General features: G+C 40.3%; 2 protein-coding genes, 1 long non-coding RNA gene, 1 other non-coding gene and 1 pseudogene across 6 annotated transcripts; 2 read left to right on the top strand and 3 right to left on the bottom strand.

Annotated features, from left to right (window-relative positions):
- Nucleotides 1-13094: 13094 nt before the first annotated feature.
- NUP42 (nucleoporin 42) lies at nt 13095-25077 on the bottom strand. Of its 2 annotated transcripts, XM_024563129.3 has the most exons (7): nt 24886-25077; nt 22528-22756; nt 21020-21114; nt 17721-17797; nt 16857-16943; nt 14608-14692; nt 13095-13926 (listed from the first exon to the last, which is right to left on the bottom strand). In XM_024563129.3, the coding sequence occupies exons 1-7, from the start codon at nt 24995-24997 to the stop codon at nt 13355-13357; spliced, it is 1257 nt and encodes a 418-aa protein (XP_024418897.2). In that variant the 5' UTR covers nt 24998-25077; the 3' UTR covers nt 13095-13354. The 2 variants fall into 2 exon arrangements, with proteins under 2 accessions (XP_024418897.2, XP_045053362.2); XM_045197427.2 differs by lacking the exons at nt 21020-21114; nt 24886-25077 and having other exon boundaries at nt 22528-22656.
- A 200-nt stretch (nt 25078-25277) lies between these two features.
- On the top strand, nt 25278-98048 carry LOC139440972 (uncharacterized). The gene is made up of 3 exons (XR_011651307.1): nt 25278-25512; nt 35543-35693; nt 97945-98048. It is a non-coding gene; the product is annotated as an uncharacterized lncRNA (long non-coding RNA).
- Nucleotides 28878-83168, bottom strand: KLHL7 (kelch like family member 7). Of its 2 annotated transcripts, XM_024563128.4 has the most exons (12): nt 82796-83168; nt 68972-69101; nt 64856-64958; nt 63872-63965; nt 63484-63608; nt 59118-59293; nt 56571-56745; nt 49431-49573; nt 35133-35373; nt 32820-33021; nt 31478-31575; nt 28878-30498 (listed from the first exon to the last, which is right to left on the bottom strand). In XM_024563128.4, exons 3-12 carry the CDS (start codon nt 64932-64934, stop codon nt 30215-30217), a joined length of 1617 nt encoding a protein of 538 aa, XP_024418896.1. In that variant the 5' UTR covers nt 64935-64958; nt 68972-69101; nt 82796-83168; the 3' UTR covers nt 28878-30214. The 2 variants fall into 2 exon arrangements, with proteins under 2 accessions (XP_024418896.1, XP_024418895.1); XM_024563127.3 differs by lacking the exon at nt 68972-69101.
- Nucleotides 95780-96372, top strand: LOC112306873 (large ribosomal subunit protein eL18 pseudogene; annotated as a pseudogene).
- A 30266-nt stretch (nt 98049-128314) lies between the features above and the next one.
- Nucleotides 128315-128421, bottom strand: LOC112307037 (U6 spliceosomal RNA). Its single transcript, XR_002975006.1, has one exon. It is a non-coding gene; the product is annotated as a U6 spliceosomal RNA (small nuclear RNA).
- Between the last annotated feature and the right edge of the window lie 8530 nt (nt 128422-136951).

Here is a 136951-nt window from a genome sequence, read left to right on the forward strand (position 1 = left end):
TCGAAGAAATGTACAAGGACTTATATGCCCTTGAGGTTTAGTTTGAGAAGTTCTCTCCTACCCCTCCATCACTGAGCTGTTCACACACACTTATTAACAACCATTAACGCCGTTGTTCCAGTTTCCAAATTTTGGCCTTAAATGGATCTAGCGTTCACTTGGTATGTGGTGCTAGGTGGGGGCCCAGTTTCATTTTTATCCACGTAGCAGCACGATTTCCCCAGACTGTCTTTTAAGAACGCCTCTCTTTCCTGGTGTGCTGTGGCGGATGGCTGGGGACAACCTGGGTGTCTGTCACTTGTGGAAGCGGGGACCATATGCAAGGATGTGCACATGGGTACGAAGCAGCAGGGAGAAATCTAGAAGTCCTCAGAGTGACATGGACCCTAAGACTGAAGGAGAACGTTACACACGACAATTATGTAACACAAAAGCACGTGCATCCCTCCACGCCAACACCGGGAAGCAGAGAGTCACCTTAGACAGAAGGGTGGGGTGGGGGTAGGGAGTGAGGAAAGTGAAGAGGAGAATGAGTAAAACATAAAGCAAGGGAGCAGCCTTACGTGGAGACTCATGACAAGAATGTGCTTCCAACGGAGAAATAAAAGTAACCCTCTTCATCTAGGTTAACATGTTTTTAAAAGTTTATGAGCGTCTTGAGAAACCAGACGTGTTTCATGTTGTGGCCGGGGCTCCCCTGATCAGTCTTGCCTTCCCAGTGAAAGCTTAGTAATTTACACGCCCCAGCGAGGTAAATCCCTCCTGGGAGGAGTGGCAGCCCACACGATGCGGGAAAAATGCCAGCGGTTTTGTCAGGTGCTGGTGGGTGTTAAGGAGTGAGACCGTGAGAAAGGACTGGAGCAGCGTCAGGAAGACTGGCAGGTTGTGCAGCTGGACCAGAGAGTCAATGCCCATCCACCCAGGACAACAGCAGTGATCATGATGCTTCCTTGTCCGTGCTGGACAATAGTCTAAGTGTTTCACATCCTCGCAACTACCCACGGCAGGCAGGTACTTAAACTGTTCTCACTTTTCAGGTGAGGAGACTCGGGCACAGAGAGGTCAGGTAATTTGCCCAGGGTCACACAGCAAGTAAGTACTGGAACTGGGATTTGAACCCTTGCAGTCTGGTTCCAGAATCTGCTGCTGAATCCTCTCACTGTGCTGAGGGCTTCACTAGGTGTTGGCAGGATCTGGTGAAGCTACAATGTATCATCGGCACCACTTAACTTATACTCGTTATTAACAGTTTAATTATAAAAGGTTTCACTTTTTGAAAATATGGGGACATTTGTTATTATAGGGGGAATAATATATATAGTGTTTTTTGGCCTTAAAGTCTTTTTTCAGGAAGATTTGTTCTGTGGTTTTATTTCTTGATAAATTAATATGCTGCTACTTCTAAATAAAAAATATTGATGGCCATATTCTAGGCTGAAGTATACTGTGAAGCGCCCTTCCTGGGCCTGGATATGGAGAGTGACAGGGTGAGAAGGGGCCCTTCTGACGGAGGTACAACAATGACAAGTTAACAGGTTAACTGGACCTTTTAATCTCTTCATTGTGTGGTTTGTACCTTGGTCAGTGGGAAAGACTTTGGCGTGTCTTCATTAGTCTGAAAAATAAATGGTGGCATTCTACACTGCCAAACAGACAAAAATACTGTCAGTGAGCAGAATGAAAAGGGGAGGAAAGAAAACGACGAGAATCATGTCAGTGAGCTGTATCGAAGGGAAAGTTACAGATTTTTGTATTCAGGCCTCTCCTGTGGTAGACTGATCTTTCAGGCCAATGTTTTGGAGTGTGTTCAAACCAAGAAGAAAGAGCAACATTCTTCATTAGCCGGAGATAACAAGAGGCATTTTCAGTGGGATTTAATGCTGGGTCAGGACTGTGACAAGTATGGAAATAACTGAGTCTGAACTCACTGAACTGATTCGTGTTGCTCGCTGACGTTCAGAAATGAAAAGACCCCATTGATTCAGGTTCTCTGCCCCCAACTCCCTTCCTCGAGGGTGTAAGGAGTTGGCATGACACTCAAGGCCAAAGAGAGTGACACCGTGAAAAAGAGACACATGGAGGAAGTGGGCTTCTCTGGCAGGAACACCCCAGTGCTGGTGAAAGGGAACATTGAACGCCCGTGGGGCCAGGCCAGGGGCCACAGCTGTCAGATGAGGCTTCTGTCGAAGGAATCGTGCCTGTGGGAAAGAATTAAGGCCGGGGCTGTGCTGAGGTTGGGGGGGAGGGCTCCCAGTGGTGAAAAGACAGCTGGGTTGGCACTGGGAGAGCGCACCAGGCCCCGTGAAAGGCGGCCCTGCTGCGAATAAGGGCCATTGTTCAATGATACTTTGGTCCCCAGGGGCTCAACCAGACCTGCTGAGAGGAGGTGGCTGTCCCTCTGGGTCAGCTCGCACTGGTGTCCAAGGCACACAGGGCTGCAGTTTAAAGTCTTAATCCAACTTCTAAGAGGAGAGGATTATGACAATATGCCTTAATAGGTGCACCCTTCAGAAAGACAGCAGGCCTAGAGGGGACACTCCCATAAATGAGACAAATGACAAGGACAATCAGGACACAACAGATAGGAGGGGGAGGAGGAGGAGGAGGAACTTTAAGACTGAACCCTCCCTTTATACACATATATCTTTACATATGTTCATTCTATTATAACAAGTTTCCGATGTACATAAAAACAAAATAGTACAATGATTCCCTGTATACCCATCACCTGGATCTAATAATCACTAACATTTTGCCTTTTTTCTTTATATATTTTTCATCTATTTATTTCTTTTTTTAAAAAAATTTAATTTTTAAAACTTTTATTGATTATGCTATTACGGTTTTCCCAATTTTTCCCCCTTTGTCCCTCCTCTACCCTGTACCTTCCAACCCTCTGACACTCCCCCCCGCCCCCTTAGTTCACGTTCATGGGTTGTACCTATAAGTTTCCTATACCATTTTTGACCTCTCCCCATCTACTTAATATCTACCAATTATGCCTCTTCTTCCCTGTACCTTTTCCCCACTATTACTCCCCTCCCCATCCCCACTGAAAACCCTCCATGTGATCTCCATTTCTCTGATTCTGTTCCTGTTCTAGTTGTTTGCTTAGTTTTTGTTATTTATTTCTTTACTATTATTTAAGAACAAATCTCACATACTTCCTGAACATTTCAGGATGCATCACTAAAAAAAAAAAAAAAAAAAAAAGAACATTTTTTGTAACTTCAAAATGTGACAATTAAAAGTTAATAATTCCTTAATATCACTTTGTACTTAGTCCATTGTATTAGTTACCTGCTGCTGTAGAGGGCACCCAACTCTACCCTAGATCTGCTGAACCTGCTCACCTCTCCTCCTCCCACAGGACACAGACACAGCCACCAATGCAGAAATACTGGGGAGTTAAGGCCCTGGGGCAGTGGGGGATTTTGGGCCAGTGAGAGACTGGAGAGGGGAAGGAGGCTGCAGATAAATTACTTGCTTCTCTGGCCCTGGCTGGTGTAGCTCAGTGGCTTGAGTGCTGGCCTGCGAACCAAAGGGTCACCGGTTCCATTCCCAGTCAGGGCACATGCCTGGGTTGCCCTCCAGATCCCCACTAGGGGAGGCAGGACAGGCAACCACACATTAATGTTTCTCGCCCTCTCTCCCTCCCTTCATCTCTCTAAAAATAAATAAATAAATAAAATCTTTAAAAAATTACTTGCTTCTCCTTCTTGACAACAGGTTGTCAAATGCGGTAGTTTTATGTGGCCTCTCTTGAGATACCCGGTGATAGTGAGTGACCTTCTGTGTTAGTTCCAAGGCACTGGCCAGCTTGATAGTACATGCCTCCTTCCCTACCTCCTTCTCCTTTCCCATTGCTCTGGCTTCCCTTGGATTGTTCGCCCCGAGATGGCGTCAAAGTGCAAGTTCTCATCTCAGGCCTCTTTCTCGGGCTAGGAGACAACCTTCTGAGATATTTTAGTAGAATGTAAACAGATGTACTGAAAAACACCCCCAGCCACTTGAAAGCCACTGTCTAGCTATGACAGCCCTCCTTAGATCCAAAGGGATGTGTTCATCTAGAGCCCCATCAGCTCATAGAGAGAGGCCCAGAGTGGAAAACGGTAAAAGCTCCAACTCGGCCACCACCACTGGCAAGGGTGGAGCCCGTACCGATACATTCTGGTGACAGTCCTCCTCCTTGGCTTCATCTTATTTTTTCTTGCCCTCACTTTCCTTTTGCCCCAATTTCCTCATATGTTTCTTTAAACTTCTATCTTCCTATATATATTTTTGTAAGTCATCTCCCATCCTTTCTAGAAGAAAAATTATAACTCAGTAAATAAATGACAATTTTTAAAATAAATCACATCTTACAAGATCAAGTGCTATCTTTCCCTAAAATCCCAATAAACTAAAAAGACTTTTTCAGGACTTCTCACTTAAGCAGTGTTATTTATTCACTAGAGCATTCGTACACAACAGCGATGGGGGGGGGGGGGGCAGCCCCATGGGGTCATGGGACTGCTCTGCAAGGGCCTTTGCCCGCTGTAAAAATGCATCCAGGCCAGCAAACCCCGTGACATCAAGTCAGCTGCCCAGGGCTCCGCAGGCAATCACTACCACCCTCTTCCTCTTTCTCAGCAGGAAAACAAATCCAAATCAATTCACCGTCTACTGAACAGACAAATGCCCTGTGGCTTTCTCCGACACCCCAATGCAATACAATTAGTTCACCACTTATGCAGGAAACCGGGGAGCCCAGAAAGCCAGCCACTGAGGTAACTTACTTCACCTGTGGCGGATTATTTGAAATGCTGCAGGAAGAGGACTGGACCAGGACCAGGCATCACATTGCTGAGCTCTGACAAACCACCACGATGCTTTAACCAGCCCGAGAGACAGCAGGGTCTGCTCAGCTTCTGTCATTCTGGTGCCACCTTCATGGTTTTGGTTATATTGTGTGCTTTTTATTATCATTTTCACTTAAGGTTTATTGTTGACTCTACTAGTGATACTTTAATCTCATCCTAAACAATAGTACCCATGAATTCAGGAGTTTGACAGGCAAGCTATGTTTTTTTTTTTCCCAAATATAGAAAAATACTGTAATCTACCTACAGAAAAGTAATCTATTGTAAAATAAATATTGGAAACCTACTGAAACAAACAAACAAAAATGGCTTCACGTACTTCCTAAAGTCATCTCATGTGCCTCCAGTGGTAGACGTGCCACCGTCCGGGACACACCAGAGGAGGAACTTGATCCCGGGTCTCACAGGGCTGCCCAGGAAATTGTCAGCTACAGCGGGATTTGGAAGATTAGAGAACCTGTCCTTTTAAAAGAGTCAGGCATACATATATACATTATTATAGATGAGACATTGAACACCATAAATGTAAGTGACCCCCCAAATTAATGCAATCAGCAAACACTTGTATATTTGTTCCACCTTCTAAATTTGGTATGGAGGTCAGCTGGTTTCTCTTCTGTTTCAAGCATTACTTAGTCATTTTGTTTCAAGTTTCCTTTTGCACTCCTCTCTTCTAAAGCTCTTGATTAAATGGGAACTGGGGAGCTGTGCTGAGATACAGTGCTACTGTCACAGGGTAAAGGATAACTACGGTATTTTACTGTGTGTAACGTGCTCCCATGTATAAGGCGTAACCACATTTTGTGTGCATTACACACAGGATTATTATACCCATGGCATGTAATCATTATTCCCATGTATGATGCGCATCCTTATTTTTCCCTCAAAAAATCGGGCAAAAAGTGCACATTATACATGACAAAATATGGTAGTGTACACAGATCTAGGGAAAAAGTCAGGTGTTGGAAAAACAAAATAATCACAAGGTCAGGAATATGAGGATAAGTTGTACACCACTCCTGTTTCTGTTTTGATGCTGCTTCTGGCAAAACTGAGTCTTTAAAACAATTATGTTTACTAACGCTAAGAGTGCAGCATTTGTAAAGCCCTTCCGAAACAATGCCGGCAGCTATAAATAAGTTCATTCAGTTTATCAACCCCAGTAAAAGAATGTTTTGTTTCTAAATTATTAGCAAATGTGGTGGCCAGAGGGAAGGCTGTATTCCAAAGTGGGCTGGGAGTTTCCCTGGGAACCCCTGTGGAACTACTGATGGTGAAGGAGAGGGGGATCCCATCAGAAAGGGGCTGGCAAGAGACTATTTCAGTCTGTCTTCATCCGTGCTGGCCACGGGGAAGGAGGAGGGGGAGGAAGACCTCTGTTGTAAGGGTTAAAAATGGGATTGGTGGTGTTTTGCTAAGGCATAACTGAGCGTATGAAGGCAAAGGAGAAAAATAAAATGCCTGCAAGGCCAAGGAAGAGAAAGCTGTTTATCAGCAATAAAACAAGGATGGGAAATGTTATTGGGTATTAACTCGAGATCTGGACAGCATTAGAGCTAAGTTCTAGGACTTTAAAACTGAGGCTAGCCCAGAGATGTTTGTAAAGTGATTTTTAAAAAAAGAAACAGGCATCAGAAGCAGAAAGGATATACAACGTGCTTCTGAGAGATGCTGCAGTTAGCCAGAAGTGCAGTTCGTGGCTTCAGGGTGATGGGTTGGCAGGATAAGGTCATTGTGGGAGAGGGAAGACCTCTCTCCACAAAGCCAGGGGACTAAGACAAGGGCTGAGAAGTCAGGCACTGGCCTGGGGACACAGTCACCTCTTTGGGGATGGAGGGTATGAGATGTGGTAGTAGCTTTTTCCATGGCTTGGGTTATAGTGGCTCTTAGACAGGAGCAAAAGAAGGGAAATTGAAAATTTCAAGGTTTTTACTGGTTCTTCTGCACTGTTATGGTGAAAGCAGAGGCTATGAGGCAGAAGAGATTAGGAGAAAGGTGCCCCCACCCTGAGGAGACCCAGAGAAAGTAGAAGGCAAGTGGGGCTTCCATAGACACTTGGAGCTTTCCCCCTAATTTTAGGGGGGTTTCAAAGAGCCTCTCTATTGACATGTGGATACATTTGGTGAACAGAAAACAATGAAGAAAAAGTCTAGGCATTGCAGCCTCCAGTCCCCTCTCCACTCCTCTTCCTCAAAGTCGTCACAGGGATATATAATGTGACAAGTTGGTGGTGTGATGGAAAGTTCCCTAAAAGCACAAAAAGCACAATTCAGCAGTCATGTGCTTGTAGAGGTTGGTGAAGAAAGAACAGTGTGTGTCTGTGGTGGGCCAGGTCCAGGAAAGCACATCCTGACACCATTTGTGTTAGTAAATTGCTGGAAAGCCTGAATGTCCATCAGCAAAGGAGAGGTCGGGCAAATGACGATACATTTGCACAGTGGAATACTATACAGCTGTTACAGGCAGGCAGCTCTTTGAATCAGAATTTGGTCAGAGTGTATCGGAAGAGACTTTGTGTATTCCATGACTGATCCAGGGTGGGTACACAGCCCTGACCCGAGCCAGTGAGAGGCTGTGAGAAATGGAACCACAAACGATACGACGTGGTTTTGTAGTGGCCTCCTTTTTCCAAATGCCAGTTTCTCATGTACAGGGGTGGGCAAAAATAGGTTAATACTACTAATAGATAATACACTAATAAACAAGAATCGACTCTCTCGTACTCACAACTGTAAACCTAATTTTGCCTACTTCTGTATTCACGTACATAAAATCTGGTGAATCTTACTGAAATGCAGGCTCTGATTTAGTAGGTTTGAAAAGGGGCCTGAGATCCCGCATTTGTATTAAACTTGCAGGGATGTTGATGCTGCTGGCCCTAGGACCACCCCTAGAGGAGCAAGGGGTTTACAGAGGAGTGGAATGGCTGGGTCATAAGGATGTGCATCGTCGACATTACTAGATTTGCCAAATCACTCTTTTAAGTGCTTGCACCAATCCACCCTCCTATCAGCAGCTCACAAGTCTCTACAACATTCTATCTTCAATGTCTGTTTTGTTGGATTTTAATTTTTGCCAATTTAATGGGCATAAAGTGGTATCTTGTTTTATTAATTTGCCTTTCATGAGTATTATTGGACCTCTTGAGTTTCTTCTTGTATAATAATTCTCACTATAAACTAGTATTTTGGGCAAATAATATGTCCTCATTCATCTGTTTCATTCTTTCAAGCATCCTTCTTAATAGATTACCTCATATTTGCAAGGCTTTCAACTGTTCCTTTTTAAAGTGCTGGAAATAAAAGTGGCAAGGCAGAACTGAACGAATGGAACTGGAAGGGCGCAGAGGGCGGCAGCTACCATCGAGCCCCGGGAAGGGTGTCTCAGCCTGGTGTACGCACTCTTCCCTAGCCCAGAGCAAGGGAAAAGGACCTGGAAGCTTAGGGACAGAAGGATAAGAGGGCTGTATCTTTTTTGATTCTTAGGGGAATGAGTTTCACCTAAGTAAATAATTCTGCCCAAGTTAAGTCTTTGCCATCTAAAATGGTTACACTCTATCCCACAAATTACCTATGTGTAAGGAAAAATGGGACACACCTGTATTGTGATGGTAATGCATGTGTATTGTAGAGAATGCTGATGAGCAAAAACTAACAAACAAAACAACAAACAACCCCCAAACCCATAATCTGGTTCTAGAGTTTGGTTTTCTCACTTAGAAAGTCATGATGATAGCACCTAAATCACAGCATTGTGTAGATTAAATTAGTAAGAGATGTAAAGTGCTTAGGACATTGTCTGACACACAGCAAAAGCTCACTTAAAACTAGAGCTACTGGAGATGGTATCAGCAAGATGGTAGGATAGGAAACCCTCAACCCTCCTTTCCCCATGGCCATTTGGATTTAATAGCAATACATAGACCAGAGGCCTCTGTGAAAAATCTGGAATCCAGTTAAGAGGTTCTTGTACTCCAGGCTAGTGCGAAGTCAAACACGTCATAGCCGGGCAGGACAACCTGGCTCTCTCTCCAGAGCCCATCTCCCTGGCACAGTGTGATGTGATTACAGGAAAACACCCAATCCCCGTCTTCTCCCTGGGGAGGAATGTACATTCGACACTGACTTTTAGGTACACTGCCCAACGGGGTGGGTTTCTATCTTGCCTGAATCCAAGCACTGACAAGAACCAGGAGCCAGGTTGGGAGCTTGAACTCTGGGAACAAAAGCCAGCAACATGCACGAGAATCTGCAGTGCTACAGACAGACGCCAGGTGAATCTCCAGCACGGTGGCACACTGTAACAGCAGTGAGGCCACAGAATCCGACAGACATGGGGGGAGAGGGGGCTCCAAAGTAGAAATAGGAAAATGTATTCGGTTAGGATATTCCACATGAGCCCAGAGAGGATTGGTCCCCAGAATAGGTTTGAGAGGTCTCCAGAAATTCCAGCAGGGCTGAATAGAGAATGTCACCCCTGTATGAAACAGGACTGCAAAGTCTGGGAGAGATGGCTGATTTTTCAAATGTCAAAATTTCAATAGAAGTTAAGACATACAAAGAAACAAGGAAAATAGCCCATTTAAATCCCCTGAAACAGACCCCCAAAAATACAGATATATGAGTTACCAAAGAATTCAAAGTAACCATCATAAAAATGGTTAATGAATTAAAAGAGAGCACACACAACTAAAGAAAATTAGAAAAATACAGGACCAAAATAAGAGTATCAACAAAGAGACAGAAACTATAAAGAAGAACCAAACAGAAGTTCAGAAAATGAAAACAACAATAACTGAACTAAAAATTTCACTAGGACTCAATATCAACCCTGACTAGGCAGAAAAAGATTCAGTGAACTCAAATACAGTACTTTTAAGTGACTGAGGCAGAAGAACAAGAAAATGAGTGAAGAAAAATGAAGAGAGCTAAGGAACTTGTGGGAGCTGAACAACATATACATTATAGAAGGAGGAGGAAGAGAAAGAGGAAGAAGAGAGCCTAGTTGAAAAAAATAATGGCCTAAAACTTCCCCAAATCCGAGAATAGTAATGGATATACAAATTCATGACACTCAAAAACTCCAACTAGGAACCATCTGTAATCCAGCAGTCTCACTTCTGAGTACATGTGCAAAGGAATTCAAAGCAGGCCCTGGCTGGTGTGGCTCAGTGGACTGAGTGCCACCAGCTCAATCCCCAGTCAGGGCACAGGCCTGGGTTGCAGGCCAGGTCCCCAGTTGGGGGTGTGCGAGAGGCAACCAGATCGCTGTTTCTCTCATATATCAATGTTTTCCTCCTTCTCTCCCTCCCTTCCCCTCTCTCTAAAGGTAAATACATAAAATCTTAAAAAAAAAATTCAAAGCAGGATCCCAAAGAGATATCTGCACACCCATATTCATCACAGCATTATTTACAGTAGCCAAGAGGTAGAAGCAACCCAAATTCCTCTGACAGATGAATGAATAATGAAAATGTGGTATATACATACAATGGAATATTATGCAACCTTAAAATAAGGAAATCCTATTACATTCTACCACATGCATGAACCTTTAAGATAAGTGACATGCCAGTCACAAAAGGACAGTTACTCTATGATTATACTCATATGAGGTATCTGAAATAGTCAAAATGAGCCCTAACCGGATGGCTCAGTTGGTTGGGCATCCTTCCACACACTGAAGGGTCACTGGTTCGATTCTCAGTTAGGGCAGATGCCTGAGTTGTGGGTTCAGTTCCTGGTTGGGGCGTGTATGAGGGGCAGCGGGTTGATGTTTCTCTCTCATAGCGCTCTCCCTCCCTACCTCCTCCCTAAACATAAAACCAAAATAGTCAAAATCATAGAAACAGAAAGCAGAAATGTGGGTTGCCAGGGCTTGGGTGGAAGAGGCAGAGGGAATTATGTTTAGTGGGTATAGAGTTTCAGCGTGGCAAGATGAAATAATTCTGGAGATCTGTTACACAACAACGCGAATGTTGTGCACGCCACCTAACACTACTGAGGTATACACTTAAACATGCTTAAGGTGGTAGATTTAACATTATGTGGAGTTTTTAAAACCACAATGAAAAAAACCCCAAATCTGAGCTATTATTAACTTTTAGCATCCCCCTCCCCATTGAATATACTTTCCCCCAAATTGGACAACATTGTACATGGTATTTTATAACAGGCGTTTGCCCACTGACTACAGAGTAAAAGCCTTTCCAAGTTATTCCCTATTCTTTTAGGTCATTTAGAAAGACTGTTAAATGTTCCAATATATGAATCTACCACAATTAGCCAATTTCCTATTGTTGGACCACAGATTGGATTATTTTACCCTTATGAGTAATACCATGTAACTAAATTTTGTTACGCCTTTTAAATAGCTTTAACAGCTTGTTTCACTCTCTCCTTGTAATCAGCTCTCAGCTGTTACACTTCTGCCCTTCTAATCTTTGATCAGATAATCAAGCCAAAATCAGTTTACCTGTAACACAGCCTTCTTTGCAATCCTGTCACTTGCTCTTTGTCCCGGGTGAAAGGGACAGCTCTTGCAGCAAGAGTGAAGGGAGGCTGTTTGTGCTTAGTTTGGGGTATACCTTTCCACTTGAGCAGCTCTCCCAGGGCTGCTCCTGCCTCACTGAGTAAACCCAGGTGTTGGCACAGGTTCTTGTTGCCCTTTCCCTTCCTTTCCCTCTCAGGGCCTGACTCAATCTACCTGTATACCTTGCACCCCCGATTGTTACCTGTTTCTGGTTTTCTGAAGCCCTGCAGCCCCTTAACCTAGGATTAGGAGTTCCTAGCCTCCTTGGACTCCTGATATCAATATGTAGGCACCCTGCGGGCTTCTACTTCGTGGACTTTTTGCTTTAGTTTCTCACACTTCTCTAAGTTACCCATAGCACTTGTTTGTGTTTTGACAACTGCACTATTTGACAACTTTGGATATCAAATTCACATTTTGTGTGTGTGTGTGTGTGTGTGTGTAAGCACAGAAAACAGATGTCAATAATTAAAACAAAACTCCCAGATCATGTATTACTAAAGGTAGCCTAAATGTAGCTGGATAGGCTCGTTTTCCCAAACTTGCCAGAAGGATCTCATGGAACACTTCATTAAAAAACGCGTTTCCAGGCCCAACCCAATGGGCATATTATTTAACACGTAAATGGGTGATAATGAAAATTTAGAAACACTGGCCCCTTACCTCCTTATTCAGAGCTTCCAGGACACTGGGAAGTTCAATTGGGAGCCTAGTGAGCCTGTAACCAACCTATGGTAGTGAAACGTTCATTCCATCAGGGTAGGAAAAGTCTAGAAGTCAACTGCAAGTTGGAATAAACATTGGAAAGTCTTTAGAGCGTGAGAGCAAAGCAGGAGCTTAGGGGGTCTATTTACCTCTGCACCAAGGATGGTTTCAAACATGGACTACCCAGGTACAGATTCTATCCCAAATTCTGGAGTTCCAGAACTTGTTAGGTGGAGCCATACAATTCTTCAAAAATTATATTAGAGCATCTGGATCGCCTAAGGACTATAATCCTTTGCATATAATAAAATCGTTTGGAGAATCTTTTATTAGGTAAGGTTTTATTTTCACTTCCTGTATTAGGAAACTCTTCTTGCAGTGCTAGCTATGTAATTTTTGAGACTTGAGAAAGGTACACAGAGCTCTGACATCTATGCCTCAATACATGCCAGGTCTTTGGTTTCCTCGATCAACCATATATTAGGTACCAAGATGTTACCCCCTCCAGCTGAGGACACGGAGATCCAAGCGTGTCTAAGAATTCTAATAAAGGCTGTAGAAACACAGATGATGAATCCTGACCCCTCTACATACACTATTTATTCACATGATCACAATTTCTATTCCTCTTATAATATGGTAGGATAATGAAAGGAATAATTAGAGTTATATAAAAATTAGGCTAAGATAAAACTTAGCCTAAAACTGTTGAAGAAAACTCAAATGGCAATCCACGAGATAGCCAAAATTGAGGGGGGAACAAAAGCATGAGGGGAAAATGCTTCTTAGGTCAGAAAAACAAAAAGTCTTCACTCTTTAAAAACTTATTTCTCTCTTTGAGAGTATCTTCTTTTACACGAAGAGAAGTCATGCTACTAATGTTTGTTTGGTAAGTAGGCTAAATATTTAAGCATTTTCCCCTTAATGGTTCTAGAAATTATCTCCTTAAAAAAAGTTTAAGGCTAAATCTTTAAAGGGTAAGATAGTAAAATGATGTAGAATGAAAAAGGTACTTTATTCAGCACACACTGACAGATTTGTAGTAATTGCAGTAAAAGAAAATCTCTTGCTGAGAATCATTTTACTTAGTTAGGCTCAAGAAAAAATGTTAAATTTCAAACCTCTAAATTTACTATTGAAAGCTTTACTCCTTATAAATATATATACATTACATACATGTGTGTTATCTGTTCTTTTATATGAACCATTCAAAATAATTTTAAAAGACATTCTTTTCTGTATTTAACATTGTCCTTTCAAATATTTAGAAGTTCTACAGGTGGTGGCTTCAATGGAATTTTCCCCAGAGTAAATTTCTTAGACTGAAACTGCTCTAGTTCTTCTGCTGTTAGTTGATGCTTGGGTGTGAATAATTCATTATCTGTTGTTGTGTTGCCATCTGAGATAGGGACAGAGGTGGATGTGTTGCTATTTCCAAAACCGTCACTGGATGGCTTAGAAAAAGTAGTGTGAGACTGTGAGCCTGGATTTCCAAAGCCAGCCACAGAACTGCTGCTTCCGAAGGCTGGGGCCCCTGGAGCTCCGAGAGGGCCTGCTGCCATGGGGGCTGGGAACCCTGAAAACCCCTGTGAGCCAAACCCTGAAGGGGTTTTGAATGAAAATGAAGCAGCAGATGTGACCTGGGGGTTCCCAAACCCAGGAGTTGGAGTAGAAGTGGTGATGGCAGGACCGGTAGAGGGAATGGCTCCAAATGTTGGCGAATTCCCGAACACAGACGGGCTTCCGGAAGGGGCAGCGGCAAATCCAGAGCTTGTTTTAAAACTAAAATTTTGAGCATTATCACTCATGCTGTTATTCACTGGAAAACCTACAAACAAACCAGAAAAAGAAATCTATTATAGTCAGAAACGTAGCCATATTAATATACCCCCACCCTGCTCCCCTCATTTTTCCCTTATTCCTGCCATGTTTGGATATTGCAAAGAGAGAAGATTACTGGAAGGGAGAAAAGTGAAAATGAGAAGCTAGAACAAACCCACTGAACCCCATTGTTCTATCTTCCTGCTACACTGACCTCATCCACACCATGATTTACCTTCACTCCAGGAGGCAGCTTTGAGGAACCTCAGGGAAGTGCACGGGCACTTCCAGCTTGCCCTACCCCTGCACGCCCAACCCTCCCCTCCCCCTCCTGCATTTCAAGGGAGCTGTCACTTGAGGATGATACTACACTGTTATACACAGTGACAAGAAAGTCCCCAAAGGTGCTGCTACCACAGCTATGAAAGTCTGAAAAAGCCATTCCTAAAATATACTTCTAAGGCTTGAGCCATAGGGTCTTTTAAAGAATAGCGAAGCCCATTCTGGCCCCTCCCCCTTTCACCAAGGCTTGATGAATCAAATTCTTTGAAGCTCCATTATGGAAGGTGGTAGAATTTTCAAGGGTGACTTAAAATGGTACTTAATGTATCTTCAGGCTTTACGACTTGAAAACTATAAAATCCTATTTTCCAAAATCAGTGAAGTCCTGCATTACTTTATCACTTACCTGGTGACCCAAATGCTGCTGTTTGGCTGCTGCCAAATCCAAATGTAGGTGCTGCTTGATTTATTCCATCCTTTATATCAGAGAGCTATAAAAAAGGGCAAATAATAGAGTACTGGGTGAATAATTCTAAGGTATCTTTCTGTATACTTTACAGCCAAATTCAGTTTTTAAAATTGAACTTAAAAATGCACTAAAAAATGTGAAGTTAAATGTTTAATATAGAAAAATGCCCACAATAGGAATATGCATAGAAAAAAGTACACTGACCTCAAAGATTAAGAGTAAATGCTAATGAATTATGGTTTTAATTTTACTTATGCTTTTAGACATTTTCTAGCCCTGGCTGGTGTGGCTCAGTGGACTGAACACTGGCCTGAGAACCAAAGGGTGGCGACTTTGATTCCCAGTCAGGGCACATGCTTGGGTTGTGGGCCAGGTAGGTTCCCAGGGGGCATATGAGAGGCAATCGATAGGTATGTTTCTCACACATTGGTGTTCTCTTCCTTCCCCTCTAAAAAGTAAATAAATAAAACCTTTAAAAAAAAAGTTCTAAATTTCTCTAGAAGACATATTAAAATCAGAAAAATAATTTTTAATAATGGATGTCAGTATCTCTAGGCTGATCTGCATTTATAAAGAAATCTAGATATTAAGTAAGAGACACTACTAAAACGTAGCACTAAAACCTATTAAACATTTCCTATTGCCTGCAAATACTTTATGCTCTTGCTATTTCCTGCTATAGAAATGTCTTCCAGCTCTGCTTACTGAAATCTTAATCTCCCTTTCAAAAGCCTTTTCACTTACTGCTTCCCAAGAAGCCTTTCCTTCTCTAACCAACCCAAAGAGATGTGATTTTCCTCACTTGGAAGTCCCAATAGCCTATTTAAAAAATAAACTTTATTGAGGTGTATTTCATATGCAATAAAATGCATCCATTTGATGTCTATATATCTATAAAATATACATATGTCAATGAGTTTGACAAACTTATAAACACCACCACTATCAAGATTTAGAACATTTCCATTACCTTGCAGAGTTCTCCAGTCAATCCTCTCCCATCTCCCTAGCCCCCAAAATCCACTCAGCTGCTCTCTTTCACTGTTGGTGAGGTTTGTCTCTTCTAAAGTTTCATATAGATGGAATCATTAACATATATTCTTTTTTTTTTTTTCAGTCTAGCTTCTCTCCCTTAGTGTAATATTCATTAACAGGTAAATGAATAAACAAACTATGTTATAATCATACAACGGATTTAAAGAATGAGTTACTGATACACTAAGCCAGTTGTGAGTGGACTGTCCAAGACCCTCACCTATAGATGGGCTTCTAGGAAGCTGGCAGAGAGCAGGGAACTTCCAATCCTGAGGGAAGTTCTGCAGCTCTATGAACTCAGTTTTCGCTTCTATACCAGTTCTCAGAATGGTGATAGTGGGTCACCTCTTGCCTATGGACAGAATATTTTCAGGAAGTCCTACTAAATTCAAATGGCATTATAATACCTGAAGGGTGGAAGGAGTTGGCTGGCATAAGAGTCTAGTTATTTAGGAAGCACACAGTTAAGAAAGGGTGGGGTGCTGGGACAGTCGTACAGTCAGTCATTCAGGAAGTTTAGGCAACTACCACTCTCATATACTTTTCAGAAAATAGAAACATAAACCACCTGGAAAACTGGAAATATTAAATTTTAAAGGTAAATATCTTATTTTAAAATAAGGTCCTTAAGTACTTTTTATGGGGGTAGAAAAAGTGTAACTTTATTGACAGGGAGAATGAATATGCTACAGTTAGGATCATGTACCCTTGGAGACACGTGAGTATAACATAACGACTAAAGGCATTTCTGTGTAAGACAAGGAATATATGGTAAGTATTCTTCTGTCACAAAAGTATACAGTAGTTTAAATGTGCAGTCATATTTTTCTTTTTAAAAAATATTTATTTATTTTTAGAGAGAGGGGAGGAAGAAAGAGAGGGAGAGAAACATTGATGTATGAGAGAAACATCTGTTGGTTGCCTCTCACATGGCCACAACTGGGGACCTGGCCCACAACCCAGGCACGATGTGCCCTGACTGGGAATCAAACCAGCAACCTTTCGGTGTGCAGACCATCACTCAATCCACTGAGCCACACCAGCCAGGGCTTGGCAGAAAATTTTAACTTTGTTTTCCAAACAGAAAGTAAAATTCTTACAAAAAAGCAATAGATAAGACACTTCCCTGTGGTAAACTCTCCAGTACTCACCAAAGCTATTTTAGTTGATGTATTTAGACTTTTCAGCTCATTCACCCTGTTCTTCCACTGATTTATTAACTGTTGGATGGAATTGAGCTGAAGAGAGAAGACAGAAAAATGAGTCAATACTGAATGTTTATGTTAATCTCTCAAACGACAACTTCATGTCTTTGCCAAAATTACAAAAAGTTTATTAAACATTTTTATGGCCCATAATTTGTAAAATTTGCATTGACCTGCCCCTGTGCCTTTACCAAAGATATTCCAGCTGTAGTCCCTTCTCCCTGTTCTCCAACTCCTTGAGTTACCTGGCTAAGAATCACAAGTACCCGGCTGCACAATCAGTTACACTTGGATGGGAGTGAACATGTGCACTAATTAAAATGCATGATCGTGACTACAGACAACACAAAAATACAGTCTCTGTCATTTCCTTTAGTACCCAACTTATTCAAACTCAGCCTTTTCACTTTCGATATCTGACATGTGAGAATGTTAACCTCTGTAAGACTGATTTATTTAACTTCGCTTTCCTAACATTCATCAGTTTCTGCACCTAAGAGACACTCTACAAATGTTTACCAAATGATGAAAGGGTTTGATTTCTGGGACTGATCACTGGATAATTTGTAATAAAATAATGACATTCCTAGTTACTAGAGTCAAAATATATCATCACCATTTTAGATAACCAATCAATTTCAAATAAAGTAATTTAGAAAGTTAAAGTAATTTCGAAAGTAAAAATTGCCTTGTCTTGAAAAAATTGTAGACCTCACCCACTTTGCCAACATAAGCAAGCCTCTACTAGAGAGAAGACAGTAATTAACAGCTAATCTGTTATTGAGGTAGATGAATAGGAAACAAACTTACATAACTCTGTAAGTTATTGCTGGTTAAGAAGTTATGGTATTCAAGCCTCAACTCCTCTGGTGAAATGTCTGTAAAACCTGAAGTGAGGAATCAATCGGAATCTTTAAATAAACGCCAATACTTTTAATAGTATAGTAAAGCTAGAGGTGCTAGACAGGAAAATGCACTAATGTTGATCATTAGAAAATTTTCATAATCATAAGGACAAAACTCAGTAAGGAAAAAACTTAGAATAAAATGTAGTAATTATCTTTGAAGGGGGAATTTTTTTCTAAATATAAATGGAGAGGAAGAAAAAACAAAGAGAAGAAAAAGAAAGTTGACTATGTATACATTCAAACTTCTGTCTAAAAACATTCTCTATGACACATTTTCTATGTCAGAAACTATAATAAGCAAAATTAAAAGGCAGGAAAGCTGGGAAAACCATAACTGCAACATGACAGAAGAACTGATGTTAACGTATGAATAGCTCTTACAAATAACTAAGAAGAATAAGTTAATACGAGCAAATATAAAAAAACAGGCAATTCACAAAAAATTCAAATAGCCAGTAAATAAATGAAATAAAAAAGTTCAATTAAAAAAATACAAATTAAAATAGAGATAAAATGTTTTATTTATCAGACTGGCAAAGAATTAAAAATGAATGTTATTTATTGTTTTTAAAATGTGGTGAAGTGGCCCTGACCAGTGCTCAGCTGGTTGGGTACTGTCCTGCAAAGTGAAAGGTTGCTGGTTCGATTCCCAATCAGGGTACATGCCCAGATTGTGGGCCCACTCCCCAGTTGGGCCATGTGTGAGAGGCAGCCAATCGATGTTTCTCTCCTCTATTTCTCCCTCCCCTCCCCCTGTTTAAAAATAAATACATAAAATCTTTTAATTTAAAAAAATAAAAAGAATGTGGTAAAGTGGATGTTCTCCTAAACGACCATTAAGGAAATTAAAAATGTACCACTTTTACAGGAGGAAAATTGTCAATAAGCATCAATTGACTTAGAAATGTTCACACCTTCTGATCTCAATAGGATTTCACCTCAGGAAATAATGAGATGCATTCAATCTACTGCAATATAATGCCTGGTTGTGGTATATGAAGAAAGCTTGTTTTCACACAGATATGTAGTTGGAAAAGGATGACTTTAATGGACTCTTCATATAATTGTGAATATTCTTCTTTGATTCTACACCAAAACTTGACAGGGGCTAGTTTCTAAAAGGTTGGCTATAATGTGGGCTCAACCTTTTTGTACTATTATATTAAATCCACTGGATAATTTAGCACTTAGAATGGATTTTTCAGGTATGTATAATTTTGTAATATTACAGATTGAACATTTGGAAAACACTGGATCACTGAGTTATCTAGAACTTCGAAACATTGGCAAATGTTATTTTACTATATCAAGGTATTCATATTTGTTAATGTCACTATCCGTCTCATTGGAAGAGACTTTAAGTATCAAGAAGTCATCAAGCTCACATTAGAAGAAAACTTTTCCGTAATCTAATTTTCACTTGAAAGCTTGAATTTTATCATTGTCTATAAACACTCAGTTGTTCTCTATGAAGTTACAGGCTCACTTCATTTATTTTTTAAGAAAATGTCACCAAATACCATTGTTCTCAGTCATTCTTTCATTAAAAACTGACCTGTGGGGGAAGAAAAGTGGCTAGTTGGGCTCCCAAGTCAAACACTATTTCACACCAGAACTTCCCCTTGAGAAAACCCTCACACGAGTGTGTGGCAGAAACACCCGAGTGTGAGGCACACTTTATGTGTGCCTCCCATTTTGTCACATAGTATAGTAAAAAGGTTGCACTTAAAGGCCAAGATTTAATAACTCCTACCCTTTCATCAAGGCCATTTTTAAGTGAAAATGACACTCATTTTGGAATTGACTACTGTTAGAGGCTGGTAATACAGCGCATTACCTCTGCCTTGAGTTATACTTTGATATGAGGCGTTTTATACACCCATGCTTTTGCTTCCACTGTGCAAATAAATGTAAATGCAGTGAAAATGGCAATTAATGTGTTAGTATTTGAAAATACTTTTGAACTTTACAGCCCTTACAAGGGTCTCAGGAATAGGGTTGCTAAATTCAGCAAATAATAATACAGGATGCCCAGTTAAATTTGAATTTCAGACATACAACAAGTACTTTTTTAGTGTATGTCACAAATGTTACATGGGTTATTCATATGCTAAAATATTACTCTTTGTTTATCTAAAATTTAGGTAAAGCTGGCAACCCTACTTAGGGATCTACAGTCCACATTTTGAGAACAGCTGCTTTAGGGCATTCATTAGGCATTAGGTTCAATTCTGAACTAATTTTAAAAGGCTGAATACTTCTTCATTTTCTTTACTGAAAAATCACCCTCTGAATTCTCTTATTTATTTATATTACTTATTGTCCACCTCCCTTAAGAACATGCTTCATAACGGAGGGATCTTGCCCTTCTTGCTCATCACAATATTCCTAGCACTTAGAATAGGGCCCAGCACAAACGAAATTCGACAAGAATTTGGTGAATGAGTAAATGAAAGCTAAGGAGTGGTGCGACACAAATGTTCACAGAGAATGAGCAGGTAGAACTCGGACAGAGGAGAGACCCTAGAGTTCTGAGGGACTGCAAGGACTCTCATCTGCTAAGTACCTGCTGTGTACTCCATAGGCCAGAAGCCCAGGACCAACCAGGGTGGGCTTAGAGAAGTGTGGCAATCTAGGTTTCAGCCCAGAAAGGGCTTAGAAACTGTGGACAAAAGAAAAGGGGAAGCAAAGGCGTATTCTATAGAAATGCTATCCATGCAGCACAGCTAAAGCTCCTTACCTACAAACATTATCTCCAGGATAGGCCTTCAAGTGCTTTACGAAAAACAACTATCCTTAAAAGGAAAGATAGGGAAGAAAGAAAACAGAATCAGACAGCTAAGGCCTTAATGGCAGGCAGGATATGACTCTTCTCCTCAATGCAGGCAGCCAAGAGGTTCTGAAGGGGTACCCGTAGAGAGCCAAGAAAGCAGAGCCTCTGCTCGGGCTATGGAATTGGAACTGTGGATGGTCCTGATTTTACTATTTTCTCATGAGAACTACAAATCTTAAAAGAACTATACCTTCCAACCTCAATCTCTGAATCATGAAGTTCGGCTAGAATACTCAGGTACCTAGCTGTACTAACTATAACAGCTAAGTTTGTGCGTAATTTCTTTATTTGGCATCGTCTTGGTTTTAGAAAATAAAGAGTTGTAAAACATATTTTAAAACGTATTTTAAAAACAATTTCTCAGTTACCTGAAATACTAGATTTTTTTTTCATTGGTGAATAAACAGAGAACATCCATTGCCCTGATGATTCCCAAACCTCCATATCTTTTACAATTCCTTCCCTGACAAAAAAAAAAAAAAAAGAATAGTTTTCATCTGCTTATTAAAATTTATCTTTTATAATTTTCAATGATTGACTCAAATTTGAAATTGTAGTAAATATATAACTTTAGATTTTTCCATTATATTTTCTCAAGTGTTCTTTAAAGCAGAAGCTTATAGAAATACAAACTATATTTCGTGTTATAGATATATTACAATGTTAAAGAAGTTCATAATTTTGGTTTCCCAGTACTCTGAACCATTAACCAACACATTTAATTGAGAACTATTGTACCATACATATATTAAAGAACTAAAATATAATAAAATATACTTTAACTTTTTTTAACCTTTAACATCAATGATCATTTAACTGGGAAGACAAAGTACCACGTAATATAGAAGCATAACATTTTTAAAAGGGTAGGACTTTAGGTCTAATTCTCACATTTTGCAGAAGGGTAAACAGACCCATACCCATACAGTTAATTTGTCGGCAAAGCTCTGGATAGACTCTATTCTAATTAAATCCCCTGTCCAGAATGCTACGATTAATAAAATAACAGATACTACAGAGAATCTATATTGAATTTAGGATTTTTACAACATCATCAAATACAGGAAGAAGGGGTTTCATTTGTTTTTCTTTTTTAAAACATCAGTAGCATATGGTACAAGGCTCAAAATGTTTACTACTGGTTCTAACTTATGGAAAGTAAAAGACCAACAAGTACATTGGTATTTTGTCCTAGGAGCCAGGAGCTGAGGGAAAGTTGCACATGCCTGGCCAGGCACTGTTTTGGCACCAGTCATAAATTCTACAAATATGCTCAAGAAATGATAAGGAGTTTACTCTATAATAATAAAGGAAACCAAATGAAACTAATTTGAATGAGATAAATGAAGTAAAAGTTATAGAAAGAAAAATATGCCCTGGCTGATTGATATGTGAATATTGATGCTTCTCTCTCTTCCTCCCTCTTTTCCCCTCACTCTAAAAAATAAATAAAAATTTAAAAAAAATGATATTTGATGTCTAAGTTCACAAGTTGCTTTATGTTACCTCATACTTTTTAAAGGTCTCATAATTTACAACAAACTTAAGCAGGACTACCTTAGAAAGATATTCACAATACAGGGTTACCAACAGAAAAGTGGAAAAGGCAGAATTAGGTTCAAGAAGGCATTGTAGTGTTATGGAACGATGACACATTTTTAAGTGAAATAAAGTCTAGTATGATAGGTTTTATATTTACACACATACATATATATATGCAAAATAGTGGTTATCTCTGAGTAATTGGATCATGGGTGCTTTTTCTTCTTTTTGCTTATTCTGATTTTTTAAATGTACTTTTTAAAAAATATATTGTAGGTACTTTTTAAAAAAATAAGCAAATGGGTAAGTAATTTTTCCGAAAGCTTTCACTTACAGAAGCTTCTTTTCATCTCTCTGTGCATCAGAGATAGGTGAAGCAGCAAACAGGCTCTGAGGTAATCCAACCCCCCTGTTTCTGTTACTTGAAGCTCCAGAATCAAAGGAACCAAAAGACTTGTCTTGCTCTCTGCTGCCCCCCCATGGTGTAGATTTGGAGAAAGTGGACGGCTGGATAACACTGGAGGATCTCGGGCTGGTGGCATTCCACAGGCGTCTGTTACTGCCTGAAATAAACAACAAAACAAAACAATTTTACTAGCGCCTCATCTTTTAACCTCTAAAATTTTCATATTATGTCTTATTACATACAGACATTATGCAAAGATTCAACATTTCCACTCATTCTAAATCACAAAACTTTTTCTTCATTTTTGACTTACATAGTTCAGTGTAACATCAACAAATCACATAATGGTCTAATTGCATTTCCGAATAACAAGATTGAGAGACTTTAAATCCCAAGAAAAATAATGATATCTTACTAAGTTCAGCTGACATAAGCTTATTAAGTAAATAACTGCTTGGTAGTGGAGTGGATAGAAGGCATATATCCTAAATCATAAGTTCCTTCAGGATAAAGAGCCACCTTTATCATTCTTTGCTCCCCCACTGGGCCTGACATAGTAATAACCTCTGAAAAATGGGGAACGTATTAGAAAGTTTGTTGAAGATAAAAAGTTACATTCTATCCCCTGTCCTTGAAGAGATGCTTCAATCTATCCGACTCAGTTCCCTTTGGGAAGACACATACCCACTTATCTTTCATAGGGCGATTATACAGGTAATTTACATGTGAATACACTGAGTTCCTCTATTATGAGCATATTACTAATATTTCATAATTATCAAAAAGAGCCAACAGGACTATCCTGCCTCTATATTTTAAAAAAGTCATCACTTTAACTATCTTAATCACTCATCACTTTCTAGTTGGTTCTAAGATAATTCACCTTGTTTCTCACCGAATTGGAGACATTGTTAAATATTAATATATGTACACATGGAGTGATGGGAGATAGACTCATTTGTGAAAATCCATCTCCCAAATGTAAAACTACCTAACCTCATAAAACCAAAGAGAAAAGGCAGCAGATTGCCGGACCAGATCCCTCAAGTGGGGATTAATGGTATTTTATTTTTCTAAAGCTCCAAATCCTTTGGGGAACGACACAACCCAAGAAATTCAATTCATCTGCATATAGCTTTTAGCTTTCATACTTCTCTATTCCAGAAGCATTCACTTGCTTCAGGTAGCTAAATACACTGCTTATTTGATGAGTTTTTTCCTCAATTAATCTATCCACTCACCGTTTATTTTCTAATTACTTCACGTGGAGTGAGTCTCCACAGAATGTCAAATACTACACTCTGTTGTTAATGGAAGTGCACCCACATTTATCAGACCCTGAGTCCTAATTTTTGGTTCGGAATATTTCATTAGGCCTATTGTGGGTAATGCAAAAAGACTGCCTTCAAGAAGAGGGACCAGGCTGAACGGCCAGATACAGAATATCCCTAAAAAAGGGAAAAGAGGGGAAGAGTGCGTCCGGGGAGTCAGCATCTCGAGATGCCTTTAAGGACGAAGTTCTAATTCTAGGAAAATAAAACCCTTCATTAAACCTTGTGTTGTACTACGGTTTCATGCCTGACCTCTCCTCTCCTCGAAGACAGTGCCTTTCGCACCATCCATGATGGATTTAATGAGATATGCCAGCACCTTCCGCCCTGACTGAGGCCCGGGAAGCAGGTGGTCGTGGCGCTCCACACCCCGTTCCCCGGTAGCCCGGAGTTCTTACTCGGGCATCCCACCCGTCCTCCCACTTTCGCCCCAAATTTAATGAGCATGCGCCTCTGTACGCTATTTATTATTATATTTCCAAAGAAGTTCGCGACTTCCCCAAAGACCCCTGACTCTGATCCCAGGTGCTAGCCTCTCCCTCGAAAACAAAGTTTAGTAAAAATTATATTCGAGTCAAGGGTTAAAAAAGAAACAAAACCAAGTACCCATAATAGTATAGTAAAGCAAGGAGGCGTCTGGGTCGACCATTGGCAATTCTCCGAGCCACTGCCACTCACTGACAGGGTAGTTTTGACACGTACAGTCGACTTAAAACTCATTGTTGGCGTTAGCCCCCAGGGCCAAGCCCCTGCCTTTGTCCGCTCAACAAAAACCGACCGAGCGCCTAGTACGCGGGTAAACGCGTCAGGAGACTGAGCCGGGCGCGGCGGACAGAAGTCACCCTCACCCTGCGCGCCGAGCCCCACGCGGGATGCCCGTTCCCTACCGGCTGGCCCCCACGTCAGGCCCAACCCAGCTCCGCTAGAGGTGGCGCCGGACTGCGGGCAACGTCACCTGAGGGCTGTTGCTGCCGTCCCCCGCCCGCACTCCAGGCACCGGGATGTTCGTTCCAGCACCGCTCTCCGAAGCGACACCGGCCTTGAAGGAAGAACTGACAGACGGTCATCGCGGCGGCGTCGCCGACGGAGCGGTGGCAGTGTGCGCCCTCAGCGAAGGGAGAAGCAGCAGATTCTAAAGCAGCCGAAAGTTCCGGTTCCGCTGCAGTGACGTTATCTCCTAGCGCCCGCGCAGGGCCCCCTGTCTTTCGTTCCTCCCCCACTGCTATGAGAGGCGTGGGTTTTATCCAATAGGAATTGAGAAGAGGGGGCGGGTCCCCTTGTACTGTGTGAAGGAGCGGAAAGCTTGAACCGGTACGTTGAGAAACGGGCACGTTTGACGCCGTTGCGTTGCCGAGGGAGACTCGAGGTCGAAAAGAGAAGAAAGCGAGTCCAGCAAACCTAGAAATTAAGCAAGGCTGGGGTGGAGGATTAGCTGCGGTCCGAGAAACCGAGTGTACATTCATCTGTAACAGCTGGGAAAGTAAAAGTGTGCCCAGCTATTCGGCAGGATAGATAAGTGTCAGACAAAGGCAAAATGTAACGTTAATAGGAAACTGTTTAAAGAACCGACTGCAACTGAAAGGTATTGTAACAGCCCTCATTTCTTACATGAGTACTGTGTTCTCACACGACGAGAAACCTTGTTCCTTAAAGTCCACATAAACGTTGCTGTTTGAAATTATATCAGCAGGAATGAAACTTCCCACTCTTGCCTGGAGGATCTAAGACACAAACAGGGAAGCGGTTTCGATTTCTACCCAGGGGCGGAGCTCAGATAAGGGACCCCTGAAGAGAACATCCCATATTTTCTTTGTCGTTTCCAAGGAGACATGACCTTACATCCACTTCTCAGTCCCCATCTGGTGTTGATGCCTTTACACACAGCTGCTTTGCTTTGAATCTGTCAATACTGTTTCATTTAAATTTTACCTAAAGTCTACTTTCCCCCCAAATCCTACGACTCTTTTTTATAGTGAGACACCCTACAGTTCTTCTGGTGTTCAGTCTCCTTGGTTGTGACTAATCAATAAACCTGACTTGCTGGACTGCAGGTTTGTACCTGGCGGTTTAGGACAGCGATTTTCAATTGGTGGGCGGCAAGAATTTTTAAAACATGCAATACCTAACTAGTCAAGGCCAGTGGTCTCTCTTCCATTAGATTGTCAAATAAGAAAATGAGAACAGCCAGCACAACAATAACTATCTGGTGTGAATGAATCAAAATTATACCTATTTTTCTTTTTTTGGTCAGATCAACAAAAATATATATATTTTTGGTGTGCTGCACAATTTTAGTAATTAGTTTGTGTGCCATGAGATAAAAATGGTTGAAAATTGCTGGTTTAGGATGATTGTACTATTGTATTTGCTCATGTACTCTGGATTTTTGAGGCCAGCCCAATCTACGAGAGCACTGGGAATAACGGGTGCAACCTAGTTTATTTTTTAAAAAGCAGTTTAATTCATTTATTTTACAACACACTTAAGAGGTACAAATATAGTACAAAGAATGTTTTTTTTTCCCTGAGCCATTTGAGAGTATATTTGTAAACCTAATGCCCCATCACCCAAGTATTTATTTCATACAAATAAGGAAATTCTACTTAAGCACAATTACCAAAATCAGAACATTAATATCGATGCATTAATGCCATCTAATCCTTAGATTCCATTTATGTTTTGCCAAATGTCCCAACAATGTCCTTCAGAGGAAAAGAATCCAGTTCAAAATCATTGTGGCCTTACTCATGTTTCTTTCTTTTTAATTTAAATTTTATTTTTTAATTACAGTTTACATTCAATATTATTTTGTATTAGTTTCAGGAGTACAGCATAGTGGTTAGACAGTCATATACTTTACAGAGTGTTCCCCCAATAGTTGCAGTACCCGTGCGGTACCATAAGTAGTTATTACAATATTATTGAATATTATATGTTCCCTATGCAGTACTTTATATCCCCATCACTATTTTGTAACTACCCACTTTCACTTAATCTCTTCACCTTTTCCACCCACCGTCCCACCACCACCTGCCCCCTGCCTGGCAACCATCAGCCTATTCTCTCTCTGAGTCTGTTTTCATTTTGATTGTTTTTTGGTATTAAGTTGTATGAGTTCTTTATAAATTTTGGATATTAACACCTTATCAGATGTATCATTGGTGAATATCTTCTTCAATTCAGTAGGTTGTCTTTTCATTTTGTTGGTTTCCTTTGTTGCGCAAAAACTTTTTAGCCCCTATTTCTCCCCTGAGCCAGAGGAGATGTATCAGAAAAAATACTTCTAAGGGAGGTGTCAGAGATTTTACTGCCTATGTTTTCTTTTAGGAATTTTATAGTTTTGAGTCTTAAGTCTTTAATCCATTTGGAGTTTATTCTTGTATGTGGTGTAAGAAGGTGGTGTAATTTGATGTTTTTGCATGTATCTGTCCAATTTTTCCAAGAGCATTTATTGAATAGACTATCTTTACCCCATTGTATGTTCTTGCTTCCTGTCATACGTTAATTGACCATATATATATTGACTTACTCATATCTTTAAAATTTTAAAAATTGGTTTTAGAGAGAAACATCAATTTGTTGCTCTACTTGTTTATACATTCATTAGCTGATTCTTGTATGTGCCCCGATGGGGGATTGAACCCTCAACCTGGGCGTATCAGGTAGATGCTCTGACCAACTGAGCTAGCTGGCCAGGCCTCTCATCTTCTCCCTCCCGTTTGTTCTCTCTCTTTTAACCCTCACTCGAGGATATATTTACTGATTTTTGAGAGAGACAGGCACATCGATCCAGGCACGAACAGGTCGTCTCCTGTACGTGCCCAGATGGGGGATGAAACCTACGTCTGTGCCCCAACCGGGGGAATGAACCTGCAACCTTCTGGTGTACAGGACGACGCTCCAGATAGCTGAACCACCTGGCCAGGGAAGGCCTCATGTTTCTTTGGTCTCCATACTGGAACATTTCCTCAGTCTTTCCTTGACTTCTGTGACCTTGACACTATTAAAGATCCTAGGTTGTTATTTGTAAAGTTCCTCATTAAAGATTTATCCATTTTCCCATGACACATTTCTTTTCTAGTGGAGTGAAAAATTCAAAAGTCAACATAAAAATGTTCAGAATAGGCAAATCTAGAGAAAGAAAGATTAATGGTTGTCTAGGGCTGGGTGTTTGAGGGATATAACTGAGTTGAATAATGTCCCCCCAAAAGTTATGACCATCCAGAACTTCAGAATGTGACTTTATTTGAAAATAGGATCTTTGCAAATGTTATTAGTTAAGATTAGGTCATACTGGATGGGGGGGGGTGGGGAGAAGGTGGGCCAAATCCAATACCTGTTGTCTTTGTAACTACATAAAGCCAGAGAGACACACAGGCAAGAAGGCCATGTAAAGACAGACGCAGGGAATGAAGGGAGGCAGTTACAAGCCAAGAAATGGCAAGGACTGCCAGCAACCACCAGAAGCGAGGGGAGAGGCTTGAGTAGTTTCTGCCTCAGAGCCTCCAGAAGGAAGCAACCCTAACAACACCTTGATGTAGGACTTCTGGCCTCCTGAACTGAGGAAGAACACATTTGTTGTTTTAAGCCACCAAGTGACTGCAAATGAGTACGGGGCTTCTTTTTGTGGTGATGAAAATGTTCCAAAATTGTGGTGACAGTTGCACAACTCTGAATGTATTAAATACCCCTGAATGGTGCACTTTACATGGTGAACAGTTTGATATGTTACTTTATCTCAATAAAGCTGTTATGTACATAAAAAACCTATATAAATACAAATATCATGCTTCTCACAATTTCATTCTCATTTAAACATTTTTAGTGTTTAAGATTATATAACTCCCATATAAAGAAAACAATGAAAATTTAAATAGAAACACTGCTTCACGAATTTTAAAAACAATCATTAACACATCTAAAATAAAGGACAAATAAACTTAGCAGTCTATTTTAAGTTAAAAATATTTAATATTACCAGGTAAAAACATTGATGGCGACAGCTTTATATGGCTCATTCCATACATTTCATAATGTAAAAGGGCAAAGCATTATGAGGAAAGAAATGAGTAGATGGTCTTGTAAGAGACTTATTTACCACATAAAAGCAATTAACGTGAGATGACAAATATTTAATTCAAATTGTTACAAAACTTTAGATACAATGGGGACAAATGTCTCTGATGTGTCTTGCTAAGGAAATCATGTACCTTTGTAATCCATAAGAAGTTCAAAGTCAATATTGATATTGTATAACAATCAGTGCTATTCTAGTGACCTATAAGTTTGCTCTAAATAGCTTTGCTTTTGGAATGATAATTGGACTTTATTTAAAGTGAGTATTGAAGAGACAATCATTTATTTTATTGGTTGATTTTAGAGAGAGAGAGGAAGGGGATGGGAGGGAGGGGGAAAGAGAGAGGAACATCGATTTATTGTTCTGCTTATTTATGCATTCATTGGTTGATTCTTGCACGTGCCCTGATGGGACTGAACCCACAACCTTGGTGTATCGAGATGACAGTAACCATCTGAGCTACCAGTTCCAGGGCTGAGACATAATCATTTTTTTTAAGCACTGGGTAAAACAGTGATATAAATTAATTATGGGTGCTAAGCTTGACATTTGTTTAAAAGATGGAATATATTTAATTGGATTGAATATATTTCATCAGGCATATAGTACATTTTTTAAAGTCCCGAAATGCGATTATGAAGTTTGTGAGAGAATATGTATATGCCTTGACTCACTCTGCCTTGCTTTTAAAAATGGAACACACTTGGCACTAAATGGAACAAAGGAAGACAAGCAAAATTATGTGAGACTAAGCTGCTCCATACTATTTCTTAGTTCTTGAGTGAATCAAAACAAACAGACCTAATTACACAGCACTTCTGTGATGTATGAAAATAGAATCTAGAGCTAAGATGAGACTGTTTCATTGAGGAGCCAATCCCCTACTCTGTCACAATCATAGTTACAAATGTGAAATTCATTTAAGAAATTTGTATTTTCACTGATGCTCATTATTTTTCAAGTTTTCTTGCTAGACATGTTCATGATTATGTGGCCAGCTAAAATAAGGTCTATAGTCAAGTAAGGAAATTTAAATAAAAAACATCTATTTTATAAGGATCTTTCTTTACTTGAAACTTCCTTCCAAAAAAAACCAAAAAGCCAAAAAACATCCCACCAAATTAAAACTTTGCAACCAGGCTCTTGGAACAAATCACTGGTGGCCATATTTTTGAGTCTCCAATGAGTCTTGAAGTCCACTCATTTTTCATGTTTCAAGGGTTTCTTCATTTGCTCCACAAGTATCAACAACACAAATTAAACAACTTGTTACTGGAAAAGCTCGAACTTTGGAGTTGGCAAACCATTTGTCTGTTTCAGTGTTATATTCAAGGATGTGTCCTAATCGACCCACACCTTGAAAACCAGCCAAAACATAAACGATAGAGCCAACTGCTGCACACTTCACTGTTACACCCTTCCACGGCATCGGAGAGACCATCTTCCATTCATTTATTTTAATATCGTAATACTCCACATTGTCTAGACCACCTGCAAAAGGATAAAACACAAACACTATGAACAATTCAAAGAAGATCTCTTAAAGTAATAATTCTTTGCATTTTTCCAACAATTTTATTATGAAAATTTTCAAGCATGCACAAAAGGTGCATGCTTGTTAAGAATTTTATAGTGCCCAATCTACTATTTAAATTCTTATGCTTACCTTAACACAGCAGAAATTTAATTTTTGTCATTTTTGAATCATAAATATTTAATTCTACGAAATTAAAAATTTTCTATCTGTTCTAGAAAAATAAAAAAGCATACCAATCTGTGAATTTTCCTTTGGATTAATTAAAATTATTCAAATGTCCCACTTTGTCTTTCTATTTATCTTTCAGCAGCTTATAGAAAATAGCAATGAGCAGAGAGAGAAGGGAAAGAACTTATTTTATTGTTGCACTTAAGTAATGTTTAAAGGTACTACTGACTAAAATGAGGTTGTGGAGTATATATAGATTCGGTCCATATTCCCCTTATTATTAAAGATTTTAGTACATTGTTTAAGAAAATAAAAAGGTTAAATTCGCTCATTTAAAAAATGGTATGTTTTCATGCAGTGTTTAAAAATGTTTAGGAAACTTTGCCATTCAGAGCCTGGACACAAGTCCTAAAACCTGTATTTAAAAAGTTTAAAAAGTATTTTTTAAAATTTTGATTATTCCTGTCACTCAGCAGTTCTCAAGCTAGTGTGATGCCATACCCTAGGGGACACTTAGAAATGTGTGGAATCCATCTGAGACTGTTACACTGACTGATGGCCATTCCCCACATTTCACGAAAAAGGATGTTAAAAGTGCTCCAATATTTCATAAAATGCTAGTTCCCAGAAACTATAAAAATAAGTATAATGATGTATGTGATAAACGCTTGTATCTAGATTTTAAGAAATGTTTCCATAATTTAAGATAAGAAAATAATAAGCAAACTCATTGGGAAAGTTGCCCAGTGAAGTGACATCACACACCTAAGCCATTCTGACCACCCACAGCAAATATCTTATCTTTCACAAAGACCAGTCCGTGATTCTTCCTGGCCTCAATCATTGGACACAGCTCAGTCCATCTGGGAAAAGAAAAGAAAGGTTTCAGTGTGCTTGTTCACAGGCAATAAAAGGACTCATACTGATTTATAAGAAAGACCAGTTGCATATGTATACACACACACAAACACACACATCTGGAAGGCTAGAAAACAAAAGCTTCACAGTGGTTTAGAGCAATTTATCTATAGATGGGTAAATATGGATTTTCTACCCTTCAACTCTGACAAGATATGAACTGTAAAGGATATCTGGAGACTACTGACATGTCTTTGGAAGAAATCCACTTCATGTAGTTCACAATGACTTGTAAAATAGTAACAAAAATGAAGGGAAAGATACATAAGAGACTATAAAGTACAAATAGTGTCACATGTGGTTTTAATTAATATGTATGTATGAGTAAGTAAAACACAAATTTATCATGGGCCTCTAGCAAATTGGCAAATTAGGGAATGTGCTAATTATTGAGTAGTAGGGGTGGTGCTAAATACAGTGACATAAAACTAGTGAGGAAATGAACACAGATGAAATCCCAGTCAGACCTTTTGTTCATCTTGAGTAAGAAAATTCACTTGCTTTTTTATAGGATTATTCTTCTCTTACCAGAATAAGTTATTGGGTAAATATGTTCAGCTTAAATGTTGTGCCAAAGAGCAGCACCAAAACTCTTGTGATCTCTTAATAAACCTGATGATCTCAAGAGATTTCCTAGTCTAAACACTAGAAAGAGACAAGATTCAAGATACATTGTTTTCAATTATATTCCTAAAATTGGTAACCAGTTGAACAAAATATGCATAAAAACCCCCTTGTAACTGCATTTTTATTTGGGAAAGGAGTTATTATGCTTCCTTAAATCCTTTAAAAGCAGATGGGAAGCATAAATAAATAAATGCACATGACCATACTTTATAATGAAAATGTTGCTGTTAATTTTAACAAAGCAGTAGCTGGAGTGGAAAACTTCTATGTTTTGTAGTCTGGCAATTACTTCCTAAACATAACATTTGAGCACAAGAGTTTTCCTTCTTGTTCACCCTTCCTGCAAGAAGGAAGGGAAAGGGAGGGGCTCCCACAGGGTACAAGGGGAAGCCATTTCTTAAGGTGTAGGAAGGGTCCAGGCTGTAAACATGCCCCTGACCTTGGCACATTTAAAAGTGTATGTACATTCTTAATACAAGGCTCCTTCTGCATTTTGACATGTTCTTCCACCGAGCTTACAGAATACAATACTGTGAAATAAGAGTTTTAAATTCATACATACGTTTCTGTGGCAGGATCATAAACTTCACAGGAATTCAACACACGGCCAGAAACATTGTTCCCTAAGCTCCCGCCACAAACATAGATGAGGCCGTTGGCCTCCACCATCCCGTGGCTGCAGCGCTGGGTCAGCATGCTGGGCTTGGTGTGCCAGCTCTCTGTCCTCGTGTCGTAGCACTCAAATAAATACAGAGCCGAGTTTCCTGTAAGAGAAGAGGGCCCCATCATGCCTGCTGGCGTGTGTGTATGTGGGCTTCGGGCGAGCTGACTGTAGGGTCGAGTCAGTGGCTGGAAGAAAGAATTTAGGGTTATAGAGTCTTTTCTATACTCAATTGGTAACAGCAGCAACATGTAGGAATAGTTGGTGAAGACCTTGGAAAATATTCACAAAAGGATATATTGGGGAGACTTATTTATTGGTAATTAAATTTTAGAAAAAGAAATTGGTTTGATTTTAAAGAAAATTAAATAAGAAACTTTATGTATGCCCTCAAGCCCAGTTATACACGATAGGAATTACCAACCTTGAAATGTTTATACAGAGGGGAAAGGCTATTAACTATTTACAGATGGAAAACCATACCTTAAAATACAAAAACTACTATCTGATAATGTTCTGAAGCTTATCATTTAATATTCTATAACAGCCACTAACAGCACCATTAACAAACTGCTCTTCCTGGGTAAGAGCAGTGGCTGTGTGGGTAAGCCCTGAAGTCACGCTGATTCGTTCCTGAGTGCTCAAGGAATCCCTCTGTTTCTGGTGTACTTTGATTATACCTTTTAATGGCAAAACATATATTCTGTTTTTCAACTTCTGCATATTATAGGAGCCCAATAAAGTTTCAGAAATGATACTATCAAAGTGCTTTTCTTCCTTCCAAGAAAAGAGAAGTTAGAACTTGACCAAATTATTTCTCATCTGCCCTTTTCTGAATTTTGCTACTACTAAAAAACAACAGTAACAACACTGCCACCCTTATTATTCTCAATCACAACCAAAGTGCACAAAAAGCAAAGATCAGAAAGTAGCAAACAGAAAGAGCAATGGCCGTAACTAACAATAACTTCCTTTTTAAAAAATGTTTCCAATTTGGTAGATTTAATTGGTAGACATCAGGGGAAATATACAGTAATATAGCAGAAATAAAAATCTATGCAAGTAAAAAACTGACTTAAGAGTAAATGAAGTTATTTATGATACTTGCTACAAAAGTGTATTTATAGAACAGTTAATTTGTATCTTTTTTAGCATTTACTGTATTTGAAATATAAGATATTAGACATTCTGTAAAAAATGCTTTTAAACACGGGGAAAAATCACCTCTTAAATCACATTTAGGAAATCATATTTTTTCTTGTACTTATCTGGGACGGGTAAAAGCTTAAAACAAATATGCAGAACAGAAGTAAAATATTCTTTGGGCTAATATAAAAATTATCAAAGAAAATACAAAGACTTAACATGTAAATTACATATTTTAGGTTTACTCAGTCTTCCTAGTTTTCCTTATCAGCCCATCATTTGGCTAAAGAAATTACTTGAAAAGGTGAAAGCATATAAAAGCTATTATGTGTCTAGTCTTCACCTAGAATATTCACTTAGACAAATTATTCATTACTAGACTTATTGGGGTTGGGGATCACTTTCTAAGTTACATAAATATATAACCATCATGCTGTATACCCGAAACTAGTATGATAATGAATATCAATTATAATTAAAAAATAAAAATAGAACAAAGAAAAAAATTATTCATTTTGAAAAAGACCACTACTGGACACTTAATACCAAGAAAGGTTTTTACCTCCATACCTAACTATTCTGATCAATGAGCATAAAATACCACTATCAGTTATTACATTAAGTAAAGAATGAAGCAAATAAAAAGTTCATTCTTAGTTTTTTTTTTTATGATGCAAAGAAAGGAAAGATAATACAAATTTTAAAAGCTTGAATGTAGTAAAGAGGTCTTAAAGGGTCTCTAAGTAAGCGAAACTCTGAAATCTTTAAAGCAAATAATACTATGTATCAAAAACAACTAACCTAGAACAAAAATCCAGATGCTGTCAATGAAAGCTTTGTCAGACAAAAATGGACAATTAATATAATCTAGGAAGTTGAAGTTCTTATAAACATTTAAAGGAGTAAAGTAAGCCTTCAGGGAAATGGGCTCCAAAATGTAACATATGCATTTAAATTATGTCAAAAAGTATCTGAACAATTAACAGCAACAGTTTATTTAAATATGAAAGCCAAGATACTCGGCTTTAAAGCATGTGCCCCAAACAGAAACATGAGTCAAGTCCTTACCGACTTCGGAACCGCCAGATGTATAAATTTTTCCCTCTGCGGCACAGGCAGCCAGGCTGTCTCTAGGTGTTGGGGGTCCCAGTTTGGAATACCAGCTATCCTTCACGACATTATAGCAGTCCATTCGTTTAATGGGGAAAAGCTGAGAGCCACCCAAAATGTATACAACATTATCCCAAAACACGCATGCTGCATCTCTGCGTTTTTCAAAGGGGCAGCGAATATCTGTCCAGCTATAATCCTGTAATAGAAAAGGACAGGAAGCTTTCAGTGATGGAAAAATATAATCAAAAAGGATAAAGCAAAGATGTAGTTGGAAAAATGCAAAATACAAGAATATGTTAATTTAGTAGAGTACATATAAAAATGTTTGGCTTGAGACTATTAATCTAATCTGTGTGATTTTTCAGAATGTTGGCAGAGGGCAAGAAGAAGAGTGGCTGGTTTGGGTCCTTTCTGGCTCTGAAATGAACTTTAATACATTTGCATGTATCGTCGTCATCTAGTCTTCTATTCCTGCTGGTACTGAGGATAATACAGGAAGATTCTAACACAAGTACGGTAGGTTTGTTATTTTAAACAAGCTTTTTTCCAAATATCCTCAATACCTTCCCTGTCAGATGTATAGAGTGTTATAAAGAATCGATGGTTAATATGAAGTTGAAACTGCCATTATCTTACTAATGTCTAAAGCTAGAAAATATTTTGTGGACTTCTGTGAGATATTAATTTTCTGTAAACATTCAATTGAGTCAGTGTATTCAGCCGGATGCTTAAAGCTGTGATACTTACCATGAAATACTTGAGTACAGTAAGTTTCCCATCATCCACGGTGGGTTTGTTCCAAGACCCCCAGTGGATGCCTGAAACCATGGATAGTACTGAACCCTATACATACTGCATGTTTTCCTATACATACATACTTTGATGAAGTTTAATTTATAGATTAGGTGCAGTAAGAGATTAACAATAACAATAGAATAATTACAATAATATACTGTAAAAGTGGAGTGAATGTGGAGTCTCTCAAAATGTCTCACTGTGCTGTACTCACCCTTTTGTGATGAGGTGAGATGGTAGCATGTCTGCATGATGAGGTGAAGGGAGGTGAGCGATGCAGGCATTGTGACATAGTGTTAGGCTACTATTGACCTTCTGACAAAACGTCAAAAGGAGGATCCCTGAGCCATGACTTAGGAATTGTTTATTTCTGGAATTAATAGTTCGATTTAATATTTTCAGACCATGGTTAACCGTAACTGAAACTGCAGAAAGTGAAACTGTGAAAAAGGGGTACCACTGTAGTCTGTTCTGAGTAGTCTGGAAATTCACTTTCTTCTTCCCAGCAGTTAGAAATGGGCACCTATCAGTGCTTCAGAGTAAGGCCTGTTCACAGTACACTGTTTCCTCACCGTGTTAGATGACATCCACGGATGCCTGCGCCCTTCTCCCATGTAAATGTCTGGGGGATGCACCCAAAGTCACAGAATCTTGGATCCTCCCTCATTAAGTGAGGAAGCTACAGTGTTCCTGCTGCTTTCGGAAAGTGGTTGAAGATAATAAGGGTCAGGCAGAAATCCAAACAACTGCCAGTCTCACTGAATAAAGCAGTGTGTATGATTATTAGTGTTCCATTCCCTTTGGGAAAATAATCAACTGATACCACGCTAGTATCCCGCGTTTCAGGCATTCATTAGATTAGGTCAAAGTATCATAGGAAGTAAGTTTTATTAAGGTCCCTGATGTAGAATACCTTGACTCCTAGTGATGATAAACATTCTGCTTTTTAGGTGACCAGAAAAATAAAGCCTTAATCCATTTTTTATTCTTAAATTAGGATCTATGCGTCCCCCTAGCTTACTGAGTGGTATGTGTATTAGTAGGCACACAAAACTATGGGATAAACATAACACCTTCTCAAAGTTTCAGTTTTACTCAATGGACATTGAATAACTCAGAGGATCTCAAGTCCTGCCACTCTTACATCCAACATATTGCTATTTATTATCAGAAAGCAATATGGCAACTCTTCCATAGTTTCTAAAGCTGTCCTCAAGAACATTATTTCCATGTTTTCCCTTATTTAATTTTAGGATGAGAAAATTGGTTTATCTCCAAGACCTACTACTCTTCAAATTAAAAATAACTGCCCATGTAGAAGCTGGGATTAAAACAAACAAAATACTTCTTTTCTTTCAGCTAGATCAGCTTAAACATTTAGATGCTAGGATATGAGGGTCTAAAGAATGAATTCCAAAGAGTTTGGTAACAGAATAATTCTAACTTTCTAATCTCACTCAGGGATTTGAGTAGGGAATTGATGGGTGCTCATAGGTACCTGTCACACAAGGCTTCAAGTTTAAGAATTAAAATAAATTGCTCTTTTGAAACTATAAGCCCGTAGGGAAAATGATTAACCTTTGTGTGTGTAGCAAGTGTGTGTGATACAAGAATAGGCACATGCTTCTGGTTACTTGCAGGCTCTGATGTCTCTAGAAATCCTCAAGTTTTTAAACGAATACTGTCATTCTTTGGTCATTGTACACATTAGACACTAAACTTGATAAACACTATATTATATGATATCCTGCCTAATAGTTCATCTTCTAGGCAGAAAGTAAAATGATCTTTGCAAGAATTTCTACCTAGAATGTAAAATGGACTTTATTTCAGCTAAAAGTTAATGCTTTACATCTGGGCTCATTATGTCTGTCTGGCAGGTGTTAAGCACACCTGTGTTTGAACATATCTCTGGCTTTGGTTGTTTGTATCTGTCCCGGGAGGGAAGCTTATGATTTGTGTGTGTGTGTGTGTGTGTGTGTGTGTAGGTAGATCTCCCTGGGAAGTCTATTTAATTCCTCCAATCTACCTGATATCCCTCATCTGAAATAGACTACTGATAAGGTGATTCGATGTCTGCCCTTTAGGAACTGTTCCACTGCCTAGGAGGTGATGTGTGGAGTTGAGGGGAGAAAAATAGATGGGAAGGAAGGATTGGCAGCTCAGTGGGTGTGAGGGCCGGATCTTATCCTAGTGATGGGACCACTCCTAACCTGGGGCCTGCAGGTGAGGGTCACTTACAGCTCCTTGCACGCCTAGGCTACAGGGCAGGCTAGAGGGACATGAGCTTTCTGGTTAGCAAGAAGACGGACAAATGGCACTAGAGTCACAGTGTGTGTGTGGGGCAGGGAACTGTCACCCTAGAAATAGAATTTAATTTAGTTAAGCTCAGTTGAGTTTGCCTAGTCTGCACAAGGTTCTGCATTTAGCTGCTGAGTATATATGAAAATAGGGCAAGCGGAAAGCTTGGACAAGACACAAGTGGAAGGACACACACACATGTGCAGAACTCCCTTGTGGAAAGTCCAGTCTTCCCCTGTCCTGGTCAGCTTTTCTGGCCTCTGCCGTAATATACCACACTGCAGACTGTTTTTCAAGTTCAAGACTCCTTTTCGTTTTGTTGGTTTCTCCGACTTCCCCGCTGTGAATCCCCACCACACTGGCAATGGAGCGCTCCACTACGCCCTGTCCTGGGTGACTTCCCAGCTGCAGTGCAATGCTACAGGCGAGTAACACACTGCTGGAGCGGAGGGCCTGTCACTGTCTCTCTAAATGCCTCAAGGCAAACACATCAGTCTATATACTCTTTTTCTTGAGGGTAAGAACAGATTTTATATAATCTGTATTCTGAAAACTCACGAATCCTCAACAAACAAAAACACTACAAGATGTTGGTTTTAATAATCAAGACAACCAAAATCCAAAATGAAAGAAATACTTTTTATTTTTAAGACTTAAGAACTTTATTTGGAATCACTGTGAGAGGAAGCCAAGCAAAATTAGGGAAGATAGGGTCTTAGCAAAAAGGAAAGAACAATTAACAAAATGGTAAACAACCTTAAGATTTCTTGCATAAACCTCAAGGAGTCAACCTGAATTTAAATGACCAAATTATAAACACTTTCTCTGAAGCCAGTATCTGACTTATCTCAGTTTCTAAGGGCTGTCAAAAATAAAATCACAGAACTATGGTGACAGTCAATATCGAAAGCAGTTTTATGTCAGATGCCAGAACATTCCTAGAAGATTCATGAAAAATACATAGAAACACTTTTGGCTTCATTCATTTCACAAGTCACAAAAAACACAGCTCTAAGGAACTAGTAAACTTGGGCACTGAGCTAGACTCTGTATGGAGGAGCTATGGGTCTCACAGAAGTCAGTTAACCTCTCTGGCTGTTAGTTTCCTCATCTGTAAAACAAGACAACTGGGTGATCTCAGGGCCCCTCCCTTTTAGCCCTAAAATCCAATGATTTTGGGGGTCCAAATGATTTATGTGTCAATAACAAAGAGCTACTATGAATGTAGTCATTATTCAGTACTTGCCTTTCTAGGAACTATGTTGAAATATCTTAAAACATTACGTTATTTCCTCAGTAAGGTAATATTACCTATGAGGTAATATCCTCATTTTACAGATAAGAAAACTAAATCTTAGAGATGTTACATATCTTGTCGAAGGTTACAAGTTAGGAAGTGTTGAATCCAAGATTTAAGTCTAAATCTTAAATCTATTAGACTCCAAAGTGGTGCTCCTAAACCCTACACTACCCTGCTTCTCTAAAAATCCCCTTACATGGCAGCCAAGAAAGAACAGTGGATTGGGAGTGAAGTAATGTGGGCTCTTCCTGTTCCTGTTGTGTTTCTAGCTAAGTGCCTGGGCATCTGTAAAATCTCACCTGTAAATTCAGGATGTTGGCAGGATGGCCTCTGAGGTCCTGCACAGCCTCCATCCACAACTTACCACTTATAAACACAATGATCAACCACTAAAACCACAGGTTGTCTGAAAACATGGGATTTCCCCCATGTCTTGGTGTGGTATTTGGCTCGGGGCTTAGCGTGTTTAAGAGAATGTTTGTACTGGCTGACCGGCCACATTTGTAGAAAAGTGTATCTTGTCCAGCTGAGCCGCCTTCATTTTTGACCTTCTAAAGGTCAAAGGCTGTAGATATGACACGACTCCTAGCCTGGACCAGTTCTCCCTGCAGCGCCGTCCTTAAGTCACACAGACTCCAGTGTGCACCTTGTCCCTACGGCTCCTGGCCCTGTGGTGAGGAACAGGGAGACCTGTGACCAATGATGAACAGTTAGGGACTGGGATTTCATCTACTTTTGGGATAAATCTAAATAGTTTCCATTTTTATCCTTTGCTAGAACAACTATTTTCCTAGGAATTTACCCTAAAGGAAGCACTGGACAGTGTATAAAGTTGGCACATACAAGGATGTTTCACTGCAGGGATATTGTAACAGGACAAAATGGGAAACAGGCCAAATGTGCATGAAGAAGATAGGCATTAAACAAAGTATGGTATATTTGTGATGGAATACTCTGTAGCCCTTCAAAAGAATGGCATTTTCACTGACATGAAAATATCTCCGCAATATAAATGCTGAGAGCAAAACATTTTTGCAAAACAGCATGCATGGTATGATGCCATATATGTAAAATGAGAGGACCGGAATGATGTTCACTAACTACTGATGATGTCACTTGGTGTTGGGAACACTTTGGCGTCCTACTTCAGGTCTTGCTATATTTGAATTTTCTGTAATGAGCACGTGTTGTGGTTGTTTTAAACAGAAAAAGTAAATACAACAACCAGACCAGTAACACCAAAAGTGTGGTACAGGAAAACGACACCTTACACTTACAATAGTGTTAAGTGTTTTAATAAAAATGTAAAATTTAAAACTAAGTTAAAGCTTTAAGAACTGAAAAACCTAAAGGGTTATATTATGAGGCTGGATTTCACCTACAAAAGAGGAATCAGAAACAGTCTCTGCCTTCCTGCCAAATAGCACTCACTCTTGTGAGGGCACTCAGGGTTTTCGGGAGAGAGCACTTGATCGTGCCAAGTAATTTCACAGGCTGTACTCATTTTGAAATGCACTCATTTTCAACAGTCACACGAATATTCCTGGAAGTATATTAATCCCCCCAAAGTCCACAGAATTTAATAATCAGCCATTAGGAGAAATACTCTTGTAACTTAAGTTCTTTAAGAAATATAGCATTGTAGCTAGGAAAAAAAAGGGCGTCCACAGTCGAAGGTGGGCAGAAAATAACTGTGCTGTTTTAAGCCGACAGATAAAATTAAAAATAATGAATATATAAATGGGTATTTCTGAGCTGTTAATGACTAGTTAAAATTAGCAAGGACTCTGAAGTGAGGCCAGAGACCAGCTCAAAGGGAATTACTAATTAAGAATCACTGCTGCTTTAGAAGGTCACAGAATGTTCTACCCCTCCACTCTTAAGCTAAAACCCTATCACCAAAAGACAAAACTCAAACTGAACTATGCAGAAGTTTAAGTATGAAATGAAACTTGGTCCAAAAGTGAAACCTGACATGGGTCTTGCGCTCAGTAACAGCCCTTCTCCTGGAGAATATCAATGAGATAGTAGGGAGCATTCCGGTGCTGGCACCTGCCAGTTATCTCAACCCAAGATCTGTCTTTAGAAGTAATTTTTAATCTTGGCGCAGGAAGGCACAGCATACTTTAGATGATCATCTAAAATCCCAGAATGCAGTAACATAACTCATTTAATAGAAGTTTCTCACCAGGGGGACAAACATCTATTCTGTCTCAGATGTGCAGAGTACAGGAGATGATGCAGATGGCCGAGCGGTGTGGAAGAGTTAGGGAAGGCAAACAGAAAAGAATTAAGGTGGTGAGCCTTTTTAAATTTAAATATGGAAAACCTAAGGATGGCAAGGAGAACCTGGGTGAACACTGATTTTAAAAAAAAAGAGGGAGTTAAATGAACATAGTGGATATTCACACAAATACTAAGATTTCAACTTTTTATTAATGGACCAGAAAACTAAAGGCTAACTGACTTGCCTAACTAAGCTCATATACCTAGACATGAAATGCTCTTTCTACAAAACAGTTGCTTAAAAGAAAAGGGGCAAAAGAAAACCCTCGTGAAGCTTCCATGGACAAATCCAACCCAGGGGATCTCTTCCTCTCATACCCCTAAGGTGGTCAGTGTCTTTCCTGTCTGGGGACTTTTAACTGCCTCTGTGCTCTGTAACCACTTCATGCTTCTATGTCCATCTCATGCACAGGACAGGACTGTGATGTATGTGTCTTTTACATCCCCTGATGCTACTCAACCCACACATTTCAAATTCTAGATGAGCTGTAATACTGGTAATATGCCAAAATATCATTTGTTTAAACTATACTTTTATAGCCAGCTAACCACACCACATGTTGCCATACAACATGCTCTGTGGTTGATAACAGCTGAGGATAATTACCTCTTATACCTGATCACCAGTTTTCAAAGAAAATAATCACACCAGACCTATCTGAACATGATTTAATACTTCTGGCATGGCAGATAGTATTGTGCCTCTGGGTCATCATATGAACAATTACTAAAGGTAGCTGACAGTAATTTTCAAGTGACATGGAATAGCAAATAGTGATAATTTATCCCTTTCCCTGTTGGTCACTCTCAGCCTAACTCTTACCCTTCTGGCTCTGCATTCATGTGCCTACCACCCTCCAGTTAATTCCAGGATGGCTAGATCTCTTAAAGCACCACTGCACAGAGACACCATTCCTGCTTTCCCCATCACTTCGCACTTACAGCCCTCAGTCAAATGCCTACAGCTCTGTTTCTGCTCTCCCAGCCTTTTTAGGGGACTGATTGGTTAATTCATAATTGCGGCTGGCCATGGCTTACAGAGAATGAGTCCGATGTCATCCCTCCCATGGTTAGTCATATTTCCCTGGGGTTTCTGGAAGATGCAGTGACTAAACACAAAAGGAAACAGATCCCTGAAGATGAAAACCTCAGGCCGTGTACCTGTGTGGGGTGTGAGTGGCTGAGGTTGATTTTAGAACAAAACAAAAACAGTCTGTTATGGAGATGCTTGAAAAGAAAAAAAAAACAAAACAAAAATGGAGGCTCTCAATGTTCCTGTTTCGGAAAACATTCTAGAAAGGCAGAGCACTCTTCCGAGGATTGACCTCAGAGTAGGTTTTAACCTCTTCTGCATGAACGTGAGGACCACCTGTCTACCAAACTGCTCACAATCAGGCGGGAGGCATACTTACTGTGCATAAGCTGCAAAGAACATAGATTTTTTTTTGCCACTGGGTGCGTATTATATGGATGACTTAGGAAACTTAAGGGACACCCATGACCACCCACACTTGTATTCCGGCAATGGCAGTCCTGGGGCACAGAGCCATGGGTCCCACCTGCCTGAGATGCCTGCTGCCCGTTGTGGGCATTCCATTCGTGGGGGGTGCTCCTGACCACTTTAGCAGTGCTCACCTTTTCCCTGAGTGCGCTGCTTCTACAATACTCTTCTGTGGGGGCAAGCACTACTGATGCTCTTATAAATGCCTTGTTTAGTGTAACACCATTTGCCTTTAAGCTTTATGCTTCTTTTGTGCACAGGCTTTTTAAAAGCTGTATGCATACACTCTAACTGCTGGTTCCCACCCTGCCCGCAGAGTGGGACCGTCTCCTCAGTGCAGGCCTGTTTAAGGGGGAGAGTGGCCATGTTACTGTGAGAAAAGGCATTGTGATCCCTCAAATAAACAAGACTTCGAACAGGAAAGTGCACTCTGACTTGAAGGTAACTTCATTTCTCTTGATTTAGGGCCAATCTATAGTTAAATCCAGTCCTATAAAACCACAGACAAAGCTGCCTGTGAAATGTTACATAAAATTGTACTGGTTTATTCACCCTAACAAACTTGAGTTCAGGCCATTCTTGGAGATATTGCAGGTTTGGTTTCAGAGCATCACAATAAAGCAATTCGTAATCTTTTTGCTGGTGGAGGGTGTAGTCTACATTTTAGAAAAAATGCAACATGTCAAGCACAACAAAGCAAAGTGCAATAAAACGAGGTGTGCCTGTTCCCACGCTGGGTCAGACACTAATTCCAGTGATGAACCTACTTCTGAGTTCTGAGTAAGCGAATGTACTCAGGGTAAACCTAGGCATGATGGTTCCTGTGGTTGTCCGTCTTTATAATTTACAGGCTCTGACCCTCACCCTGTGGTCTTACTCCTGGCTTGTTCTGACGGACAATAAGCAGAAGCCCCATTTCTTGAGGGCACAGACTCCTGTTTCTCTACCACACGGACATGGTAAGCCTAGACCCTCACAATGATCTAAGCCCTCAGAGCTCATCATTTCATTGACAAGAAGAGTCCAAATAAAAACTGGTCAAGTAAGTCAACTTTTATTTAGGCATCAATATCATAAGACATTCCCATGCTACTCTTTGAGAACACCAACACCAAGAGATGAGAACGCTGGATACAGATAAATAATGCTTAGTAATCACTAAGCACTTGAAAACTTTAAAAAAGCAGGTATAGGTGGGGAAGGGAAGGCTCAGTAGGCTTTATAAAAGGGCCATAACAAGAACAATATCATTTCAATTCAATACAGTAACCCAAGACTTCATTTTTTCTCAATTCTCAGAAAAAATATTTAGATTTTCTTTCTTATCATTTTTTAACCAGCAATTAATACAAATATTTGCCTCCTCTCATAAGTGATATCCAAAAAATATCTAAAGGCAATAGTTTATAGGGATATGGGCTTACTTCTGGATAATTTAATTAAGTAATAATACGTAAATTGTCCCCTTTGAAGGGGATCATTCCAATAAAAATGATCATTTTTGGCTGGGATGGAACACACAAAAATGAGTCCCATTTAATGATCATTAAAACCATTTTAACATTCGTAAAAAATTAAGTTCAGGAATTTTAAAATAAAATAATTACTAATAATACTTATGTTCGCTTTGGGAGATTCAGTGTAAATAATAATTTATAATTAAATCAGCCTTCCCAATTGTTTTACTATTAGACAGAATAAAGACTAATCAACTCATATTGAAATATTATATACAAATAATAGTAAATGATGCAAATTTTTCAAGATTACGCTTTATAGGAAAAAGAAGGGATAGCCTGATATTTCCGATAGAAACATTAATAAATAATGTAATAAAATTCTAAGGTGTTAGGGTCAAGGAATAAGAGAAAGTTGATGGAACGAGGGTATTTTTATTGGTAGTTGTTTTCTCAATTTTTTGAATTTTTCCACTGGAAGCCTAAAAATTTGTGGTTGAGTATACACAATAGCAGTAAGTATGGGCCATTTATAAGAGCAAGGTAAGACATCAAATGAGAATTCTGAAGTTACAGTCTCCAGGCTGGTGCAGAATATATATCTCTTTTCAACTGTCCAATAAAAAAAAAAAATCAAGGAAAGCGTTAGAACTACAGACTAAAACACAAAGTGCTGAGAGTCATTCCACATTTGCCTTGTTCTAGAAACAGTGTTCACTGTCTCCTAAATGAAATCAGGATTCTTTTTGTCCCTCTGTACATCAAAATAGCTATCTACTTTATTTTAAGATAAAACATTTCTATAAAAACATGTTTAATTCTTTTTAACGATCAAATTCAGCACATTAGGCTTTGGGAAACAGGCTGGGTATAACTATTATCAACACGTGGAAGCTCTGGTTCATAGAATTACAATTTAAGCTCCTATGATTTCAGTTTTTACTTGGAAAAAAGAGAATGTATTTATAAATTTCCTGCTCTTCAGAGGATCCTGAAATATTAAAAAAATACTACAATTAAATAGCCACTGCACAGACTTAACCTGACCTGGAGTGAAATGGATGTGCAGGTGTGACAACCTCTCAAGTACCCTGACATTGTGCTCACTGGATTGTATGGCATAGCCCATGAGGCCTCATGGTACCTGCCAGTACTCAGTCTTCTACTGAGAAGAGCCAAATATGTCTTTAGTTAAAAAAAAATCAGCCTATACTCTGGAGATGGAGAAATGGACCAGAGATAGATGTAGGAGCTGAGAGCAGCCCAAAAGGGAAAGCCCAAATATGAAGGTATTTACCTATTCTAATCTGATCCTCCTTCCCTGAAGAGGTCTTTTGGATATCTGGCAGCATGTTCACTCACTGCGTTATTCGTTAAGTATTATAATAAGAAGGAGAAGCTGCTGAGACCTCCTTCTCTACCACAATAGAGGAGGAACTGCCAAGCTGGGTGACTGCTGCAGCCAGGCCAGGTGTGGTCTTTGAGCAACCACTAAAACTTGGCATATAGCTAATACTCCAGCTAATGAATATCTCTGCTACTGTCTACACAGACCAGTAGATAAAATTTCTTTTCAACTGGCAAGAAAACTAAAATACTTCATGGTCTGACCTCGGGGATCTCTCTCTAGCTATATGCCATAAGCCTCAGGAGCCCTGGTCTGTCTCACCTTCCCCAAAGCGGTCAGTCACATGCTGGTCTCCTTATAGTGGTGCTCATAATACTCATGAGTTCTGAAGAATAGGAAATGAAAAGGATCCTTCCTGTATGTCTTGGTAAGACAAGTGCTTCACAAGCAGTTATCCTTGAACACAGTGTTGGTTACTTCAAAGTCCCTAGATGCCCAGAGGTCTAGGGCAAGGCCTATGCCAAATCCAGCCTTCTGCCTGTTTCTGTGAGTAAAGTTTTGTTGTATTACAGCCATGTCCATTTGTTTATGTACTGTTTATGGCTGATTTCTTGCTGTGGCATCAGAGTTGAACAGTTACATCAGAGACTATTTAGTATACAAAGCTCAAAACATTATCTGCTCCTTCATAGAAAAAGTTTGCCAAGCCCTGATTACTGCATGTTGGTATAACCCTTTGGAAATGAAGGATAGCTTGCCTGCCCCAAGAATCTCCTACATATTATAGATGACACATATCCTATATTTGGGTGTCCTACTTTTATACTTTTACTGGGTAAACCCAAGAGCTGCCAATTGCAAGTAAAACTTAGGGCAGGAGTATACTCTCTGTAAGTGGGAGAGGCTCCGTGGTATGACTTGGCTGCCCAGGCTACACTGTGACCCTGGGGCATCAGGATGCTGACCAGGATGCTGCATATAGCTTGAGGCATGTCCCAGTATGATCACAAAGCACGCCCCTGGGACGCTGGAACAAGGCCAACCTATTAAACAGGTGCCATTTTCTCAGTAAACAGCTCTGGCTGGCTACTAGGTTCTAACAGACAGTGAATGCCCGACACCCAAGGAACCCAAGTGATTATATCATTAATCCTTTTTGAAGTTTTATCTGATCTACCAAATTATACATAGCATGCTTTTAACCAATAATGTGACATGTAAAAATAAGACTGGGCTTATCGAGGTCCCGAAGGCATAGAATACCCGAATGGGCTAATTACAACCTTTACCAGTAGGCTTTCCCCCTCAACCAGGGTCATGTCTTCACAGAGGCAGTCCCTATAATCAGGTGATAATTTGAGAGACCCGAGCTTGGTTCATTTGTGATAGTTCTAGTCACAAGGGCACCGCTACAGCATTACAGCCCCTGCAGGGGTGGTACTGGGAAACCTTATGGAAGAAACACGTTCTGATTTGGCAAAATTTCAAGCAGTTCCTTTCACTGCCCATTATACTGTTTTAGGATGGAAAGCCTTTGGTCAGTGTTATATCAACTCACAGACGTGGCTAATGGTGTACCCAAACGAGATGCAGACTTGAAATAGCAAGGATGGAAGATTGCTGATGAGGAGAATTGAGGAAAGTAGATGGCCATGCAGAAAGGACACACTTGTGTGCAATAGGAATTCTTTCCAGAGTGCCCACGACTACAGCGAGGTCTCTCAATCATCATGTGGACAGGGCTGTGTCTATATCTTCCCTCCTCAATCTGATACTTGCTCAATGGCCTTATGAGTGACCACCCTGCCAGTGACAGAGGCTTGTGTCAGCCAGTGACTATAGAAGCTAATGAACAACCCCACCCTAAAGTCAATGTGAATGTCCCTACTGGCCAGTGCCCACTTTGTCAGCAGTATTAGCCAATCGTGAGCCCTTGATCTGCTACCATGCCTTGAGGAAACCAGTTAGTTAGTTAGTACCAGGCTCACTACACTGGGACCTTTCCATTGTTGAAGGGACAATACCCTGCCCTCACTGGAATTGATAGTCTGGATTTGGATTGGCCTTTGTGGTCTTTTGCACTCTTAATGTCACCACCACATGTGTTTTTATAAATTCCTTGTATGCCACCACTACCGTAATGTACAAAATGCCTCCAAGGACCCACTCCAGTGAGAAAGATCAGACAGGTACCCTGATGTCAACAGGATGCTCTGGATTCTTCAGGTATCTATCATCAACCAAAAACAGGCCTACAGAATGATGACAGAGACCCTTATGTGCTTAGACTCAAAGCAGTTATGAACTTGCAGGTTGGAATGCTATCTTTTAGGACTATGGTATTTGTTCTGTCCTAGCAGTATATGTACTGTCAGCAAAATATTGTATTATCTCCCCCACAGCCAAAAAAAAACCCAGGTCTAAGGAACAAGGGGTAGAAATGTGAGTGGACTCTATTAAGGTTATAATTAATTATCTATTTAAAAAACTGTGCCCCTAGCCCTGCCTGGTGTGGTTTAGTTGACTGGGCATCATCCTGCAAACCAAAAGGTTGCTGGTTCTATTCCTGGTCTGGGCACATGTCTGGGTTGTGGGCCAGGTCCCCAGCTGTGGGCATGTGAGAGGCAACAGATCCGTGTTTCTCTCCCTCTCTCCCTCCCTCCCCCTTTCTATAAAAATAAATAAATAATCTTTAAAAAAAAATTGTGTCCCTAGAACTATGACTCAGGCTCTGCTGGCCCAACTGGCATAATGTGTATTGGAAAACACATTAAAATTGGTAATCATTTCTAGATGGTGGGATTAAAGGTAATTTCATCTTTCTTCTTTATGATAATTTGGTTTTCCAAATTTTTCTAAAATGACTGTATCATTTCATATGAAAACATAATTACTAAACTAAAAAAAACCCCCACACACATATAGCTCCAGAAGCATATTTTCATTGAAAATGGCACATAACAGAAGTAAGGACTTGTAATGAAAGGAAGGCGCTGTTAACAAAATGAGGTTAAGACAGGAGAACTAGTTTTCCATTTTCTTTTTAGTGGTTACTGTGCAGCGTTCCAGATCAATTACGGAAACAATTGAAATCTGACTGAGTCCCAATTTCCTAATTTGTCAAATGAAGATAACTATATATCTCATAAGGTACATGAAAGGACATCATAACAGCAACATCTCTATAGGCATGAGTAATAACTGGTGGTAGGTAGTGGCTTATGTGCTCAAAGTTTTCAGAAAGAAAACAAAACAAATTAGTTACCTTTGGGTTAAAGTATCTACAAGACTGTGGCTGAGAGCCTCCAAATAGGGCTATGCGGTAGTCATGTTTCTTCCTTCTGGGCCTTGTGCCTTCTACCAGTTCTTCTCGATCCTCCGGAGACAGGAGATGATACCTCATTCCACCTGTAGAAAAATACATGGTAATGCTTTAAGAATCTCAGGCACTTGAATGCTTGGGAGTAGAAAAACCCACACATAATAGTGCTTTTATTTGTGCAAACTGTTTTTTCCATCATCCCTCTATTGCATTTAAGGAAAGAGTGAGGGAGAAGAGGCAGGAGGATCTGAGTTCTAACCAATTCATTTTTCTCAGTAATTACCATTATGCTGATTGCCCACTGACTTACTACCTACCAGTGAGTTATCTGGCTCTTCAAGCAATAGCTGCCAAAATAATAATGACTGAAATTCAGATCTCCTAACCTAGTGGTTCTCAATCTTAAATGCACATTAGAAATCATGTAGGAAAGCTCTGAAGCCAAGCCTGGGCCATACCACAGGCTAAGTAGATAAAAATTCCTGGGGGTAGGGCCTCAGCACTGGTATTGCCACTTAAAATGTGGTTCAAAGACCAGTATCTTCTGCATCTGGGAGTTTGTTAGAACTGAGTTCTAGAACTTACCCTAAACCTACTGAATCAGAACCTGCATTTTAAACAAAGTATCAAAGTAATTCAGATGCACATAAAACTTTGAGAAGTACTGCCTTAGATGATTCTAAAATGCAGTGAGGATTCAGAACTCTTATAATCTAACATGATCCTTTAGGATTTTGTCAAGGGCCACTTAACAATTAAAAACCTTTAAGGTGTCATTTTACATCACTGTGGGGAAGGCAGGCTGTTCAATAAATGATGGTAGACAATGACATGGACAACAAATTTGCCCCCCCACCTCATATTTACTCCAGAGTAAATTTAAAATCAATTGAGTATTTGAATATGCAAAAAATCTCATAAATATACTAAAAAAATAGTGAATTTTTTATACTTAAAAAAAATTAGGCCCAGAATGAGGAAGCCTAAGAAAAGACAAACAAACAAACAAAAACAAACCCCCAAAACAAAACAAAAAACCCCCCACAGGACACATGAAAACAAAAATTCAGAGTTAACTATGTAAGATTTTAAGTTAAATTACAGCATGGCAAAAAAAAAAAAATCAAGACAATGGCAAACTAGGACATTTATAAATCATGTAAAAGACAAATATAAAAAGATACCCTATTAATGAATAAGATTAAGACCTGCAACAGAAAACTAGATTCAGTATCTGAACACAGTTCACAGAAAATGAACTACCTATAAACAACTCTTCAACATATGAAAAGATGCTTAAGTTACAGAATACAAATTAAAATCGTATTTTTCCACTTATGAGATTGGCCAAGAACAACTATCTGGAACACAGGGGGAAGTATAGGGAAGCAGCACCCCATCCATTGCTGGTGGGGATGTGGGTGGATACAACCTCTCTGGGGGGCAGTACAGCATGACCCACAAAAATCACAAATGCACACACCCTTGAGCCAGTAATTCCCCTTTTAGGAGTCTATCAGCCTGAAGTTCACTGTCAGGGAAATGGCTAAAAATTATGGTACACCCATACAATGGAATATTATTATGGCTGTTAGGAAGAATGAGGAAGGGTAAAGATCTACATTATTTCATGGAATAGTGTCCAAGAAATAATGTGGAATGCAAAAAAATGTAGGAGTATACAGTGTGATACCATTTATACTTAAGTTTATATTTTATGCATATATATACTTATTCATATATTTAATTTATACAAGCCTATGTAAGTAAATGACCGTATGCACACACTCAAGACCACCTTTGGAAGGATACACAAAATGATAATGGTAATCTCCATACTAAGGGGGTTAAGGGGTAGCGGACAAGGTTATCAGAAAGACCTAGTTTTCTCTATATACCTTTTTACTTAAAAAAAAAAAAAATATATATATTTTAGAGAGGGGAAGGGAGGGAGAAAGAGAGGGAGAGAAACATCAATATGTGGCTGCCTTCTGTGCACCCCCTACTGGGGACCTGACCCGCAACCCAGGCATGTGCCCTGACTGGGAATCGAACCGGCCACCCCTTGGGTTCGCTAGCCAGCACTCAATCCACTGAGCCACACCAGCCAGGCCCCTTTTTATACTTTTTGACATGTATATGATGTGCAGTATTATTGATCCAAAAAATAAAATAAGGTAAACAGTTTCCAACCCAGGCAAAACATTGCTGTTCATGAGGATGTGTTGGGCCTTTATAGTTGGGAGAAGACAGGTGTAGAGAAGAGTTTGTGAGTGGATACAAATCAGTATCAGTACTTGGCATTCCCTTCTATTTCAGAGTTTGAGTGGAAGCACTTGGCATTAGAACAGCTGGAAATCTCAGGGGCCGAGGCTCGGGCATGCTTGAGGTTAGGGTCTACAATCTTTTCCTGTAAAAGTCCAGAGAGTAAATATTTTAGGCTCTGCAGGTCACACATGGTTTTTGTCTCATATCCTTCATTTGTTTTTTACAGTTCTTTACAAATCTAAAAACCATCCTTAGGCTCAAGACTGGATTTAGTCTATGGAGTGTAGTTTGCTGACATCACTGCCACCTCTTCTGCTCTAAGACAGTGGTTCTTAAAGTATGTTTCCCTGGAAACTTGTTAGAAATCCAAATTATTGAACACTACCCCAGACCTTCCAAATCAGAAACACTGGAGTTTGAGAGTCACTGCTCTCGGAGGGTCCCACACAGGTCACAGGTACACTTTGAAATCTACGGACATAATCTCCCAACAAGATAAGACAGGTAGCAGGGAAAGAGAGACAGGAGGGAAAAGGCCACTGGGCGAAGTGGCTGACTGGCCAACTGTGTTGACCCCTGAAGGAAGCATGAATGTGGGTTCCTTCATTGACAGGCCTTTCTCTCCAAGGACAGGGATGGGGGACAAGCACTCTGGCCCGTTCCCCTGAGGAACTTCTTGCTCCTTAGGCCTGTTCCTTTGGGAGGGGTCCCTGTAAGAGTCTGGTGTTGTCATTTGCAAATTCTGAGTTAAGAACTTGGTCTGGCCCTTTGTGGTGGCTGTGTGTTCTTCATTTTTATAACTAATTTTCTTTTAGTTGTAAATTCTTTTGGTTTAGTTTTAGTCTATTTTCTGTTTTTCTCCCAGTCTCAAAGGCAGCACTAGGTCAGGTGGCAGTAAGGTAACTGATAATCTGAAGACGGGAGGCCAGAGGCCTTCCTTCCCCCGGGTAGCTCTGCCCAGGCCCCAGAGTCTGAGTCTCTGCTGCTTGTGCTATGTCAAGAAATGTTAAGACTCACTGTTCTTTATTAAAATAAATAAATGAATAAAATATATAAAAAACAATAAGACCTCAAGAGTCTAACCCCCACACTTGGTTGGATTTCTGGAATGGCCCTGCTATCCTTTTTCTAAGTCAGTTCAGAATCCACGTAAGAACTAAATACTATACCTGACAGAGAATGGCTAATTTTCCTCAACCATGTATGAAGCAAAAAGTGCAGCTCTCTGCCCAATGGAATGCTAAGGCCAGAAACGTAACACACAATTTGAGAATGAGGCATAGCGAAAAACCCGGTATTAACATGTATGAAATCCAAAGATGAAAAGCCCTAATATAAAACATCTATTTAGTCCAAATTTTCTTTCATCTCTCTTCATTTAAGAGACTAGAGGCCACCTATGTTTTACTTTTTATAACACTACAGCTTGGTTTTCAAGACACCAGCCTTTGGTTCTAGTAGCTCGGTGAATTCTTCTCTCCTGGTTATTTTCCTCCTCCTACTCTTACATGCAGATACTAACTATGTTTTGTCCTTGAGTCACATCCTTTTCTCTTTTCTCCTTGACACCTTAACTGGATTGAAATATCCAAGTCTTTAAAACAATTATTTTTATTTAATAGAAAGGTATTACACCATACATTGCTTATGTTTTATGCTTTTGTCACTTATAAAAATTTTCCATATTACTCATCTACAATATTTTTTACTAAGTATAAAACATTCCATTATATGGTTATATAATACTTTTCCAATCTGGGTGACAACTTACCTAAAACCACAACAATATTAAGTAATAGTTGTATGATAAGTCTGAGGGAAATTTTTCTTAACTTCCACATTAAGGGAGGAAAGTGATACCACCTAATAATTAGGATACTCAAACTTCTTACCACTCTTGAGAAGGATGTGTTAGGCAGGAGTGAAAGTGCTCACTTCTTTTTTATTTCCGTAGCTTTGTGCCTGATACCAGCTATACCTTAAATAAAATGTCCAGATGAGATACTGATAACAAGGTAAGGTTCAAGGTAGGTTCCAGCTACCTTCTAGAAGAGGCTTTCTTGCTCATCACACACAGGCATACCTCAGAGGTACCGCAGGTTCAGTGTCAGACCACTGCAGTAAAGCAAGTATTGCAGTAAGGCCAGTCAAAATCTTTTCGCTGGTGGAGGGTCTTGCCGTCAACTTGTAAAAAGTGCAACATCCATGAAGCACAATAAAAAAAGTGAAGCATAATAAAACATGGAATGCCTGTATTAACTGAAATCTATACTGCTGTCCCATTTGTAAGACACTGTCCATGAGGTTTTTGGTTTGATTAGTTAGGAAGAGTAGGAATTCAAGAAGAGCCTGGGAGAGTTAGGAGGAGCATCCTTAACTCAGCATATCACAGTCATTGCACTACATATTTTGTGCTCATTTAAAGAGCGAGCTGAATTTCCACTGATAGCAGTATGGCAGCTTAGGTTTTCAGAAATACTTTCTCACTACAAAATAACTATAATGCTGGAAGGAAATGCATTCTTTTAAATGCATAGCTAAGGTCAAAGGGCCAGAAATGAAGAGGGAATTAAACATCAGAATGGTAAGAGATGCTGGAACTACTCTGAGGGCTTTTAATAATACTAGAAACCCAGACATTGATTTTAGTGGCTGTATAAGGGAGAGGTGATAAGATTTGCACAAGATAAGGTGTTGGAGCTGAGATTTCCGCCTAAAGCCAGATTACTTGCATGGGTTATACTTTTCATAACAAGAGAGGCTGAGAAAAAAAAATCTGCCTGATGGCAAAGGGCAGAATAGTCATTTGCCTTTTTTAATTTCAGTTGTAGGTGAAGGTAAAGTATCCCTCCTTTGAGAATTTATTTTAATAGCCCTGTTTTCCTGCAGGTTTGAGGTTTGAGTTTGCGTTCTTCTAAGTTAATGAAACCAAAAGCTAAGAAAAATTCAAAGTAGTCCTGGATTGTTGGGCCCCGGGTACTTGGCAAAAGCAAATACTATTCTCCTCTTGAAGAGAAGAGGGAAGGCCTGCAGGAATACAACCCAGGCCTCCCAATATTCCTGGTAATTAAAGATCAATCAAATGTAAACTCATAATCTAAAATTACGAAACACAAGGAATTAGGCCAGCAGAAATAAACCAACAGAGCTAACAAATAGCAGCATTTGATCTTTTAAAGACTTTAGATATTGGTATTATTAAATATAGAATGTAAAGTAACTATATGACACATATATAAAAATAGCAAATTATAATGTTGTACCCAGTTACCTGAGAAAATATTTACAGAGACTGACATCTGAGGACCCCCAATTAAAAAAATTACCTGGCTTCACTGATTACCTTACAGTTATCCATGAACTGAGAAGCCCACTCACATATACAGAACTTACCCTATCAGTTTTATAATAGCTCACTCTTATAAATATAATTCACAAAACCAAAACATTTCGTGAAATATAATTCACGAGACCAAACATTTAAGAAAAGCTTCCAAGAACAACAAAAACAGAAAAAAATTCAAAGGCAATATAGAAAATGTAGATAAGTTAGGAATAATCAAAGGCACTATAATACTACTTTAGAATGATATTACAGACATGAAATAAAAATTAGAGAATAAGTAAAAGCTCACAGAAATAAAAAATAACTGAAGGAAAAGTGTTGAAAGAAAAGTTACGGCAATCTATCAGAAGACAGAATGAAGAGGTAAAGATGAATAAGAAGGGAAATTCAACAGCTGAAGAATCACACTACCAATAATAGAAAAATGAGAAATCTGTGGCTGAAAAGATAGGGAATACCCAACATAACTTAAAAAAAATAAAATGCACACCAAGATACATTATTGTGAAATTTCAAAACATCAGGGATAAAAAAAATAAAAGATTTTATATGTTTACAAGGAGGAATAAAAAAATAAAGGATCAGATTGGCATAAGATTTCTCAAAAGTAACACTGGAAGCTAGTAAATAATGGAGAAATGCCTTCAAAATTCTAACTGAAAATGATTTTCAACATAATTCTATAACCAGTTTAACTATTCCTCAACCTTATGGTAAAATAAAGATGCGGGATTTGTCAAGTTTCCAAATAGTTACTGATTGTGCACTCTTCTTCAGGAACCTTTGGGGACACACTCCACCAAATAGAGAGAATTAGGAAAGGGGAAGACCGGGGTCCAGGGGAGGAGTGAACGGACATCCCAGGGCAGCAGAGAGGGAGGCCCAAGGACGAAAACTGTGCCTTAGGCCTGGAGAGCAAACAGTCCCTGTTGGAAGAGGCAGAAGGAAGGCTCTATGAAGGACGTTTCCAAGAAATAAAATAAAACCAAAATTTTATTTAATTGTACAATTTTATCAAGTAGCATTTTACAGAGGGGTTGCAACTCAGCCTACAAGTCAATAAAATGAAGTAAATGGAAAAAAATGTGACAATTATTAGCTCCAGGCCAAAAAAAAAAATCTTTTAAGAAAGAAAATGTCACTACAGTACACTACTTGGCTAAATAAAGTGATAAAGGGAATGCTAGAAACAAAGTGCATGAAAGCTGTCATACACAAAAGGAGACAAAGCAGAAGTAATATGCATGTATTTTTTACCTTCTGTCACACACATCCTTACAAAATAAGGGCTGGGGCTAAGTCCCCTTCAGGTAGAGAGCTCAGAACCCCAATGGATTAATTATCTGGAAGCGCAAAGTCTTGAATGCTTCTCCCTGGACTGAGTCTGATTCATTATTCTAAAGGGGTTCTGAAGCCCATGAAAAACTGACTACATGATCAGGTTATAAATGGATATTAAGGCAACTTACTTATCACCATCTTAAGGCATTCAGGATTGTCTTGAATAAGTGGTTCAGCTTGTACCGTTTTACTTAAGAAATTCTTTGATATAAGAGGAAACCTGACTTTAGCAAGGATGTCAACCATAAATGGCTGGCGATTAGGTTCATCGTATTTCAACCACCTGACTGCAGCATCATAAACCTAAGGGGGGAAAAACAGCACAGTAAAGTTCTCAGATGGCAGGCACATTTCCAGTTACCTAGATACAGTCCCACATTGAAGGGGGAGAATCGCATAACCCCGATTCCCCGTATTTTATCTAGTTTTTGCTTTCATCCCCCAAAACTTGCCTGTACTTCAGAACACTCTCCACACTGTTCTAGTGATTCTTTTAGGTTAACATGTTTTTTTTTTTTTGAGCTAATTACTGCTACATAATGTAGTGACAGGAAGAATGTTGAGTTTATGATTTTTAAAAACAAATTATCACTTCCTTTTTGGAAGGAGATATGCACATTTCTGCTGAAAAAAATCTTTTGGTCAATGACAGTTACAACATATGTTCATTTGGGAACAGGAAACAGGTTAATTTCCTAAGAGGCCTTCCATCCCAAAAGATGTGAAAGTCACCTATGATTTTATTTCAATCTGATATTCTTGCGTTGTGAATTGACAGACTCATCTGCTTTACAGAAACTTTATAATATACAAATTCTATATTTTAAAAAATCAATCACAGAATATTTATATAAGAATTGTTTTCCAAAACAATACTGTGGCAATGCTTTAACTATACCATAGAAATCCAAGTTTATTAACATAATTTGATTAACAAATCACAGTTTAAACACACTGGAAACAAACATTATTATTTCATGTACATACATACATATCTACCACAGATATTTGAGCTAGTTAAATTTGGGTTGGTGTTGTTAACGTTTAAATTCTGATCTCCCTGTGATTTAGTTAATTCTTTATGAGAATTGATCTATTTTTTTCAAATAAACTTTTTCTTTTGGAATAGTTTTGGATTTACAGAAAAGTTGCAAAGATAGTTCAGAGTTCCCAATACCCTGCACCCAGTTGTTAAAATGTTACTTTGGTATGATACTCCTGTTACAACTAATGAACCCACATTGATACATTATTATTAACCAAAGTCTATACCTTTAAACAATTTTTTTTGTTTTTATCCAGTGCTCTTTTTCTGTCCCAACCCCATAAAAGATACCACATTACGTTTAGTTCTGTCACCTTACGCTCTTCTAGACTATGAGAGTTTCTCAGACTTTCCTTGTTTTAGATGACTTTGACAGTTTCGAGTTCTGGTCAGGTATTTTGTAGAGTTTCCCTCAATTTGGGTTTGTTTGATGTTTTTCTCTTGGTTAGACGGGGGTTGTAGATTTTTGGGAGAGAGACCATAGAGGTGACAAGCTGTTCTCATTAGATTATATCAAGGGTCCACGCTGTCGACATGACTTGTCACTGTTAACCAGCAGGTAGTATTTGTCAGGGTTGACCACCTGTAGGTTGTGTTTGTTAGGATTCTTCAGCCTAAAGTTACTTTTTCTTCCCTTTCCATACTGCATATAAGTTAATTTTGACGATAGAACTGAGATTTTTCTTTTTGCCTAGTCAGGTCCTCCTGGTCCAAACTGTGAACTTGGAAACTAATACTCAGGGCCATGAAGAAGACTGGACGAAAGAACATGGCTCAGTGCAAAACTTTTATCTTTAGAACAAAAGTAACTCAAGCCTAGGATCTCACACTTCCTCTGTTAGTTTCTTATGGTGCCACAACAAATTACCACAAACTCACTGGCTTAAAATACAGAGAGAAGGATATGGGAAGGAAAAGGGGGATTAAGTAAATGTCTGCACATCAAGGTGTTATGCCACTTCACTCCCAAATGCCTCCACCCAGCTTACGCCTCTGACAATTTATTTGACAGTAATGAAGGTCACAGTCCAATAAGGGTCACACTGGGCCACAATCAACTGTCAGCAGGGCTGCCTGGAGGCATTTCCCTGCCTTTGCCAGCAGCTTGCAGCCACTTGCATTTCTTGGCTTGCGGCCCCTTCCTCCATTTACGAAGTCAGCAATGGCCAGTGAAGTTTTTCTCACATCGCATCACTTTGACATGGACTCCTCTGCCTCCCTCTTCCCCATCTAAGGGCCCTTGAGGTTATATGGGCCCACCAGGATCATCTCCTCTTCTCAAGAGCATCAGTTTAAGCACCTTTCTAAAGTCTCATCTGCCATGGCAGGCAACCTAGTCACAGATTCCGGGGATCAGTATATAGATACCTTTGGGGGAGGCACCATTCTGCCAGCCATGGCACCCAATAGCTTTTTCTCTCCTAAGTGGCCCATCTCTCATAGAGCCAGCCCTTACAAGCACCCAAGACTTAATTTTCTTATGAAACAGACTTTGGAACACTGTCTAGTATAAAAAAAACACACTCTCTTCTAATAGGATTCTTCTCCTTGTCATGTATCCTACCACGAAGCATGAGAAATCAGTAACAACATTCTTACTAAGAAAAATGTGAGAAGGCAATGTAGTCACCTGGTCCTCTGCTCTCACAGTCAGAGTGTCCTGGTTGAGGAGATGTGTCACTCGCTTGACATCGAGTTGTAGAAATTCATCGGTTTTGTAAACTTCGGTAAAGTGCTGATGGATAAAGTCATCTGCAGTGGCTTTCAGTTCGGGGCAGTCCAGACACTCTGCTAGCACACTTATTCCTGGACACAGAACGGAAATGGAGAGAGTCACCTTTCAGAAAAGCAAACAGGCATCGAGGATAAAACATGACTCCAGGAAGCCTGCACGGATCTCCTAAGTCTGGATTCTTTTTTGCTCCGTTGACTTGTCTATTTCTCATGCCATCTGATGTATGGCTGATTTTGATAGTTTGTAGAACAAGCCCCCTTCAGTGTCTTTTCCAGCTTTTCTTGGCTACTGTTAAACATTTTCTCTTGCATATTAGTTTTAAAGTAAGCTTATCACACCCTACTTTTTAAAACCCTGACATCATTTTAATTAGGATCACACTAATTTTTAGATTACTTTGGGGGCAGGTGACTGTTCGCAGTCTGGAGGACCTTCACTTGGAAACACGGCAGATCTGCATTTATTCAGATTTTGTGATTGTTAGTGTAATTATACAATTTTCTTCATAGAAACCCTATATATGTCCCATTCAGCCTTTTCTTAGCTATTTTAATTTTTGGGAGAGAAGTTATTGATTGATTATTAATGTCACATTATCAGGAGTCTGCAAAGTACTTACTGTCCATGGGTCAGCAGCTAAGACTATTTGTTTACATTTTTAAAGTGTTGTAAAAAAGGTGGAGGGGCAGGGGAGAAGGAGGGAGAGGGGAGGCAGAGGAGAGTGGAAGGGAGCGGGAGAAGGATGATGACGAGGAGGAGCGACAAGGACCACATGTGACACAAGGCCTAAAATACTGTCTCACCCTTTACAGAAAAAAATTTACCAACCTCTCTCCTAAATAAAATCATTGATTATTGTATGTGATCTCCCTTCAAAGTCATGAGATAAATTTTTTCAATTATCTTGATTTTCCATGTTTCAACTTCTTCATGTTGTCTTCAGATAATGAATTTTGAAGCTTTCATATTTATACCATAAAGGTTCTTATAACTGAGGCCCGCTAATGAACTTGTCATCTCAGCTGCCATTTTTAAATGTGCTGATGAAAGCCGGGCATGGGAAATTTTCATGGCGAGCAGTCAGCTACAATACTTTTGCTCCCATCAGGGAGATGACATTTTCACCAAGAACCTGTATATGTTTACTGACTAGTTTTTGGCAGCTGAATTTGTTGCAATTATGTAATCTAATTAAATATCATACAGCTCAATAAAATAGGAATGTGAAAATAAGTTGTTTCTATAAAAACTGATCTTAAGGTATATTAAGACAGATTTGAAAAAAGTTCAAAGTAGGCATGACCAATACATCTGATAAGATCTAGGAAAACACTGTAAAATTCTAGAGGGACTGTGTACTCAGACTCATTAAATTATTGCCTTTCCTGTTCCTTCTAAAATTCCTGCTTCACATTAGTGCCCCTGTATCTTCTTTCCATGTCTTTTCTCTTTTCCCGAATAGTTTCCATTGCTTTGCATTTTTGTTTTGTATCATGAAACAATTTCCTGTTTGATCTTTATTTTGATTTTCAGGAATTCCATCTTATGTTTTAATTCAATTGAGTTGCATGAAAAATCATGTTTTTCCCCCTTCAAATGCACCCTTTCTATTTTAAGTTCTTTTCCATTTCTTACATTAAATTTGACTATCAGAGCCATTCATTTTGGCTGTTTAGCTGGAGTTCCTGTCTCTCAAACGACTGAGTTTCCTTTAACTTCATACATATGACCTTTGCCTAATTCCATCAGCTGTCATGGATTCCTTTAGCACTCACAGAAGTCAGACTGTTGCAGTCTGAAATTGACAAGTGATGAAAAATAAGAGAGGAGTTCTCCAATGAGCTCTCAGGGAGAGCTCGGGGCTAAAAAGAAAGCGGGCTGAAGCACTTCCCAGGGGGAATGAGTAGCTGTACTTGGCTCAGCTGGCTGGGCCGGTCTTTGCCCCAGGCTTAGCAGATCATCAGGCTCCCTTCTAGGCTGCCAGGCTGCCCTTCCTGACGAAGGAAGGCATCTCAGGTAAAACTCCTGAAAGCCCAAACCTTAAGATGTAGTTAGCACAGACTTGCTTGGGGTTCCACACTGTGCTTTGTACTGCCACATCGACTTTCTCCGTTCTAGTTCAGTCGCCCCAGTGTGAAATTTAGAGTGCTAGGGAGTTAGGGAGACATACTTTAAGCCATCATCTTCCAAAGGCTTCTTTAAAATCCCTTTTTATAATAAATTTTTGAGCATATATATTTATATAAGGGGAAATAAACTTAAATCTTAGGACTACAGATCTTATTAACAAATGGAGCCCCAAGTTATGGCCCAGAGAGATAGAGGGATTCATCCCAGAGTGTCACTCTCAGGAGAGAAGGCTGGTCTTTTATTTTCTAATATGGGGGTCTTTTCACTATGTAAACTGATGGCTACCGTTAAAAAAATTCCATTAGCACATGCACCTGCGCAGCTATTTTCCCTTCTGTTCGATCTGGTCCAGTTCCTTTTCTGGATACAGCAACAATCTCATTCTCAGCCCCTTTGCCTATTTTTTTCTCCTCCCTAAAATTTATTCCGCTTTCATTATACCTGCCTTCTAAGATCTTTTTCTCTGCACTAATAGTGGAGGTGTGTGCCAGATGGAGTAATGAAACAGTCTAGGAGGGGAGGCTAGACAAGGGGGAACTGAGGAGGCCTGCAAAACTTCTCGTGCATCTCCAGGAGCCCCCTGCTCATGAGCCTTTGGCTTCATGACATCAGCACCCCTCACCTTCCCCTGTGGGTCAGAAACCTTTGCACTGGCTGGGTTCCCAGGCCTCTCTCTCTACTTTCTCTCTCCTTTCTGCTGTCCTACGCTGATCCTCTTCCCCTCTGAATCACAGAGAGGGCAGGAAAATGTAATACAGGGATCTGCATGTTCATTCATGTGCTTCTAAGCATGATTTCACAGTGGAAAGCATACCACACCACATTCTGGAAAACTATCATCAACTTTCTCTGCTTCTCCTGGTATCAAATACAAAATATTTTCTTTTTTGTTGAATTTATTGGGGTGACATTGGTTAATCAAATTATGTAAGTTTCAGGTGTATAATTCTATAATGTATTATCTGTATATTGTATTCTGTGTTCATCACCTCAAGTCACATTTCCTTCCATCACCATTTATCCCCCTTCACCCTCTTCTATATCCTCTCAACTCCCTTTCTCTCTGGTAATCATCATACTGTTGTCTAGAGAGGTTTTTTTTCCTTAATTATTTCACCTTTTTCATGCAGTCCTGTAAGGCCCTCCCTACTAAAAGCTGTCAGTCTATTCTCTATCTATGAGTCTGTTTCTATTTTGTTAGTTTATTTTGTTCATTAGATTCCACATAAGAGTGAAATCATAAGGTACTTGTCTTTCTCTGGTTTATTTCACTTAGCACAATGCTCTCTAGGTCCATTCATGCTGTCACAAAGGGTAACATTTATTTTTTCTTTTTTATGGCTGCGTAGTATTCCATTGTGTAATTGTACCACAGCTTTCTTACCCACTCATCTACTGATAGACAGCTGGGCTGCCTCCAAATCTTGGCTATTGTAAATAACACTGCAATGAACACAGCAGCGCATATATTCTTTTGAATTAGTGTTTCAGGTTTCTTTGTATATAGTCCCAGAAATGGAACTGCTGGGTCATATGGTAGTTAGTTCCATTTTTAATTTTTTGAGGTAACTGCATACTGCTTTCCAGTGGCTGCACCAAGGTGCATTCCCACTAACAGTGCACAAGGATTCCGTTTTCTCCACATCTTCGCCAACACTTGTCTGACAGTGTGGAGGCACAGTGTCGCAGGCAAGAATAAGATTACCTGAACTCCAACCCCAGCTCCTCCACATACTCCCTATGTGACCTCAGCACATTATGTAACTTCAGATTCCTCATCTGTGACAAACCACAGGAATCATGAGGGCTTCAACAAAGGTAAACACTCAGGTGTACGTTACCATCTATCACACGTCTCCACCAGCTGCAACCTTTACTCCTTGTCTGGATAAATAAAAGCTCATTATTAAAGCTATTTTACATTTTGGAAAACACCGACACAGTATTTAATGGGCTCACTGCTGCCTAAGTAATATGCACTTCCCTGAGCTCTTCTTAAAATGCATGACCAGAAATATTTCTGCTGAACTATGTTTTTAAAATTAAATGAGGACACTTATAACCACATTTTTTTTCTTTACTAAAATACACAATGAAAGTTTTTTTAAAAAACAGAAATCTGACTTCTTACCAAGACAATTTGATGCATCAACTTGTTCTTTCAAAAAATCAACACACATTTTCTTCACAGGTTCAATCTGGTACTGGTTTGCTGCATCTAATAAAGACTGAACATTGTTGCTATTCACAGAAATTCTGTAAATAAGGTAAAGTGAGTATTAATTTCCTACAACTTTTTATTTAAACAGTGCTACTGTAGAATGCATCCCACTAGTCCCTGAAATTAAGCAAAGCGTTAAGCTTTTCAGTCCCTGAATTAGTATGGCAGAGGATCTCCCCCCACCCCTCCACCCCCAATCCTTAAAAGTTTTTCATTCTGAAGAATCTGGAACACATCGATTTGTGTTCTAGATCCCAACCTTACCCCTCTACAACAGAAACAGTCCTTATTTATTTACCTAGCAGTATAAGCAAATTCCACAAGTTGTTCAATAATGTCAGGTTCGGCATCTTTGAGTTCTACCTCGAAGGACTTTGACTCAAGCATGTTAGCTGCAACGGAGAGGAGAAACATAAATGGCACGGGCACAACTGCTGAGGAGCCAGGCCATGCCAGGCCAGACTACGTATGGGGAACAGGACAGAGACTTCGCTGGAAAATACCTGAGAAAGCCCCAAATCCCTATAATATTGATAAAACTCTAAGTAATTCTCCATACTTGAGACATGCCTTAAATTAAAACAATCTAAGAAATCAGTGAATTAGTGTACTTATTTTTAAAAAAGCCCAAGTGAACAGAGACCTAAAACTAGAGTTAGTATTTTCCCAACTCCTAAAATAATTTAGGAGCACTCTTTTAAATTGCTGTGAGCAAAATGCCTCTGATGCAGCTGGAACAAACCTATGAGAACCATGCCCATTAGATATAGTCAGCTATAACCAGCAAAGCTTGCATTCTTGCCCCAAACCCTGGCAGGTGGCCAGAGCATCAAAGAGGACACTTGAGACAGATATATTTCACAGCCTGAAAAAGCTCATTTTAAAGCAGCACTCAGTAGAGGCACCAGGACTCGGCCCCAGTTCTCAACTCCAAACCTAGGTTCTTTCTAATATGATGTGCCATATTTCACTTCTCATTTTTATTTAGTTTAACTTGCTAGATAAAATGGTATAAGGTTTACCTACTCCTTTGCCTTTCCACCCGAGGTTAAGAAGAAAAGCCTAGGCATTCCAGTAGGAGCTATCTGTGTCTCCATCGATAAAGACCGTGGGCCTTTAGGGCTAATGAAAGGACGTGTTTCCTTTGATTGATCATCGCCATGACCACTTCTCAACCTCTTCACCTTCTTAAGTCCTTTAAAAATTAGGGTAAATAGCATATTTTCATCTTGACCCACCTCATTCTCAAAAAAATAAGTATGTTTGACTTTAAAATACTTACTTGTGAACATTAAGTTAAAAAAATGACTGGCTGCAGCGAGGACAACACGATGAGCAGGTATTTTTCTTTCCTGGACCATGAGGATCACATCACACAACGTTTTCTAATCAAGAGAGAAATAAATAAAATCAAAAGTGACTCATTGGGCCTAGTTTAGCAAACACATAGAACAGGTGCTTGTCAAATGCTTTCTCTCTATTTTCTATTTCAATCCATGCCCTGGGCTGGTGTGCCTCAGTGGATTGAGCATTGGCCTGCGAACCGGAGGGTCACGGGTTCAATTTCTGGTTGGGGCAGATGCCTGGGTTGCGGGTCAGGTCCCTAGTATGGGACACGCGAGAGGTAACCACATAATGATGTTTCTCTCCCTCTCTTTCATCCTCCCTTCCCCTCTATCTAGAAATAAATAAATAAAATCTTTAAAATTCAGTCTCTTTCCAGTACAGAATTTGCCTATAATACGAGACCCATTTAGGGAGGACTTACAGAGTTGCTGTCATGAACGTGCTGTATCAAAATCGGGCACTGAGCTTCCCAACAATCAGGAAAACCTTTACAGTCAGCAAAGAAGTAGTCTACTATCCTTTAGGGAAGGCTTTTTTTTTTTTCCTTCTGGGACAAATTCTAAGCTCTTTATCATAGTGAGATTTTTATGGGGACAGTAAATGACATAATGACAACGTCCTTGATGGTTTTCAAACATAACAATCTGCTTTTTAAAATGACCTATCCCTGATAAAATGCAGAGTACACACTGCACTCCCCAAGGGAGTAGCCTTCACAGACCTAACTTGAAACAGAAACAACTCAGAATACACAGAGCAGATGAACCAAATGTCCGTTCAGCACTCTTTCCTTAAATAACACTTCTCTCAACTGTACTTCTGGTAAGAGCTGTCTATCAGTCACTTTTAAATTACGATTTCTGACCAAGGCCAAAACGGTGTCCCTAGGTTGCTAACAGAAGACAAATCTAGATTAATAACTTAAAATGTTGGAAAAAGGGAATATTAAAGAAAAAATGTATGGTTTACTAGAACCATTAGAGATAAATTTCAAGGAAACGAATGTTCTTTCTGTAAAATAAAATTTCAATTTCTTAATGAAGTTATAATGTACAGGTAAGGCTCAGAGAAAATTTACAGACTGAGAACCACTCTTTTAGTACTGGGAATATGAGGCAAAGAGTTTTTTCAGAGTAAAAAAAAAATCTATCACCTACAAATCTAAGTAATGGCTTAGTAGCTCGGAGGATACAGCATTTTGTATTTTTTAAAGTATTTTGCTGAGACTATTAATCTAGTTTCTGATAGAGAAGTCGTGCTATCTCCTACTCTTACTCCATAAGCAAATCCAAGTAAGATGGTAATGCTTAGAACAGGGAAGGAAATGGGCCCCAAACAGCAGGCTAAAGGGTGAACAGGATTTCACTTTTATGGTTTATCTGAAGGGTTTTGTTTTTTTTTTATAAGGCCTGTAAACTATTACTTGGGAATTATATGCAGATTACTTAAAGCTCCAATTATTCCAATAATGTCTTGAGTTTAAAAATTTTTATTTCCTTTTATTTGGGGAGGGGGTTCAGGATAGGCAAAGCTCTTAGGTGATTTTGCCACATACCACACTGAACAAAAACAAACAAAAAAACCCAGGTAGTAAAAACCAAACTAATTGCCACCAAAACAAGCTGATCAGATTGCTTAAGAGAGGAAAAGAAAGGGAGAAGGGAAGGAAGAAAGGAAAGGAAAGAGGAAAAGGAAAAGACACTGTAATAACAATAATTTTTTTTTTAAAAAGGAAATGAATATTGATAGAATAGCAAGCAAATCAGATAGGGGAGGGATCCATGGCTGCTAATGGAAAGTTGCAGAAAATGTAGGGAGAGCTAAATTGAAATGTAGCAAAAAACCTTTCCTAGGCACATGCAGCAACAAGGAGTTCCAGAAGAGTGAATTTATAGGCACTGGAGGAAATGAGAAAAGTCAGAGGGATCTTTGTAGAACCATTTAGTCTTAATCTAAGATTAATGTCCAGCTGGATATTAATGTTGTGTGGGGATGTGTGTGAAAGGGGAGGACTCTTCTGTATGCAAATGGGACATGTATGTGACTGTACTACAACAGACCGACAGGTTTCAACAAGAGATGGGACTGACCTATAGAGAGGTGCCTCCTGCTGTTAGTCACCTGGGGACAAGGTGTATCCATAGAAGGGAAATGGGAGGAGAAAGAGACTCAGGTAAATGGAGAACATGAGCAGTAACAAGTCCTAGGTTGATGGCAGAGAACTTAAACAAAAAAACTACCTGTTGAACGATACATGTTCACTGGATCAACCAAGAAAAATAACCCTTGCAATTTCTCTATTTATGTCCCTCACAATAGTTATATCTTTGTATTAATTTCAGCTTTTGTATCTTAAGTCGCTTATAAACAGCACAGATTTTCTTGTGACTCAGTCTCTTAAGTTCTTACCATCTAAGATTATTTTCAGTAGAGTTTAGTTTAATCCTTCATATTTATTACTGATAACTTATGTTTTACCTTACAAATGTACCTTCTTTTATGCTGTTTATTATGCTTCCTTGCTGTCTTCTTTTTTCTTTAATTGCCAGTTGCTACTTTGGTCACATTTTCTTTGCACTTTTTTCTTTCTTTAGGGACTTACTTATAGATATGCCAAATATTTGCAAACTGAAGTCAACAGGGTATTAGTCAAATATTTTTCTAGGAATGCAAGGAGCATTCCAAAAAACAATTCTATTATTGTAATTCATCATATTGACAGATTAAAAGAGAAAAACGCCATGTAGGAAAACTTCAATAGATAGAAAAGGCGTGTTGGATAAAATTAAAAATTCATTTTCTGAGGCTCTTTAATAAAGAAAATGATGTATCTGTATAGCAAAGGCCATTCATCAGAAATCAACAGCAAACATCACAATGGTGAAACAGGAGAGGCATTCTCATTCAAGTTTGAAACAAGAGGGAATTTGGTATATGATAAAGGTATCATTTCAAAAATGCGGTGAGAGGGTGGAGCACAGACAGAGTTTAGGGTAGCGAAACTATCCGTTTAACAGTGGATACATGTTGTTATACATTTATGAAAAGTCATGGGATGTACAACAGAAAGACTGAACCCTAACGTAGACTATGGCTAGTAATGTAACAATGTTGACTCATTATTTCTAACAAATTCACTCTACTAATGCAAGATGTTAATAATAGGGGAAACTGTGGGGATGGGGGCAACTGGACACCTTGTACTTTCTGCTCAATTTTTCTGTAAATCTAAAACTGCTCTAGAAATAGTCTATTAACTTAAAAATGTAGTGAGAGATCAGATAATTGAAAAAATGGTAGCTGTTACACTTTTAGGGGAAACATTAGATTTCTGGCTCTCAATGCATTCCTTCCTCTGGTGAAGGTAAACACTGGGAAGGAAGTTGCAGTTCTTTTCTCAGCCTGTCACTTATGGAAGAATGACTATAGGATGGACGAGAGTAGGGCAGTGGTCACACAGAGCCAGGCCTCCTGGCTCACTCTTCCTCCATAAATCTGCCCTGAAAGTGGAACATTACTTCCTGGGGCAGACTTGCTCCCAAGGCAGGAGAGGACTGTGCTCATTACTCAAGCTGCTTTGCCTCAGACCGGTGCATAAATTTGGTTCATGGGAGAAAGAGGAAGCCCAATTTTATGCTCAGGTCAAAGCCACGTTCTCCAGTCTTTCACTATTAATTTAGCTGTCTTCTATGGCTACTTCTCAAGTCCATATGCAGAGATAATCAAAGCACCACAGAAGGAGACAGAAATTTTGGTGTTGCTTTAGTGCCTTCAGGTGTTAGAAGCTTTTGGGGAAAGCGATCCTTTGTCAGGAAAGACCTCAAGACAGGCAAGCATTTTAGGCATGTGTTGGTGGAATGACCTATTGCTCTCCTTACGAGTTTGTCAGAAAGAAAAGCAAAAGGCAGCTAAGTTCCATGTAAGCTCCACAGCACTGTATGAGGTTCTAGCTTTTAACACTATGTGCTAGCATTAGGTGAAGGCACGCAATCAGCTGTCCCAAATCCTACTCTTCAGTGTATCCCAAGGAGAGGACTGAGGAATGACTAACCTTGGGGTTTATGTAGCTTGTCAACAGGTTCTGCAATCAGTCCCTCCCAGTGTAATGTCAGGTTGACTTTCAGTCTAAATACCTGAGCAGACTGTAGCTTCACCTACAGATGGGTGGTGGATTTGAATCACTGAAAAAATAAAGGGAAATGGAGCCTTTATTTTTATGGGGGCAAGTCATCTTCTGGACTGGACATACTAGAAAAGACTCAACAAAGCCACAATAAACCCAAAGGCTAAGAGAAATATTAAAAAAGCCTCTTTAGGAATCACATTTATTCAGAAAAGCAAGATAAACAGCACTGGATTTAAACATACATATAATCACAAAAAGGCGAGTGAGAGAGTGAAAGAAAAACAAAGGAAGACACCTGAATTAATAGAGGAAAAAGGGGATTTCCTGTTTTAAGGGAGACATGGGATAAATTAGGCCAAACAGCTTTGAAGGGAAAGGAGAAAGATACATTTTGGTATAACTGCTCTTTAATCATGGAACTAGGAAACAAAGGGCTATTTTTGTTATTTACTCAAGAAAGGAGATAAAGATCAAAGAGATATAATAGAATTCAGGAATAGATTAAAACAGTTCTCCCAGAAAAAGCCTGGACCTGGAAAGCTTTTGAAGGTTAAAGCTTAAGATAAGAAATCACAACCTAATGAGAGAGCTGCCCTTAGAGACTGGGGCAGTTCCAACAGGCGATTATGGTAAGTCCAGCTAGATTTGAAAAGGGAAAAGGAACATCAGCAATACAGTATTTTATGAATTTATAAAGTAATTTATAAGGTGATATGGGTGGGAAGACAGGAATGGAACACACCTGGGAAGTCTGTGGAAATAAGACCTTAAGGGAGAGTACCAAGTTACATTAAAGGGAAGCCAAGTAATTCAGACATAGTCCAGGCCAAAGTTTGATGCTGGACTTCCCCATAATTGGAGTTACCTAACTGGGGGTGGTGAAGGCTGGCAGTCAGTGAATCAGTCCTGAACACACAGACCTCTTATTTGCCACTATGGCAAAGTCAGAAAGAAAGACACCAGGGGAGATGTAGTTAGCAAACACACACCTGGGCCCAAGATGAAAAGCAAAGGAAAAGGAAGATATTATGATCTAAACAATGTTACCTCCACAGGATACACAGAGGAAAAGTATTCTACTTAAACAGGTTAACAATTCAGTTGGGGCTGATGGAAAGGAACAAAGGAATATAGACCATTTTGACACAAATAGGTAACAGAAAGGAATGCATCTGCTGCTACCACTAAGTCTCCAAGATTTGGAAAACTCAGATAATAAGGGAAGACAAGGTTTTGAAGAGCACACACTAAAGGCCATACTGGTCCCTATGGGTAACACAGGCCTTATAGCAAACTGTTAGAGGTCCTTCTTCAGGTGAGACACATAGAGGGGGAAAGAGAAAAGACCCCTCCAAGAGACAGCATTAACTGACAGGAGGAATGTAACAGCAAGATGGGATCATAATGGGGACACAAACGTGCCGAACAACCAGAAGGGCCAGAACTGGAGAGAATGCATGGGCACAAACGCTGTTCTGTGCCCGCTACACACACAGATTACTCTTCTCTCAAAAGGGAGGGCAGGTTTTGTCACTAGATAGAACTCAAACCTTTTAGCCCTGGGTAGCCAGGAACACAAGGTTAAAAAAAGAAATAAAAATTAAGCTTTAAATGTGTAGGATGAACAACAGGGAAAAGGGGGAAACTCTAGGAGACCCTGGCAGCTGAGTAAATCTCATTGACAAATGTCTAACATTTTGTCCAAGAAAAACAATGTGTCTTATGCCACTGAAACATTATTATGCACGAATGAAATTCCTTCTCTATATGGTAAACACAGTGTCTCTATTAGCTGTTGTTAAGTGATTCCTCCCAGCTGAGTTCAGTTCAGAGCGTTGTCATCACAGACAGTGACAGACTGGCAACCTGTCAAAACCAAAAGCCAAGATTTTCTTTCGTTTTCTTTGAAAACCCTCTGTACCTTCAGAAACTGAAGTTTCTGTTCTGTTTTTGGCTGGGAACAATAATGTGGGTTAGGACTGTATAATAATGTGTCAACAGCTGCACTATTTATTATAGAGATGGGAGATTTGCTTGGCTCTCTTCAGGTTTGTGGATGTGGGGATGATGCTGTGCTAATTTTAAGAGTTCCAGAGTCCCTTTGACGTGCCAAAAAAACCCAAAAACAAAACCCATGTGGCACTGACTACTTTGAAGTTGGAGAAATGCAGCTTTGGAGGTATTAAATTCAATCTGTTCCAATGGCAGACAGTCCATGCTGCAGCTGCTGAAGAAGATACTCTGCTACCCAAACACTTAAGCAAATGCCTTATTGCTGAGGCTGAACAGTGTAAGAAACCAGGGAGAGCAGACATTTGCAATTCAATTGCTTTCCTTTACATTAGGGAGATCACAGATGTGGTCATTTAATGAGAAGCTTCATAAAAGTCAATTTTGGGAGATTTTATGTTGCTGGTATGGACTTGGATGAAGTGTTTTCAGCTGTCATGTGATTTACTGCAGATGAGCTGGAACACTATGAATGATATCTTGAGAAAAATTTGAGATGGGAAATGGAATTGAACTTCCAGTCTGGAGTTAATTTAATAGATAACTGTCCATTTCAAAGCTTTCTGGAGTAAGAACTTAAATAGCCTCCTAAATGGGTCTTCAGAGGATACACAAAAGAATAGTCATTGCCAGAGGATGCCTCATCAGCACTGAAGATAGAACAACACTTTCTGTGCCAGCAAGAAGACAGATAACCTGAAAGGCCAAGCAAACTTGGAAATAAGAACTTACAGTGGCTCGGTCCAGCTAACTTCTGTTGGGAGTGGGGTGGGACTTTGGTGCCTGAACTTTACCAACAAGGGAGTTTATATAGAGATCAACGTCCAAATGAGACACAATGGGACATACTACTGACAGGTGGGCCAGGACTTGGTAATCAATCCCCCACGTGCAGTGCTTTTCTAATAAAATAAAGCTGGAAAATTGGATGTTGCTTGAGAAACCCATATATAGTTTTTTCTCTTCACCTCTGCACACCCCAATAATCTGAATTTTGGAATCTGTATATATATATTTTTGTCCTGCAGGGGAAAAAAAGATGGCTGGGCTCAAATCTAGTTTAGAGTTTACCGTAAGACACACGTTACGGTGGAAGTATGTGGGTCTCAACAAAGTAACCTCATTGTTAATAAAACAGCAATGTCTTAGGCTCTAACTTAGATTAGAATCTCTCTCTCTCTCATACACAAACACACACACACACAGGGGGCAAAATTAGGAAGAGAGATTTAAGCTGGAGACCTCATTTCCTCTCCTATGAGGTGAGGAAGGTTAGAAATATTCTCCCCTTTCCACTCTCAGTCCCTTTGCCCTTTGTTCCCAACACCACACATAGATGGAAACAGATACAGATACACACACAGTAGTCTCCTTTCAGGGAAAAGATGTATCAGTAGTTTTCAAACTTTTTTCTTTAAGAAGCAGAATCCATTTTCAATGATTTATTTCATATAATTCGTATAGACAAAATGGTTTCTCTATAGCTGGAACTAGCCCGGCAACCAAGGGATAGAAGAGGTTCCCCTCACTATTATGCTTAATGATCACTTAAAAAAATTGGTTTTGATCTCAGCAATTAGTCTTTCTGGAGGTGAAAGTAACCCAAATGTCCATAATGACAGAATGGATAAATTGTGGTATATTTATACAATGGAATACTATATATGAGGTCTGTCTGGAAAAGGTCCAGCCATTGTTGATATAATGAGAATGGTTTGTGCGACATTGATGTAACCTGGCAGCCAGGGAGAGTGGACTGGAATGTGCATGTGTGAACAATGACAACTTCACTGAACTGGTCCTGGTCAGTGGTAGACACCATTGTATGAGCATGTGTACTGTATGACCACCACATTCAAAATGACTGAGTGAGTACAGCAACAAATTTGCATTAAATTTTGTGTTAAGCTTGAGCATTCCTCCACTGAAACTATTTGGATGATTCAGAAGGCAGAAGATATGAGCAACTGTGACTGGCAGCTTCACCAGGACAGTGCACCTGCTCATGCAGAGTTGTTTGGAGAAACATCAAATCACCCAGGTGATTTAGCCTCCTCTACAGCCCAGATTTGGTGCCCTGCAATTTCTCTGGCTTTTCCCAAAACTAAAATCACTGTTGAAAGGGAAGAGATTTCAGACCATTGATAAGATTCAGAAAAATATGACAGAGTAACTGATGGTGATTGGGAGAACTCTGTGAGGTCCCAAGGTGCATGCTTTGAAAGGGACTGAGGCATCATTGTCCTATGCAATGTTTCTTGTATCTTCTTCAATAAATGTCTCTATTTTTCATATTACATGGCTGGATGCCTTCTGGACAAACCTCATACAATGAGGATGAACTAGAGATAAACAAAAACAACAGCTCTGGGCCCTCTGTATATCCTCCTTGGAGAAGTGTCTGTTCCAGTCTTTGCCCATTTCTTAATTAGACTGATTGTTTTCTGATGTGGAGTCTTATGAGTTCTTTATGTATTTTGGAGATCAAAACCTTGTCTGAGGTATCATTGAAAAATATGTTTTCTCATACAGTCAGTTCCCTTTTCATTTGGCTGATGTTTTCCTTAGCCATGCAGAAGCTTTTTAATTTGATGTAGTCCCATTTGTTTATTCTTTCCTTTATATCCCTTGCCCTATGGGATGTATAGGTGAAAATATTGCTGCATGGGATAGCTGATATTTTCCTGCCTATGTTCTAGGACTTTTATGGTGTCATGACTTCTATTTAAGTCGTTTATCCATCTTGAGTTTATTTTGGTGTATAATGTAAGTTGGTGGTCTAGTTTCATTTTTTTGCATGTACTTGTCCAGATCTCCCAGCACCATTTATTGAAGAAGCTATTTTCCCTCCATTTTATGCTCTTGCCCTCTTTGTCAAATATTAATTGATCATAGAGATATGCATTTATTTCTGGGCTCTCTATTCTGTTCCATTGATCTATGTGTCTATTCTTATGCCTGTACCAGACGGTTTTGATTACAGTGGCCTTGTAATATAGCTTGGTATCAGGTATTGTGATCTCTCTGGCTTTGTTCTTCTTTCTGAAAATTGCTGAGGCTATTCAGGGTCGTTTGTGGTTCCATATAAATTTTTGAAATATTTATTCTATATCTGTGAAAAATGTCATTGGTATTTTAATAGGGATTGTGTTGAATCTGTAGATTGTTTTGGGTAGTATGGGCATTTTAATGATCTTAAATCTTCTAAACCATGAACATGGTATATGCTTCCATTTATTTGTGTCTTCCTTAATTTCTTTATTCAGTGTTCTGTAGTTTTCTGAGTACAGGTCTTTTACCTCACTGGTTAATTTTATTCCTAGGTATTTTCTTTTCTTTTTACTAAAATAAATGGGATTTTTATCCCTAATTTCTGTTTCTGATATTTCATTGTGAGTGTACAAAAATGTCTTCAATTTCTGAATATTGACTCTGTATCCTGATGTTTTTGACAAGTTCACTTATTAGGTCAGTAGTTTTTTGGTGGAGTCTTTAGGGTTTTCTATGTACACTATCATGTCATCTGCAAACAATGACAGTTTTACTTCCTCCTTTCCAATTTGGATGCCTTTTACTTCTTTTTCTTGTCTGATTACTGTGGCTAGGACTTCCAATAAAATGTTGAATAGCAGTGATGAAAGGGGACACCCTTGTCTTGTGCGTGATCTTAGGTGGCAAGCTTTTAGTTTTTGCCTGTTGAGTATGTTAGCTGTAGGTTTCTTATATATGGCCTTTATTATGCTGAGGGATGCTCCCTCTACTCCCACTTTGCTGAGTGTTATCATAAATGGGTGCTGTACTTTATCAAATGCTTTTTTTGGCATACTGATATAATCATGTGATTTTTCTGCCTTTCATTTTGTTTATGTGATGTATTACATTTATTGATTTGCATACGTTGTACCATCCTTGCATCCCTGGGATGAATCCCACTTGATCATGGTGTGTGATCTTTTTAATGAATTGCTGGATCCTGTTTGCCAATATTTTATTGAGGACTTTAGCATCTATGTTCATCAGTGATATTGGCCTGTAGTTTTCTTTCTTTGTTGTGTCTTTATCTGGCTTTGGAATTAGGGTAATACTGACTTCCTAAAAAGTTTGTGCCCTGGCTGGTGTGGCTCAGTGGATTGAGTGCCAACCGTGAACCAAAGGGTTGCTGGTTCGATTTCCAGTCTAGGGCACATGTCTGGGTTGCAGGCCAGGTCCCTGGTAGGGGGTGTGGAAGAAGCAACCATACACTGATGTTTCTCTCCCTGTCTTTCTCCCTCCCTTCCCCTACCTAAAAATAAATAAAATCTTTTAAAAAAAGAGTTTGGGAGTCTTCTCTTTTTGGATTTTTTGGAATAGTTTGAGAAGGATCAGAGTAAGCTCTTCACTAAATGTTTGGTAAAATTCTCCTGTGAAGCCATCCAGTCCAGGGCTTTTGTGTGCTGGGAGTTTTTTGATAACTGCTTCAATTTCACTAGCTGTTACCAGTCTATTCAAGCTTTCTGTTTCTTGACTCAGTTTTGGAGAATTATATTTCTAGAAATTTGTCCATTTCACCCAGGTTTTCAAATTTCTTGGTATATAGTAGTTCGTAGTAATTTCTTACAATCCTTTGTATTTCTGTGGTATCAGTTGTAATTTCTCTCATTTCATTTCTGATTTTATTTATTTGGGTCCTCTCTTTTTCTCAATGAGTCTCATTAAAGGCTTGTCAATTTTGTTTATCTTTTCAAAGAATCAGCTCCTGGCTTTATTGATCCTGTGAATTGTTCTTTTAGTCTGTATGTCATTTATTCTGCTATGACCTTGATTATTTCCTTCCTTCTACTTGCTCTGGGCTTTGTTTGTTGTTCCTCTAGTTCTTGTAGATGCAGGGTTAGGCTGTTTATTTGAAAATTTTCTGTCTTTTTTAGGTAGGCCTATATTGGTATGAACTTCCTTCTCAGGACTGCCTTTGCTGTATCCCATAGGTTCTGGGCTGATGTGTGTTCATTTCCATTTGTTTCCAGAAACTTTTTGATTTTTTCCTTGATCTCATTGTTAACCCATTCATTGTTTAATAACATGCTATTCAGTCTCCATGATTTTGAGTGTTTTTGAGTTTTTTCCTTGAGTTTGGTTTCTAGTTTCAAGCCATTGTGATCTGAGAAAATGCATGATATGGTTTTAATTGTCTTGAATGTTGAGGCTTGTTTTGTGTCCTATCATGTGGTCTATCTTTGAGAATGTTCCATGTGCATTTGAAAAGAATGTCTATTTTGCCACTTTGGGGTGAAAGGTTCTGTATATATATTTGGAATTTTAATTATGTTGTTTCTTGGAGTAGGCCTCTTTGGGTTCATCTTGATTGGGACCCTCTGTGCTTCCTGAACTTGTGTGACTTTTCCCCTCACCAAGTTAGGGAAGTTCCCTGTCATTATGTTTTCAAATAGGTTTTCTACCCTTTGCTCCTTTTCTTCTCCTTCTGATATTCCTATGATGTGAATGTTGTTACATTTCATGTTGTCCTAGAGGTCCCTTAAACTATCCTCATTCTTTATGAATCTTTTTTCCTGTTGTTGGTCTGCCTGGGTATTTTTTTTGCCTTGTCTTCAAGTTCACTGATTTGGTCCTCTGCTTCATCCAGCCTGCTTTTAATTCCTTCCAGTTTATTTTTCATTTCAGATGTTGTATTATTCATTTCTTCCTGATTCTTTTTTTTTTTAACAGAGAGAGAGAGAGAGAGAGAGAGAAAGGGAGAGGGAACAGATTTATTAAGTGATAGTATACTCCACAGAATATGGAAGTGGGCTAACTCTGAGCAGATATTGACTATTGTTCATAGTTTCTATTTCCTTTTTCACGCTGCTGCAGTTCCCACTCAGTTCCTTGTAGTTGTCACTGAGTTACTTGAGTATCCTTATAACCATTTTTTAAAATTCTATGTCTGATAGACTGCCTCAGTTTCATTTAGCTCTTTTTTTCTGGGGATTCCTCCTTTCCCTTCAACTGGGTGTTCTTTGTCTCCCCATTTCTGGTGACTCTTTTTGTCTGTTTCTGCATCTCAGGATTCTCTGCTTTGCCTGCCTGTCTTTGCGGAGTGGACTTCTGTGGTAGGAGCTCTGTGCGACTCAGTGGTGCTGTCTCCTTGCTTTCCTGATCTGTATGCTCTAGGGTTGCCCTTTATTCAGTTTATGTGGGCTCTCTTGTTGTATTTGGGCTGTGCTTGGTGGTGGCTCATTCGTTGGTGGGTTCTCCCCTCCAGGTGGCTGACTGGTAGTCACAACTCCTGCCACGTCTTATATGCTATTGTACAGGGGTTGGTTAATAAAGCTGTATTACCAGAAAACCAAAACCACGCCAGCAAAAAAAAAAACAAACCCCTACCACACCAGAAATATCAACAGCCATTGAGCAAAGATCAATAAATGTGCAGAGACATTAAGAATACAGTAACATAGGAAAGAGGAATATGAGATGACTAAAAGAGGGAAAAATGATTTTGAGTGGGAAGATGGAGGAAAAATAGTAAGAGTAAGGAACAGAAATGAGGCAAAGGAAGGGAAAGAATAAGTTTTAAAATGTAAGTAAAACAGGGAAGGGCAATGGTATAAATGGAGTAAGAGAAGGGAAGCGTGTACTATAAGGTTTGAAGTAAGATTTAAAAGGTGTTGAACCAATGGGAACAAAATTGCAGAAAAATCACAGCAGGGTCAATAACAATGACAGCTGAGTGAAGATTAATAAAAGGTGGAAAGGGAAAAAGCATACAAAAGAGAAAAGTGAATATGAGATGTCTACAGTAAAGAAAAATGATTTTGAGAGGAAGGGGGAGAAAAACTAGTAAAAGTAAGGAACTGAACCCAGGCTAAGAAAGGGAAAAATATTAAAATAAGTTCCGAACTCAACTGATCAAGGGCAGGGGGAAGGCAAAATGAAGTAAGACAGGGGGAGAGTATCCTATGGGATTCAAAGTACAAACAGATAGTGAACAAACAGGAATTCCGTTGGGGAAGAACAGCAATAACTGTGATATGCTCACCCAACTAGCCACAATTTATAAAGGTGGAAAGCAAGTAAGACTACTTTAAGAGAGGGAAAAGAATGCGAGCTGACTTAAGGAAGGTAGAATGCTTTTGGAAGGTTAGATGGAGGAAAAATAGTAAGGGTAAGGAATAGGCACATGGCATAGCATGGGAGAAAATAAAGTTTATAGCAACAATAACAAAGGTCAGGAAGAAGGTAAAATGGAGTAAGACCAGGGAAAGGTGCTAAGTGGGATTTGAAATAACAATAATATGAAACATATATATAACCTAAATAAAAAAAAAACCCTAAAAGACCAAGAGTAGTGTGTTAATTGGAATACAATTGAAGAAATATTAAAAGTCTATGTGAATGGAACAAAAGAAGAAAGAAAAAAAAACATGCAAATTCTGAGGAAAAAGCAAGGTGAAATTCATCTCAGTTGTTGGTGTTCGCCTTCTGACTTATTTGTGGATGCGTCTCTTTTTTTTATCAGCTCAAGGTCCACGGGTGGGTTGTCCAACTTCTGGCAACACTTCCTGTATGTCCTTCACCTGCCCCTACTGGGAGCTTCTGTTGCAATGGAGAGGGTGGGGCTCTCTGTCTTCCCTGGGAGGCACTGTTCAGTCTTCTGGGAAACTTGTGTGTGCGTTCTCCTGCCCCCACCCCTCCCGTCTTAGCCTGTCCCAGTTTATTTCCAATAATGTATAGTTTAATTAAATAGCCGATTAAATAACTGTCTGTTTCACGGTGGGGGGGGGGCATCTGTATCAGAGTGTCAGCTCTCTCCTGCTTGGTGTAGATGGCAGCGTTGTGTGCAAGCCGAGGCTGGGCAGTGCCCTGAATACCTTTTGCTATACATTTTCTGGACTTCTTTGATGGCCTCAGTGAAATAGGGCCCTAGGTCCCAGTGTAAAACTTTGTCTCTCTGTGAGGAGTTCAAAATGGGCCCATTTAGGTGTTAGTCTTGCTGTCTTACTCTTTCGGAAGTGATAACCCCTGCAGTGTTAAGCCTGCCCAGCTGGTTTTGCAGATCTCCCCATGCTTCTGCAGGAGGTGGGGGCTGGGCTCAACCTTCCCTTCCTGGAGGTTCCACCAAGGATGCGGGTCCAGTCTGGCCTCAAATAATCTCAGGTGCACAGTTCCCAGCCCACTGCCCTCATAGCACATTGTGGTTTGCATTCTACACTGTGTGCTGCTGCGCAGGGCTGGAGCCAAAAAACCACCTCATTTTGCAACCCTTCGATCAAACTGCCCTTCTGTACCGAGTGGGAGCAAATTGTGCTCACAATCCTCCCTTCTTGTTGGCAGGGCAGCTGCATGGGCTGGGTCCCTGCCCATCATGCCTCAGCTCCCGCCTTTAAAAAAGTCTCTCTGGTGCTCCCTTTGCAGCACCAAGCTTCTGCCTGGCTTTCCACATATTCCACCTCTCCAAAAAGTCAAGAGTCTATCACAGGCGTAGCCTTGCCCCTCCACCAGATCCAGGTGCAGACAGTATCTCTCTCACTCTCTGGCACTCTCCTGGTTGGTGACCGCCACCACAACTAGTGTGTGCCGCTAGCTGTATGTGTGTGTAGCCTGGTTCTCTCCGGGGACTTTGGGTATCCAAGTTGCTCCTGGCCTGGTCTGGGGATTCCAGGCTCTGGGAGAGCGGGGAGCTGCTAGGCTGCTATCCCTGACCAAGCTCTCCACAGATGCAGGTGACTGGCTGTAGGTGCCATGACAGCTGTGGCTTTGGGGGACTTTGAAAGCTGGGGGACTTTCCCCGTCCACCTACAAAACCTCCTTACCAACTGTTTTGAAGCATCCTCTGTACTCTTTGGCTTCCAGACTTCATATCAGCTAAGATTCTGTTGACTGTTCACTTTGTTTTTTTGGAAGATCAGTTAAGTGTCCAAATTGGGTGCAAGAGCAAGTAGACTCGGCTCCTACCTACTTGGCCGCCATCTTCTCCTCTTGACACAAGAGTATTTACTATATGATTCCATTTATATAAATTCAAAAAACGTTAAAAAAAAAAACTATTGTACTAGAAGAATAATGGTTACCTTTTAGGGGTAGTTACTGAGAAGGACATAAGGAAGGACCTCTGGTGTATCAGTCATGTTCTGCTTCTTGGTGGTGGTGGTGTGGTCACTCTGTAACAATTCACTGAACTGCATGTTTATGATTTGTATCCTTTTACATGAATACTTCATTAAAAACAAAAGGCTGGAAATGACTGAAAGGGTGATGGAGGAAAAGGCTCCATATGAAGCTGAGGCTAAAACAAAACAAAACAAAACAAAAAAAGAAGCAGCTGAGCCCTGACCAGTGTGGCTCAGTTGGTTGGGTGTTGTCCCACAAAGTGAAAGGTCGCTGGTTTGATTCCTGGTCAGGGCATATGCTTGGGTTAAGGGTTTGGTCCCTGGTTGGGGCACATCTGGGAGGCAACTGATTGATGTTTCTCTCCCACATTGAGGTTTCTCTCTCACATCGAAGTTTCTCTTCCTCTCTCCTTTCCCGTCTTATGAAAAATAAATACAATCTTTAAAGAAGCTGAGGCTGCTGGTTCTGCAGAACCCCCTTTCATCACTATGTATAGGATTGGCTGCTATGTTACCGAGGGATAAAATGACCTAAATCGTATTATTTAAAAATCACAAAACTAATTCAGGGATTAGTTTTGGGATTGGAATTCAGGTTTCCTAATTTTGCAGTGTTTTCAAATTCTTGTAGAAATGTTTCTGGGTGTATAAGAGGAATCCATGTCATTCAGGTACTCATTATCCTGATCCCCAGAGTAACGAGGTCATTAGGAGAAGCAAAATTAGTCATTACACAAAATATTTATGAAAGGACAAGAAGACATAAAATTGGTCCTCACTCAAACATTCCTCCCCTGGCTCAGACCAGCTTCTCCTATTTCTGCCAATTCCATCAACTGCCCTTGTCAGTCTTCTTGGTGAGTCTCTCCAGTGTTATGATGTTAAGCAGAATAATACAAGTATAACATAAATCAGCTGCAAAGTGAACCTACACATCTGAGAAACAATGCAGGATTCCATGAAGCTGGTAGAAGTGCTATTGGAGAACTGCTGGGCTTACATGCAAAGCCCCTGACAAAAGGAGAGTCCAGCAGAGATTTAAGGTCAGTTGACCATCATGGAAAAGATGCCACCCAGCATCCATTTTCCCTTCCCACTCAGTGAGACAATCCTGATTTTCCAGTAACTGTACTTCTATTTTGACAATAAATAAACAGAGGTTAATATAGTCTAAAGCTAAGTCTAAGAAATGGATATAAATGAATTTTTAAACCTAAAGAGCTAAAGTATACAGTCTCACAAATCCCCTCCTCCTCAAGTAAACGCTTGATGCTGCAACCCATTGCACCTTGTCTATGTAAGAAATGAGACGCTGCTTTACAGTGCTATAGTCCGTGGATGAAAACACATTATTTGGGGCAATGGAAAGTTGCTGAAAACAAATTAGAGCACTGGTGAACTGTGTTTAACTACTGTTTACAGGCAGACACTAGTTAAATGCACCAGTCAGTGGTGCCGTAAATATAAAAACGTTTGCATGAAAGGAACATGAATGTATACATAAAAATATACGTAAAAGTAAGATACATAAAATATTGAATTCAGGCGGTCACAGCTACTCCAGCACAAAGGCCAAGAAAGATGTAAAGGCATTCCCACAGATAACTACTGCATTCAAGCACCACGCCAAGATCTGATGACAAAGGCAAAGATCCCATCAGTCAGAATTTGCTTAAAGAAGCCAAAGCCAGTATCTTCGTAAAGATCTTAAATGCCTCTACTGTCATCCACATTCCTATCAGAACCACTAGATAAGCACACTAGGTTCTGCCGTCACTCACAACCGGCTTTGTCCCCGGGAAAAACAGGACCACTCTCACAAAACCAGAGCATTCTCAAAAATCTCCTTAGACTCGTATTTTCTATCCATAACGTTTACAGAATTAAGAAGTAACCAAGTAACTTTCCTTGATGCTTTATTGGTATAAGACGTTATGGATTTAAAAATAAATCAATAAAACCACTCTAATTTACATTCTCCGGCATATTAAAATTCCTTCTTTTCATAACCCACCTTTCGCCAACGGCGTGAAGACTTTCATCAGTGCGCCACGTACCAAAGATAGAACAAAGAGCTCCTCGTCCTAGCAGAGGCGCACAGTGCCCTTAAAAGACTGCGCGGCGTGTATCGACGACTGTTTTCTGTTCTAAATTAACGCGTACCGGAGGGTACCGCAGCTTGCTCCACCCAGGTACCACGGAAGGGGGCGGGGATCCTTATTTGAAAGGAGCTCATTTCTGGCCAAGCAGTGCTTCTCCCCTCTTGGGGGGCTTCGGATTGGCCTGTGCCAAAGGGCTTCCTCGCACGGATCTCCCGACACCTTACACGGCTCTCCAATGGAGGGATCCTCGTCTCACAAAGAGATAACTAGGGCAGAGCTGTTACACAAGCGATACCCGACGCCGAATGCCGGCCCGAGGAGTCTCCCACGAGTCTGACTTGGGAGTCACAGCATCGGCAGACGAGAAAGCACTTCTGCTCGACAGTTTAAAGCGACCCTCTACTAACAACAGCTTCGCTAGCGTGCAAAAACGGGTAGACAGAGGAAGAAGAGGGTCTCGATCCACAGGGCGCGAATTTCAGCCCAGCGAGCAAGGGGCCGGAATCCCGGACCACCTTCCCCGCTGCAGTCGGTCACACCCACCCCGGCGATACCTGTTTCCGCATGTTATTCATGACACCCATGAAGCCTGCCAACAATTTCGCTTCTTCTCGAGCGGCAAGCTTTTTCTCGGTCTTCTTCTTGCAGCTTTTCTCCACTCCGGAGGCTGCCATCCTCCGTCGGCTCGGTTCACACCCGGGGCTCGCCGGGCTGGGCGAGGGGTTGCACACCCCTGGACGCGCGGGAGCTTCTGTTTAGCTAACACCGCGGCTGGGACTGCGGCTGCAGCGCCCTGCTCCCGAGCGCGCGGGCGGCAGAGGCGCGGCCTCTGCGGGACAACAAGGCCTGGAGGACCCCTGAGAGCTCGCCGGGAGGCAGTGCCGCGGAGTCGGCTACATCCCCGGTAGAACCGGAGCGGGGCGGAGGAGCTTGCGCACTGCGCTGGAGGGGGCGGGGACGCGGGGAAGGCAGCAGGGGGCGGGGCCGTCGTCACAAGGGCGCGCCGCTCGGAGCCACGCAACGCCGGGCGCCGTGGTCGCCTTGGTGCGCGCCTGGAGCCGGATGTTGTGTGTTCCAGCTGGCCCGAGGGGCGCGTCCTCTTCCCGGTTTCCGAGACAGATTGTCCGAAGTTAGGTTACGCGGCCAGAGTATCTTTTTTTTTTTTTTTTTTTTTTTTTTTGGCTAAGTGGGCTGTTGAATACATCAAAATGTCTCCCATTAGTGTCATCTCCGTAGGAACAGGGTTCGTGTTTTCTTCACTATCAGATTGGAATGTCGTAGGCACTCAATATATCACATACTGCAAGTTAAAGGATTATTACATGGAACCCAAGATTCGTTTGTTTGGGATTCATAAAGCAAGAGCACACAGTCCCGTGGATGTCTCCTTGATGCGGATTGCTTGACTACTTAGGCTGTTGTTTTTACTCATCAGTGTTTTGAACTAAGGTCAGGTGTGAGCTCCAGCGATCAGTTAGGCTTCCCCCAAGTGTTCTTAGGAAACACGAAACTCCATCACAGAATTGATGTTAATGCTTTTCGTAACTATAATAATTTATTCTTTTTAGTGTGCAGTAATGTGCAGGATTACATGAAAATTTACATTCTGAAAACTTTCTATAGATCCCTTAATTTTATACCTAGGTCTATATAGGAATATACAGAGACATGTTTTATGTAAAATAATTCACACTATTGAATTATGCTTTCTCTCGATGAAGACAAACAATATAGTATAACAAAGAGCAGTGGCAGATAAGCCTCCATTTTTTACAAAGAATAAAACTTTGAATGAGACACACCTCAGTGCCCTTTATTTTTTTCCTTTTAATCTAGAGGTTCCCAAATATTATTCTATTTTAACTAGCCAATAATTTGAGGTTTTTGAATGGACCCTGACAATAGGAACCACTTATTCCTAAGGAAATTAGAAACTAGGGAGCTTTTGTTAATTTTATTAAATGGCCTATGACATTGACAAATGAGAGCGCGTTTAAACTGTTTTTAATGGAAAGGAAGTGGAAACCTGTCTTCTAACTCTTAAGGCTTGAGGGACACTAAGGATTTGATTCAAAGGCAGAAATGTAGGTGGTGAGATTAAGTGCTACTCTGTAACAAGGCAAAAGAAACAAAGAACAGCATTCTTCCTACTTGATGTTGGAACAGGCAGTCCTTTCTCATACTGCAGAATATAGACTGGCAAGGGTCACGGAAGAGCCAAATAATTCAGAGCTCAAAGAGACCATGGAGGTTATATTGCCCACAGGTTAAGCATGTGGCTTTGCCTGGATGCAAATCAAGCACCCCCACTCTCTAGGTGTTCAACTTTGGCCAAATTGTTTAACTTCTCTTATGCCTCAGGCTCCCTATCTGTAAAAGTAGAATCTACTGCATGGAACTGGTATGAGGATTACAAAAATGCTTCGATTGGTGCCAGCACAAGACAAACAGTATTACTGAGTTAATAGCATTACCTATTGTTATTTAATCCAGCACTTCCCAAAATGTGTTTCTCAGCATATTAGTGCTATGAACCATCCCCCCAGTTCCCCCAGAATAGGACCCTTGGGAATACAACTTTGGGAAATAATATGTCCTTCTTGGAGAAAATCCCAAATACATTTGCATATTAAGTTTTTGGAGAAGACTTGCTGTACCTATTGCTTGAACCTAATCAGCTTTGCTGTGGTATACTGGCTTTTGAGGTGTCCAGTCAGCCCATTCCCATTTGCCATGAATTAATTTTCTATTCTCATAGAAGATGGGGTCCTAAAGTTGCACTAGTTTTATGGGACTTCATTATACTTGGTTTTGATGGATTGGATCAAGGTTGAACACCTGAACCAAAGAAAGCCAATTAATAAACTGGGGCAAAGAGCATCATATTCTCTCTGGAGATGGGAGAGATGGGGGAGAGATGGATTTTGGTGAGCTGGCATGTGGCAGCTCCATGGGGAATATGCACAAGGAGCTCAGGCAGCTGTCTTTGGACCATGCGCATAGATAAGCAGAGAAAGGCAGTATTTTTGAGACTTCAGAGAGAAGTCAGGAAAGAGACCCAGTGGTAAGAGAAAGGGAGAGGGTAGAGGGCAGAGGGGGGGGTGGGGAGAAGGAGAGGGAGATAAAGTAAGGTTAACTAAGCTTTAAAATCCAGGATCTCGAAGTTTAACAGGCTTCTTTAATGCTTGGTTCTAGCAGTGTGTTCACACGGTCATTTGGTTTTATAAAATTTGCAAAAGTAAGTATTTTAGCCAGTCAGTTGAGTTTGTTGTCTCATTCTACTTTGGTTTTTGCTTCTATTTCCCCTCTTTTACTACTAGGTGGTGTTGGAGCAGACATGGATAATTTGGGGAACCGACTAACAACAAATTGAGTTGGGGATACATTTTGTTAGGGTTGAGTAGGGTATATTTTTGTACACCACAGTTATATACAGGTAGTTTTTTAGCAGCCTTTCTGACGTAGGTACGACTTCCAGGAATAGTCCAGTGCCTACTGTGCCAACTCTGTGCTGTAATGAAAAGATGCAGGGACAGAAATCTTATCACAATATGCCCTACAGGGCCCAGCACTGGAGGGAAATGTAAGAAGTTAAGGAGAAATAAGTTTGAAATGTATAAAGCCAGAAGCTTGTCTGTGGAGAATTCTTTCAACTTTCAGATATGCAAAAATGTAAGGAAAAGATTTGGTATTTACTGAGTTCTAATTTGAAAGAATGTGTACACCCCTATGTTCATTGCAGCATTATTTACAATAGCTGAGATTTAGAAGCAGCCCAACTGTCCATCAGTGGATGAGTGGGTAAAAAAGGCATGGTACATTTACATAATGGAATACTACTTGGCCATAAAAAAGGAAATGTTACCCTTTGTGACAGCATAGATGGAGCTGGAGACCATTATGCTAAGTGAAATAAGACAGAGAAAGTAAGTACCACATGACTTCACTCCTGTAGAATCTAATTAACAAACTAAACTAACAAAATAGAAGCAGACTTATAGAGAACAAACTGACAGCTGTCAGGGTGTGTTGCAGAGCTGGGTGAAAAACGTGAAGGGATTAAGCAAAAAACCAAAAAAACAAACTCACAGACACAGCCAACAGTATGGTGATGACCAGAGGGAAAGGGTGCTGGGGGGAGTAAAAGGGGGTAAACGGGGGATAAATGGTGATGGAAGGAGACTTGACTTGGAGTGGTGCACACACAGTACAGTGTATGGATGATGTATTATAGAATTGTACACCTGAAACCTACATAATTTTATTAACTAATGCCATCCCAATAAATTCAATGAAAAAAAAAGATAATGGAAAACAGTTTTCTGAAGTTGTTAAACCAACTCAAACTCCCCCAATAGTGGGTAAGTGATGCGGTATTGTCACTGACACCTGATATTGTCAGACTCGTTGATGTTTATCAATCAAATGGTCGTAAAATGATATTCTATTATCATTTACCTTTCCTAATCTCTGTTGATGTTAAATATCTCATCCTATTTTTATTCACCATGTATACTTTCCCTCCTTCGAAATGCCTGTTCATACATTTTGACTATTTTTTATTGGGATATTTGGGTTAAGCCAGTAAAACTGAATACAGTGTGAGTGCCTATCAAAAGGAAAGGGCATAAATGAGCTGTGCTGTGTAAAATGTAACATTGTTCAGAAACCAAAGGGAGTGAATCAAAGTAACATTCAACACTATGGATATCAGATTTAATAGAAAACAAGAGATTCTGATGGCATTTTTTTCCACAGAAATAAAATAAAATCCTAAAATTTTTATTTTATGGAACCACAAAACATCCTGACTAACTAAGGCAATTTTGAGAAAGATTTATGTTGTAAACCTAAACATTTACAAAAATCTGCCTTACCCTAGGGCTTAGGCACTCAATGTCTATGGTATATGCCTTTCTGAATTACATTTGCTGTTAACATTTTTATACAGTGTGGAAGGTAATGAATAAATAAACAAATATTTATCTCACATTTCCTTCCTCCCTCCCTCCCTCCCTCCCTCCCTCCCTTCCTTCCTTCCTTCCTTCCTTCCTTCCTTTCTCTCTCTCTCTCTCTCTCTCTCTCTCTCTCTCTCTTTCTCTTTCTTTCACGCTCTCTCTCTCTTTCCTTTCTTTGGAGGGAGGAAGAGAGGGAGAGAAAAATGATATGTGAGAGAAACATCAGTTGGTTGCCTCTCACACACCCCCACCTGGGGACCTGGCCCACAACTCAGGCATGTGCTCTGGCTGGGAATCACACCACTGACCTTTTGGTTTATAGGCCAGTCAATCCACTGAGCCACACCAGCCAGGGCCATCTCACATTTTCTGTGTAAGAATTACTATAGGAGAAATCAAAGAAATAAAACATGGTTCCTGGCTCCATCTCCCCCACAAAGCTTAGATGCTAATTAGAGATATAAGACACTTGCAAGCATCAGAGGCGGCATAGTAGCAAGTGAAAATAGTCAGAGGGTTGGTTTGTAGGACTGCGTCTTTTCATCTTATATCCCCTGCTGCTCCCAAGAGTGAGTGAATGAATGAACACTTAGAAGAAATTGGTTGATTTTGTTGGACCCATATTGTTTTCTTAGTTTTTCTAAATGTCAGAAGACCTCCATTTGTTCTTGTGAAGTTAACAGATCATGCACCTGGAGGGAAGTGTCCCCAGTGGACAAAGAAAGCTGGTAACAAGCTTGGAGACTTGGGGATCACATTTTTAGTGAAGAACTATAGAAATGATCCCTGAAAGTATAGTCTTGGGATCACATTTTTAAAAAGAGCTTTAGGTCTCTGGATTATGACAATGGAACCCTTGGTCTTGGACACATTTATTAATGTGACAGGCAAAACATGATTTTTCAGTGTTACTTAAAAATACCTAATGACATTGAACATCTTTTCATATGTTTATTGGCCATTGGTGAATTGCTTGTTTACATCCTTTTTATTTTTTTTATTTTTATTTTTTTTGTCTATTGATTTGTAGGCATACTTTGTTGAGGTGGATTTCAGGCAAATTGAGTTTGAGATAATGTATGTGTAAAAATGCCCAGTAAGTCATTGAAAATGCAGGACAAGGTCTCCAAGAAAAGAATACAAATGAGCAAAAGCAGCTTACTGACTCATAGCTCAAGGAGGAAAAGGGTCCAGCAGAGGCAAAGAAGTATTCAGAGCGATCAAGAAAACCATGTCCTCACGTGATCCTTAGCAGGCTCACTTTCTATTACTACACACTTTCTATTTCTATTACTTTCTATTTCTAGTGTGGCCTGCCTGCCTGCAGGAAGTCCAGGGTTTGTTTGTTTTGTTTGTTTGTTTGTTTGTTTGTTTAGTTTTACTCCCCAAGTTTAGCCAAGAAGCCCCAGGGGTGCTGATTCATGTCCAAATGTTTGTCCTTCTAGCTATTAGTTTTTGCTTAGCAAACCCAAAACTCAGTGTGTCCCCTTGATGCTACAGGATTCCACAGAGCCATCCTGATGTTCTAACTCCAGAATGTGCCACTGATGCAGTGTTGGTGCACTGCCTTCTGAAACCTGAGCAGTCTGAAGACATGCCCTGAGCAGGCCGTGCTCTTGTTGCCCGGTGACCATCTGCACTATCGATACTATTGCTGAAGCTGAACCATAGGATTGTTGTCTGCAGACCCAGGCCAAGCCAAACCGCCGTGGCTCTAATTGTGCAGATCTAACCCAGGTTATGGTCGTTCCTCATAGTACAGAGGAGAAATGCACAATGCGTTGTCCAATGGAATCTTCACCAAATATGACCTTATCAGCTTCAAACTCGTACGATTCACACTCACTGTCCTGGGGCCGTGCCTGCCTCTGGTTGGCTGTGTTGGGGGCATATCAACTAATGAATCCAGACCAGGGTTCACTTTTCCCAGCTAATTGCTTCACCTATCTTTCCCCATGTTCATGGCAAATTATCTCCTAGGGGTCTTGTTCTTTTCTGTTGCCTAATTTAAGTCCATCAAACAATCGTGATTCATTTGAACTTGAGAGGGAAAGAGGCAAGTTCTCACTTCCGTTCCTCCCAAGAGTACCATCATGTGTTGAGGGCTTTGACCAATTCATTCCCATTCCCAGCAGAAACTAAGTTTTCAACAGCAATGGATATGTTTGGGGGTGGGAGGGTGCTATCAGAATGCCCTGCTGTCACTTAGAGATACAGAGAACAGACTGATGGTTGCCAGAGGGAAGGGGGATTGGTGGACTGAGTAAAAAAGGTGAAGGGATTAAGAAATACAAATTAGAAGTTACAAAACAGTCATGGGGATGTAAAGTACAGCACAGGGAGTACAGTCAGTAATGTTGTAATAACTCTGTGTGGTGCTGGACGGGTACTGCAAATATCAGGGGGAACACTTTGTAAAGTATATGACTGGCTAACCACTGTGCTGTACACCTGAGACCAACGTAAAGTAATATTAAACGTAGACTGTGATTAAAAAATCAACTTAAAAAAAGTCCTGTTGCATCACAACAGCAGCTTCTCTCACTCTCTTCATCAGAAGTTACCCTGAAATGTTGAGCCCTTGCAGAGGTGGGCTTTCTGTGAGGTTAATGAAGCTTAAGTGTAACTTGCCCTGGTCCCTCCCTCGGGAGGGCCCTCACAATGTATTCATAAGCTCGTGTATTTTTGTAACAATAGCAAATGTAGACATTTTTGTGTTCTTTTTCTCAAAGAAGTGCTCTCCATCCCACTCCCCCGACCCCTGAGTTATAAAAACTTTAGGCTCTACAAACCCTTGATCCAAAACTTTGTAAAAAGTTTTTTGTTGTTTTAACTTGTAAGAGGTAAAGTAGCATAATGAAACCAAGCCGATGTGATGTGATGCCTGATTCCATTTCTTACTAGCTGTGTAGCACTGAGTGTGTTACTTAACCTCTCCGAACCTGAGGTTCCTCAGCCAGAAAATGGACTAATGCATGTCTTCTAGGCTTGTTGCAGAAATTAGAAAAGCTACCTCAATAGAACGGTGTGTGGCACTTAGTAGGTAATCAAAAGCGTTGTGTGTTACTGCTGTAATTATTTCTTTGTTAACTGCAGAAAGGCCTTTCCGGGAGAAGTGGAAACTTACTTCCCATGTTTTCTACATGTCTGTTTGTTCTCATTCCTTGCCTAGACCTGATCAAAAAGATCCTTGAACATGAAAAGAAGAAGCCAGAGAAGGGGGCTCTGCTCTGAACTCTTAACTGAGTAGGTCAGTTGCCAAGCACTGATTTTTTCTTTCCTATCAAGTTTGAGGTTTTCTGGGTGATTGGATTGCTTTGACTTTCCCAATATTATATTACAAAAACAATCCTATGTAAGCAAGAAGGAAAGAAAATGTCTTTCGAAACCATTCACTTTTGGTCTCAATCTCGCAGGGAAAAGTCAGATACTGAAAGTGTAACGGGAGGAGTCAACAGCGTTTCAAATGCAACGAGAAGTGACAAGGTGGTGGTCTCCAGCCCACATGCCAGCATGTCAAGTGGGCATGCCAAGGTGTGTCGTGGTTTCTGTTTTTCCAATTGAAGTTCCAAACATATTTAGTCTGCCAAACTCATGGGAGTTTTAAGTGGGAAAAAAATTTAATATAGTTACATTTTCAGTTTAAAAGATATGATTTATATACATAGATGCTTTAGTGAAAAAGCCTTGGAATGAAAGAGAATATCCCAAATACCCTCAAGAAATTATTTGGAACACAGAGGAAACCCAAGGAGATTGGAACATTTTTTATAATTGATTAATTGACTATTTTGCCTGTGGGTCTTACACTAATTCACTATAACCATAGCTTGTAACTAAAATACTGTTTTAGTTAAGATGACAACATGACAATGAATCTGTCTATGAAAGGACTTCAGCCCAAGGCACTTAGTTCTGCCTCAGAACTCAGGTCAGACTGGCTGGAGAAAACATGTGTGTTTTTTGAATTCCTTCCCACTGAGTTTCAACATCTTTTTCTGATTTCTTAAATATCCATCTGCTGCCCTTTCCCCCCAACCCCCCACCCTTTTAAGGACAGTGGTATTCATTCTCCTGAGCTTATATTTATATTCATCTTTGTTCTTCTTCATCGCCCTCCCCTCTGTCTCACAAACACACACGTCAGAGTGACCCCGGAAAATCAGGGAGGTTCCTCTCCCCCCCCCCCCCCCCCCCGTCTTCTCACTGGGGACTTGCTGAGCAGACTTTCTGGGTAACTCTTTCCAGCTTCTCCAGGTTTCTTTTCTATCCTCTTTCCCTCTACATTTCCACACACCTTTCCCCAAACTCCACAAGCAGGTCCAACAAGACACAAAACACACAGAAAAATTATAAACAGTGATTTCCTAAATACCCCAAATAGGTCAAACATAATCCCCAAGTACTCCATTGCTGTACCAACATTCAGAATCTGTTGGGAAAAATTTCATAATTGTGAGGCAAACTTCTGACATGGAAAAATAGCAGAACATATGGGAAAGACATAGAAAAACTGTCTGGAAACCAAATTATAAGCCAAATTGCTAGCAGTGCATGTATGTAGGGGATGAGAGATATTTGAACAGAAATAAAAAAGGGAAAAAAATGACTCTTATAACCCCTCCATATAGGCTCTTCTTATTTTAAATTTTACCATTTATTTTAGGCAAACAAAGAAGGAGTAACAGAAATAGTAAATGTAAGGAATACTGCGGAGTTCTTTCAGCAGAGGCCCCCGGGCCCACTTCGCTTGCACAGAGCTTCGGTGTGTTATCGCAGTAAGGTGGTTGTGCTGATGTATCTAAAAGTCCAGGTCAGGTCCTTCGTGGTGGCAGCCAGCTCATGAGAAGCTGGGAAAGACAAGTCTGGAGAGCTGTTGTGAGAGAAAAAAAAAAACTCTCTCTCTCGGTCACAGCCACAAAGGCATCAAAACAATGAAGACAGCAATACTCTCTGGTGAATGTTGGGATGACTCCCTCCTTCTGCACACAGGGTAGGAGCTAAGAAGATGGGACATAGGTCAAGTACCTGTGAACTTGTGTCAGTTTTTGAAGGGCAGTTACATATCTCAGAGAATGTGTGGAATACAGAGCTTTAAAAGCAAAATGCTTGAACAAAGTTATTTGTTAAAGTCTATCTGATTTTTACTGAACTTGGTGAGGGAACCAGGAACTAGATAATAAGGCAAAAGATCTGGTTCCCTGAAATACGTACAAACACATACAGTTAGCAAACAAAACCACTGCTACTTGAAATACTAAACTGAGTAACATTCTACAGGGCAATAAAACCATAACATCTTTGGGACTGATTTCTCTAGAGGCTATCACATGGGAACACTTGATCGAATCCTTCACAGTAGCCTCTAACTTCACGGGGTTGCAGCACCGTTTGCCCTTTTAACCGATGGGGATTGCTGGTCGAATATACTTGGGAAACAAAGTGACCAAGCCCACTGGAACGAGATGAGGGTAAACCAGGACCACGTGGTTTCACTCAGCCTGTCTTCCAGTATTAACTCTGCAAGTCCTCAACATTTCCCTTTGTGAGGGAGCCGGTTTTTCCCATACCACCATGGCTCGAATTGTGTATGAAGTAGGAATAAATAGGCTCCAGGAAGTGTGTCTGTGGATGCAACCCATGACTTTCAGTATTTGGAATGTGTGAAATCAGTTTTCGCTTCTCAGAATCTTCCTTTCTCACCAGCTAATTCCCCATTGAGTTCTGTGTAGGCAAAAAACCAACCAAACAAACCAAAACCCAACCAACCAACCAACCAACCAACCAAACAAACAAACAAAAAACTGTTCTTTCTTTAGCTGCCTTCACAACCACTGCTGCTTCTCTTCAATGCAGGTCAAAGAACTATTTGTGAAACCAGGACCAAGAGAAATCTTGTGAATGGCAAGGATTTATTTTTTCTCCTTATCTTTGTGTCCTTAGTCCTGACACAGGACCTGGCCCCTCAGTACCTGAAGTGGCCATAAACAAACGTAACTCGGCTATAAATACTCCTTATCCATGAACTTTACTTAGGCTGGAATGTGATGAAATTAGATAAATGGAGTTTGGGAAATGCCTGTTCACACTGCAGTATTTTTTTTTTCAGGAAACAAGGCAGTCAGGTATCCTGTTAACCTCACCCTCGTGTCTTTGACTATGAAAAAAATCTTTTATACATTTGTTCATTCTCCTGCATTTGTGAGGCTAAGCACCCCCAATTTTTTCTCTTATAAATGCTTCAAAAGATGTAGTAACTCGAATGTGTTCCCAAATTTGGTTCATTTGTAATCTTTAAAGGACAACTTCTCTTCTTTGGGGGCACTCTGGGCCTCTCAGTGACCAGACACGAGCATAGCACTTCGTTGCTGCATGCTCACTTGGCATTATCTGCTACTTGCTTTGGACAAGCAGGGAAAAAGCTATGTTCAAGACTGAAATACAATATTATCACTTGACAGATTCTGTAGTATTCCCTCAAAGCAGATAAAAATTATTCAAGTGTACTCTTTACCTGGCAATCTGTGATGGAGTCTTAGGAAGAGTCGTAACACAACAGCATTTAACTATTTTGTGTGTACGTGTGTGTGTGTGTGTGTGTGTGTTTGGGTGGGGGTGGACAAGGAGCCTAAATGTTTGCTTTGTTTATTTTTGTTTGGGAAAAATCTAGATTTTTAGAGAGAAGCTGGGCGCAGGTCACATGAACTCTGTGCAGAGGCATGACGACCCCACGGGGCAAGCTCTCTCTCCTCCCCCCGCTGCCTTACAAAGGGCTTGGGAGCAGACCTGGACCCTCTAACTTAGATGTGACTGTATTTAATAATTAGACCCAAGAATCTGACATTAGCTATGGTTTCTGTCATCTGGGATACAATCTGCTCCGATGAAAACTGCGGCTAAGGGGAAGACACTCAGTGGGGAATCAGCTAGTAAGAGCAGAACTCCTTAGAATCAAGTGATACCTGATTTTCATCAGCAAAGCAAATGGAAAAATTATATTTCCTTTTTTAGAGGAAGCTCCAGGGGAATCACACGTCACAGTTCTGGTGTCCCTGGAGAACACTGGCTTCTCCATCGCTGCCAAAGGGGAGGTTAAAATGAATACTTTCTTCATCCATTTGGGAAGCAAGTTTAACCTCAGAGGAATGGAGATGGTTTGAGACAGATTATTTCATTTCTTGCTCATGGTTCATATATTGTCTTCATTCTGTCTCTAAAGTGATTTTCCTAAATCCTTGTGGTTTCCCACCTTCTGCCCTTCTCTGGTTATATGTAAACAACTATCCATACAAGATTAGAGCAAGTAAATAAATTAGAATTAAAATCCAAATTTTTGTTTTTGCAGCCCTCTCCCAAACACTTCTTTGCATCTGGAAATTTATGTATGTTTTTTTCTACGTATGCATTAGCATCTTTTTTCTTAACAGAAACATGGTAAAAAATCTCAGAGACAAGGGAAAAACCCTAGACTTAAAAAAAAGTAGGATAGAGCAACTTAATCTGCTTGGAAAAACCAGTGTAAACTCAACACCTTGAAAGGACATTTTCCAGCACTGCAACTTCTTACGTGCCCCAGCGAGAAGTAGCACTCACTCACCACCCACTCTCATGGGTACTTCCGATGCTCAGATTTGGGTCTTTGTTACTTTTCTCCACTAGAAGGAGCCTGGACTCCTCAGGCTGCAGCAGTTTCCAAGATTAGAGACAAGAACAAAAAATTTTAGTGGATCAGGAAATACCCTTCTATTGCCAGGAAACAACGATTATTTAAAAATACATTAAAGTCTTCCAGTCAAGATGGAGGCACGTTTCGCCTCCTTGCATATCCACAGAGAGAATTACAACTAAACATCAGAACAACACCCAGAACTGTCAGAAAATTGAACTATATGGAAGTCTGACAACCAAGGATTTAAAGAAGCCACATTCATCTGATGGAGAGGCAGAGACGTGGAGATGGGTAGAGAGGCAAGGAGACACGGTGTGGCATGGAGAGGTGGTGGTAGTGGCAGAATGGGCAGTCCAGGTGGATAAATATCGGGAGGGACACCTTGGGAGCCAGTGATCCCAGCCCAAAGCCAGACAGCACAGCCCAGGGTTCTAGTGCCTGGAAGATAAATCCCCACAACTTCTGGCTGTAAAACCCGTGGGTGTTGGGGTGGCAGAAGAAACTGCTGGATTTTAGGAGACTCCACTTAAAGGGTCCACATGGTCTTAGAACATACACAAACCCACCCACTCTGGGATTCACCACCAGAGCAACAGCTGGAAGGGTGCCAGTCACATATGGGGAGTGGGTGAAGTGACTGGAAACATGGTGAGTGCTGGGCAAAACTGCAGAAGCCAAGCAGCAGCACAGTAGCCTCTCTGAGCTCACCCCCCACACAGAGCCACAAAGGGGTAAAATGGGTTGCCCCACTCTGGCCATTACCGTGGGCTCTGCCCCACACAATTTACAGGTGACTTTTCTACAATAGGCCACACAACTAAGACAGGCCACACAACTTTAGCCAGTGTTCCCACTGGCTAAATTTTGAAAAATTAAGAATCAAATGTTCTTTTTACTATGTTAAGTTCATAATGATATACAAAAGAAAAAAGCTAGGTGGAGCAGGAGGCGCCATTGTGGGAGTGGCCATTCGCCATGACAAAGAGGAATGGTTCAGTGCAAGGAGCCCAAGAGCCAGGACATCTACCTAAGGCTGTTGGTCAAGCTGTACCGGTTTCTGGCCAGATGAACCAACTCCACCTTCAACCAAGTGGTGCTGGAGAGGTTGTTCATGAGTGGTACCAACTGGCTGCCTCTGTCCCTTTCCCTGATGTTCCAACAGATGATGCTTCCTGGCCGGGAGGGCAAAACCACTGTGGTTGTAGGGACGATGTGCTTGCCCAGGAGGTGCCTGAACTGAAGGTGCACTTGTGTGAGCAGCTGCACCTGGAGCTTCATCCTTAAGGCCAGGAGTAGGATCCTCACCTTTGACCAGCTGGCCACAGATTGCCCCAAGGGCTGTGGCATCATCTTTCTGGTCCTTGCAAGGGCGGAGAGGCCTACAGGCATTTCTGCAAGGCCCCTGGAACTCCTCACAGCCTCACCAAACTCTACCTGCACTCCCAGGGCTTGGAGTCTTGAGTGCACCAGGGGCCAGTGGGCCAGCCATGGCTACAAAAACTAATCCCAGATCACACCTTGTTATTAAAAATATTTTGATGCTGACAAAGAAAAAAGTCAAAGTGTAAGAAAAAAGGTGGATATGAGACAAAAGACTTGTGACTATAAATATACTTGTTCAATTTAACTCATTAATGAAATAATAAGATAGTTTTTTTTTGTTTTCAGTTTATGTCTTGCTAAAGGATAATTTTAAAAAGAGGGCATTTATAGGACTCTGATGTAGATATTAAGACACACAATTCAACTGAATGAATTTAAAGATGTAATTGGCTTTATTTAATGATTCACGAATTGGACAGTATTACATGTAGCAGACAGAAAGAGCTCCAAGGAGCTGTACAAAATGGAAAACTTCTATACAGAGAAGAAGGTAGGGCAAGGAAGTTTTTCTCACAAAAAGGGTATTGTTTGAGGCAAGGTCACTCTCCTTTGGGGGACAGGCGGGGTCTATCACCTCACTAGTGCTGACCAGGTAATTCTAGATTAGCTAAAGGTTAGTTATGGGAGAGGCTGAATCTGCAGTCAGGTCAGTGTCGGTTAGTCTGAATTATTAAGTCTTACTTTGCTGATGTAAGGCTTAGCACAAGTGACTCCATTATGGGCCTGTTGTCTCTTCTTTAACAATATAAAATGAATCCATGTAAAAGATTTTATTTAATTCATTAGTTATTGAGGGAGCCAGCCCTATGTTACCACTTGGTCAAAGGAGAATTTCAAGAACCACATATATGTAGGCAGTAAGTAAGGAATGTTGAAATGAATTTACAAATAGATGCAAAATGGTTCTATCCATAGGCAACAATAAATTGCATTGACTGTTAATTTGCATTTCTATGGACAAGAATCCTTTGTACTATCACTAGGTTACTACAATTCACAGAGTTGTGAAATAGTTTGTAGTGAGGGGAAAATAGCATTTCTCCTTCCTTTCTAAGTTCTTGGCTGGGACCCTGTAACAAGGATTCACAAGAAAAGTCCATATAAATTTGCATAAATTCTATGTGACAGAGGAGACTTCACAAGGAAATCAAGACCCAAAGAAGTAGTTATACCTGAGTGTTTTAGTGCTGGGTTTCATGAAGGGTGGAGAGTGGTAGAAAATATGATAGCGTGGCCCCCCCCCCCCCCCCAACACACACACAGAGGAGTAAATAGCAATAGCAAGCTGGAGTAAATAGCAAGGCCTGTTTGCTCAGATTCCTATCTTGGAGATAAGGATGTTCCTTTTCTCCGGGAATAGGAAGCGCGCCTCCCACGTGACAGTTTTATGACCTGCTTCAGGGGAAGCTCAGAATGTTCTTCCTGCACATGCCATTTCTCAAATTCCTTCAGCTTAAAACATTCAGCGTGTCAAGGTGCCATATTTTGGGATAGTATGTCAAGTTCAGAGACAATGGAACATGGAAAATGTGCAGACAGGACAGCCGGTACAGGTGTGGGCAAAATAGGTTCACAGTTGTTCATGAGGAAAAAGACATGATATGATTATAACAATAGCTTTATTAATTCAAAAGAAGGTCACTTACAACTGTAAACCTACTCTTTTTTTAAAAAGATTTTTTATTATTTTTAGAGACAGGGGAAGAGATGGAAAAAGAGGAGAGAAATATCAATGTGTGGTTGTCTCCTGAGCACCCCCTACTGGGAACCTGGCCCACAACCCAGGCATGTGCCCTGACTGGAAATCAAACCAGAGACTCTTTGGTTTGCAGGTTGGTATTCAATCCACTGAGCCACACCAGCCAGGGCTGTAAACCTACTCTTGCCAATCCCTCTATGTATATTTTTTGCCTATTTCAAAGTCTTTCACATTTCTTTCTGACAGTTTACTAATAAAGTATATAAATGTTCTTATTTCTATGTCTTTATAAAGGAAATAATATATACAAAGAACATCAGAAGCAGATATTGTTCCAGGAAAGAGAAAAGTTGATCAACATCAGCAACCACATGAAATAACCAGGAGAATGGACGTTTGGCAATTATTCAGCACACACAGTAGTCATGCAGGAAGGTAATGTATTCCAAGAAAATAAAAGCACCAGATATCCCAAAGAAGAGAATTAACTACATAGACTCAATCCCTCACCACCCTGGAGAAGCTATTTCTACGTCCTTGCTGTGCAAAATATGGTTCAAGGGTGAGTAGTGTTGCCATCCCTTGGGAGGTTATTAGAAATGCAGAATCTCCTACTCCAGTCCTCCTAAACCAAAGTCTGTATTTTAACGAGATTCACAGGTGGTTCATATGTCAGACTATTATATCACAGTGGTAAGACTATTGGTTAGATACTGCCAAACCCAGAATATATGAACAAGTGTATCATTTTATAGAGAGAAACTATGTATCAAAAATCAAAATCTATAGGAAAGGCAACTAATTAAAAGTCTTTTTTAAATTAAAATAAAGATTTAATTAAATAACTAGTGGTTTGGGGTAGAATCATTGTGGATTGTGATCAGATTCCAAATCCAATTACAGGCCTGTTAATATGAGCAGCAATTATTTGACTACCCCAGCCCTGCAGTGGTGGGAATCAGCATAATATTGTGAGTATTTGTCTCTATATAAGTTGTTTAAAATATTTATAAGAACCTGCTATGTTAAATTTGTAATTTTAAATAATTAGAGTATATAATTAAATAAGTTTATAATCACTGAATATTTGGGAAGCTTAAAGTTGCTAAATCTGTGATTTGGTGGGTCAGTTGTACGGGTAGTGTGAGTGTTTAGGGCATTGTTGATTGTTTAGTATATAAAGAAATGCTGATTGTTTAATGCATTTCTTCTGCAATGTTGTGTACAAAATACAATTCCCAAATCATTTATTTCATGTTAATGGCCTGCAGGTAGTCTGGGGAGGCCCTCCTTCCGCCTATGAGTTGAGTTCAGGTATGTTCCTTGTGTTTCTGTTTTGGGACTGGTACCTGCTCAGGGGACTTCTCAGGGCCCATGGCAGAACTGCAAAAGAGGAGAATGAAGACATGCGACTACCTTAAACCCATGGCTCAAAATTGGCAGGCTCTCTTTTTGGTCCACATGCCATTGTCTAAAGCAAGTCACAAGGCCAAGGCTAAGCCCAACATCAAAGAGGTAGGGAAGACTGCGCTACCTGCATTCTTGAACCATGGCAAAGGGGGAGGAAAGGAAGAATTGTGAGCAAATAACATAATCTTCCACACTCAATACAGCCATGAGATCAAAATATTGGATATGTACAGAAACAGAAGTAGTAATGATCATTTTCCATGCACGGAAGCCTCAGAAATAATAGACTTTCTATAGCAAATTTCTGGTTAGTGAAAGATTATTTATTTTTTGTGGGATCAAATGCAATATGACAAGAACATCATTTGATCTCAGTGTTTTTGTAGCAGGATTGCAAAATTACTCATGATCAGAAATTTAGGCAGGGTTTAGTTTCTTTATTTTGTCTATAGCCAATTTGATCTTGTAACCTGATAGGTAGCTAGAAAGAAAAAAACAAAGTGAAACTCAATTTAATCTGGTTTAAAATGTATTCTGATCCAGTAGTTCAAACCACCTTATTAGGTAGTTCTCAGGTTCTTGGATTCCCCACATTTTCATGGCTCTTTTATCTGAAGGTACAGGGACTATTATAGATTACTGTATTCTTGTGATAGGGGGTGGAGGGAGGGGCCCCTATGGCCTTCTGGTTCTTGGTTGTGATTTGGTTAGTTCATCCAAGTTTTGGCTATAACTATGGTGGCTGCTAAATTTATCTCTTTTTCTGGTTCAGTCAGGGCCTAGTCACCCTTCCCTGTTGGCTTGGCATCCTTCCAGCTCTCTTCGGCTGCAGGCCCTTAGACGTACCCCCCCACGGAGCTCCTGGCCAGACTGTTCATCCTGCAGCATCATCTCTCCCATTGCCACAACAGGTCCCAGGGCAAGCTGCTGGCTCTCAGCTGTGTGTTGTGTGTGTTACCAAGTGAGGCCTGGGAGTAAAAATTAGGTTCCCTTGCCTCTCTCCTCTCCCCTGTCCCCTCTTTCTCCTTCCCCTGCCCCCCACTTCCTCTCAGGGACCTCAGCACTCCAGTCTCCTAATCATGCCAAGACATCTCGTGCTGAGATGAAGCTACTCAGAGTAGCTATCCCAGAATCCCACAAGAGGGGGCCAGATGACCACTGTGAAGCATGAGTTTCTCACTGTCCACCTTTCCCTTCCCCTGATCACTCTTTTTCTTGTCACCGTCCTCTGCACCACAAGAGGAAAGTTTACTTTTACTTCTCTATCACATTCTCTTTCTACCACAGAGTAGAAAGTTTCTTGGCATAGTGTTATAGGCAAAGAGGAAAAGTTCTATGATTTGGTTCGCCAAGTCTAGCTCCTAACATGTTAAGTGAGAGCCAAGTGATGTAGAAAAACACCTTTTACCTTGACAGTTTCTCACTGCAAAATCCTAGTTAATACGTCAGAAGCAGACTGTTACTTCTTTTATTCCTAATTACCATTCTCCCTCCAACAGGCACACAGATGGGTGGTTTTAGCTCTTTCAAGAGAAGGTCCTGACTAGGAAAAGCAAAAGAGAAAAGTATGCGAATTTTTCTAGGTTCTGCTGTGGTCACACTGACACTTTGTATTTGTCAGGGCTCAAGTTGAACAGTACTTCAGATAATCAGATTTGTTTCCACTTTTAGGTCTACTATCTTCTGAGGCAACACCGTGGAGAGCAATCCGGGACCTACACGAAATGAAGGTTGATATTCACCTGTAGCCAGCTGTTAACTTTATGTCTGTGTTATTTTGAGGGTTGGGGGACAGCCAGGGGTGATGAAGATTATCTAAAAATAAGAAAGAAAAATCAATTAGTCATCTCCAAATTGCCTGTCATTATAGGCTAGGCAATAGGAATCCCTGTCCTGTTTATCAACCATCCTTCATTTCTGACCAAAAGAAGTCCCATTTGCATTGTCCTAATTCCCCTTGCCTTGTCTCTGTGGCCAGACTCTGGGATCTTCACCTTTAGGACAGTCAGCTGCGGCTCTGTGGCCTTCAGCACCTCAGAAGGAAATACCTCCTCTTCTCTGGTTGACAGCCACCTAGGAAGACTAGAAGCACTGTTCTAGCAGGAGCCATAACTCACAGGATCAAGGCTGCTCCTGCTCTTCGGGCTATTTAAGAAATGAAAATCACTTCATATATAGTGTTCAGCTTATTCAATCCTATCCAGAGTACAGTTTTGTAGAATCTCCTAGAGGAAATTTCGAACAAATCCCCGACTCCATCAGGATGTGCTACGACCTGGGAGATGACCTGATTTCTACATAGAGAGGGAAACACCACCTCTCCTGCCTGTGTTCTGTGACTGTGCTGGCACCTGGGACTAGCAGAGCGACCTTGATGACAGAACGCCGATAGCATCATGCCCTGTGGAGTGATACTCTGAGAGTTACAACCTTCTCCGAAGGTATTATCTCCCTCCCATATCTCCTTGGCTCTTTAAAATTCCTTTGAAACTCAGAATCATATTGATGGAAACTTTATGGGAAAATCTAGACTGAGATTGGTTATCCAATCAAGAGGAGAGCCGTATATATTTTAGAACCATTCTGGGCAAAGAAAGAAACAGCATGCTCAGGACCACTGCTGTGTACTCACTGATCTCTACAATAGGAGTTCAGTTAGCAAGAGCACTGGGCCAATGGGGCTAAAGTTATGTGTTCACATCTCTAGGATATAGTCATCTGAACGGTTTTATGGCTTTTTATGAGTAACCCAACTCCAACCTGCTCCTGGGCATAAGGAAAGCAAACACGTGACTAGAATGATGTCTCAAAGCTCAGGTCTTACTGATCCCTAAGACAGACAGATCCTTTCCAGTCCAACAAGCCTAGAGGATCCTAATTGCAACATGGCCCAAGAGGCTCAGCATTTTCAGTTTGGACTGTAAACTTTGTCAATTTAAACCACCATCTATAGCTCATCAAAATTAGTATTTTTTATACCTGGGCAAATCTCCCTACTGATCTTTGATCCCAGACACCAAATTTGGGTGGTTTCAAAGAGAAGGGGCTTCAAGAAGAGCCTCAAAAAGATTTAATATTTTTTGAAAGATTTTATTTATTTATTTTTAGAGAGAGGGGAAGAGAGGGAGAAAGAGAGGGAGAGAAACATCAATGTGTGGTTGCCTCTCATGTGCCCCCTACTGGGGACCTGGCTCAAAACCCAGCCATGTGCCCTGACTGGGAATCAAACCAGCAACCCTTTGGTTCACAGGGCGGCACTCACTCCACTGAGCCACACCAGCCAGGGCAAGACTTAATATTTTTTTATGTATAAAACGGATGTGGGGTGGGCACCATCCCTGGAAGGAGTATTTAAGAATCTCTAAGAGAAGGTATTAACTTTTAAAATTTATTTAAATATTTTTATATACTCTGGGAACTGGATATTAAGTGAACTTTTCCTATTCCTTGAAAGTTTTAGCAGAAGTTTCAAAGGCCCAAAATAATACAATACATACGAAATATTCTCACATTCTAAAGAAAAGGCTAGGCTACCTCAGGGTGGCCCCATCTCTATCAGCCCATGGCCCACTCTCAGGCTATCTCAGAGGATGAGAAGCATTCAAATTTGCAGAACCTTAGAAAGAGGGGCAGGGTGCTTGCTGTGCATTTCTTCTTTCTGCCTCTGAGAAGGCAGGCTACAGAAGGGAGAGACTTAACCTTTATCAAAAACCCGGAGCCATTTAGAGAACTTGGCATATGTCCCTGGAGTCAGAGGGGCATGAAGATTGACATTAGACTCATACCTGAAGAGTGGAGAGGCTGTGCCTGGGCCTGACAGGGTAGAAAGCACCCCAGCAGGTCCTATTTCCCCTGAGCCTGCAGTGGGCCCTGCAGATTAAGTGTGGCCATGGGCAGTTGTCTTGAAATGGCTGTGCCCAAGAGGGCCTCCTGATAGGGGGAGCTATCCACAGCTGGGAGAACCTGCAGATGACCCTTTAGAGGCATCACCCCCATCATAGGGAGTGGAGATGATTGATCCCAGAGGTGGGAAGGTGTGGAGCAGGGATGGGATGGGGCTTCACTAAAGAACCCAAGTGGAGCCCCAGAGAGTAAGAGCATGCATTCGGAAACCAGCACACCCAGATCAGCCCTGTACTGGTCAGGTAAGACCCTGCCCCTTACGCTTCTCCTTCGCCCCTGCTCCAAACCTGTGAGGCCGGTAAACAGCAGTCAGCAAGTGAGGGAAAGAACCACGCGAGACAGAAGGAAGTGAGGCAGTGCCCCTGCATGTCTTGGTTCTAATTCCACCTGAGAGAAAGGAGGAAAGAGATGTTTTCAACAGAGTTTATAGTTTTAATATTTCACAGAACTGGATTATTTAAGACCAGAGAAAGGGGAAAAAATTCCTTTGTTATCTGAGAATGGCAAGAAAAGCTAAGAGATCTGTTTATCCAAGAAAAGAACAATTAGAGAGGATGTGCAAAGGCAGTGGGGAGGAAAAATCGTGTTGTTTTTGCTGGCCCTCTATGAAGTCTGGATTGTTCAGTAAACTGGTTGTAATTTTATATTGTTTTAATAGTTTTCTAAAACAAACTATAGAAAGGATTAAGGTATTTATGTTTATTAAAAGGAGGCTTAATGTAGAGAATACATAATACAAATATATAATTATAGTATTTATCTCCCAAATTGCTTTCAATACAGGGGTCATATGTTTAAAACAAGCAAGCAAGCAAACACACATAATAATTAGGCTCTCAGATGCCAGCATTTGGGGATGATTTTGATAACCTGAGGATAGAAAAGACTAATGATAATAATAACATAGATATGCATTTTTGCTTTTTGTAACACCCTCAGGTCAAATGATATTTTCCCTTTAGGCAGGTGCTTAATGGAAATAACAGTCTTTTTATTCCCCCTCCATGGAAGAGTGTATCTGCATCAAATTTTACCTTCTCTTCAGAACACTTTCCTGTGTTAATTTTGTTCCATAACAGCCAGGTGAAATCCTATAAACTGGTGCTATTTAAAAGAAAGGGAAGAGGACCTGGCAGGTAGCTCAGTTGGTGAGAGTGTCTGTCATTCCTATACCCCAGGGTTGGGGGTTTGATCCTCGGTTGGGGCACATACAAGAATCAATCGATGAATGCATAAATGAGTGTAACAACAAATCAGTGTTTCTCTCTCTCTCTTCCTCCTTCCCTCCCTCCCTCCCTCTTCCTCTTGCTCTTGAAAATCATTAAATTTAAAAAAGGAAGTGGAGTCTGTTACCATCCCTATGTTTCAGATGAAAAAGCTAAAGTTGAATGACTTGCCCCGGGTCCACCAGCTGGTTAGTATACACTCCTCCTTTTAAGACTATAGGGTCTTAGAAATCTTTGTAATCCCAGCACATGGCACAGTGCCTGATTCAGGATTGGTTCTCAACAGAGGTTTGTTGACTGAATAAATGAATGAATGTATAACAACACAGGGATGGAGAAGGCATTGGGACCCAGCTCAACCTACTTCTAGTCCAACGTTCTTCCTCCTCACCAGTGCCTGGTCACACAACTTACACAGAACTTACATAGAAGAGGGTCTTACCGAAACCTTTAATGTTCTGTTGCACTTTTGGTGACATTTTGCACTTTTTGGTGCACTTTTGGACTTTTAATGTTCTGTTGCACTTTTGCAGAGGGTGGTTTTAGGGCTATGCTGCACCTGAGAGCACATAGGGCTTGGTGGAGTGGGGTCATCTATGCAGTATTGCACGGTGGAGAGAGGGCTGAAGTGGCCTGGCTTCCTCTGTAGCTGTCTGGCCTGCTCCAGGTGGGTAGGATGCTGTTGGGAAGCTCAGGTCTGTGGAGGGCAGTAGGGCCTGTGGGCATGCCTGGCTGAATCCCTGTAGATGGTGAGTTGGTCAGAATTCTTTCATTATTCACTATGTTCTTCATTTGGTAAAATTGTATTGAGTACACACTAATGTGCTAGACACTACTTAGGAGAAGGAGAACCTTCCGTAATTGCTGTTTATTCCCCTGGACATCCCACTGTCCCCATTGTCTCTGACCTGCTTTTGGCCAGAGAATTTGGGGCTGGAGGTCAGAGGCATAGGTCCTAGTCCCATTTCTATTACCAACTCCCTGTGAGATCTTGGGTCAGTCACTGTCCTGGGTCTCTTTGAATGTCCCTTACAGATTTACTTTCTGCTCTCTTCCACCCGTCTGCCTGCCCTGGGAGCCTAACCTAGGTGAACTGCATCAGTGAGCCCCCTTCCCCTGTGCTTTGGTTAAATTCAGCAAAAGCAGAGCACTGGCTGGGGATAGAAGGGAGAACAGTGAGGTCAGGGAATTTATTCCTTTAGCCCCTTCCCTCCTGTGTTATACTGGCTGGCTAGGTCCTCCTGTCAGGCAACCCTTCTCATATAGCTCCTCTGGTTTTAATAACTGCTCCCTTCTCTCTCTTGTTCAGACCTGGGACGGTAAAGCTTTCCCTCTGAAACTGGCTTGTTGCTTTTCCTTAACCCTGGTAACAGCTTCATTATAAACAGACCCTAATTTAAATTCCTTTTCATTATCCCTCTTAATATAGTCACTAAATCTTTCTGAGCCTATTTCCCAATTTACATATCACATGTATGGAAATTGTTATTATCTTAATATTGTAACAGAATTAATATTTTATCAGAATTCCTTTTGGAGAGAGAACTATCTTTTTTATTGTATTTTTTCCATTGCTATTTATCCCCCTTATACCCTCTCTCCCCTGCAATCACCACACTGTTGTCCATGTCTGTCAGTCCATTTTCTTTTTTGCTCAACCCCTCTACCCCCTAACTGCCTCCCCGCAGAGCTGTCAGCCTACTCTCTATGAGTCTGCCTCTATTTTGAGAGAACCAACTTCACTTGGAAAAACACCTTGCTAAATAGTTGGTGTATTAGGTATCTATTGCTGTGTAGTAAAGCACCACAAATTTAGCAGCTGAAAATAATGTTTATTATCTCACAATCTCTGCGGGTTAGGAGTCCAGGCATAGCTCAGCTGGGTCCTCTAATTTGGGCCTCACCCAACTGCAATCAAGATGTGGCCTCAAGGGGGAGGCTTGACTGGGGGAGAAATACTTCTGAGCTCACTCAGATTGTTGACAGAATTAAGTTCCTTGCACTGGTAGCACTGAGGGCCCCAGCTTCTTGCTGCCAACGGAGACTGTCCTCAGCTCCTAGAAACCCTACGGTTCCTAGACGCTGCCCGCAGTTTCCTGCTTTGGGTCCCTCCCAACAGGGCTGCTTACTTCACCAACCATGCAAGGGGAGCCTGTAGACGGAGTTGAGAGCAAGACAGAGTCGACGTAAAGTAATGTGATCACAGAAGTGACACCCCACCACCTTGGCCTCATTCTCTTGGTTGGTAGCACGTCGCAGGTGTTGTCCATACTCAACAGGAGGGGATCATTCAAGGACACGAACACTGTGAGGTGGGTGATGAAGGCCATCCTAGAGACTTTGGCTACCACGTTTGGGAAGAAGGTAAGTCCTGCCAAGGGCTTGGATGTTGGACATGGTCGAGATTTAGGGGTTGGGGGGTGAGCTGCATCATACTAGGATATGGAAAGGCAAGGAGAAAGGGAGAAAAAGTGGAGGAAGAGGCCGGGAAGCTCAAGGCCAGAATTAGGCAAAGCCAGTGAAAGCCCATGGTCATGGCTTGACCAAAGGGTCTTTTGAGAGTGACAGTGCCTATGGTACCTGAGTATAACCCCCTCCTCCCTCTCCCCTGAAATCTTCAGTAGAATCTACCTTCTTCTGGGATGTTAGGTGTGAGTGATTTTGTTTTTGACACGATAGACACTGAAGAATTTTGTCCCAAGTTTGACATGAGAGGTAATGAGGTTCGAGCCTGGTGCCGCTCAAGAGGACATGGGTGACTGGAGCTGAGGAGTCCTGAGGCGCTAATTCACAGACATCTTGGAGAGGCCTTCCAACTTCCCCCTTTGGCCAGGGAAGTGGCAGGGGAGGTGAGGGGCTGGGATGCCTCCAACCGTGATTGGCATTGCATATAAACTTGAAGGATTTAAATAAGATTGTTTCTCGATTGGAGAGAGAGTTAGTTGGAGGCAGGGAAGGGAATACACTTATTGACCTAGGATGGGTATGTCTTGGGTGCCTGGATCAGTCCCAGTTTAAGCAACAAATCACACAGTCACTGAATTAAGGCCCTCCTCTGTGTCTGCAGAGTTGAAAGAGAGATTAAGCAAGACAGTGCTTTCTATGTATGTCTAGATGTTCCTTACCAAAAGTGCTACTGGTTGGGATTGTTCTTATTTGACACATTTCAAAAGTGAGATGCAGAGATGTTCAGTAATTTGCTGGAGGTCACACAGCTGGTAAGTGGCAGAGCCAAGACACAAGTCCTCACCTGTCTCATCCTGTACTCATTGTCCTTTCATTCTTTTCTCATTCTAATGTCTGAGGCAATTTGGAGGCCTGTAACAACCCCCAAATTATTATGAGCTTAGTTAAATTATTCCCTGCTTATTTCCTCATGACATACCCCTGCAGGGAGAGCTTTAGGAACTCGCCTAACTTTACACATCAGATTTTAGTTTAGAACTGAATGGATCACAGTGTGAAGTAATTGGGAAACTTTTGGTTGCAAGTAACAGAATATCTGATTAAACATGGCTCAACAATAGGGGTCTATTATCTTATGTAAAAAGAAGTCTAGATGTGGGAATTTCCAGAGGCTTAAGGATGCTTGAGATCTGGTCAGCGAGGCTGCAATTCCCTTGGCTTTCCCTTCATGGTCACAAGACAGCCGCCACTGTTCTAAGCACTACACCCGCATCTGACAATGCCAGCAAAAAGAAAGGTTTTTCTTCTCATGACTTCTCTTTTATCAAGGAGGAAAATCTTCTTAACAACCCTCAGCTGATTCCCCCTTATAACTGCTTGAGCCTCACAGTCTCATACTTACCCCGCTGCAAGTAAAGGGAAATGAGAATACCATGACTGCCTAAGGCCCAGAGGCAGAATGGACCTTCCCCAAGCAGACTGCTGCCGGACTTGAACAAATTTGGCCTTTTGGTAGCGATGGAGAAGGAAGAAAAGGCAGCTGGGTCCACAGTGGCTACTACAGGACTCTATGCTAATGGCTCCTAACACTGGGCCTTGTGGGCAGGGCCACAGTGCTGAGTCGCTGTGCCTGTGTTTGGGAGAAACTCCTCCTCCATAACTAATGCCTCTCTGTCATCCTTGCCCCTTGGCTTCATGCAAAAAGTTGGGCTCAAGTTTCTGATGGCACCTGTGAGAAATAACTGTCATTCTCTGGTGCATGGTATTTTAATATAAAGCATATTATTGTTCCAAATCCTTATTACTTTGCTTCAAGTGGTTTTGAAAAAAAACAATGAGTCATCTCTCACAGGATTGAAAATGTAGGACCTCCCTTTGGAAATACCACACAAATGTCTAACTAGAAATGGCAAGCACTCTCATCCTCATGGTTTGTGTTCCTGGTATAATAACAACACAGTAAAAAATCCAACAGTAATGATAATAATTATAATAATAGCTAGCATGTATCAAATGGTGTTGGCTACTGGTCTGAGAACCTTTATACAAACCTACACTTTTAATCCTCATAACACCTTTATGAGGTAGGGTTGAATATCTGCATCTTAAAGATCAGAGAAATAAGAGGAAGGTTATAGGACTTGCCGATGGGATGGAGAGCTAGGCTTTGAAACCTGTTGGCTGACTCAGCAGGAGCCTGATGAAGGATTATGGTGTCCTGCTCTCAGTAAGCCCATGATCTTACCTGCTGCAGATGAAGAGCCAGGGGTGACGAGAGAGTGGGAAGAGAGATGTTTTCTAATGACTGAAACTGATCACCATGGGGAAGGAATTCAAAATTCATTTGTAAAAAGGCAAATCTTGACTTATGGTTTTAGACAAGCATTATTGTATTGTCCAGGCTACCTGGGGTCAAATCCAAGGTTTACCACATAGCTGCATGACCTTGGATAAATTATTTCAGCTGTCACTGCCTCAGTGTCTTCGTATACACTGGGATGATAGGACCTACTTCACAGAGCTATAGGGAAGATTAAATGAGTTAATGGATACAAAGCACTTAAAATAGTGGCTGAAACCTAATGGGTCATTGAGAGGATGTAGAAATAATATGGGCTTCAAATCAGATGGGCTAGGGTTTGAATCCTAACTGTGTGACTTGGGCCAAAATGCTAGACTCTCTGTGCCTGACATATGACTGTGTTAATAAGCTAGTTTTAAGAATATGACCTGTTTTAATAGGATGTCCACCATATTACCCCTTCCCTGTAATCACAGTTCTATGTTGATAGGTCTGATTGATACTCAGTGGCTGCTTCGTATCAGGTTGATGCTGCTTGGGGTATAGCAACTCAGACTCCTTGCCCTCAAAGATAACTAGAGCTCAGAGTAGCTTCTCAGGTTAACGTCTGGCCAAAGCCGCGCCACCACACACAAAACATTCAGTGCTAGAAGAAGGGGGAAATGTTAGAAAAGGTGGTAAAAGCTATCCACTAGGTATTTTAGACTTTGGGTTTCTCAGCAAAGGAGTCTGGACACTGAGCAGAAGGCAAACATGTCTGAGTAGTTGCTGTTGCTGTTGTCGCCTGTAATAAATACCTTGAAGCAGAGACGTTGCTGCTACAGTGCATTTGGGTAACACCCCCACTCCTCACCCCCTGCATGAGTGTCCCCATACTTTCTTCTCCCCAAATGATTCCTCTTCCTATCTTCAGCATGCATGCAAGTTATATACTTTCTCTAGGGTCTTGTTTTTGGTCAAATGCTACAGAAGAGGGAAATTTGACAAATGAACCCACCCAGAGGTGTTAGGGTCTCTAGAATTGCCATTTACAGTGAAAGAATAGAACCCCACCCCCCTTGCAAATTACAAAGATAAAGAAATGCATTTCTAACAAGAGTTTAGGTAGGGACTGTAGAGTAGGAGACTCTCTAAGGTCCCTCACATCTCCCACGGTCTTCTCTCCTTCAGAAAGGCCTCTGAAGTCCTGGTGAACCAGACCTTAGTATCTGTACCTGTTTCTGTCCTGAGCAAGTTAAGTGCAGGGTAGGACTCAGTGGGGTGCGGAGATTCACCTTTTTCGGTTTTGTATCTTCATTTGGGGCAGCGTCTTTTTCTTAGCCCTCAGGATAGCATGTTAAATGACATCAGACCAAAACAATATCTTTTAACCTGAATAATATCAACAGTTATGGCTATCATCTTCTTACAATTAATTTTTTCGTGTTAGTGACATTTAGGCTTTCTCAGCAGTGAAGGCAGAAAGTTATTATTTTGTGAAATTTTTACTATAACAGACCCAAACTCCAAATAACTCAAGCCAAAAGACAAATTGCTGCCCTGAAATTGTTCAGTCATCGCCCAGATGTCCACTTCCCTTTGATCTGTAGGAGATGGCCTAAAACTATTTCCTTTTTGGTAAGTGTGGCATGCTGATCATTTTGAATCACTTGAGAAGTGATTTAAAATCACTTGAGAAGCAGCAGGAGTGGGAGGAGCTGTCTGACTGTTCTCTGTCTCTCTAAATGCAACAAATAAACCTCCATGTGGTAGGCGGCTCAGGGCTGAGAGACAACCTAATCACAAGAGTTAAAAAAAATCCAGAGTCTAAAAAGCCTGTGTAAGTAAACCTTGTAACGCCTCCACTAATTTGCGCCTAAGCCCAAACCTTACTTAGAGTTCTTTCTAATGAGCTTTTTCTGTCCTACCAATTTCTAACAAATTTATTGATTCTTTATCTAAAATGTATTTTAAAAATGCCTGGTTTGAGCACTGGTTTGAGCCTCATTTTATGATCAGAGCATGACATTGTGATTTTCCCATGTGCATGCATGAAATTGGGTTTTCTCCTGTTGACCTAGTCCTGTGTCAGTTTTATTATTTTATTATTAGTCCAGCCATAAGAACTAAAGACAAGGTAGAGGGCAGGAATTTTCTCCCTCCCCAACATAAGCATTAGGGGTTCAGATGAGGATTTGTATGAACCATGATATGCCAGGCTGCCATTCCACTTCCTGAGTTAAAATGCTAATCAATTTTAAAGCCTAAGACTTTTTATAATGGAACTGACAGATCAAAAGCAATTTTCAGTTTTTTACAAGGGTCCAGGGAGTAGAACTCCCTGCCACACTATTAAACATTTCGTGGTGGCAGCTTGCTAGATGTGCCTGACAGCTCTTGGCAGAAGCTGTAATAGAATTGTCCTTGCCTCTCTCATCCCAGCAATTCACAGTCGATTTATAGTACTTTCTGAGAAAAGCAATTCTCAGTCCTAAGGGACATCACAATGAAAAGCACACCAAGTGAAGTGTTTAATTTCATCAACCCAAAGATTAAGTAAAAAATCTTTGCTTCCTATGGGCTTATAGTAGTAACAAAATAACCTTCTGTCAGAGAAACTTGATTACAGGAGCACTTCTAAAATAAACTGGCATGAATGATGTGTCATTTAAAACGCAGCAGAGAAAAATTTTGGAATATAAACCTGTTCAAGTCATTTCTTATGGGACTACATGCATTTTTTTTTTTTTTACTGTAACAAATAGATCCTACAATATGTCTCAATATGATGGATGTTTACCTCTTTTAATTAAAAAAGTTAATAGGCTGTTTTTAGTATCTTGCATTAGTGTGATACATTTGTTATAATGGATGAACCAATACAGATATGTTGTTATTAACTAAAGTCCATAGTTTACATTAGCGCTCACCCTTGTGTTGTACATTGGAACAAATGTATAATGACATGTGCCCACCATTACAGTGTCATACTGAAGAGTTCTACTGTCCTAAAGATCCCCATTCCTACCTATCCACCCCTCCCTCCCCACTAATCCTTGGCAACCCCTGAACTTTCTGTTTTAGTTTTGTCTTTTCTCGAATGTCATATAGTTGGAATCATATAGTACGTAGCGTCTTCAGACTGGCTTCTACATTTAGCAATATGCATTTAAGGTTCATCCATGACTTTTTGTGGCTTCATTGCTTATTTATTTTATTGCTGAATAGTATTTCATTGTATGGATGCACAACAGTTTGTTTTCCCATTCACCTACTAAAGGACATCTGTTTTGCTTTCAAGCTTTGGCAATTATGATTACAGCTGCTATAAACATCCATGTGCAGGTTTTTGTGTAGATATAAGTTTTCCAGTCATTTGGGTAAATACCAAGAAGCATGAGTGCTCTGTCATATGCAAGATATGTTGAGTTTTGTAAGGAACTGACACACTGTCTTCCAAAGTGGCTGCAACATTTTACATTCCCACCAACAAGGAATGAGAGTTCCTGTTGCTCCACATACTTGCCAGCCTTTGGTGATGTCCATATTTGGGATTTTAGCCATCCTAACAGGTAGGTAGTGTTATTTCATGGTTATTTTAATTTTTCCACATGTATTTTAAAGTGTCTAAAAACATATTGCTTCCTCGTGATCTGAGGTCCTCAACCGAGAGTTGAGAGAGAGGGTTAGGCCCTTCGTGGCATTGTGCATAACATTGTGTGCAGTTTTTCTGGAACACGAGACATCTTCATTATTAGAATCTATAAGAAGTTGATCAACCACAAAGATGAAGAGCCTCTCCTTTAGTGTGTTTATTATCATCACGTTAAAATGTAAGTCACTATGACAGTGTTGTTTGGATACCCTGCTTTTTAAAAGGTCAGACAGTGACAGCCATGATCATCCAGCATATTCTGGGAGCATCTTTAATGTGACAAACACGATGTTAGGCACTGGGGTGCAGTGGTCAGAAACACACGATTTCTCTTCTTAAGAAAGTCAGACTTGTGTAATTCACGATGTCAGCCGGGAATCACAGAGGAAAACCCCCACTACCTCCGGGCGCTCAGGCCTGGTTGTGCCACTAGATGTTGCGGTAGCGTAGGCCGGCTGACTGATCAGCCAGCCCGAAGGCCTGGCGTGTAAAAATGTATTATTGCCTTGATGCATGACGTGCATATGTATCAAAAAGGCATTATGTACGTCTTCTTTTCTTAAACACGCACAAAGCTATTATTAGTATAAAATTGCGGTTATTTTGAAAGTTAAAGGAGATTTCAAAGCCTAGCTAAAAATACATATTTCTACAAAAGGAATATGTATAACTAACAATATTATAACTCCTGAAACATAATGTAGCAGGCAGCTTGAGACTATTACGCTTTCAACATGACATGGAGGTTTATTAAAGCCTCTGTGTAAAAACCCCTAACAATAGCCATTACTTATATTTAATAACATCTTTCCCCCTGTAAAGCACAAAGACAAATTGAATGCTTGTAGTCGCAGTCAAAGATTTAAATGACACATATGTTGTTTCAGAGACTATTCTCTTTTGATATAAGAAACTTTTCTATAAGAGAAAAAGCTTTGTTTTAATTTTTAAAGTGCTCGTTCATTCATTAAATAAATTATGTTAGTGTCCCAGATTTCCTAGGCCTTATAACAGCATTGTGAATACAAAAGATGAACATATTGCATGTCCTGTCTATAAGGAGATTATATTATGGTGAGAAAGAATTTTGGTTTTCTTTTTTGGAAATAAAAATTAGAGTAGCAATTACATAGACCGAGATGCAGTTGGATTTGACACGTGTTTTTTGGCTTGTTCCAAAATAAGAGACTGATGTATGCTGATCTACAATTGCACTGAGGCTGTAATTTTTTCTTTAACCCTGAGGGGACTGGGGTCTTGGATCCAGTTCCCGAGCCAATGCTTACATCTAGCTTACTGCTCGGCATCCGTGTCCTAAAGAGGCTTTGTCAATGCACTCTTGTCTTTTTACTAAGGCGAAGTGCAAGGAAACGGCCCGCCTGTGTGGGGAATCACTTTGAAGAGGCTCTTTTGTCTTTAAATATGTTCATCGAGTAAGTGGGTAAAAATTCAGAAGCTGTCTCATTTGTACTGGAAGGGTTGATGTGGGAAACTCATTTTATGAGGCCAGCATTATCCTTATATGGAAACCAGACAAACCATTGCAAGAAAACTTCTGACCATAAACATAGACCCCAAAATTACCAACAAATATTAGCCAATTAAATCTAGCCACGTGTGTATGTGTGTGTGTAGAATGCATGTGTGTCAACTGACCTTTGACACACATGCTGAGGCAATTCAATGGAGAAAGGATAAACTTGAAATACAAGCTGCTGAAACAATTGGACATTTATGTGCAAAAATGTGAACCTTGACCTATACCTCACACCATATTACAAACTTAACTCGAAGTGGATCAAACACCTAAGGATAGAACCCAAACTATAAAATTTCTAGAATTAAACAGGTGAAAATCTTTGTACCTTGGGTTAGGGTAAGATTTCTTAAAAAACATCCCAAAAGTGCAAATCAGAAAAGAAAAAGTTGACAAATTTGACTTCATCAAAATAAAAACCATCTACTCTTCAAGATACTGTTAAGAAAATGAAGGAGAAGCCATGGACAGGAAAACATATTTATAAAACACTGTCTAATAAAAAACTGAGTTCCTTAATAAGGAAAGAACTCTGACAATTCAATAACAAGAGATGATCGCATTAAAAAATACACAAACTATTTGAACAGACATTTCCCAAAACAAGAAATAGAGCTGGCAAGTAAACTATGTAAAGATCGATAGTCATTAGGAAAATTAAGCTAAAACCACAGTGAGATGTATCACTACCAACCTCTTAGTGCTGGTGGGGTTGTGGTGCCTCTAGAAATCCAGGAGCCTGTGTAAACTTGTGCATGTTCCAACCTGTGAGGGCTCAGCGTGTGTACCATGGGTCTGTGGCATACGCTATAAAGTTCAAGTGTCTAATAAGAGTCAGTTTTTCCCATAAACCTGTGGGCGTCCAAGGGAGGGGGTAGGTAACTCTGCTGAGAGGCTAAGACTAAGCCTACTAGTGATAATGATAGTACCTCCTGAGCAGTTTCTTGAAGTATGAACCAAGGATAAAATTGAAGAGAAGGGTATTCCAGACAGAAGTAACCTGAGGTACCACAGTGTCAAGGTACCAAAGTGCATTCTAAGGAAGATAAATATTTTTGAAAGATTCCAGCATAGCTATTGATTGTATTACATTTGTTAACTTTTCTTATGCTTAATTCGTTCTCTTCATTATTCATTCTATATATTCCTGAGTACCCAACTCTGTGTCAGGTAGTGGGTAAGGCTTAATGAGATAAAAATAAATAAGCTATGATTTCTGTTCTCCAGGAGCTCATGTACACCCACACACGCACACACACAGAAATTATGGTGAGATTTTAAAATAGGGGTATATGCACGTGGTCCAGAGAGTCTAACAGACAGTCTAACTCAGTATGGTGGCTGTGAACAACCACTGATGAAAGCGTGAACTTGACCATAAAAGGACATCCAAGCTGGGTCTTAAAGTATAAGCAAGGTTTGTCAAATAGGGGACTAATGTCTTGCAAGGCAGGGAGCGTCACATATGCAAAAACAGCAGCAGAAGAGAACCTGGCACTTGGAGAGAATGACCTCATTTAGTGTGGCCAGGGAGCAAGGGACACAGTGCCTCTGAATGCATAGTCCAAGAGTACACGTGGCTAGAAAAGCAGACAAGGGGTGTTTGTATGCCATGCTAAGGAATTTGGAATTCTCCTGTAGACAGTTGGGAGCTATTGGAGATTTTACCCAGAGTAGTACATTATCAGATTTGAGTATAAAAATGTCATTTTGCTAGCATTTTTTAATATGATTTGAAGAAAGATGAAACGAGAGATAGGGAAACCAGTTTGATGATTGCTGCAGAAATCGAATTGTGGGGTGCGCTGAATCTGGCCCAAGGCAGTGACAGTGAAAGTGCAGATTAAGGGACACTTTCCAGCAGTATGTGAAACTGATGGGCTTGGGAGTTGATTGAAAGTGTGTAGGGAGAAGGGGAGGGGAGGAGGGAAAAGGGAATTGAGTCCACACAAGGTATACCAGAGTTCTGGTGTGAGTAGCTGGATGGTAAAGCCAATAATTGGTTAATTTATTAGGAAGAACAAATTTTAAACACAATCATCTAATAAGAATCCATTTGCACATAGGAGATCTAAAACCAGTACAAACTTAAGTTAGAGCGAAATGTCAATAAAACAATTCTGGATCCTGTTTTCTTCTTCCCCAGTCAAGCACACATTTCTTTGCTCCTTCTCATTCAAGTAGTGAAACCGAATGAATGTGAGACCTTGCAAACCACATTTTCAGTTTACCCCTGGGCTGCTTCACTACCGATTCAGTAGTTACCTCAGAAATGAGGTAAACAGAGAGTTGTTCCCTTTTGTGTTCTGAATAATTGTCTGGTTGCCTAGGGAGGTAAGTGTTAACCTCAGGCTCTCTGTGAAAGTGTAGCACCTCTTCCTCTTTGTGAGTGCACTTCATTCTCATTTGAGACTTATTTCCATTGAAATCTTAAAACGTGTTCCTCCAAGTTTCTTTGAAATGCCTACTTCTTCAATATACAATATACAGTTTATGACCACAGCTACTGTTCATAGTTTTTGATCTTCTATTTCTTAGATAAGTCCCTTTAACATTTCATTTAATAAGGGCTTGGTGATGATGAACTCCCTTAATTTGACCTTATCTGGGAAGCACTTTATCTGCCCTTCCATTTCAAACATAATCAATAAAATATACTTAAAAGAATAGTTACTGAGTGTTTACTATGTATCAGGCTCTGTACTAGTTGCTTTAGAGATAGTATTTCTTTAATTCTCAATATCTGTGAGGCACGACAAGTTAGTCTCATCATTTTCAATGTGAAGAAGCAGCTCTGAGTTTAAGGATCTCGCCCAGGCTCCCCACCCGGTTAGTGAAGAGAACCAGCGCCTGTGCTCGGGTCTGCCTGACTCCAAAGCCCTTGACATTTCCATTGTGGAGCACTGATTAGATCTGTCTGTAGAAAAACAAAGCTATTTAATCAAAAAAACTGAAACCAAAACCAAGGAAGAGGGGAGAGTGTGCGCATAAGAAACGTTCAAACTGTAGAGAATTTTGTGAGTTATTTGAGCCAAACTGACAATTGCCGGGAAATAAAACCTCAACAGATTGTGCAAATGCTCTGGAAGATGGCAGTCTTGCACCTTGTTCTATGCATTACAATCAAAAGAGGTGGCGTAATGCCCTGACCGAGTGTCTTCCCACAAAGCAAAAGGTCACCAGTTTGATGCCTAGTCAGGGCACATGCTTAGGGTGCGGGTTCGGTCCTGTTCAGGAAGTGTGCCGAGAGGCCAATGATCAGTGTTTCTCTCTTGCCTCAATGCTCCTCTCCCTCTCTTCCTCCCTGCCTTTCCCCCTCCCTCCCTCTATAAATAGATAGAAAGGTAAATAAATAAATAAATAAATAAATAAATAAAAAGTTTTTTAAAGGAGGCACAAGAGGGTTACATGAAATCCATTGGTGATAGATTAGGGAGGCTGGAGAGAGAAGCTTGGGAAATCTCTGGTATTGGATAAAAAGTAAAATAATAGACACATACTTCTTTTACCCAGGTGGGTACAGGATAGTTAACAGTCACCAATGAACATGATAACAATAAATAACAATGAGGGGATTTGTGGTCTCCCTCTGGTGTGTGCCTGTGCTTTGAGGGGTCCAGAAAAAAGAAATTTGACACTCAAGAGATATGTTATCATAGATGCAAAAAGACAATAGACAAGCTCAGCTAAGGCAAAGACTGACTTTTATCAAGGAAGATTCTAGCCTAGGACATGACTATTGGCTATAAACTGCTATTGCTTATTAAGTTTTAGTTTCAGACCATCTGTTAGGTTACTGTAGGTCTCTGAGTTTGTCAGGCCACCACATAGGCCTCCCCTGAGCTTGTCAGGTTTAGGGTGTGGCCCACTTTTGTCCATAATAGTATAAGGAACCTCCAGGTACCCTTCACCCTGCTTCTCCAATTATTAACTCAGCCAGTCTTTTACATCTTTACCTGCCTACGTTTTCTTCACTCTCTCCCGCTACCACTGAATTATTTTGTAGCAAATCCCAAACATCGTATCATCTCATCAGTGCATATTTTTGTATGTAGCTTTATAGGATACATATTCTTTTTTTAAAGAAAAAACCTAATCATAGTATCATTATTATTACACCAAAAGAAGTAGGCAATGAGTTCTATAACATCAAATTTATGGTGAGTATTCATATTTCCCTGATTGCCTCACACATTCTTTTAAACGGTGGGTTGAATTAGGGTGATTAGAGCTAATTTTTACTTACGCTGCTTTGTTTAAATTAGCGAAAACACAATCTCATTTTGGTCTACCTATCATTGCACCCACATGCATAGCAGCTAGGAGGGATTCAATGACAAATTGTAAGTGAACTACTGAATCAGTGAGTAACGTGTATATCTGTTTTTTTTAAATGAGATGTAATCGACATATAACATCACATTAGCTTCAGGTGTACAGCATAATGATTCAATATTTGTATATATTGCAACATGGTCTCTATAATAAGTCTAGTTAACATCCATCACCATGTATAGTTACATTTTTTCTTGTGATGAAGACTTTTGAGATCTACTCTCTTAACAACTTTCAAATATGCAATACAGTATTATCAACTATAGACCATGCTGTACATTACACCCTATTCTTTCTTTATTTCACACCTGGAAGTTTGTACATTTTGACTCCCTTTACCTGTTTCTGACATAGCCCCAGGAAAGACACGGCCGGAAATCAAACCCATTGGTGATCTGTGTGAAATAAATCATCACTTTGACACCTTAGCCAATGTGCAAGATCTCACGGTATTTGACCACCTCTGACAAGTCAGATTATCTTCCTGTGCTAACTGCTTTGCGAATGAGATGAAGAATTAAAGGAGTACAGAATTTCAAATGTCACATTAAAATGTCACACAGATACACAAAAGTTAAGAGCTATACACATTTAGTTTCTATAAAACATCTAGTAATGTCCAGGGATCAGAATCTGTTTTGCGGTGTTCAAGTTTTTGGGGTAGGGGGTGTTTGTCTCTAGCATCTTCCCTTTCTTGTCTTCACCCCTGCCCCTCCCAGCTCCCTTGTGGCTGGGGTTCATGCTTCCCTATGTTTTCCTAGAGACCCCTACTAAAAAAATTAATTTAGGCCTACACTGACTCTAAATTCACCCATCTCTTACTTCATCCTCTAATCAAAACTTCTTACCCCTAGGACAAGAAAATGCAGTCCTAGGAGCCATTTATTGTAAATTTATTCTAAAACTCTGTTATGCTCCAAGATGACAACATTTAAAAAGCCTGCGGGCTTTGGAGTCAGGCATGGAGTGGACTTCCATCTCTACTACTTTGAGACCTTAGCCGAATTGGTTAACTTCTCTAAGCGTTGGTTTTGAGGTTAACCACTGTTGTTGGCAGGCACAGAGCATTTATGTATCCTATAACTTTCAGGTAGCAGCTTCAGCCAAGCTCTCTTTTGTGTGGTGAATCAAAATGATTAGTGCAGGTCTCAAGCCCTGGAGTGAGGCTCACAAAGAATAGTGGTAAGACTCGGAGGCCAGAGAGAGGACATGATGTCAACCAGCCTGTGTTTTGTTTGTAACATAGACCAAAACTCATATGCTACCTACCCAACGCTACTTCCTCAAATCGCCAAAGCAAAGAGGGTGAAACTGCCCTTCCATATTCCTCACACCCCTTTTGGGCCATATACTGCTCATTTGTCACTGGCAGTCCTTTTTTTTGGGGTCCCTTGGGATGTTCCTTGAGACCAGATTTTGAGGCAGGAGGACAGACAGCAGGGAGGGGAGAACATGGTATGGTTTGCTTCACTCCACTGCCCTTTAGAAAAGGCTCTGCTTAGAACTATTCACACCAATAATTGGAGGATAACAATTTTCCAAGAATCTAGATACTTGTGTTTCCAGTTACTCTGCTTGCCTGTGACCTTGGGGAGCTTGTGGCAAGGTCACAGGCAAGCAGAGATGGCTCCAGGACCTGCCTGGGTGGAGTTGTTTATTGTACGATTCAGCAGATTGTTCTGGGGATCTTCCTCTCACATTTGAAATAAGCCTTCTGGCAGCCACTAAGTGACCTGCGTCTGCATGGGAGGTTTTAAAATGGTGTTCTCGGAAGCCCCAGGGTTTCGATGACGAAGGGGAAGGGTGCTGGAGAGCAGAAAGGGCTCGAGGCACTCATTCCGCTTCCATTCGGTAAGTTCTGCTTTGTTCAGTTTCAGTTGTTAAGTCTGAAGGAAATATCACTTGGCAAAAGAACAGGACTTTGCTGCTAAACACACACACACACACACACACACACGGGCTAACCAATCTTGGATATTCTGCTCAAGGGGAAATTAAGGAGGGATAATAGAGAGAGGGAGCAGGCAGAGAGTAAGCAGCAAGGCTCTTGAACTTGTGAGACTTTATTACTAGTAGTAGGTGTTCCCAGGGAAGGTGAGAAAATGTATGTGTTCATATTCATGTGTGGTTGGTAGACCTTTTGGATGAGTGGCTCTCGCCTCTGCTTGCACATTATGATTGCTTGGGGAGCTTTAAAATATACTTGTGTCTGGGTTTCGTCTCATAAAGTTCAAGATCCTTGGTTATTAACCCAGCTCTAGTGGCTAGTAATTAAAAACATTTATCCATATTGTAACATCAGAACAACCATGTATTATATAAGTGTACACACTTATAAAATACATATATATTATAAATAAAATTTTTATAGGGAAACTTGGCACAAATATAGAGTTATTAAGAATGGCTATCAATAATGACATATTTGGATATTTCCCAGTTTTATATTCTCCTCTGCTCATGAAGACATAAGAGAGTGGCCACAGGCTTTCTTGGCATCATGTTAGATAAAGAGAGACCATAAAACAAGCTATTATCATTTTGTGTTTTTTACATTAAGCAGAGTTATAATTACATACATCCATCTTTATGATCTATTCCTGCTTCCTGGTTACAATAAGGAACATGTTGGAGAGCTGGTCTCTGAATGAATTTCTAATGTCAAGCACTTCACAATATGACTACAAGGAGTACTGGTCACGGCCATGTAAAACACAAGGCTGTAAATGTCCACTCTGCTTGAACTATGTTGTATGAAAGTATAAGCATTAAATAACTTCAGAAGCCATTTATTGTGAATTTACTCCAAAAGTCTGTTGTTCTTCAAGGTGACAAAATCAAACAGCTCACAACCAACTATAACATTAAAATTTAAAACAAACATAAGAGCTTCTTACTTTTCAAGTATTTGAAGGGGCTGTGTTACCTAAATCTATTACTTTTAAAAATGATGTGTTGATAGAACCGTAAAGTGATTCATCCTAAACAATTCTTTGAACCCCATGGAAGTGAATCAGGAAATATTTACAACACACACTGACCTTGGAGGGCGATCGTCTTCCTTTGTTGATATAGCTGCTTCAAAGGAGGGACTCTTTCCTAGGGGGCCATGGCCTTTGTTGTCAAGAGCCAAATAATGTTCCCCAAACTCTGTCTGTGGGTGCTGCTACCCCTCCATTGCAGGGGAGCCTGTGAAGATTCCTCGCCCCATAGTGACTGTTCTGTTTTGAGGGTAACACAGGTTAAAAGGAATACTTCTGAAATATGGAAATGGCCATCTGATTTCAAATGCAGACTTGCATAGGGCACTTGAAAAAACTCTGGGAGAGAGTGGTGGGAGAACACGCGTGGGCGTGTCTTGCAGGGGAGTGATGGAGGATCTGGGCTGTTCTCCTCCCAGACGAACTTCTCTGTTCGAGTTCTTAGATCCAGAAAAGTTTTAGCCAAGAAATCACAGACAGAATCTTTCTATTCCTTGTGCTACCTACTAAGGTCACTAATGAATGGAAATATTTGGGGAAATACATAAGTGTGTTCTACAATGTCCCCCCCCCCCCCCCACCGCCGCCCAACCCTGCCCTTATTCAGCAGACGACATTTCCCAGTAGGCAATAGGCAGGGAGGAAATGAACACTTCTTGAATGCCAACTATAGTTCAGGCACTGTGCTAAGCACTTTTATATGTATTATTTCCTTCAATCCTTACAAATACCATACAAAGTGTTATTTTGCAGATTGGCAATTTAAGTTTCAGAGAAGTCAAGTAACTTTCAAATTGTAGCCTGAATTCTTTTTCTTTAAATTTTATTTTTATTGTTTATGCTGTTATAATTGCTCCTACTTTTTCTCCCTTTCCCCACCTCCTCCCAGCCCCATCCTCTCCCTTTCCAAGCCAGCTCCCATATTGTTGTACGTGTGCAAGGGCAGTGCATAAATGTTCTTTGGTTAATCCCTTCACTATCTTTCATCCACTCCCCCACCCCACCTCCTTTCCAACAGCTGTCAGTCTGCTTCGTGTGTCTAAGCTTCTGTTACTATTTTGTTCATTAATTTATTGTGTTCATTAGATTCCACAAATAAGTGAGATCATGTGGTATTTTTCTTTCACTGATTGGTCTAATTCACTTAGCATAATTTTCTCCAGGTCCATCCATGCTGTTGCAAAATGTACAACTTTCTTCTTTTTTTACTGTTGTATAATATTCCATCGTATAAATGTACCACAGATTTTTTATCCACTGATGCCCATCCACTGATGGGCATTTAGGCTGTTTCCAAATCTTTTATAATCTGATTGAATGTTCCCATTCTTTTCATGATTCCAAACTGTGTCTTTTAAAAAAGCACAATGAGCTAAACTATATGAGACCAAATAAACTATAGAATCATGAAGAGTTAGTTTGATGGAGGGTGGTGGGGAGTGGGCCGGTATAGAGCAGTGGTGTAGCACATGGACGGTAGGGTCAGATAGACCTGAGTCCCAGATTTTTCACTCAGCAGCCTAATGAGTTTGGGCAGAGGGGCTATTCTAAGTTTTAAATGATAGTGCACTAAATAAAATACGTGGCAGTGCTTGGCACATAGTAATTGCTCAACAAATGCTGGCTATAATTGTTATTTATTTTCAGGAACTTAAAGACTCTCTGTTTCCAATGCCTTTACAGCAGTAAAATCTGAGACACAGTAATCAGTGACACAGCTGGAACTGGAACTCAGCTCTTCTGAGTCTTTTCTAAGAAAATACATTCACAAGAGGATGTCAAGAGAGTTTTTGAGATAGTCCTCTTAATGATGACCATATTTGTAAACCCTATGGAATGGAATCTTTGAAACCAGTCCTGTTCTTGAAAAATCCAGGTTGTGGACACTGTCAGTATCTTCAGAGGCATAACTTTCTCTTCCTCTTTTCTAACACAACCCCGGTTTGGTCCAGGTATCCACCCTTCCCCCATTGCTAGGGGTGAATTCTGTTAAATCTAAAGCAGAATACATGGGAGACTCGTTGAAACTCAGATCGCTGGACCTCACCCTCAGCATTTCTCACTCATTAGAACTGGAGTGAAGACCAAGAATTTGCATTTCTAACAGATTTCCAGGTTCTCAGAAGCTTAAGCTGCTGATCGGGGGACTGAACTTTGCAAATCCCTGGTTTCGAATGATCAGTGTCACTCCTTTGTCCTGGGGATGAGCAAATGAAGTAAAGGAGCTGAGGATTCATATTCCTTGGTTGGAAGATTTACTGTTTCCTGAGGTAGGTAAATAATGAACAATTATTAGTTGCTGGCACCCATTTGTTGCCACGAGGAGAGGACCAGCCTCAATAATAAGCCAGTGCTGTGGATAGCAGAATAGAGAGAGGAACTTTGATGACATTATTGGGCCGTAGAATCAACCAAGCCAGAGGCTTGATCTTCCTCTGTACCTCCTGGTATATGCAAGATTGTGCAAATTTCCTTATTTCTGCTACTTTAAATCAGAGTTTCTTTACTTAGGTCAATTCTAACAATGTCCAATAAGTTCCTAAAACTCAGTAAAATACAAATACCTGTATTTTAAATATATAACATTTTAATTTAATGCCAGGTTTTCCCTCTCCCAAATAGCTGACAATGTCATCTTTCACTAATGAGATAATGCATGTATAAATAATAATTTGTTTCTATGCTTTAAGCCACAGAAAGTACTCAACAAAAACATAACCCTATTCTTAATGCTTTCATCTCATACTGTGAGCAAGAAAAAACAATTTTCTTTCAAAAGATTCTATGTGATTAGTTAGTAGTTGTCAGTGAGAAACACTCCAGTACATTCCTAAATTAGGACGCACTTGAAATTCTTAGACAAGATAAATCCCTCTGAAGAAGCTGATGCACATCATCTTAACGATTGCAGTTTGTTCGAGTCTCCATTCTGTCTCTCAAGAGCAGGAAGGAGCAGAAGTGAAATCAATTACCTTACCTCACCTCCTTCAGGTTTTGTACATAAATAACTGCAACTATGAGAAGGATTTAAAAAATAAAAAAGCAAAACTCTCAAATAACATATTAGCTCTTCCTTTTTGCATCACAGAACTGGAATACTTAGCCATTTCAACATTTCTTCCTTGGAGGAACCTGCCACTCATTCTTTATGACTGTAAGCAAACAACATTTTTGTCTGTGACTGTGATACGTTTCCATGTAAAACTTCTCTCCATGAAAGGTCATTTTATCGAGGCATGAACATTAGGTACTCTTTCAGAAAATGCTTGTTACCTAAGAACAGAACCTACCCAAGTCTTTCAGTTATTTTATGAGGGGCCAATAACAAGTTTTACATTTTTCTGTTTCCTCTAAGCCAAAGACATGATGAGTAGTAATAATAGCATCTGTTGCTACTTAGTATTCTGTATCAGGCATTGTGCTAAGGGCTTGATAGGGATTATCTCATTTCATCCAATCATTAATTTCTTCAACAAATATTTGTGAAACACTGAACATTGGCCAGTTTGGTGCTACAGACCATATTGAGCTACAATGTTCACCAGGGTGGAAAAGAGCAGCAGTCTGGTTTGGGACCCCAGGACAAGAGCCATATTGCCCAGGACGTAAGAGACAGAGAAGATAAAAGTCACGTTCCCTCCTTTTTACTCCCTGAGTTTCTGCTCTCAGTACACTGTACTGTCTTTCTCAAAGTTTATTCCTTGATATTTCCACAAGAGAATGATAATAGGTGTTATTTTAAGAGTTTCTGCGACCAAAAATTTTGAAGGGAAACATGGGGATTCAATCATCAAACACAATTCCTTACTACAGAAGTTCACAGTGCCTTTAATATGCTTTTGGGCTCTCCAAGAAGGTGCCATGGCCTGTACCAGGAATTTCCCAAACTCATCTGACCATAACCCACCATCCCCCCCACCCGCCCCACTCCTACCCCCACAGGCAGTATAGGGTGTCAGGGCTCTGTGGCACACACTTCAGGAAAGATTGAGCCAAGCTTTTCATTCCTCTTTCCACTTCAAAGCTTTCTAGTACTCTAAAAGCTCCAGGTTTTATTCTCTGCAATTTCAGACTCCCCACCTCCCTGCCAATCTTCTGTGTCTTCAACACATCTAGTCTGTAGACATCACAGACATTTCCAGTCAAATCTGAGACATCAAAATAGACATTAAACTTCTCAAATGCCTTTGCTCATCCACAATGACTGGGGGAGGAGGGAAGAAGAGGACATAGGGAGAAAGGTTATAATCAGAAAGAAAAAGAAAGTAAATTTCAGTAAATAAGTGAAAATTCATACAGCTCTTCTGAAAGACTGCCAACTCCTGACTACAACCAAAATGCGTTAAAAATTGAAGTCATGGATCATGGTATCTTAGATGCAAAAGTGAAAGGGAAATCTAGGAAACTGCCTGTGTAATCTGGTTATGTTTCAAAGTCAAGTCCAATAATTCTTATCGAAGGAGGTGTGGAGAGGGAGGGAGTGGTCTTTGGAACTTGGATCCTGTAGTTTGACATTTATGTTAGCCAAGTAACTTAACCACTTCCAAGCCTGGATTGCTTTTGTGTAAAGTGTGTAGCTGTATATTGTTATGAGTTGCTACTCGGATGAAGTCCAGTTAGAAGACAGTGTAAAACAATAAAACAATACCTATTTATAAAGAGTACTCTTAACTCTGTATTCCTTTTCTTCCTCCAATACATCCATCGGACCTCATCATTCTCTGGAAATGGAAAGGGAGTAATAGTGTGAGGAGAGGGGACATGTGGGGAATTCTGTAATCCACAGCTTCCTTTTGGAAGAGAAAGTTTTTGTATGAGCCAGAATCCTGTTAGGAAGCTGAAGTCTCCACTCAAAGTCATTCAACGGAAGAGGTATTAATTAGTATACGGACTATTCACAGAGATGAGGGCATGGGTAGGGGAGCCAATAAGCTGTTGAGGTACTAGCGACAGTGGGAAGCTGTTACCATTGCAGTCTGAGGGGGCAAGGAGAGCTAAGGTGTTAGCAGCTGAAGACGGGGTCATCTGCTAGCAGGGGTGTCCAAACTTTTGGTGTCTCTGGGCCATACTTCAAGAAGAAGCATCTTGAGCCACACATTAAACACACTGCAACACGTAATTACACAAAAAACTCATATTTTAAGTAAATTTACGATTTTGTGTTGGGCCTCATTCATAGCCATCCTGGGTTGCATGTGCCCTCCTGGCTGCAGATTGGACCCTCCTGCGAGGCTGGGCTTGTAGATGCAAAATGTGGAAGCAGGAGAGAAATCTTTCTCTCAGTCCTCCTTCAGTATCTCCCACTGGCCCGGACCAGACAGAACCAGAGATCAAAGGAGCCCAGGAGACACAATATGAGCAGTGAGAGCCTCTCAGGGCCCTGACCAACCAATCTCTCGGGAGGAGATGGACAACAACCAGGCCTCTTTGCCACACTTCTAACTTCTGGGTAAAAAACTTTGAGTAAAACCTCAATATGTCAACTAAGAGGACATTTTAAGTTCAGATCAGAGTCCAATCCCCTCCTTTTACAGATGACAAATGTGAGATCCACAGAGCTTGTTCAAAGTCACACATCTTACCCGATCAATGTGAGGTTTCAGCTTAATCTTGACTTCTAGTTCCACAGTGCGTCTCCTCCTCTCCCCCACTCTGCATCTTTTAGACCCTCTGAGTCTACCCATTATCTTATTTCTGCCTCACAATTCAGGTTCTCAGACCTTCTGTGTCCCCTAGGGAGGAAAAGGAAAATGAATTTTCCTCTCCAGGCAGATATATGCCACCAACACTAGGCTATTTATCTGAATCAGATGCACATGCACAGAGATGAAAATGTGATTATAATTAAAGATCACCTACATCTCTTTGGGAGAACTAGATGAATAAGAAAAAACTGGCTCAGCAGAAAAGCTCAACTTGATCTTTCCAAATGTACCACAGCTAATAAGTAATTAAGTAGTCAAAATGCTGATTCTATTATTAGGTTCAGTAGTGGCTTCGGCCACCCAGGGAATACAGGATACTTTAGGTCTCAATACTTTGTTGCCAGCCTTAGGGAAAATTGGAAAGTGGTTGACTTTTGCCTTATGTCATTTCATGCCCACTCCTCTTTCCAAAGTTCCTTTCAAGATTCCTTCCCCTGCTTTGTTCCTTGTCACCAAAAGCTAGTTTCTGGCTCAGCCAGGAGCTGGTCATCTTCCCCCCTTGAATATGGCTCAGCATTTCAGACTGTCCCTGGCCCTTTGCTCCGTGGAGGTCTATCTGTCCTTGATTCAGTGAGATTTCAGCAGGAGGTCTGCTAAACAAAGTTTTGTTTAGCTTTTTAAGGTTGTTACTTAGAGTGTAGAGTGTTACCGTTCCCAAGTACTCTCCTCATATTCTCATTCCTGGCCACTGTCTGCACATTTATCATATTTCTTTTTTTTATTTAACTTTTTTATTGTTATTCAATTACAGTTGTGTGCCTTTTCTCCCCATCCCTCCACCCCACCCCATCCAAACCCCCCTCCCTCCCCCACGTCCACCCTCCCCCTTGATTTTGTCCATGTGTCCTTTATAGTAGTTCCTGTAATCCCCTCTCCTCCCTGTCCCCTCCCCACTCACCCCTGTCCATTGTTAGATTGCTCTTAAAAAAATATGGAACGCTTCACGAATTTGCGTGTCATCCTTGAGCAGGGGCCATGCTAATCTTCTCTGTATCGTTCCAATTTTAGTATATGTGCTGCCGAAGTGAGCACCATTTATCATATTTCAATCTGATAAATAGAGCCTATCATGGGATATTCACATACTCCAGTCAACCTGGGACAGAGGGGAAAGTCATCTAGCACCACTTATCCAGTGAGATGTGGAAAAAGGTAATTTGTAGCCAACTCTAGAAAAAGTTGTCAGATGGGATTCAAGGCCAAGTTAACTCTTTCTTTGGCTCTCAGAGAACATCATCCTATCAAATGTTCACCCACATTTTCAGAAAATCTATTTTGTCTATGAGTCATTCAAAGAAAGATCTTTCGAGGAGATTATTATTTCACAATACCATCAAACACCAGTCAAATTTCACTTTTCCCTTTGTTTATGAAGACTAGTATTATCTGTATCAGTATTGATCATCATCCTCTTTTATAGCTAATGGATTAAATTACTTAGTTGTAGAAACTATCACTAACTATTTTCAAGCTGTAAAGTTTGAAAACCCAGCTGATTTTTACTTTTTATACTTAATTCTTTACCCAGTTCTCTGCCCTCACCCCTGCCGGCACATTCTTTTCTCAGAAATATTTTTTGTACAATGTCAGTGACAGTATACAGAACTAAACCAGCAGGACTGACCAGATATTACTCACACCAGAAAAATCTCTCACCACCAACTTCAGGCCATGTAATGAAGACAACTGACGCGGAGTCTGAGGCTCACATTAGGAACTTAATAAATGATTGTTGATTTTGCAATTAGTAGAAAAGCAGGTCCTAGAGATCTGATGTGTAGAACAATACAGTGACTATAGGCAACATTCTTGTATTATAATCATCATACTTGTTAAGAGTCTATATTTTAATTATTCCAACCACAAAAAGGAAATTATAATTATGTGGCATGATGGAAGTGCTAATTATAGCTACAATGGTAATCTCATTGCAAGATATAAATGTATCAAGTCAAAATGTTGTGCACCTTAAATTTATACAATGTTAGATGTCAAATGTATTTTAATTAAAATGATTATTGATTCTAAATTAAAATGTGGCTGAGCAGTGATTTGCAATAAAACAGACTTACAGAGAAGGTTTAAAATTGCAGAGCATGAAAAAGTATGTATTAGTTATAAGGGAAATAAAAATTAAAACCTCACTCTGATACCATTATGTACCCACCTGAAGAGCTGGAATTTAAAAGACTGATAATATAAATATTGACAGAGATGTTGAGCAACTGGAAACCTCATATTCCACTGGTGAGTGTGTAAATGATATAATTGCTTTGCAAAATGATTTGACAGTATCATGCAGATAAGAGCATATGCTGAACCTAAACCCAATAATTCCACTCTTGGATATATACCACAAAAGTGCCCATAAGTGTGCACTGAGAGACTGATCCCGGCAGCGTTACTTGTAATAGCCCTGACCCTCCATGGAAAACAACCCAAACATCCCTCAGCTGTAGAATTGTCAGATACATTGTAGCATATGCACACAGTAGAATACCACACAGCAATGAAAAAAGAACAAACTATAATTACAGCAGGAAATATGGGTAGATTCCACAAACATAACATGGAGTGAAAAAGTCAGACTCAAAAGTTTATGCGCTGTATGATTCCAGTTATATAAAAATTAACAGGCAGACGGATTATAGCAGTAGGAGTCAAAACCGAGGTTATTTTGGGGAAAGGGGGAGGAAATAATATTAGGAACAGGCCCAGCAGAGCTTGTTGTCAATGTTCTTTTTCCTGACCTGGGTCAGTGGTTGCAGTGCTCATCCATACCAATCCACTGAGGTAATCGTATTTCTGTGTTCTCTATTTTTTTTCTTGTATACTTCAACTAAAAAAAATTATAATTGCAGAGTGGCAGGGATAGTCCAAATCAACATGACCTGCCCCTCCTTAATCCCTTTAGGCCATATTTTCTTCAACAGTCTCCCTAATTTTTCTCAGCGCCTGAGAGCATCTTATTGCCCATGGACTCCGGAGTGAGAGACTCCCCCAGACATTGTCAGGCTCGGCCATCTGTCCACATTCTTTTCCTTTGCCTTTCCTATTTTCTTTCTGAAAGCTTTCTTCTGCCCTTCCTCAGGGACATCATCATTTAATCTTTGCCTACTTTTTGATGACCGATGTGATTTTTCACTTCTTGGTGTAGTTTAAATTTGAAAGAAAATTCCTCAAGAGTGACTTTAGGGATTAGTATCCTGGTTCAGCCCTTAGAGGTGGAGGTTTTTTGGGATGGTAACCTTTAAATGTCACAAGCTAGCTAGGCCTGGACACGTATCCCATGCCTGTGCTGAGGAAGTGTTTCAGCTAAGCAGACACGGTCTAGAGAAGGTGTTCCTTGGTTCCGTTGGCATAACGGGTATTAAGAAAGACCAGATGGGTGATGTCCTTAATGAACATTGCTGACGATGCTGAATCCGCTCACTGAAACTTTTTACTGGCTTGAATATCAGGGTGTGGTAATGATGACTAAGTCTATGAGAACAAAGTTTGAAAATGGAAGTATTATTCATACATTAGAACTATCTTAACCCGAGCATTACATACCAGAATGAATGGGCTGGCAAAATTCTTTGGGGGTGTGGTTCTTCCTGCCATTTCTTTCCCTCCCTCTCCTTCCCAGACTTACCTACATGTTAACTATTACTTGTGCTTGTTGAATTATTGGGGGATACACTTGGAAAGGAAACCAAAGAGGTGTGTGACCTGCTTGCTGCCTCTACTCTCTGGGTGAGAAGTTAACACATAGGAAACAATTTTGGAAATATTCAAGGTAATATACAATGAAATGTTATACTGAATACAACAGAAATACTTTGCTTCTGATGAAGTATGCAGTGTACTCACTGAATACCCACTGAAGTGGACTGTATACTCACTGAAGTATACAGTGAGTGGTCAGAAAGGGGAGAAATCATGTTTTCACTTGGCCTATGGACTTGGGGATGGGTCTGCAAAACTGGAAAAGATTTGTAAACCAAACCAAGACACCAGAGGAAACTGCTATCTTTTCATGTTCTCCTTTAGCCTGTATTTCTGAAGTTCTTCTATGGGCTGGGCTGAGCTGTTACTTTTACTACTGTGGGGTCCCAAAGATGACAAAGCACAGTTCTGCTTCGAGCTGGTGGTGTCCCTGTTTATTACAGTTATCTATCTATACATTTTTTCTGTGTTTTCTGTTATTTGGGCCACCATTTGGAAGAGACAATCTACATACAAGCTTGTACTTCTATTCTAAGTACTCATTAGCAAGGTCTTTTGCCTCCAGCAGCAACAAGAGCTTCTCTGTGGAATTTCTAGGGCACTTTAAAGAATTTTAAAGGACTAATTGGCTGAAAGTAAAAGGAAGAATGTTTAACTGAGTTTCACATGGGCAGGATTCACACAATGTGACATGGAGTCTGTTGTCTCCTTATTTTAAAAAGTAATGTATATTTCTTTTTCTGGTTATAAAACTATCTCCTGCTTATTGTAGAACATTTGGTAGATTCAAAAACATATGTGAAGAGGAAAATAACATTCACCCATGACTTCTCTATGCTTACATGTTGCTGATACAGTCTTCTGACACAAACATTTGCAAAATTATGAATAAGTCAAGTATACTATTTTATATCCATTTTTTTCATTTTTTCCCCAGGTCATAAAATATTTTTTCCCAGGTCATAAAATATTTAAAAAACATGGTTTGTAAAAGCTGTATAACAAGATTCAACCAATGATAATTCTTCTAGAAGACACTGGTTAATGAAATGTCTTAGAAGATATATGGGGATATTTTTTCATTTTCAGTCTGGATAGCAGTTAGTCACTAGGTTTTCTACCCCATCTATATGACTTTCTTGTCAAGAGAAACAAGATTGGCTCCACTATTCCAAACCAAGAGAAAGAAGGCTTTTCCCTTAAAATATCTGTTATAAAGATATTAAAATTAACTTTAATATATGGATCTCCTTTGAAAAATATGGAGAATGTTTTCTTCTTTCTAAATGTTAGTCCTAGAAAAAGTTGCAGCCAACATTGAAGTATAAAGTTCTCTTTGCAATTGGTCCAGCTTCTTTCTCTTGGTCCACAATTCTGGAAGTTTACTTATTGGTTTATAGAAGGTGAAAGGTACAACAATTCACGTAGGCTATTGTAGGTGATGCAGATGGGGATCTTACAGGCCCCTGGGCAGGGCTGTTGTTGGACCTCAGAGATGCTGAGCACAAGCACCAGGAACTGGAGCTGTGGAAATGCCCAGCGCAGCTGTGGGAAATGGCTATCCCACTGTCCCCTAGACAGCAGGACCTCACTGGTCGCCATCTTTGTTACAGCGACACATTCTATTCTGTCTCTACTCCTGCTGCTCCTTTGTTACCAGTGGCTTCATCCTCTACTTTATATAGCTTTGCTCCGCCTAATGTCCTCCCTTTACTCATAGTTCACTCACAACTTACCCCTCTTACAGCTTCTTCCTATTGTCTTACGTTTTAGCTTCTACTCCCACCAGGTGATTGATTTTCCCTTTCCATTTCCAGTTCGAATTCTTGGAAGAGAATGGGTGAAGGTAATCACCACCGTCTGTATTTGGGTAGAGTGCTCACATCTGGGCACCTTTTAGGCCTGCTTGCCTTTGGGTTATCCGATTGCGTGAAGCGGGTTGTGTGCACACATCACGGTTTGGGCTGCTGCCTCAGCGAGGGGCACTGGCTGGAGCCGGTCTCTTAGCCCAAAAGGGAATCTGGCACAGCAAGACAGAATGACCTTCATCACATTCTTTTGTTTTGATTTTTAAAAAAATATGCTGATCATTAAAGTAACATATTTTTTATGGTTTTTTTTTCAAGGCAAAATTCTCCTGACTCTTTCATTTAAACTAGTCATGTTGGATAGAAACAAAGCGTAGATGGGTGGTTGCCAAAGACTGGAGGTGGGGGAAATGGGGAGATGTTGGTCAAAGTGCACAAACTTCCAGTTCTAAGGCAAATAAGTTCTGTGGATGTAATGTACAGCATGGTGATTATAGTTAATGGTGCTGTATAATATACTTGAAAGTTGCTAAGAGAGTAGGTCTTAGATGTTCTCACCACACACACACACACACACGCAGAAAGGAAAAATGTAACTATATGAGGTGATAGATGTGTTAACTACCTTATGTATTGTTTCACCATATATATACATATATATACATATATATATATCAAGTTATCACATTGTATGCCTCGAACTTACACACTGTTATATGTCAATTATATTTTAGTAAAACTGGAAAAAATATTCATGTTACCTAGCTATTTTCTGGCTGATTTTAATAGAAATGTATTTGAACTAAATTTCCTGAAATTTAATATTATAGAAAAAATGTTCATACTTTATAATGTTCAACTGACATTTTAATAAGCCTATTTGCAAGGAGATAAATGCATTTTAATTGTTAATGTAGAATTGTGCTTGCAGCTATCAGAGGCTAGCAAAAATGGGTGGGGAAGGTCTGGAATATGCTCACTTTAATAAAGTAGGTTAAAAGCATTTCCCTTTTAAAATAGAATGTTCTCAGGCATTTTCCTGGTGCTTTGCTGCTAAAATACTAATAGTTATCTGTAATGGTTAACTGAAGATTGTTATTATTGAAAATAATATTTATATGCACAAATTGTGATAAGTAGGAGAGTGGGTTATAAACATAAATTTGTGTTTTGGTTTTACTCTAGAGGAAAGACAACTTACCCTATTATCATCTTACCACTGCAAAACGGGAAGTGAAGTCAGGCAGTAAACTGCTTCCTGTCTTCTTGCACAAAGGAAACAGATTTGTAAATATACGAGGCAGCCTTCAGTTCCCTCTCCACTCAATCCATCCTGTGCATGGTGCTGACTGGCCATTACTAAAATGTTATGCTGTCATTTCTATGTTCTTAACCCTGGGTGTGTGTCAGAATCACATACAGGCTCCACCCCCAATTTTCTGATTTATTTGGTGTGAGTGTGGTTTGGCTATTTATATTTTGAAATGGCATCCTAAGTAATTCTATGAAGCAGCCAGAAAGCCACTAGGCAAAAGGACAGAGCCCGAACATTGGAATTTGCATTCAGGGTGTTCTATTTTCTATCCACAAGCTATCTTGCCAGGCTCTGGCCAGCCCAAATGGCTTCTGGAGCCCTCTGTCCATTGCTTGTGCTTCTCTTCCTCTGTTCCTTTTCCAGGCTTCCAAGAGGTTCTTCTTCACACATTTTTTTTTTCCTTGATTCAAATTCCTGTCCCTTTTTCAAGACCCAGATCAGTATTACCTCCTTTATGAAGCTTTCTCTGACTGCCTTTGACTACAGGGCTTAGTCTCTCTTCTGAACCCACATAGCAGTTATTGCCTAGGAAATCATCTGAATAATAAATCAGTCATGTACTGCTTTGTGTCATCTCTCCTATTGTTGTGTTGAATGATTAATTTTTGCTTAACTTTTTACCTGTTTGTTATCCAGCTAGGTATCTTGGAAGTGTCTATCTAGCATTCCTTTGTGTCCTTGTCATACTGAATGCCTTGCATAGTGCAGAAAGTCAGAAAGTATTTGCTCCTCCCTTCCATCCCTACTTTCACAGGTATGGTTCAGACTTTCGTCTCTCCTGGAGTTTTGCCCTGGTCCTAATGGGTCTGTCTTCCTGATACTAAACTCTCTGGCTCTTTAAATCACAACAACACTCTGGCTCACATGGATAATGGCCAGTAAAACTGACTGTGTGTGTACTCTGCTGTTCACTCGTGCTCTCTCCTTGTTTTGTGAGCTAGCTAGCTGACCCTATGGCTTTCTTTCCTTTTTTTGTCCCCTCACTCCCGTATTCTGCCAGGACTTAATAGCAGAATTCAATTTCCCTGGCTTTGACTACTTGTGTTCTCTAAGATACCAGGGTATAACATACTTTTTACATCTTCCTGTCCCTAGTCTTTGGGTAAACACTTCCCTTGGCCAGGCTCTGGCCCAGCTGACCTAAATTATCCTGCCAATCCTCCACCAATATGCTGTTCTGATCTGTTAAGACTCCTGTCAAAGAGCACAGATACTCTCTACACAGGCTTTGGGATATTCAACCTTTAAAAGAATACTGATTGTGTTGTCCACATGATTACAAGATTCTGTTGGTCCCTCATTGTCTGTAGAATAAAGTCTAAATCTAAGCTGTCCGATATGGGAGTTATTAAAATTCAAATAAAAATTGAGTTCTTCAGCTATACCATATTTCAAGTACTCGATAGTCACACGTGGCTAGTGGCTATCCTATTGGACAACACATGTATAGAACATTTCTGTCTTTTCAGAAAGCTCTGTTGGACAGTACTCATCTAAATACCTTAGTGTAGCTAATGAGGCCTTTTACAATCACCTCGCCCTTTTGCTCTAGCTTAATTTCTGGCTGCTACTTACCTTTCAGCCCTACCCATTTTTCCAACGTTCCCCAACCACTCAGTGCCTTTTACAACTCCGTGCCTCTGGACATGATGTTTTCTCTTCCTGAAATGCTCTCTGACTTTATTCTCTGGCAAACTCCTGTCTACCTTTTAAGATCCAATTCAAACATCACCTTCCTTGTGAAGTTCCTTGGCTTTCTTAAACACAATAATTTCTCCCTGCGTGTTATCCTTGCTCTTTGAGCTCAGCTCTGTTGCCCTTATTACTGCATTTTGTTATTATTTGCTAATAACCTTGACTATGCTCTTGGAAGGGGGATCCTGTCTGATTGTTCTATAGATCTCCCTTAATGATTACCTGAAATTGTTTGCTTGATGCCCTTTTGATATCCAGTAATATATTTTGTTTTCTTTTTTAAAAAAGATTTTATTTACTTATTTTTGAGAGAGGGTAATGAAGGGAGAAAAGGAGGGAGCAAAACATCAATGTGAGAGAGAAATATCAATTGGTTTCCTCTCATATGTGCCGGACAGGGGATCGAACCTGTGCCCATGTGCCCCAACCAGGAATCAAACCGGCAACCTTTCGCTTGCTGGACAACACCCACCAACTGAACCACTCTGGTCACAGCAAGTAATGTATTTTCGTGTTTATGTGTGGCACGTTTGAAAAGATCACTGGCTGCTTTAGAAGCCTTTCCCCTTTCCAGGAAAAACCTGGAATGACTTTCTGTCTTCTGGGGTGAAGGCCTATTTTTCTTCTAATTAATCCTGATTGGATTTGAGAGGGATGTGGTAGGAGAGTTGACAAGGTCAAAAACAGAGGGAATATAGGTAAGAGCAGGCTCAGATGTGTCCAGGTTCCAGTCGTTACACAAAATTATGTGTGTTTGGGCAAAGAGTAGGGAGGGAAAATTGAAAAAACAAAACAAACAAAGGAAAAACAGCCCGTGGAAAGAAAACTGGGAAACTGTATGTGACTTTTTCCAGGCTAAGGCCAAAAGCAACGATATAATAAAGTGGGAAGAGTTTTTACCATTTTGCAGAAATGTACATTTTCTTTCTCTTAGAGTTTGATAAGATTTTGATAAATTCTTATGTCTCAACTTACTGGGAAGTAAATCCTTCCATTCAAGAAATTAAAATATCAGTTTCTCTTCTGTGATTAT

Source organism: Desmodus rotundus, chromosome 6, assembly GCF_022682495.2.
Source record: "Desmodus rotundus isolate HL8 chromosome 6, HLdesRot8A.1, whole genome shotgun sequence".
NCBI classification, from domain to species: domain Eukaryota; kingdom Metazoa; phylum Chordata; class Mammalia; order Chiroptera; family Phyllostomidae; genus Desmodus; species Desmodus rotundus.

Bases quoted from the DNA above. Each gene is read 5' to 3' on its own strand.
- KLHL7 (XM_024563127.3), bottom strand. From the start codon at position 82,915: ATGGCAGCCTCCGGAGTGGAGAAAAGCTGCAAGAAGAAGACCGAGAAA. The intron at 64,959-82,795 runs GTATCGCCGGGG...TCTCTTGATTAG, and splicing joins TGAATAACATGCGGAAACAG to AAAACGTTGTGTGATGTGAT. The intron at 31,576-32,819 runs GTATGTATGAAT...TTCTTTTCCCAG, and splicing joins TATGATCCTGCCACAGAAAC to ATGGACTGAGCTGTGTCCAA.
- NUP42 (XM_024563129.3), bottom strand. From the start codon at position 24,997: ATGACCGTCTGTCAGTTCTTCCTTCAAGGCCGGTGTCGCTTCGGAGAG. The intron at 17,798-21,019 runs GTAACTGAGAAA...TCCTCACTTCAG, and splicing joins AAAAAAATCTAGTATTTCAG to GTTTTACAGACATTTCACCA. The intron at 13,927-14,607 runs GTAAGTGATAAA...GTTTGTTTGTAG, and splicing joins AGCAGCATTTGGGTCACCAG to GTTTTCCAGTGAATAACAGC.